Source organism: Castanea sativa, chromosome 3 (assembly GCF_040712315.1).
Source record: "Castanea sativa cultivar Marrone di Chiusa Pesio chromosome 3, ASM4071231v1".
Taxonomy (NCBI): Eukaryota; Viridiplantae; Streptophyta; class Magnoliopsida; order Fagales; family Fagaceae; genus Castanea; species Castanea sativa.
Window position 1 is genome coordinate 1,369,820 of NC_134015.1, and position 144,179 is coordinate 1,513,998.

At 32.2% G+C, this 144,179-nt stretch overlaps 7 protein-coding genes, 1 long non-coding RNA gene and 3 pseudogenes across 13 annotated transcripts; 7 read left to right on the top strand and 4 right to left on the bottom strand.

Annotated features, from left to right (window-relative positions):
* Positions 1–2,449: 2,449 nt before the first annotated feature.
* Positions 2,450–48,511, top strand: LOC142627083 (putative disease resistance protein RGA3; annotated as a pseudogene).
* Positions 11,897–19,877, top strand: LOC142627085 (putative protein phosphatase 2C 38; annotated as a pseudogene).
* LOC142627084 (putative disease resistance protein RGA3) lies at positions 37,716–49,032 on the top strand. Its single transcript, XM_075800877.1, has 5 exons — positions 37,716–37,976; positions 44,216–46,970; positions 47,414–47,558; positions 47,956–48,093; positions 48,897–49,032. The coding sequence occupies exons 2-3, from the start codon at positions 44,236–44,238 to the stop codon at positions 47,430–47,432; spliced, it is 2,754 nt and encodes a 917-aa protein (XP_075656992.1). The 5' UTR covers positions 37,716–37,976; positions 44,216–44,235; the 3' UTR covers positions 47,433–47,558; positions 47,956–48,093; positions 48,897–49,032.
* A 3,394-nt stretch (positions 49,033–52,426) lies between these two features.
* LOC142627086 (uncharacterized) lies at positions 52,427–56,485 on the top strand. Its single transcript, XR_012842763.1, has 6 exons — positions 52,427–53,285; positions 53,377–53,553; positions 54,134–54,280; positions 54,493–54,625; positions 55,063–55,195; positions 55,828–56,485. It is a non-coding gene; the product is annotated as an uncharacterized LOC142627086 (long non-coding RNA).
* A 6,755-nt stretch (positions 56,486–63,240) lies between these two features.
* Positions 63,241–66,386, bottom strand: LOC142627307 (uncharacterized). 2 transcript variants are annotated; one of them, XM_075801134.1, is made up of 2 exons: positions 63,901–66,386; positions 63,241–63,753 (listed from the first exon to the last, which is right to left on the bottom strand). In XM_075801134.1, the coding sequence occupies exon 1, from the start codon at positions 66,260–66,262 to the stop codon at positions 64,076–64,078; it is 2,187 nt and encodes a 728-aa protein (XP_075657249.1). In that variant the 5' UTR covers positions 66,263–66,386; the 3' UTR covers positions 63,241–63,753; positions 63,901–64,075. The 2 variants fall into 2 exon arrangements, with proteins under 2 accessions (XP_075657249.1, XP_075657250.1); XM_075801135.1 differs by having other exon boundaries at positions 63,866–66,386.
* Positions 66,387–68,277: 1,891 nt separating this feature from the next.
* Positions 68,278–72,876, bottom strand: LOC142626723 (uncharacterized). Of its 2 annotated transcripts, none has more exons than XM_075800431.1 (3): positions 72,447–72,876; positions 69,673–71,116; positions 68,278–69,585 (listed from the first exon to the last, which is right to left on the bottom strand). In XM_075800431.1, the coding sequence occupies exons 1-3, from the start codon at positions 72,730–72,732 to the stop codon at positions 69,420–69,422; spliced, it is 1,896 nt and encodes a 631-aa protein (XP_075656546.1). In that variant the 5' UTR covers positions 72,733–72,876; the 3' UTR covers positions 68,278–69,419. The 2 variants fall into 2 exon arrangements, with proteins under 2 accessions (XP_075656546.1, XP_075656547.1); XM_075800432.1 differs by lacking the exon at positions 72,447–72,876 and adding an exon at positions 71,914–72,127.
* Positions 72,877–85,392: 12,516 nt separating this feature from the next.
* LOC142629409 (nuclear envelope-associated protein 2-like) lies at positions 85,393–90,897 on the top strand. 4 transcript variants are annotated; one of them, XM_075803388.1, is made up of 6 exons: positions 85,393–85,641; positions 86,465–86,826; positions 87,010–87,113; positions 89,270–89,731; positions 89,853–89,954; positions 90,450–90,897. In XM_075803388.1, the coding sequence occupies exons 2-6, from the start codon at positions 86,601–86,603 to the stop codon at positions 90,615–90,617; spliced, it is 1,062 nt and encodes a 353-aa protein (XP_075659503.1). In that variant the 5' UTR covers positions 85,393–85,641; positions 86,465–86,600; the 3' UTR covers positions 90,618–90,897. The 4 variants fall into 4 exon arrangements, with proteins under 4 accessions (XP_075659503.1, XP_075659506.1, XP_075659504.1 ...); XM_075803391.1 differs by having other exon boundaries at positions 86,465–86,822; positions 87,006–87,113; XM_075803389.1 differs by lacking the exon at positions 85,393–85,641 and adding an exon at positions 85,673–86,074.
* A 1,125-nt stretch (positions 90,898–92,022) lies between these two features.
* LOC142626840 (uncharacterized) lies at positions 92,023–94,956 on the bottom strand. Its single transcript, XM_075800548.1, has 4 exons — positions 94,764–94,956; positions 92,924–94,390; positions 92,676–92,811; positions 92,023–92,574 (listed from the first exon to the last, which is right to left on the bottom strand). Exons 1-4 carry the CDS (start codon positions 94,828–94,830, stop codon positions 92,391–92,393), a joined length of 1,854 nt encoding a protein of 617 aa, XP_075656663.1. The 5' UTR covers positions 94,831–94,956; the 3' UTR covers positions 92,023–92,390.
* A 4,543-nt stretch (positions 94,957–99,499) lies between these two features.
* LOC142629432 (serine/threonine-protein kinase haspin homolog) lies at positions 99,500–105,851 on the bottom strand. Its single transcript, XM_075803423.1, has 15 exons — positions 105,761–105,851; positions 105,544–105,670; positions 105,322–105,414; positions 104,093–104,183; positions 103,245–103,843; positions 102,343–102,466; positions 101,758–101,864; positions 101,212–101,323; positions 100,954–101,046; positions 100,803–100,864; positions 100,594–100,724; positions 100,436–100,506; positions 100,301–100,353; positions 99,991–100,057; positions 99,500–99,800 (listed from the first exon to the last, which is right to left on the bottom strand). The coding sequence occupies exons 1-15, from the start codon at positions 105,774–105,776 to the stop codon at positions 99,675–99,677; spliced, it is 1,872 nt and encodes a 623-aa protein (XP_075659538.1). The 5' UTR covers positions 105,777–105,851; the 3' UTR covers positions 99,500–99,674.
* A 14,636-nt stretch (positions 105,852–120,487) lies between these two features.
* On the top strand, positions 120,488–126,082 carry LOC142628110 (putative receptor-like protein kinase At5g18500). Its single transcript, XM_075802101.1, has 8 exons — positions 120,488–121,045; positions 121,558–122,239; positions 122,346–122,450; positions 122,648–122,770; positions 122,839–123,009; positions 123,149–123,278; positions 124,778–124,990; positions 125,588–126,082. Exons 2-8 carry the CDS (start codon positions 121,578–121,580, stop codon positions 125,711–125,713), a joined length of 1,530 nt encoding a protein of 509 aa, XP_075658216.1. The 5' UTR covers positions 120,488–121,045; positions 121,558–121,577; the 3' UTR covers positions 125,714–126,082.
* Positions 126,083–137,316: 11,234 nt separating this feature from the next.
* LOC142627868 (pleiotropic drug resistance protein 3-like) overlaps positions 137,317–144,179 on the top strand; it is an 11,382-nt pseudogene continuing 4,519 nt past the window's right edge.

Consider the following 144,179-nt stretch of genomic DNA (forward strand, 5'->3'; position numbering starts at 1 on the left):
AAGTTATGTTATGTTAAATAAACTTTAATGGACGTAACAAAGCTTTTGAACAAGTTTAATTTTAACAAAGAATTAAAAAAATAAAAATTCATGTTTGAAAATAAAAATTGAGCTTTGTGTTAAGCTTGATTTTGATAGCAAAGTAAACAAACAAAATTTGAGTGCTATAGATTTTACTTTTCATCACAATTGTCAGATCCCAACAAAATAAAACATCCTCAAAAATAATTTTCACTACCATAAATTAATTTGAAAACTTTATAAAAAGTAATAATAAAATTCACAATTTTGATAAAAAGAAACTGCAACAAACTTCTTCCAAGAAACCTTTGATTATTTGCAAGGAAGAGGAGGCTTAAGCATGGTCTTGCTTTCTTTGTGAACTATAGCTAATTACTTTTTGAACCTTCTAGGTACCAGTTACACTCTTTACATTACACTCTAAGAACCATATTGCCGGTGCGGTCAAACTTTCACATTGCAAAATCTCAAAAGCTTTGATGGAAACCAAAAATCTCTTCGTCAAACGTTTAGGGCCTGTTTGTTAACCATCTCAAACTCACATTTTTACATTTTAAAAAACTTTACACACTTTTTCACACACTTTTTCATCCACATAAATTTAAAAAAATTACAAAAATCACATTTCAAACTACTTTACCAAACAATCCTTAATATTTTAATTAAAAGTTGGCAAATTTATTGTAAAGATAACAAGAAAGTGTTTGGTTTGAGTTGTTTTGAATGATGTAACTCAAAATTCATCGCTCAAAACATAAAAAAACGTGGAGCCCATTAAATTTAGAGTTGTTTGGTATAGTTTTTGGGTTATGTTTTCATAACTCCAAACTCAAAATAATGATGAAATAATATAATTGGAGGAATAAAGGGTCCGTTTGGTAGAGAAGTTTGAATAATATTGTTTGTACTTTTTTGAAATACGTGTGCGTGAAAAAATGTATGAAAATACGTGTAATGCTAGTCCCTTGCAGAGAGAAGGTAACACTTCTTACCACTCAATTTGTCTAAGAAAAAGCTCGGATAGAAAAAAAAGAAAGACAGAAAGAAGATGAGTGCAGATATGGTTAATTTTCACAAAACCCTCCATTTTCTTTGTGCTCTTAAGGAAAAGGAGCTGAAAGAAACAAAGCAGAGAAAATAAGAAGAGAGGAAAGAATAGGATTCTTTCGCGACAAAGAAAAAAGAAATAAAGAATCAAAGGAGGGTAAAACACGACAAGCACTGTTCCCGTCAACTGCGCATTTGCAGAGGTCTTTCGGAACATACTTTTTTAAAATTCGTAAAAAGTCGTGAAAAAAAATTGTATAAAAGTTGTGTTACCGGCATTTTCCATACTTTTTGCAGCACGGCATGGACTTTAACATTTTTTTACAGCTGGCAAAGGAACAGAAATCAGGATTCGTTCACATCCGGTTTTCAAAGTTTGTAGTCCAATACGCAAGTTGGATTAACAAAAAGAAAGAAAGACTTACAAACCTTAGCCAACTACAAATAAAAAATTATTATTGTTGAGTTATAAATTTACGCAATGAAAGAAACAAAGCAGAAAAAACAAGAAGAGAGGAAAGAATAGGATTCTTTCGCGACAAAGAAAAAAGAAATAAAGAATCAAAGGAGGGTAAAACACGACAAACACTGTTCCCGTCAACTGCGCATTTGCAGAGGTCTTTCGGAACATACTTTTTTTTAATTTTTGTAAATTAAAATTTTGTATAAAAAATAAGTTTATTGATTAAATGATAAATAGCATCTAATTTGAGAAAAAATTTATGTGTATTAAAAACTTTAAAAAAAATGTACAATTTAATAGTTAAAATTTTAAAATTTACACTAAATTAAAAGATATATAGAGAATTAGAAGTGTTTGTCTTCAAAAAAGAAACCTTTTTCATTTTCTCTTCACCATGGTCGACCCTTCAGTAGTACTTGAACTTTAAAAAGTTCATTACATTGTAAATAAGTCGAGAAATTCTCCTTGTGCATTGTAAATGAGCAGAGAAATTCACTTTGAAAATAGATGAGTGTGAACTAAAAACGTATGATTTAGATTTTTGAACTGTTTATTTAGCAAAAATTAAAAAAAAAAGTTAGCTAAATAATATAATAGGATTCATAAATAATACCTGAAAAATACAACATGCCTGACAAATATTAAAAAAATAAAGCAAATAAAAGAAAATGTTAACCGGGTGTAAAGAAGATAAAATAAAGAAAAAGTCAGAAAAAGTTATAAAAAAAAAAAACCAAACAGCACTTATAATGTTAAAAAAATAAAATAAAACTAGAAAAAGACAAAAAAAAAAAAATTAACGGGTACCACAAGCACACGTCAGACTCATCCTTCGTTGATAACAGCTGCCCAAACGTTACTTTGTGAAAGACTCGTCAACAGTATTCTCCACATTGTTTTACACGTTTTTGCTGACAGATTAACTTAGGTTAATTTTACCTACTCGGGTTACTTTTGAAGACTAACCGTGGTTTAGTTCGTCTTTAAAATGATAGACTTCGAAACAGAAGATTGTTTGCATCAAAGACAGAAGATTTCAGTTTCAATCAAAAGACAGAAGTTTTATTCAAGTAAGATTTTACAGTTTCTGTTTTCATTTTCCATATTCCATTTTAACTTATTTTGAATATATTTATCTTGTTGTTTTCTTTTTTATCATCTATTTTACCATTGTTTATGCTTCTATATTACTGCTGTGCTCTCTAGGTAGATACTGGTATAAGAGCCATGGATGGTAGTTGTATGAGTTTTATTTCTTTGCAATTAAGGAGTTACTAGGAACTGATATGACTGTATTCAAAATCAAACAAATTTTTATAATTATTGAAAAACATTTCAAACTTTCTCTATATATTTTTTATTATATATGAATTTTAAAAATTTAATTATTAGATTGCATTGAATGTTAATATTATGAGTCTGTTTGGATAGAACTTATTGCTGAAAACTGAAAATACTGTAGCAAAATAATTTTTAAAGGGATAAAAAGTACTGTTCATACCAAAAATTACTGTTCATTGGCCTAAAATCATTGTTCATGGCTAATGAACAGTGACAGGCACGCTGAAAAAAAAAAAAAATCCAAAACGTGGACGCTGGACGTTGAATCCAAACGCCCTCTATATCTTACATTCTTGTGAGATTTTAAGAAAATAAAAAATTAATAGCTATATTATCAATTAAAAATTTGAAACTTAAATTTTTGTGGTTTAAAATTTTGCATAAAAAATATATTTATTGATTCAATGATAAATAACAATCAATTTAAATAAAAAATTTTGGGTGTTAAGAGTATAAACAACTAACGATAAATTTTTAAAATTTAATAAAAGGATAGAGAGTTAGAAGAGGCTGTGAAGAAACATTTTCCTTTTGCTAATTCATCTTGGCGAACACTCCACTACTACTAGAACTATAAAAAGTTCATTACTTTGTAAATAAGTGGAGAAATTCACTTCACTTGAAGTTATCCTACTGGTACAAGTTAAGCTGGTGCCGTATAGTCGCACCATTTGTGGTATAATTCGCTTGTGATGAGATGTGAGTAGCAAAAAAATGATGATTGATATAAAAAAATTAATAAAAATAAATAGTACTTATAAAGTTGAAAAAATAAAATAAAGGTATAAAAAAGACAAAAATTAAATAAAGTTGTTACCGGTAAACACAATTCAAAATTGGTTAGGATCGGCTTATTTTGATAAAACTGAATATATTTTGTTAAAATAGTAGACAAATATGAAAGTGAGTTAAAACAATAGATAAAGATAAAAGTGAATTAAAATAATGTAATCAGATTTATAAATAGTATTAAAAAATATAATAAAAATTATAAATTGCAACACAAATAACTTAAATAAAAAAATTAATCATGTATACTAAATAGGAAAAAGAAATAAGCAGACTCATCCTTCGTTGAAAACAGTTGGCTCAGCTTTTTGGATTATAGGTGGATTCCAGTTGAGCTGGCTCTACTTTTTAGATTATAGAGTGGATTCCAGTGTGAACTGGTGATCTACAATGTAGACTTTTCCTTTTGAGACATCAGAACATGGGCCCTCAACTTCATTATTGCATGCACTTTGTGCTATTTGGGTTCTCCTTATGCATTTCACCATCTTCCTAAGTACTCTTTCACAGCAAATTTCCATTTCCAAAGTATGGCTGCTGCTCTATTTTCTGCTATCCTGGAGCGGCTTGGTTTATTCATTTCTTCACAGTTCACGTTGACTGTAACTGTTAGGGAAGACCTAATTTAAAATTTAAAATATTGTTGTAATCTTTTTTATTTCGTAATTACTAGTAGAGTTCTTCTAGAGAGCAACAGCTTTCTTCCAAGAAACCTCTGATTATTTGCAAGGAAAAGGAGACTTAGCAGAGTCTTGCTTTCTGTCTGAACTGTGGTTAATTACTTTTTGAACCTTCTAGGTACCAGTTACGCTCTTTACATTGCAACAATACTATGGAAGTAACTTTTTGAGATAGTGGGTTCCACTTCCTAGGGGCAATGGACACGGCTTTTGCTTTCTTCACTTATGGGTTAGGTGGGGCTTCAATTATTTTGGTGAAAGTCTTATAAGTGATGTGGGTGTACGTGGAATATAATTTCACCAAGTATCACGTTATAAAATTGTGAAATTAAATGTGGTATTGGGCTTAGTGTCTTCTTGGAAATTCACATATCTTGATAAAATTAAATTCTTTTACTAAAAATATTATAAATAAAAGTAAAAATTACTTAAGATAATATAATGAAACTTATAAATAATTTTAAAAAATGTAATAAAATTTATAAATAATAACAAAAATTAACTTAAATTATAAAATAAATTAATAAAAATAATTCTGACCAATTTTACAATTCGTTGATGACAGCTGGTTCTACTTTTGAGATTATAGAGTGGATTACAGTGTAAACAGGTGATATATAGTGTGGACTTATTCATTTGATTAACCAGAGATAACCTTGCTTTTGAGATATCAAAACGTGGGCCCTCAACTTCATTATTGCTAGCACTTTAAGCAGCTAGACTATTTGCTATTTGGTTTCTCTTCAGTAATCAACCGTTTCACCATCTACCTACGTACTCTTTCACTGACTCTTCTGTTGTCTTGTGTTATCCAGCAAATTTCCATTTCCAAATAGTAGACATTTAATTTAAAACCATACAAATTAATTTAAAATAAATAGTAAACAATTAATTTAAATAATGTATAATTCTGAGAAAAATAAATAGTAATAAAACCATACAAATTTTCACAATTAGTAAAAAATCCTTCAAACTTCTTTTATATTATATTTTCCTTCTTTAACCAAACAGTAAAAAATAACATTTTTTATCTTTTTTTTTTTCCCTTTTTATTTTTCATCTTCTCTTTTTTCACTCCAAACGAACACATCCTATCGGGTGAAGTCAAACTGTGCTTTAATACTAGACTTTGAGAAGTGAGACAGATCGACCGGTTTTTATGGGGACAAATACGTGAGTTAGGATTCCTAGGTGTGCACATGTGGAGGTTGATTAGGTGACATAATTCAAACCTTGATGACAAGGAAAAAATATTCAATTTCACCTTTTTTTTTTCTTTTTTTTATATGCAAAAATTTGACTATAAGTGATAGTATTATATGAGGGTGATTTATTTCAGTCACAATTTACCATTGTGAAAGATATTCTGCCTATTTGGTCATGCTTTTGAAAGGGTTAAAAGTGCGCTACAATGATAAAAATTAATTTAGCTGAAATTGCCAAACTTTTTTTTTAGTAGTAGGAGTTTTAAAGAATTATTATAGCTAAGAGTTTAATATGGTTCGGTTTGACAGCTTATATCCGCAACAAAAAAACATTTATCGCTTCATCTTGCGTGTGTTAGAAAACTCTAGACTAATCAGCTAATCATAAATAAAGCTTAGAATTAATACATTTGTTTTACAAGTACATAAACCTATAGTGGGCTTGAGCCTCTGGAACTATAATATTTCTAACATGAATATTGTACAATTCACACCATTCATGTATTATAAATCCACAATATTAAAAAACTATAAAGCTTTACTTCTTGCCATGGTACTAAACAATGTTATATTATTTGGGCCGAGTGACCAACCAAACCAGCAGGTGACCTTCCTAGGACAATTCGGACAACAACACAGCTTTAAAATTGAAATCATGCTGTAAGGTAGAGTGTATGATACCGTGAATATGATAGCGTGTATAATAATAATTAACGTATAATTTTGAAAAAAATAAATAGTAAATAATTCATTTAAAATCATACAAATTTTTACAACTAGTAAAAAAAAGTTTTTCAAACTTTTTTTTTTTTTTAGTGGGTGAATTTTAAAAATTTAATTATTGAATTGAATGTTCTTATTATATTTTTTGTATTTGAAAAATTTTAAGAAAATAAAAAATTAATATTAAATCTCAAATTTTTGTATAAAAAATAAATTTATTGATTAAATGATAAATAACATTTAAATTAAATAAAATTTGATTTGAGTCAAGAATATAAAAAATATGTAATTTAATTACTACATTTTTAAAAAAATTTATATAAAATAATATTATATATATATATATATATAATTTAAAGGATTGCTCTTAAAGAAACCTTTTCCTTTTCATCTTGATCGACACTCTATTGGGATTAGAATTATTATTATTTTTTTTTTTTTTGGGTTTTGGTAAACAGAAAAATTTAAAAAGTTCATTACTTTGGAAATTGGCGGAGAAATTCACTTCACCAGTTCACCTTATGCGTTGTGGATGGGTTAAAGAGATTATAAATAGATCAGTGTGAATTGGCTCTGCTTTTGAGGTTATAGGGTGAATTTCAGTTGCGCTGGCTCGGCCTTTTAGTGAATAGAGTGGATTCCAGTGTGAACGTTCGGGGATGTACAAAACTGGTGGATTCCAGCGTGTCTAGACTTCGTTGATGGGAGCTGGATTAGGATCCGGTTTTATTTTTAAAATTTTACTTTTTGCTTTTTTATTTTTCACTTTTTATTAATCATAGTCTAGATTAAAAAGTAGCTTTTTGCGCTATTAATCTCAGCCGTACATAAATAGCTAGATTATAAAATAAACTCAAGTTGAGCTGGCTCTGCTTTTTAGATTATAGAGTGGATTCTAGCGTGGCCTGAGGACCATACTTCGTTGATGAGAGAGCTGGCTCTACTTTTAAGATTAAAGAGTAGATTTCAATTTAGTTGGTTCTGCTTTTTAGATTATAAAATGAATTTCAATGTGAACTGGTGATGTAGATATCAAAACGTGGGCCCTCAACTTCATTATTGCATGCACTTTGCTCAGCTAGAGTATTTGCTATTTCATTTCTCCTCAATAGTCAACCATTTCACCATCTACCTACGTACTCTTTCACAGACTCTTCTATTGTCTTGTGTTATCCAGAAAAATTCCATTTCCAAAGTATGGCTGGTGCTCTACTTTCTGCAATCGTGGAGCGGCTTGGTTCTTTAATTTCTTCGGAGTTCAAGTTGACTGTAACTGTGAAGGAAGAAGTCCAAAAGCTTCAAACCAAATTCCGTACCATTCAGGCAGTGCTCAATGATGCTGAGAAGAGGCAGCTGACGGAGGAAGCTGTGAAGCTTTGGGTAGATAAGCTCGAAGGCGTATCGGACGAGATCGACAACGTGTTGGATGAGTGGAACACTGTCATGATCAAAGCAGAGATTGAGAAACAACAAAAAGAATTCGAAGAAGAAGAAAAGGCTGAAACAAGTACTGCTAAGAAGAGGAAGGTATGGCCCCTCATCTCAGTTCCTAATCTTTTTCAGCATCGTGATATTGCTCATAAGATAAAAGACCTTAACGAAAAATTAGATGAGATTAACAAAGAGAAGGAGATGTACGGGTTTGAATTGAGTAGGGCCATTGAAGAAGTAGTTGAGAGACCAAAGACTACTTCTTATGTTGATGTGTCTGAAATTCTTGGTCGTGATAAGGTTAAGAATGATCTGGTGAGCATTCTATTGGGCAAGGGTACTGAAAAAGAAAAACACCCCCATGTCATCTCTTTGGTGGGCATGGGTGGTATTGGAAAAACTACTATTGCCCAATTAGCCTTCAATGATCAGGAGGTGCAAGCCCATTTTGACATAAAAGTGTGGGTTTGTGTTTCGGATCCTTTCGATCAGTGCAAAGTTGCCAAAGAAATCCTTGAATCTATTGAACGTCAATCCTCCAACTTGACTGCTTTGCAAAGTCTATTGGATAGAATTTGTGAAAACGTTGGGAAAAAGAAGTTTTTTCTGGTCTTTGATGATGTGTGGACCGAAGACTTTGCAATGTGGAAGCCATTTAGAGATGCACTTAAAAGTTGTGGTTCCCAAGGTAGTAGAATTCTAGTCACCACACGTAAAGACCAAGTTGCAAAGATGATGGAAAGTTCAAATACGATCAAGTTGAACGAATTGTCTGAGGAAGATTGTTGGTTGGTGTTTAGTAAAATAGCATTTTTTGATAAGGATCCTCAGCAACGTGAGGAACTAGAAGACTTTGGCAGACAAATATCAAAGAAGTGCAAAGGTTTGCCCCTTGCTGCAAAGACTCTAGGGAGTCTCATGCGCTTTAAGAAAAGTAGAGAAGAATGGAGGAATGTTTTGAATAACAATTTGTGGGAATTAGAAGATGTTGAAAGAGGTCTTTTTGCACCGTTGTTATTGAGTTATTATGATTTGGCATCACCACTGAAACGGTGTTTCTCATATTGTGCTGTCTTTCCGAAAGATCATGACTTTAATGTTGAAGATTTGGTATACATGTGGATAGCACACGGATTTGTCGAGTCAAAGGGAAATATGGAGGTGGAAATCATGGCACGAGAATACTTTGAAAATTTAGCCATTCGCTCTTTCTTCCAAGAATACAGGAAATATGGATGGCTCACAAGTTACAAAATGCATGATATAGTGCATGACTTTGCGCAGTCAATTACTAAAGCTCGTCATTTGGGATTTTCAACCGGATCCCAATTTCCTCCATCTACTGATAGATCCAAAAATCTACGCACTGTCATCTTTTTTAGTCATAGTGATTATAACATGTCCAATTTAGTCCAAAATTTTAGCCGTTTACGGGTATTAACTTTGAAATCCACAATGAAACTTCCGGATACAATAGGAAATTTAATACATCTAAGGTATCTCAATGTAAATTTTTGTAATGAGGCTTTTTCTTTTGGCAAATGTGTATTGCCTGAAACTATAGGCGATCTATGCAATTTACAATTTTTGAGCCTTGGGCAAGTTTGGCCTACTCAGCCTATAATATTACCGCAGGGGATAGGTAAATTAATTAATTTAAGACTTCTTACTGGAGTTTATTTAGTGATTCCAAGAGAAATTGGAAGATTGACTTCTCTTAAAACATTAAGATGCGTCATAAATGATGAGGATTGCAAAGGATGTAAATTTGAAGAATTAAAAAATTTGATCCACCTTCGTGATCTGTCTCTATATTTTAATGAAGGGCGTTATGAGAAGATTACCATTGCTCCGAATGATAGAAGAATTGAGAGTAACGTATTAATTTTAAATGTGTTAGACATTACGAATTACTTGGGCACCACAATGTCTCCTAGGTTGTTGGCGTCTTTGACCAATTTGAAAGAGCTTAATCTCCGATTCGCCATAAAGTTAATGAGTTTGCCTCCTTTGGGGAAGATTCCGCGCCTCGAATCATTAATTATATGGTCTGCGGAGAGTTTGAAAAAAGTGGGAGTTGAATTTTTGGGAATAGAATCTGAAAACAAGAAAGAAGACAAAAATATTCCCAAATTTGAAAAATCTCGAATTCAGGCACTTGGACCAGTGGGAAGAATGGATTGGAGGAACGAGAGAAGGAGGAAAAGAAGACGAAGACTGTATTACTATAATGCCACGTCTTCAAAAGTTGACAATTCGCAGCTGCGAAAAGTTAAAGTCGTTGCCGGATTTCCTGCGTAAAACTCCATTGCAGGAATTGGAGATAGAAGTCTGTCCAATTATCCAGAAACGTTGCCGAAGAGAGACAGGAGAGTATTGGCGCAACATTTCTCACATCCCAATCATCAAATTAGGGTAACTAGTTCTGCTTCTTCTTCTTTTATTTTGAAAACAAATACTATCAATTAAATATGCTCACTTTCTGGTTAAAATTCCCACGGAAAATAAATTACTAACAGCGTAGATTTATGAAATTTAACATATTCACATAAATTTGAATTAGCACGGTTTATTGTTGTTGCTTAGATTCAGCTATATTGTGATGTATCCAAAATTGCTTGATGGGTTTACTAAAATTTCACAAATAATTTAAAAAAAAAATAAAAGGCTGGAATTTTAGATAGACTAATCAGATGAACAGAGTCACCAAATATTAACTCATTTGCATTTAAAAGTAAACAACTAAATTCAAATGCCTACCTCTTTCTATTTCATTTGCGGTTTAATATTTATATGGGTCTTGCTCATTTTCTTGATTTCGGTACACTAATCTCAAATAACTCATGGTTTTCTTTAGGGGTTGGTAATTTTTTCCTACTTATTTCATCCTCTAGCTACATCAAAGACTGTCCAATTATCCAGAAACGCTGCGGAAGAGAGACAGGAGAGGACTGGCACAACATTTCTCACATCTCAATCATCAACTTTTACTGATTTTGTTCTTAATCCGCGTTGATACGGTAACTTGTTCTGCTGCTTCTTTATTTTGAAAACAAATACTATCAATTAAGTATTCTCATTTTCTGGTTAAAATTCCCATGGAAAATAATTACTAACTGCGTAGATTTATGAAATTTAACATAAATTTGAATTAGCGCGGTTTATTGTTGTTGCTTAGATTCAGAGCTATATTGTGATGTATCCAAAATTGCTTGATGGGTTTCCTAAAATTTCACAAATAATTTAAAAAAATTAAAGTTTGGAATTTTAGATAGACCAATCAAATGAACAGAGTCACCAAATTTTAACTTATTTGCATTTAAAAGTAAACAACTCAAAATTAATTGCCTACCTCTTTCTATTTCATTTGCGGTTTAATATTTATATGGGTCTTGCTCATTTTCTAGATTTGGGTACACTAATCTCGGATAGCACATGTGGTCTTATTTTGGAGTTGGATGCTTGTTTGAGCTAAGTTTATCCTCGGCTTGATGCGGAATGGCATGTCTGATCCAGTAAAGGGTAACTTTTTCCTACTTATTTCATCCTCTTTCTATTTCATTTGCTTTTTAATATTTATATGGGTCTTGCTCTTTTTCTTGATTTCAGGTAAACAAACAATGACCTTCCGTATTTTTATCAAATTCTGGCAAAAATCACGATGACTCTGTCAGCAATGGTTTTCTTGAGGGCATGTGTAGATGAAATCTTGAAATCTGTGTGTGAGCAAGTCTGAACCAATAAATGGTAACTTCTTCCTTTTCTGCTACTTCTGTCATTTGGCTGAAACATCAATTTGGCTGAAACATCAATTTATTATTTTAATTATCTCTCAAAAACCCCCACCAAAGAAATTACTAGCAACTTTGTCAAATTTAGGCCAAAATCACAACGACACCATCACCAATGATTCTATCTAGTAGGACCATTGAGTTGGACAGACTCAGGTCCTCACGGGACCTTCGTTGGGGTGTATGATGGTCAAGGAGGAACTGAGGCTTCACGTTTTGTCAATGACAAACTTTTTTGCAATCTTAAAAGTATGTTATCATCTTTAATGCATGGCTATATATTCAAGTTTATTAAAGACTTGGTTTCAATAATTGTTAGTGATGGCTCTGTACGTACAAATAGTTAGTTGGCAACCTTGCACAAACCTGGCTAGTTGGACGTGTTATTATCCCTGAACGGCTAGTGAAATCAATTACTAGTAGAAGATAGAGAAAGTAGTTAACATACTTATGGTCTAGTGTAGAACAGTAAATAAAAAGATAATATTTGGAGAAATTCCCCATTATCTGTTTCATGCACATTCCTACAACTATGCTACCTTAAGTGAACCTTTACATTCATTCCATGAAGAATAACTCTTAGTTGAAAACAGCATGAAGAATGGTGGGTTTAATGTTAAACTTCTTGATATGCAACCATGCATCTCTGCATAGCACTCCCTATCACTCTCTAATAATTGCTACTATTAATTAGTTCCAACAGGAATCCGGTTGTTTCATTTAATGATTTTGTAAATAGAGCTAGATGTCATATACTTTCTGCTCTTGTGATGCAGGATATGCAACTGAACATCAGGGCATATCAGAAAATGTCATCGAAAAGGCTTTCTTACCAACTGAAGAATGCTTTCCCTCCCTTGTCAATAAGCAATGGCTTAGTAAGCCACAGATTGCTTCTGCTGGATCATGTTGCTTGGTGGGAATAATATGCAATGGACTTTACGGATTGCAAGTGTTGGAGATTCTCAGGTGGTTTTTGGCCGAGCAGAAAGAGGCACTAGGGAAGTCACAGCTATTCAACTATCCACAGAGCACAATGCAAATATGGAATCAGTGAGGGCGGAACTTCAGTCATTGCATCACCATGATTCACAGATTGTGGTGTTGAAGCACAAAATTTGGCGTGTGAAAGGCCTCATACAGGTCTTGGATTTTTATTTTTTTTAAATGAATTTTCTTTTTCCTTTGTCAGACAGTTACTTATGAATCATGATTCTCCAAGCTTCATTTTTTAGTTTTTACCTTCGCTTATATAATTTTTAGCTTAGGGTTCCATCTTCACAAATTTTAGCTTTTATGCGATGAATGCTTTATGATTCATCAAGCCTTGTAAAAAAAATTAAAAAAAATGTTTCCATTTTGAAGCTTAGACAGTATATCTCAGGTCTTTGTGGCACTTATTATATCTCAGACCAATATTTTGGCACTGCATGAGCACTCATACTCGTCATGATTGAGCAAGAAGCAACACTGCAACAGTAAAGTGCATACTGAGATTATTAAAGATGCGGGTGACTTAAAAAAAGTATGAATTACCGTTGTTAAAAGAGCTTCTAATTTCGATTGCAGGTTTCAAGATCCATTGGTGATGCATATTTGAAGAAGGCAGAGTTCAACAGAGAGCCTCTACTGCCTAGATTTAGGCTGCCCAAACCTTTCCTCAAACTGGTCCTTAGTTCAGAGCCATTGATTTCAGTACACAAACTACACCCTGAAGATCAATTTCTCATATTTGCTTCTGATGGTCTATGGGAGCATCTCAGTAACCAGGAGGCTGTCAACATTGTTGTTAATTACCCACGTTATGTAAGATTTCATTGTCTATATTGCAAATTAACTACTGTCATAATCCTATATGAAAGGGTCCTAGTATCACTAGTGAAAAACTGTTGTTTCAAAACAATGACTTTCATTGACCTTTCCCTTGCTTTGCAATCTAGGGAATTGCCAGGAGGCTTGTCAAAGCTGCACTTCAAGAAGCAGCTAAGAAAAGGGAAATGAGGTACTCAGACTTGAAAACAATTGATAGAGGTGTGGGGAGACATTTTCGTGATGATCTCACCAATGATTCTATCTAGTAGGACCAGAATGTGTGAATGTTAAGGAATAATTTTTTTTTATTTTTTTTACAAAAGAACTGAGACTGAATTTATAGTTGCTAATCTACAACTTATGCAACCTTCTATCCTTAATTTTGAGAGCTTGAATGTATAGTTGCTAATCTTCAGGCTTTGATGTTACAACTTTAAAAACTTGAATCTGGATGAACATAGATTTCTAGTCTTGGTGTTGTGTTTCTTGTTAATGAAGATGGGGAAGAGTGGGAAAATTTGATAAATACTTGCTATTTGTTGCAATCCATAGTTGCCCATTTCGAAAAGGGCACCGTAATAAGTGGAGAGGAGAAGATAGGACCAGTCCAAACTTCCTTGATCTAGGCACTTAAATTTTATTTCTTGGATATGTTACTCTGTTCTTTAGATTTTTTTTTTTCTAATTTATTTCCTCATTTGTATTTTGTTCCATGGTCAATTATTATTATTTTTTTAACCTAATAATGCCCTAGGAATTTTTTGCTCTCCTTTAGTCTAGACATCTTGTAAAATATTTCTCAATCTTAACATCATATCATAGTGCTTTTTGTAGAAAGCTCTGTTATGACTTCAAAGATGCTAGTAACATTTGTACATAATCTTTTATCTTTGTTTATCAATGCTAGAAAATTATTATTTCTTCATTCTATGAGTAATACTAGAAGTCAAACCATGGTGCAATGGTAAGTGCCCTCTTCCCAAACCATGTGTCGTTAGGGCAAAAGCATGAGTTTTGTGCATTGGGTATAACAATTCTTTGAGTAATACTACTATAAAGAAGAGAGAGGGGCATTCAAAGCTTAAAAATATTTTTGGTAGTTATCAAGTTTTAAAGCTATAGGGTTAGATACTTGCTAGTTATCTATTTATAAAGTAATATTGTATACTTATTTCTTGTCTTAGAGTTTGAAGTATTTCATTTTTTTACTTATAATCTTCTCCATCTATAAAAACCTCATGCTGAATATCTAATTTTATTTTGGCCTTATTTAAACCAAACATCAGATTTGGGGAAGTACACTTTATGACGAAGCTAGGTGTCAGTCATGGATGCACATTTTAGAAAGCACTATAGAAGATACTCCTTTATCAGTTCATTCTGCAGCAAGGAAGTGTATCATGGCCATCTCTTGAGTAATCCATATTGTATGGTGGCTGATGAAAGGTGAGCTAGCTAATTGACCAATTTTCAACTTATGTAATTTCTACTTTTATTTTTTAGGGTATGAAATCTAGCGTGCTAATTTTCTTGGCTTAGTGTTACAGATTTTGGAGATCTAGTACAATGGTGTGTAGAGTGTGTGGGAGAATGGAATGTTACCACCAGGAGCGGAGGGGATGAGCTGACAAATGCCTCTTTTGCTTTTTCCCATCAGCAGTTGCCCAAATTTGGAATGACATTAAAAATGGACAGACCCCAATTAGTAACTAATCTGTTCAAAAACAGAAGAAGAAGAAGAAGGTAACGCGGCCATATTACAATTGTTTTCTTTGGGCTGTTCAATTCTAATTCACATGTAGGTAACTTTATGTTCTTTTGATGCTATTGCATTTGCTTTTTAATCCATGATCAATAACTTTTATTTCCAAATTGCAAGAATGTTTTGGTCTTATTCATTTAGAACATCATGCAAAATGTTTTGTTCTCATTTGGCCTCATTCATTGTAAACATTATGCAAACTCAAAACTAAGATAGGTTGGTAGTGAGTTAAAAAGATAATTCACAGATAGAGAAGGAGTAATGGGAAAGGCTTTAAGTACAAAAACCCCAATGCTTACAAAAAGGCCCTGTTATCCATTCAAAGATGCCACAAACAGGCTTAACCTGTGATCTGGTTTTCTATAGTAGTCCATCTTAAATGGTGACATATGAAAGGCAAACTATTTAATTTTTTTATAACTGTACTCATTCTTTCATTTATCAATTAGTTCTTGAACCTTTTTTCATTCAACTGGTGATAATTTTTTTTAAAGAAGAAAGCGGGGTGGCCTCACAGCTCAAACCTATAATTATTAATCATCTGGTCTTGATGTTATAGGGTTATGTACTTGTTATCTATCAAGTTCCTAAGTAAATATTTTGTGCTTTTTGCTTTTTTTCAGAGGCTTAAATGTTTCATAGGCATGGGAGAGTGCAAAGTATGAGAAGCGACCACCAGTAGATATGCAGATGTTACAAATACTTTTGGCTTCATTTGTTGGATTAAGTAACCATCACAATCCCTTTGGAACTAATAATCAAGATATGCTTGTGATTTTTATTTTAAGTATTGGACACAGACACAAGATCTATCTTAGAGAGAAAACCCTGATATGGTAGATGTTATATTTTTCTTAGTTTTGTTTGCTTGATTATTAAATCTATACTTTTTGTTACTTCTCCTTTGCATAAAGTCTTTGATAGCTCTGTTTTGTTGTAGGAATTGGAATTCTACTTTTTGGGTTATATACTTATTTTTATACTCCTCATCTTGCATAGGAGTTGAATAAATTGCTGCTGTTTGTTGATTCTAATGTTTGTAAGCGGGTCTTCAACATCTAATGCATAGTAGTGAAGTCCACTGTAGGAGTTGACATTCTGCTGTTGGAAATAGTCTGTACAACTAGTCACCCAAAATTTATAAAAAAGAAGGAAAGAGAAGGAAAGAGAAGGCATTGCTAAGCACTCTTTGGATTGCTCGTGTATGGCTCATGATGCTCATCCCTAGTTTAATGCTTAGGCTTTGAAATTCCTCTTAACGTGTTATATCTCCTTGAGATAGAGGTTAGGCCTCTAGGCCTTGGTATTTACTTTAGATCATTATCATTGTTGTCCATTGTGATTAAAAGTATATTATTCTCATCATTAAAAACATTATGGTTTTCATTGCAAAATTCTTTAGTTTAGTAATGCTTGTATAATCCCTGAATCCCAGCCACCAGACCCTGAGTACAGAGAAGGGATGTTCAGCGACAACTTGGGGATGCGAGCAATGATTTTGAACTGCCTTGGAAGCAAGTTTTCCTGTTTTACAAAGAAATATTTCCAAGGAACAAATTTCCCAAATTTGTCCTTAAAATATTGCTCTAATGCCTTAATAGGTTCTCTATCTGGCATGCAACAATTTAGTTTATTCTATCTTTCTCTACCTTAATCTATTGATATGGTTGTCACTGATCATATAAATCACAGATGAAGCTAATTAAGCTAGGTGCAGCCCGTGGTTGAAGTTATAAGCATGAGGAATGGTGTTGTGTTCTCCAGTGTGGTGTTCCACAGTGATGATGATCTGAACGATTGGCCTCCAATTTCATCTGTTTCAGCTTTAATGTCCTCTGTTTTCTCCTCAATATCGGGCTTACATTCGAGGTTTGCATTTTTATACTTTTTTCTCATTTCTTTTTTTATATTTTTTATGTTATCTAAGATGTAGAACAATAGATCTGTATGTGTTTGTAATCACTTTTTCGAATATCTATATTATTACCATAAAATTGTTTAAACATTTTTTTTTGATAGGTAAGAAAAACAATTGTTCAAACATCATTCCACCATGTGGTTATCTAAGTTTTAAAACATAGTCAACAAGTTGCAAATTACAGGGGATTAAGAGGTCTAGTCAAAGCTTCCCTTTTCCATATTGTTTTGTCAATTTAAGAATATCTAGCTCTTCTTTTTTAGACATCATGAATTGATTTATCTCAATCTCACACAATTAGTAAAATTTTGTCAAATAATACCAGTTTGCCTTTCGGCTCAATTCTATACAATGTTACATTACAACAATGGGCTTATATCCAGTACACACAATATTTGGTATATTATTCAGAATGGTGTACTTATTGTGAATTTGCTAGAATTGGTAGGTGGGGAATCAAATCCTTAAATTGATCTCCAAATGCAGTTTAAAAGAGCTTACACATTGCAAGTGTCTTTGCTCTTTTCTAGAAAAGCATAATGGAAGAGTAGTTTAGAAGGGAGCGCTATCCCAGCCATAGGAAACAATCCACACTTTACGTGGGAACTTTGAGGACAGAAAAAGGAAGTTCAGCAAGCAATTGGAGATGCAAGCAAGGATTCTGAACTGCCTAGGAAGTAAATCTGACCACTTTACATACTAATATGTCCAGTGACCAAATGTTCTCAACGTAATTCAAATATTGAGCTGATTCTGTATTAGGTTCTTTATTCGACACGCAATTTTTTGGTTTTTTTTGTCTTCCTTTTGCCGCATTAATCTGTTAATATGATACTATGATTCAAATCATAGACAAGGGTATTTAACATAGTAAAGCAACTCATGACAGAACTTACAAGCATGGATAATGGTGTTGTCCACTATAGTGGTGAGTTTTATAGTGATGATGATTTGAAAGATTGGCCTCCAATTTCATCATCTGTAGCCTTTATGTCCTCTGTTTTCTGCCCGTCACCGGGAAGGTACATGGCCTCTATTATATTAAAATTCCCAAGCAGTTGTAGCATCAGTGTTCTTGGTAGGAGAATTGAAGTTAATAAAAGGATATATACTTTTATCATTGACTTTTTTTGTATTTAGCATATAATAATACCTTCAAATTGAAATTGCAACTCTCATTTGCTTCAATTCTATTTGTATGTTATTTGGTTTTTTTTTTTTGGGTGTTTTTTTTTACCGTGAAATGTATTTTTTCGAACTGTTAGGATGAAAAATAATTTTCATTTGCCAACCAACATTTTTTTTTTTTTTTGAGAACAACAACATTTGGTAGTTGCAAAGAAATCTAAAAAATAAAAATATAAATTGTTTGCTATTGTTTCAAAACATCAAAATTGATGGTGACTGTGCATTATGAGTTGAAGACCTTTGTTGTTTAGTTATCATGTCTCTTTTGCAGTTCAATTGCTTATGGAATCTGCTGAGTTCGTGGCTTCAGCCTTCCTGCACAATCAGGAACTTATTTTCAAAGTACATGAATGAAATAAACTCTGGGTTGTGGTAGACTGGCACTGCATATCTCATCTTGACTGGTATGTATTTTTATTCTTATTTTTCTCATAATGTGCTCTTCTGTTAGCTTTTTCATATTATCTAAGAAGTAGAACAATATAATTACGTAATCATCATTAAGAATTTTGATATTATTACCCTAAATATTGTTCAATGTCATTCTGCTGTGTTTATGTGAGTTTAATTCGTAGTGAATGAGTTTCAATTTACAGGGGATTAGAGGTCTAGTCCAATACATAATGTTCATATAAATAATTGCGTTGCATAGAATGTTTCATTGAAATACTTGTCTTATATCCAGCATACAGAAGAGCTTGCTAAATTTTTCAATATGTTGTACTATTTGAGAAATTGCTAGAATTCATGGGTGTGGAATCAAACACCAGATTGATCTTGGGATGGATGGACGTTACAAGAGCTTAAACATTGCAAGTATAATTGTTCTTTTCTAGAAAAGGGCATTAGAAGAGAAATTTTCCCATTATTGTCCATAGATAAAATCATAATCAAAAGAACAAAATTTCAGCTGGATTTGCCATAATTAACCTATAGTTGAAACTTTTCATTTCTCAAGCTCAACTCATAAGTATGTTTTTTCCGTTTTCTCCCCTTTGTCTTAAATCAATAACCTCATTTGTAAAACTTATGCAGTACCTATTGGAGAAGAGTTGTCTATACTGGTGAATTGTAGGCAAGGATGCACCTCAAATGGCCATGTCTGACATTCTGACGCAAGTTGCTATTGAGAAAGATCCCGAAGCAGAATGGCAAAAAGGTCATCACGGTGAACAATAAAGCTCCCTTTCTCTCCTCTCTGAAGTTTTGTCCTTTTCTCGAAGCTCTATACTCAATTCATAGGTGCAAAAATGCTTATAGACAAGGCTCTACTCAACACCATGGATGTCAAGAAGAAACAATGTCAAGTGATTCTTCTGTTAAATTTCATTTTTCTGATCATTAATAATCAAAGATAAAATCTTGCAGCTGAAAGACATGCCGGAGTTGTAATAATCTTGAATCAGCCAGTTCGCTATAAGTCAAGTCAACAAGGTGGCTTTAGAAGCAAATTGTTTATATATTTATGTTGTTCATGGTGTTGTGCTTTTGTGCGGAGCTGTAATTAAATAATTCAAGCCTAAATGGCTAGGGCAGCTAATATTCTAGTGCTTTTGGTCCTGTTAGCTTGGTATATGAAGATTGGTGCCCTGAAGTTTGATTTGTAATTGTGATAATCCTCTTCACATTTGAGGAGTTAATGAGAAGATTCAATTGTATTCTAGAGTTAGATGCAATAAAAAGCTGTTGAAAAGTATTTGTTCACATTCCTGAGGTTTTATGAGTAATGCTAAAATTACAAATTATTTTATAATATTTTTATAAATTGTTGATGTGACCGACCTACTATTAACATTATTTTTTTCACTTACTAATAATTACTCATTACATCAGTTACTTGTAAAAAAAATTGTAAGATAGTTTATACCTAGCATTTTTTTTCTTTTATAGTTGGGTTTGGTAGGCACAAAATCCTAGGCAATTTGTGGGCTTGAATGGGTTGAAAACAAAAAACTGGATTTATTGAATGCTACGTCAATCTATCAGCATTTAGTATTCTCAGTTGATCAAGCATGTGTCGTGATCACTACGGGTTGCGTAATAAAATGCACTTCATCTTGAATTCATTTTAACACTTGTTTAAAAACCTTAAACTTAAGCTCATAGTCTGCCAACATTTAAACCTAGTCTTAACAATTCAAGTTTATGGAAATGTTCAATCTGGATATTGTCAAACTATTAAATCTTGTAAGTGACAACTAGTTAGTCACATCTTTAATTCTATTGTCCGTACCTTTTTACAAAAGGAAAAAAAAAATTAAGAACCCTGTATTTGTTTTAAATTTTAAATTTCTATATTAAAAAATTCAAAATTATTTTTTTCTTATAAAGAGAGATTTTTTTTTTTTTTTTTCACATTTGTGACCTTAGTTAAACAAGATAAGTCAAATCCTTTCGAGTATTATAGTATTCAAATTTGGTGTATTTTCGTTCTCAAAAAAAATATATATATATATATATATTGGTTTTTTTTTTTCCTTATAAAATTCACGCTTAGTAGACTCACCAAAAAAAAAATTCCTTAAAGCTTAACACTAAGCTCAATTTTGTTTTATTTTTTTTGTTAATATCTATGTAACTCAACTAAATTAACACTTCCTGATATTTTTAACAAAAACGTTTAAAGTTCAAATCTCTTTTTCCTATTATAACTATGAAATTGATAAATAAATAAAAAAATTAATATTAATTAAAGAAGTGGTATTTATCCATGAATCTATAGTGTGGTGAATAAAACCTGAAACCTTCAAGTTTACGTTACATCTCAAGTCGATTGAGCCTACCTCTAGGGGTACTTATGGAAGTAACACTAAGCTCATTTTTTAGTTTCAAAAACTTGTTTTGTTCTAGAGCTTTATTTAAGTTCATTAACATAGCATAACTTGCATAGCAATTGTATATTAAACGCAATATTTATTTCAAAAATTTCTCTTTAAAATTGCACATTAATTAATCATAGGGTTAAAAAGATTTCAATTAATTAAAAAAATATATTGAGTATTTTTATAAGTATAACAAAAATTCACAATATTTCAAAATTGTTTACCACCTCACACATGGATTATAAAATAAATAAATTAATTAGATAGAAGAATGCAAATTCCATTGGATTATTGTAAAATTGTTGTCATAGTTTTGTTGAAAAATATTACTTCTAGATTCTAATAGGTTATACCTTAAGAGTTGGCTTAACAGTTCTTAAGGTCTTATAATATTCATGAAATCTTGGATTTGAAACTTCTTGCCAAATACTCGAAGAGATTTGAAGATTCTGAACACTTTTTTGTTATAGCCATTAAAATAAATGTGTAGTAGCCATTAAAAAAATGTTATTAAAAAATATTATCTGAGAAGTAGAACAATATAATTATGAAATTCTCATTACGAATTTTTATATTATTACTGTAAATGTTGCTCAATGTCATTCTGCTGTGTTTATGTGAATTTAAGCTCTATACTCAATTCATAGATGCAAAAATGCTTATAGATGAGGCTCCAGTCAACATCATGGATGTCAAGAAGAAACAATGTCAAGTGATTCTTCTGTTAAATTTCATTTTTCTGATCATAAATAACCAAAGACAAAATATTGCAGCTGAAAGATGCACAGGAGTCTTAATAATCTTGAATCAGCCAGTTTGCTCAACCTTAAATCAACAAGGTGGCTTTAGAAGCAGGCTTTTCATATATTTATGTTGTGCTTGTGTGTTGCGCTTTTGTGTGGAGCTGTAATGAAATAATCCAAGCCTAAATGGCTAGGGCAGCTAAATTTGAAGTGCTCTTGGTCCTGTTAGCTTGGTTTATGAAAGATTGGTGCCCCAAAGTTTGATTTGTAATTGTCATAATCCTTTTGACATTTGAGGAGTTCGTAAAGAGGAGATTCAATTGTATTGCAGAGCGTGTGCAGTATTGTATTGTATGTATACGCTAATTATGTATTTTTTATTTCATTAGTAGTATTATAGAAAATGATCAGTGATTTTCTGATATCTCTTGAAATTTTTAATAGTGTACTGTGCTAGAAAAGATTAAGAAACAAAGAATTGTTATTACTGTTTACTCTGTTTCCTATTCTATTGTCTACAATGAGTACAAATATCCCATTCAAGTCAAGCAGCTTGTTGGAATTTGTTGCAGCAACTTCAATCACTAGATTGTCAGTTCTTCGGATTTGATCTTTGAAGGGGGCCTTTTTGGTCAAAATACAGGTGTTGGAATGCTTAGAACGCTCATCGTACAAATGCTTGTGGGTTTGGGAATTGGGCCTGGTTCGTTTTGCAAAGTAGGCCCTATTGAAATTGGGCCTCGTAAGTCCTGCAGAATGGGCTTCCGTTGAACCAGTCTGCAGCAAAGCAAACACTCCAAACAGACAGCAAAATACAACAACACGGTCTAATAACAGTTAGTTCACAGCAAAATCAGCATATATTTCTCAATAAATATCTGATGAGTACATTTACACATGTTTTGGGCCACTCTTGGGTCTGCTTTTGCTTTTCTCATAAGCTTTGACGTGAAGGTTGTTTTTATCCTCTTTTTCTCAACCGCGGGCGACCAGGCCTTTGCTGCACCTCGTCCAGTCGTCCTAAGGTTTTCTACAGGGAGATCTCTTCGTTGGTCACTTGGTCAAAGAGGCCGAGGCATGGGCTTGGTGGGCCCTTCAACCGCTTTTTCTCTTGTCTTTCTTGGGCTTCTTTGGTTGGGCTTGGGATTTCATTTGCTAGTCCAACAATGTTAAAAAAATGGGCAGCAACCATTTTCAACTGAGCTTGAGGTTAATGTTCCTTAAGTTTTTTTTACTGTTAACTAATAAATCATAATAACTTATTTTTATCATTATATAAATTTAGCATTTTTTTACCTTTTTTTTATCAAGTTTTTTTTTACTGTTACTCAATAGATCATAGTAACTTCTTTCCACGTGGCACTCTAATATTGCATTTAACATTTTTTTTAACTTTTTTCATTAAGTTTTTTTAACCATTACCCAATAAATCATAGTAACTTATTTTTACCATTATATAAATTTAACATTTTTTACCTCTTTTTAGTAAGTTTTTTTTTTTTTACTGTTACCTAATAGATCATAGTAACTTCTTTTTATTATTATATAAAATACAGGTTGTTCTTGACAATTAGACCCATTAGACCAAAATTTGTTCACTATAAAATGGAATACCTTTAAAAGTAGACCAAATCTTATGAAAAACTCAAGCACAGTTCTTACCTTACATATTATGACCCAAGTTTGACCCTTCTCACATGTAAATCAAAGCAAAAACTCTTACCCTCTTACAAACTCTCTTCTTCCTCCCCACATATAGATGATACTTCTAGAAAATCTCATTCTCATGAAATCATGTCTTCATTTTTACCCAATTTCAATTCAACATGCTTTTGTCTATTAATAATATTCTATGCAATTTATGCAGACAAATTTTTGTCATTGACCAGTGCAACAAATATATATATATATATATATATATATATATATATATATATATATATATTTTAAGATTCCTGAAGTTGCTGAAATAATTTACAAGTGCATATTTCTAAAATTTATAATAACAAAAAAGTCTAATAAATATCATATACTATCTCACAAAATGCCATTAACTTAATATTTTATTTTAAAAAATTCAATGATAGGAATGGTAAAAAACATGATCCTATACAAGAAAAACCAAAAATACATGCAAAACAATTTTCATAGGAGGATTTATCTTTAAGTAATGTAGGGACATTGGGCCCAATAATTTACAAAGGATGACCCAACAAAGTCTATTGGGCTAAAAACCCAATCCGAGGACATCAAATGATCTAGGAGTACATAAATGTACCTCATAAAGAAAATGCCAGATAAATAGGTGATAAACGAGTGAACAATTATGTCCGAGGAAGATATTCGTCCTCGGATATTAAAGCCGAGGTCATAGGAAGAGAGGTTTAATATCCCCAAGCTATGTTATAAAAAATTCTATGGCTACAGGAAGACACGATACACGAGGAGGACAATAGAAGAGCGGTGGAATATCTAAGGTAAAGCTGCTACCACCACCCACGCATTAAAAACTCTGCAATTGATATACTGACTACATTAATGGAAGAAGGAGACCTGAGCATGAGGTTTGGAACTTGGTCCCTGACCCTAGAGGACTTCAGGAAAATTTGATGGGACAAGTATCCAAAGCCAGCGTTACAACTATGAGGTGAAAGATGATAAAGAGAAGAAGAGGAAGTATAAATAAAGGGAAAGACCTTCGGAAGAGGGGAGACTTTTTCTTGGGAGACAAGAAAGAATAGCATATGATAATCTAGCAATCTATAATTGTAATCAACCTTGAGAAACAATACTATAAACTATCCTCGGATTATGTCCAAGGAACAGCTTTCATTTACATTCTTATAGTTAATTCCTTGTTTGTGCCATTGGGCCCAAGACCCATTCTTTCTTTGTTGTTTGAATCACCCTCAAAATCTAGATTTCAAGCTCATTCCCTTTGATTGTGGATTGGAGGTTCGAATTGTGTCCTTACAAATAATATGAACACAATAATAAAGATAAACTGCATTGAATGAGATCCTAAAAAATAGGTTTGTTAATCATTTCAAACTATACTCATCATTTACATAAAAAAATAATAATACATCATATTATTTACATTAAAAAAATAATGCATATTAATTTCAAAGTTCTTTGCAACATGTGAACTGCTAAGGTATTGTAATAATAAGTAACATTGATACAACAATAGGTTGATATTACATTTTGTGTGTACTTTATGAAATGAATGTCAAATCACAAGCAAAATCATTTTGGTGTGCAAAATGTGAAACAAAAATAAATCTTTCTATCCCAAAGTTAGAGGCACTCACATTAACTACATACTCTCCAAATATTTATATACTACTATATATATACAATTACAAACTACTTCAGATACACGATTCAAATTGAAGTTTTTGATGCAATTAACAAAACAAATTTTGTGATATTTGATCGAGATGTTGAGAAAATCCTAAATGAATTTACAAGAGATATTGCTGAAAAATAAACTGAGGTATTACTTATTTAAATTATTGTAAAAATATTGATATTGGAGAATGAATCTCACGTGGTTTGAAAAAAAAATTAGGAAAAAAAGGGATTTCTCTACTTCATTTGAATGAATTCAATCTAAAGGATGATTTTGAAAATTATATAGTTACTAAAATTTTTTATGCACATTCAAATGATAAAAAGGTATGGAAGAAAAAAAAAATACACAATTCAATATGCTATATTAATTATTTTTGCTGCACTATTCTAAAATTAACAAATATATATATGTATATATATATTTACAAAAAACTGTAACATCATTGAAATTTAATATAAAAACAAATACCATGAAAAATCTTTGCAACAAAGTCCAAATTTTGTAAGATCTAATTAAGAGTGTCTCGATGTCAATTCATTAGTAATTAACACAAATGTTGCAACAAAAGGAAAAAAATGATGAAAGCTCAAAAATTGAACAAATATGAATGAACTAAACTTCAAACATTAAAGATGGAAAAACTGATGATGACAACAAGCATCACCATACCGCAATAACAAAGATTGAAGAAACCCAAAAAAAAAAAAAAAAAAAAAGATTTCGTAATTCGCATCTCCAGCCAGCTCATTTACTCATCTCACCCAACTCCTCTTCTGATTTTCTCTAGAGCCATTACAACTCCAATACGACCTCCTTAACTCATCTCACCCACCTCTCTGAACCTAAAATAAATTAGAGTGGAAATGGGTCAGATACATGGAGGTGGTGTCAAATCAAAGATATTATTTATGATAACTTATAATTCACGAGTAAGTGATCAAATCTTCAATTTACAATTTGCATGTTTTTCATTTTCGAAATTTCGAATACGTGAATTTAGGCTTATTATCTCTATAAACATTACTAAGAGGTGATGACTTTTTCAAATGAGGATCACTGATTTATTAGGGAAAGAAAAAGAGAAAATTTCCCATTAATGATGGAATAATATAATTGGAGGAAAATTTTAAAATCCCAACTGTGAACAATAACAAGATCACCCCAGTTTTTCTTACCGACAATAAATTAATGGTATTTCCATTACTTGTAATGTCTTTTAGTTAGGGTCCCATGCATCCGTGTAAGATTTGAATTCATTTTACTTGTCGGTGGGTTGAAGAAAAGATCGCAAAATAAGTAACTCTAAATTAAATGTACTTATTATATTTTAGATACTAGTAAAATTTTAAGAAAATAAAAAATTACTTTAATAGTTATATTATCAATTAAATATTTAAAATTTAAATTTTTATGATTTAAAATTTTAAATAAAAAATAAGTTTATTGATTAAATAATATTTAATTTAAATAAAATTTTATAAATGTTAAAAACATAAACAACTGCCAATAAATTTTTAAAATTTAATAAAAAGATAGGGAGTTAAAAGAGTTTGCCTTTGCCTTTTGCTTTTTTATCTTGGCTGACAGTCTACTGCCACTAGAACTTTAATAAATTTTAGTAATTTATTGTTATTTTATAGAAATATGTGAAACTAAAAAAAGGTGTGTAAAGGCAAAATAACTCGTGAAAAGGCAAAAGGATGATAATGGGTTATGCAGAAACACTCTTCTACCGCTCACAATGCCACGTGGCGAGTTGTGGCGTATGGTCTAGATTTCGTTGAGGAGAGCTAGCTCTGCTTTGAGATTATAGAATGAATTCTAATGTGAACTGATGACCTACAGTGTGGACTTATTGATTGATTGACAACTGACAAGGACTGGCCTTGCTTTCGAGATATCAGAACGTGGGCCCTCAACTTCATTCTTGCATGCACTTTGAGCAGCTACACTATTTGCTATTTGGTTTCTCCTCAACAATCAACCGTTTCATCATCGACCTACGTACTCTTTCACAGACTCTTCTATTGTCTTGTGTTATTCGGCAAATTTCCATTTCCAACAAAAAAAAAACATTTATGGCTTCATCTTGCGTGCGTTAGAAAACTCTAGACTAATCAGCTAATCATAAATAAAGCTTAGAATTAATACATTTATTTGACAAGTATATAAACCTATAGTAGGCTTGAGCCTCTCGAACTATAATATTTCTAACATGAATATTGTACAATTTTAAAAAACAGTTCAGGACAATTTTATTATATCTTTTATATTTGTAAAATTTTAAAAAAATAAAAATTAATATTAAATCTCAAATTTTTATATAAAAAATAAGTTTATTGATTAAATGATAAATACCATTTAAATTAAACAAAATTTGATGCGTGTTAAGAATAAAAAAAAAATGTAATTTAATTATTATATTTTTTTAATTTATATTAAATAATATTATATATACATACAGTTTAAAGGATTGCTCTTAAAGAAACCTTTTCCTTTTCATCTTGATCGACACTCTATTGGGATTAGAATTTTTTTTTTTTTTTTTCGGGTTTTGGTAAACAGAAAAATTTAAAAAGTTCATTACTTTGGAAATTGGCGGAGAAATTCACTTCACTTATGCGTTGTGGATGGGTTAGAGAGAATATAAATAGATCAGTGTGAATTGGCTCTGCTTTTGAGATTATAGGGTGAATTTCAGTTGAACTGGCTCGGCCTTTTAGAGAATAGAGTGGATTCCAGTGTGAACGTTCGGGGATGTACAAAACTGGTGGATTCCAGCGTGTCTAGACCTCATTAATTGGTCACATATTCTTTAGAAATTGGTTGTGAAGTTGAACATTTAATATAATTTAATATAAAGAGTAATATTATGAATTACAAATTTTATAGTATTGCTTATGTATTATTTATCACTAAATAAATAAATTAGTCTTCAATTAGCTCTGTCGACCTAAGCCTCTACTCTATGGACTAAGTCTCAAAAAATCTCTTATTAAAAATTAAGTAACATTATTCGAATCGGGTCGAATCGTCAACCAAATCAAACACAAACTAGACTCCACAAAGCTCAATAAAAACAAGCACTACGTTTGAATTTAAATAATAGATTAGGAAGATATAAAGTTTTTCCCCGACTCTTTCACATCATGCCAATTGCTAATGCTTCCCCAATCTCCTTTTCGAACCACAAAAGGCACAAAAGTGGAGAAGAATAATTCCCTACATAAGTCACCTTTAGGCAACGTGTTAGACTATTTAACTGCACATGTGTTTTGTCATTTTATTAGTTATTTTTTCACAGCGACATTTCACATTTCATTAATTGGTCACATATTCTTTGGAAATTGGTTATGAAGTTAAACATTTAATATAATTTAATATAAAGAGTAATATTATGGATTACAAATTTTATAGCATTGCTTATGTATTATTTATCACCAAATAAATAAATTAGTCTTCAATTAAACAAGTAATTACATTCATTGTCACATTTTTTTTTTTTTTGAGAAGGAATATTCATTGTCACATTAGTTTGTCAAGTAAAAGAATTTATAGAATTACAATCATAGTAAATAGCTTATGGCGCAAAATCATTAGAAAGCGAATACCAGGTCAACACAAAATGTAGAAACTACAACTAGAAATTAATAAAATTTTATACTGTACATGACAAACTACATCATTATTAATTGAAAATCTTTGAGTATTAGATGTTTATTGCATTTTGTTTTTGTTTTGATACATTGAGAAAGTGAAATTTAGTGGGAAAATTATAGTACAATAAATGCACAAAAATATTTTGACATAAAAAAGATATAGAAATGTGATGGCAATTTTTACAAATTCTACATTTAGAGGGAATCTTTCAAATGTTTTATTAAATGGAAAGAATATATTATTAGTTTATTAATTGTTAACTCCTATTTACAGGCACTTATGCACGTATGCTAACCATTTAAGGTCAAATATAATTTTTTTTTTTTTAACGTATTTACAGAAACTTTTTCTGTGCGTTGCACAGGTTAGCGACTAGTGTGTATGTATGTATATATATATATATATATATATATATATATATATATATATGTATGTATATATATATATATATCATGAAAGCAATAATTCAACGTGGACTAGTAATAGACTTTGTGAGTCTGTCACATAACAAATTGGATTAATCCTATAAAAAATAACAAATAGATTAATTGTAGAAACCATCCAGAATTAGGGTTAATTTGTATTTTTCTATTTTTTTAAGGTTTAAATGCAAAATTCACTATTTATTTCCTAGACCCCAAGCACTTTGTGCATGAGGAAGTGCCAACAGAATTCATTAGGTCCTCTAAGTTTGAAGTATTCAATTAAGGCCTCTCTCTCACTTTTTGTTATATTTAAAATAAAAAAAGTTGGAAAATATTTTTTAATCATAATTGGTTTTTTTTTTACTTGAAGAAAAATTGAAATTTGTACAATTAACTACAACATTTAGCCAAATTTGATAAAGAGACTTTAATTAAATAAACCTAAAAATTAAAGAACTGAAATGAATAAAAACAAAGTTAAAAGACTGAAATGAATTTTAGTAAAACTTAAATGGCGAGTTTTTCATTTTAACATTTTTTTTGTGATATATTTTTCAATTTAAACAATAAAAATGTGATTTTAACCTTAATTATAATAAATTTTGAAAATATATAGATATGCAATTGTTTTGAATTGACATGCAAAACACATATGTCATAAAAAAATGACGCATTTAATGAATGTATGTAATAATTATTATTCAATAAAATAGATTTCGAATTTAATCTATGGGGTTTACTTTAGTCTCCTCGATTTACTATAGTTTTTTTTTTTTTTTTTTTTTAAAGAAAAACCATAGCTATTTTTTTAAAGAATGATATTTTGGCTTCTAAAAGCTTCAATGTGAACTCTCTTTTAAAAGTAAGTTTTTCTAAAAGATGCAAATATGTTAATTGTTTGGAAACAAGTTAAGAACAGGATTGCCGTAGGCTTGAAGCTGTCATCTTTAACCAAAAGAAAATTGAAAAAAAAAAAAATTTCTAAAAGATGCAAGCATGTGATCAGTCTCCGACAATTGCTTGGAAACAAGTAAAGAACAGGACTGCCGTAGGTATAAAGCTGCCATCTTTAACAGAAAGAAAATTGAAAAAAATAAATATGAAACAGAAGTTTGATGGTCATGCCCTTTTCACAGGTTTCAACTTTCAAGTGCCTAATCATAATTGCGATGGGACAACTATTGAGTACTGTAGCTATTACTTTTTATGTGTCAAGTTGTAGTGCAAAATTGTCCAAAATGTACGTCTCTATCATTTCTCTTAATTCCAACAAAATAAAAACATCCTCAAAAATAATTTTCACCCAAAAGGGCTGTCACTGCCTTCCTCCAAGAAACCTCCGAGAAACCTCTTAAGTATTTGTAAGGAAGATGAGACTTAAGTGCAGTCTTGCTCCCTGTGTGAACGGTGTCTAGATACTTTTTGAACCTTTCAACTATCGTACTTTAGCTTTTTATATTGCAATAATATCATGGAAAAATAAGAGTGTGTTTGATAAAATAATTTAAAATGAAATTTTTGTAATTTTTTAAAATTTATGTGTATAAAAAATATGTAAAATTATTTAAAATATAAAATTGCTTTGCGGTCAAGCTTTTTACGTTGTAAAATCTCAATGGCTTTGCTGAAGCCAAAAATGTCTTTGTCAAACTTTTAATATTTTATTAAAAATTAGCAAATTTATTGTAAAGATAGAGCACTTGCAGCAATGGTGCTAAAATGCTATTTTTAGCACCACAAACTTAAAAATTGGGGTGGTAAGAGCATCTATAGCAGTGGGGCTAAAAATTTAGTTTTTTAACTCTACAAAAAGTTACTTTATCTATGTTACATACTCATTTTACAAAACATGCTACAACAGTGAATCTATTTTAGCTTTCAACACAATAAAAATAATATAAACATCACAATAAAATAAGATATCAACTACAATAAAATAATATATCAAACCCAATAAAAATTAATTTCCCTATAACCCACAGCACAACGATAATCATCCCCAACCCATAGCAACCATTAGAACCACCATGATTACCCACTAGTTCACATCACCCATAACACCATCAAAACCCAGAACCACTATGATCCACCATCGACAACCAATCAAAAAAAAAAAAACCCACTATAATCTACCCAACCAAAAGCCCACTAGATCATCCACAGTTGACAAAAGCCACAGAGATCAACCCAACCAAAAACTCAGATCAAACTCAGACGGATCGGCGGCATGGGTTTGAGGCTGAGAGGGTTGATCGACGGTGGGTCTCAGCCAGTGGCGATTTCAGGAATTTTTTCCAGGGTGTTCCTAAAAAAATTTTCCAAAATTTTTTTTTTGGTACGTAGTTTTCTCTGTAAATATTTGTCTATAATCCTAGCAAAAAAAAAAAACAATAAACTATAAGTTTATTTGAAATATTAATAAAATTATTAATTATTGTTGTTTAGTTGTTTTATTAATTTATTTGTCTTTTATAAACTATAATTTGTTATATTATTGTTTCATTAATTATAAAATTATTAATTGTTATTTAGCCTAACATAATTTAACTTGTTTGTTTTTTATAACATATTGGTTAATTAAATTATTATTTATTATTTATTAATTGTTTTTTTCAATTAATTAAATTATTATTTATTAGTTGTACATTACACTAAAAGAGTAAGTCATGTGTATATTACACATTTCATATGCTAATGTGCACATTACACTACTCATCAGACAAGTCTGCCAATCAAAAAATTTCACAATCATAATTTTACAAATCACAGTAACATTACCCTAAAAGACAATTAATATCTCACCAAACAGTTCAACACCAATACCAACACACACCAACCAACGGATAAGAATGAAAATAAAGCCAAAATACCAAATTCAAAAAGTCAAAAAATTATTAAAGTTAAACTCCACTCACTCACAGAGTGCTTCAGCCAATCACTTTTTTTTTTTTTTTGAAAGGTGCTTCAGCCACAGCTCACAGTGTTCAGATAAAGACTAAAGTTAATAAAGAGAGAGAGAGAGTGATAAGATTATTGATTTCATTTCATATTTGAGAGAGAGAGAGAGTGAAAGACTTCGAGAGAGTCAGAGAGAAAAAGAGAGAGAAATACCTGGGCCGATCTCCATCTCCGATGTGCGAGTACGACCTGCGATGGTGACGGCGACCATGACTGAACGACTGCGACTGGAACTGGGCTGATCTCCGTCTCCGATGCGATGAGGCTAGGGGCGATGATGTCCGATGAGGCTGAGCGATTGCGATTGGACTGGAGCTGGACCGATCTCCGTCTTCGATGCGATGAGGGCCGACGATGTCCGATGAGCGATTGCGTTGGAGCTGGGCCGATCTCTAATGCGATGAAGGGCGACTGGACCGATCTAACTTCTAAGGGGAGGTGCCGTTGCTCCGTTTTTTCTTTTTAGGTTTGTTTAGCTTTAGTGATTTTCTTCTCTTTTTTGAGAAAAGCTTTAGTGATTTTTGATGTCTGATGATGTACTGAACTACTGATTTGAGGTTGCTGATTTGTATTGGGTTTTTTTTTTTTAGAAACTGTGGGTTTTCTTCCTCTGTAATTTGTTGGGCTTGATGTTGGGCTTGCTAGTTGCCGTCCGTTGTTTTGCTCTGTTATAAATTTTTTTTTTTTTTTGCTTTGTTCTGTTACAAATTTTTTTTTTTTTTTTGCTTGAAAGTAGAACAAATAAATTTTTTTTTTTTTTTTTAAATTTGAGGGTGTTCCTCGTTCAAACTGAGGGTGTTCCTTTTTTTTTTTTTAAGGGTACAAAAATAAAAAATTTTAATTATTGTATATAAAAAAAAATTTTAAGTCAAGGTGTTCCTGGGAACACCCTAAGCATAACATGGCGCCGCCACTGGTCTCAGCTGGTGGGTCGGTGACGTTGAAGATGACAAGGGCCGGCGGCAGTGAGCTTAAGAGAGTGAGCTTGAGAGAGTTTTGAGAGAGTTGAAAGTTTCAGATGGAGACGAGATGAAAGTGACACTGTGAGAGAGAGAGAGAGAGAGAGAGAGAGAGAGACATGAATAAAAGAATGAAAAGAAATAATCCAGCCTATATTATTTTAATTGAGAGCTGAGTAAAAATTAATTTTTTTTTTAGCTCTCAGCTATAGTGCTCATGTATCTATACATGTGCACTGTAGCAATTAAGCTAAAAAATTTAGCTATGCCTTCACTGCTGAAGGGGATTTTTTGTATTTTGGTGGAGATAAAATAGCTATATAGCTATTTAGCTCCACTACTGCAAGTGCTCTAACAATGGAGGCATATCTAAAATTTTTAGCTTGAGCTATAGTGCACAACCATCTTTGGCTATGCATTGTAGCTCAAAGCTACATCAAAATAACAATATTTTATTTATCTTTTCAATTAAATAATATTTACTCTAATCTGTAGCACTGTAGCCCGAACACACTTCAGCTCTTCTCCCTCTTTTTTTTTTTCCCTCTCTCCCTCCATGGAGAGATCAGAGATGGACAGTGTTGATGATTTCAGTGAGGATCTCGGTGCCGAAACGGTGAGACTAAGCTCGGAAACGGTTAGGTTTGGTGCCGAAATAGTTCGTGGGTGGTCTCAGTGCCGAAACGGTTGGTGCTCTTCTTCCCTCACCTCCACTCCGCTGCTGGGTCGTGGTTGTGCTCCGGCCTCGTGGATCGAAGTGGCTTTATGTGGATTGGAGTGCTTGCTCGTGGTTGTGCTTGCTCGTGGATCGGAGTGGTTATCGTTCGTGGTTGTGCTTACTCGTGGATAGGAGTGGGTTCCAGCATACCAGTGGGTTTCAGTTTTAGGTTGCTGGATTTTTGGGTTGCTGTGGGTTTGTTTTGTGATGACTGTGGATTTGTATTATTTTATTGTGATGCTTATATTATTTTATTGTGTTAAAAACTAAAATAGATTCACTACTGCAGCATGTGAGTAGGTAAAATAGATAAAATAACCTTTTGTGGTACTAATTAGCTAAAAATATAGCTCCACTGATGTGGATACTTTAAGTTAGCCAAATGTAAAATCTCACATTGATAAGGAGAGAGACTCCTTAATTATTTATAAGTGCGGTAATTAATGGGCTAAAATTTATTGGAATAGAAATTAGGACAACTACCTGGAGGTGGTGCCAAATCAAAATAAATGATGTAGTCATTGGTGAGTTAATGGGCTATTTATGCATTATGTCCAACATGAATATTAAAACTCCCGCTAAATTAGATTAATTAATTAGATTAATTTGGGTGATGAAATTTGTGCACTGAAAAAAAGTTTTGTCAAGTGCCAACTGAGGGCTTGAATTTTCTTAAAGAGAGCAAGTGTCACACCTAGGGATAGAGTGAGTCATGGACTCCCCTCCCCCCCTCCCTCCCAATTTTTTATAAAAAAATATATTACCATGAACATAGATACTAGTTTCAACAATTTTATTCCAAACAAGTACACTTTGTCCCCCTTTAACAATATCATTGTTTCTTTTAAGAGAATGTTATAACCACAAACTTTTCTATAATATTTTTACAAATTGTTGAGGTAGCAAATTCTTATTGGTTTGGATCTAAACTCACAATTTACATCATTTTTTTATTTACCAATAACCACTTACCACATCAATAATTTGTAAAAAAAAAAAAATTATAACTCTAGCATTTTCCTATTTTTAAAGGTCATAAAAAAATTTATAGACTAAAATTTAAATCAAAATATGCAAGCTCAAAAAAATTAGCTCAACAACAAAAATTATCAATAGTAAAGCCAAAAAACATTTAGTTCAATTAATCTATTTTACCCAAAACAAACAACCAGCCTTTTAAAAAATTTAAAAAAAAAAATTTATCCTTACCCAACAACAAATGCATGCAACAAAAAATATTAATTAATTAATTAAAATAAATAAATCTCAGTGGTTAAGGAGCAGAGTTGGAGACCAAAGCTGCCACATGCAGTTAGTAGTTGAGCTGCCCCCTAACTCTAAGTCCTAGCTTCATCCTTAGTTGCACCTCAATCCAAAAAAAATTTTGTGTATTTTTTTTTCTATATTATACATCTCCATTTTTTTTTCTCTAATTTTTAATTTTGTGTGATTTTATTATATTTTAGTGTATTATCACTAACAACAATTATAACTAAAATCAATTCAGCTTTATAATTGAAATCATGGTGTGAGATAGTGTGCATGGCAATATATAACATAGCGTATGCAAAAATAATTAATGTATAATTTGAGAAAAATAAATAGTAAATAATTAATTCAAAATCATACAAATTTTCACAATTAGTGAAAAATCTTTCAAATTTTCTCTATATCTTTTTATTATATGTGAATTTTGAAAATCTAACAATTGGATTACATGTTCTTATTATATCTTCTATGCTTGCAAAAAATTTAAAAAAAAATAAAAAAAAATTAATAGCTATATCACAAGTCAAATGTTTAAATTTTAAATTTTTGTAATCAAAATTTTGAATAAAAAATAAGTTTATGTATATTAAAAACATAAAAAAAAAATGTACAATTCAATAGTTAAAATTTTAAAATCTTCATTAAAAAGAAAGATATACAGAGAATTAGAAGAGTTTGTCCTCGGAAAAGAAACATTTTCCTTTTTCTATTCACTAGTACAAGAACTTTTAAAAGTTCATTATTTTGTAAATAAGAGAGAAATTCGCCTTGTGCATTGTAAATAAGTGGAGAAATTCACTTTGTAAATAGATCAGTGTGAACGAATGATATATGATTCAGATTTTGAGTTAATTTGAGAACAGCTTATTTAGTTGAAACTAAATTTTTTTTATTAGAAATAAAATTAAAAAATTAGTTGAATAGTACAATAAAGCTTATAAATAATACTAAAAAAATTATAACATAACTCATAAATGGTAAAAAAAAAACAACATTTTTCATCATTAATGAGAGCCTCTTATTAGCTGGCATAAAACCATGATTTTACGCCGACCGAATGTTTACTCTAACAATATTATGAAAATAACTCTTTGAACTTTCTAAGAACCATACCGGCGGTTATTGCGGTCAAACTTTCACATTGTAAAATCTCAAAAGCTTTGTTGGAAATCAAAAGTTTTTTTGTAAAACTGTTAGGGGTTGTTTGATAGATAGAATTTTTATAGTTTTTTGAAATAGATATGAGTAAATAAAATGTGTAAAAAAGTGTATAAAATTATTTAAAATGTAAAAAATATGAGTTTGAACTCTAACACCAAATAAGCCCTTAATATTTTAATTGAAAGTTGGCAAATTTATTGTGATGATAACGTTTGTTTATTTCTTAAAAAAAAAAAAAAAACAAGCTTAAAAAACGTAGGGCCTACTAAACTTAGAGGGCGTTTGGATTCAGATTATTTCCTGCGTTCATGTTTTGCTTTCTTTTTTATTTATTTATTTATTTATTTTTTGGGTTTCTGCTGCAGAGGGGATATGTGCGCAGTGCGCATACTATGCGGTACTGTGCACGCACTGTGTGGTACTATATGCGCACTGTTTATGTACTTTTTCATCAATTTTGTATTAAAAATGGATCATGCATCACTATTCACACATTTAAAAATTATTTTGTTATAATATTTTCAATTTTCAATTTTTAATTTTAACAATAAATTCTATCCAACCCTTAAAGTTGTTTAGTCTAGTTTTAGAGTTATGTTTTCATGACTCCAAACTCAAAATTTTGAGTGAGTAAAACGGAAACTGAGTTCAGTTCTGAGGCTGTTTCCGATTTGTAAGATATGAGTTTGGGTGGCATGTTAATTAGATGCAAGTATGTGGGGCCCAAGTCAGTGACTTGTCAAATCCAAGCTCAGTTGCAAGCTTTTTCTATTTTTGGGTTTACCTCCAGCTTCACAGGTTCTCTAAAAGTACAGACAGCCACCCCTCCCTCTGATTTTTCTCTAGAGCCATTACAACTCCAGCCACCTCATTTACTCATCCCACCCACCTCTTCTTCTGATTTTCTCTAGAGCCATTACAACTCCAATACGACCTCCTTAACTCATCTCACCCACCTCTCTGAACCTAAAATAAATTAGAGTTGAAATGGGTCAGATACATGGAGGTGGTGTCAAATCAAAGATATTATTTATTATAACTTATAATTCACGAGTAAGTGATCAAATCTTCAATTTACAATTTGCATGTTTTGCATTTTCGAATACGTGAATTTAGGCTTATTATCTCTATAAACATTACTAAGAGGTGATGACTTTTTCAAATGAGGATCACTGATTTATTAGGGAAAGAAAAAGAGAAAATTTCCCATTAATGATGAAATAATATAATTGGAGGAAAATTTTAAAATCCCAACTATGAACAATAACAAGATCACCCCAGTTTTTCTTACCGACAATAAATTAATGGTATTTCCATTACTTGTAATGTCTTTTAGTTAGGGTCCCATGCATCAGTGTAAGATTTGAATTCATTTTACTTGTCGGTGGGTTGAAGCTGTTCATTATTTTGTAAATAAGAGAGAAATTCACCTTGTGCATTGTAAATAAGTGGAGAAATTCACTTTGTAAATACTGGTATAAGAGCCATGGATGGTAGTTGTACGAGTTTTATTTCTTTGCAATTAAGGAGTTACTAGGAACTGATATTATTGTATTCAAAATCAAACAAATTTTTACAATGGATGGTAGTTAACTTTATCTACTCGGGTTACTTTTGAAGACTAACCATGGTTTAGTTCGTCTTTAAAATGATAGACTCCGAAAAACAGAAGATTGTTTGCATCAAAGACAGAAGATTTCAGTTTTCATCAAAAGACAGAAGTTTTATTCAAGTAAGATTTTACAGTTTCTGTTTTCATTTTCCATACTCCATTTTAACTTATTTTGAATATATCTATTTTGTTGTTGTCTTCTTTATCATCTATTTTATCATTGTTTATGCTTCTATATTACTTCTGTGCTCTCTCTAGGTAGATACTAGTATAAGAGCCATGGATGGTAGTTATATGAGTTTTATTTCTTTGCAATTAAGGAGTTATTAGGAACTGATATTACTGTATTCAAAATCAAACAAATTTTTATAATTATTGAAAAACATTTCAAACTTTCTCTATATATTTTTTATTATATATGAATTTTAAAATTTTAATTATTAGATTGCATTGAATGTTAATATTATATCTTACATTCTTGTGAGATTTTAAGAAAATAAAAAATTAATAGCTATATTATCAATTAAATATTTAAAACTTAAATTTATGTGGTTTAAAATTTTGCATAAAAAATATGTTCATTGATTCAATGATAAATAACATTCAATTTAAATAAAAAATTTTGGGTGTTAAGAGTATAAACAGCTAAAGATAAATTATTAAAATTTAATAAAAGGATAGAGAGTTAGAAGAGTCCGTGAAGAAACATTTTCCTTTTGCTAATTCATCTTGGTGAAAACTCCACTACTACTAGAACTTTAAAAAGTTCATTACTTTGTAAATAAGTGGAGAAATTCACTTCACTTGAAGTTATGCTACCGGTACAAGTTATGCTGGTGCCGTATAGTCGCACCATTTGTGGTATAAATAATTCGCTTGTGATGCGATGTGAGTAGCAAAAAAATGATGATTGATATTAAAAGATTAATAAAAATAAATAGTATTTATAAAGTTGAAAAAATAAAATATAGGTATAAAAAAGACAATTAAATAAAATTGTTACCAGTAAACACAATTCAAAATTGTTTACATCGGTTTATTTTGATAAAACTGAATATATTTTGTTAAAATAGTAGATAAATATAAAAGTGAGTTAAAACAGTTTATAAAGATAAAAATGAATTAAAATAATATAATAAAATTTATAAATAGTATTAAAAAAATTGTAATAAAAGTTATAAATGGTGACACAAATAACTTAAATAACAAAATTAATCATGTATACTAAATAGGAAAAAGAAATAACCAGACTCATCCTTCGTTGATAACAGCTGACTCAGCTTTGTGGATTATAGGTGGATTCCAGTTGAGCTGGCTCTACTTTTTAGATTATAGAGTGGATTCCAGTGTGAACTGGTGATCTACAATGCAGACTTTTCCTTTTGAGACATCAGAACATGGCCCTCAACTTCATTATTGCATGCACTTTATGCTATTTGGGTTCTCCTTATTCATTTCACCATCTTCCTAAGTACTCTTTCACAGCAAATTTCCATTTCCAAAGTATGGCTGCTGCTCTATTTTCTGCTATCCTGGAGCGGCTTGGTTTATTCATTCGTAACTACTTGTAGAGTTCTTCTAGAGAGCAACAGCTTTCTTCCAAGAAACCTCTGATTATTTGCAAGGAAAAGGAGACTTAGCACAGTCTTGCTTTCTGTGTGAACTGTGGTCAATTACTTTTTGAACCTTCTAGGTGCCAGTTACACTTTTTACATTGCAACAATGCTATGGAAGTAACTTTTTAAACTTTCTAAGAATCATATCGACAGACTTTCATATTGCAGAATCTCAAAAGCTTTGATGGAAACCAAGAATCTTTTTGTCAAACTTTTAGGCCTTGTTTGGTATCTAAGTTCTAACACACATTTTTTTATTTTAAATAACATTACATACATTTTTACACTTTTTCACTCACACATATATCAAAAATCTTCAAACAACATCACTCAAACATATTTCAATTAAAAGTCTGCAAAATTGTTGCAGTAAAAACCAGAAAGTGTTTGGTTTGAGTTTTTTTCAATGATTAAAAGTTGGCAAAATTGTTGTAAAGATAACTAGAAAGTGTGTGATTTGAGTTGTTTTTAATGATGTAACTCAAAATTCATCCCTCAAAAACTAAAAAAACCTGGAGCCCATTAAATTTAGAAGTGTTTGGTCTAGTTTTAGGTTTATGTTTTCATAACTCCAAACTCTAAATAATGATTAAATGATATAATTGGCGGAATAAAAATAATTTATAGTTCTTTTCTTTTATTAGGGTCAGAAAAGAGAAAATTTCCCATTAATGATGGAAGACTATAAGTGGAGGAAAATTTTAAAATCTCAACTGTGAAAAATAAATGGATCTCCCAAGTTTTTCTTACCGACAAGAAATTAATGGTATTTCCATTATAGGGTTTTAAACTTATGTCTTTTCGCTAGGGTCCCATGCCTTAGGGTGAGTGTAAAAGTGTGGAAATTCATATTACTTGTTGGTGGGTTGATGAAAAGCTTGGATCAGTGTGAGCGTGAGCGTGAATTGTGGACTGATAATGCGGCCCACGCGTGGACTCCATTGACTAAAGTAGGCCCTCAGTCCTCAGGCTTTTGAGATAGTGGGTTCCATTGCTTTTTTCACTTATTGGTTAGGTGGGGCTTCAATTATTTTGGTGAAAGTCTTATAAGTGATGTGGGTGTACGTGGATTATGATTTCACCGATTGTCACGTTATAAAATTGTGAAATTAAATGTGGTACTGGGCTTAGTGTCTTCTTAGAAATTTACATATTTTGATAAAATTAAATATTTTTACTTAAAATATTATAAATAAAAGTAAAAATTAGTTAAAATAATATAATATAATAAAACTTATAAATAATTTTAAAAAATGTAATAAAATTTATAAATAATAATAAAAATAAGTTAAATTATAAAATAAATTAATAAAAATAATTCCGACCAATTTTACAATTAGTTGATGACAGCTGGCTTTACTTTTTATAGAGCGTATTACAGTGTAAACCAGTGATTTACAGTGTGGACTTATTCATTTGATTGACCAGAGATGACCTTGCTTTTGAGATATCAAAACGTGGGCCCTCAACTTCATTATTGCTAGCACTTTAAGCAGCTAGACTATTTGCTATTTGGTTTCTCTTCAGTAATCAACCGTTTCACTACTCTTTCACCGACTCTTCTGTTGTCTTGTTTTATCCAGCAAATTTCCATTTCCAAATAGTAGACAATTAATTTAAAACCATACAAATTAATTTAAAATAAATAGTAAACAATTAATTTAAATAATGTATAATTCTGAGACAAATATATAGTAAAAAATTAATTTTAAACCATACAAATTTTCACAATTAGGCTGCGTTTGGTTCGACGGTAAACTACTTTCAGAAAATATTTTTCACGTTTGCGGGTGTTTGGTAACACTTGAAATTTTGGTCATACGGAAAATTAGAAACATTGACCGGAAAATAATCCCTCCCCACTCGTAAAACATTTTCCATCTCTATTTTACCTTCAAATTGAAATTTTCCAGAAAATAAAGACACAGAGCACGAAGAGAGAGAGAGAGAGAGAGAGAGAGTAGAAAGAGTGAGATCGCGCCTCAACCAGCGCTGGCGAGATCGCGCCTTTGCCATCGCCATCGCCGCGCTGGCGCGATCTCCCCTTAGCCATCTCCATTGCCGCGGGATCTCGCCTTTGCCATCGCTGTGCCAGCGCGATCTCGCCTTCGCCATCGCCGCACCGGCGCGATCTCCCCTACGCCGTCACTAGTCGCCTGTCTCTTTCTCTCTGTCTTCGTTCTTCTCTGACCGGATTTGGGTTTTGTTGTTTTGGATTGAGAAAAATTGATGATGAGCTTTTTTATATTTTTGGGTTTTGTTGTGCTGTATTGATTGATGAGTTTTTTTTTTTTCTGGGTTTTGTTGTTCTCGGGAAATGACATTTGTTTAGAAGTTGAGAGAATGTGAGGAACAAATAGAAAATGCATTTTTTATAATATTTTCAAGATCACAACCAAACACCTGAAAATATTTTTCAAAATATTTTTTAAAATATTATCAAACACCTAACCATACGCAGTCTTAGTAAAAAACCCTTCATACTTTATATTCTATTTTCCTTCTCTAACTAAACGGTAAAAAATAACATTTTTCATTCTTTTTTTCTCTCTATTTTTCATTCTCCATCTTTTCATCCCAAATGAACACACCCCCTATAGGGTGAAGTCAAACTGTGCTTTGATACTGACTTTGAGAAGTGAGACAAATCGACCGGTTTTTATGGGGACAAATACGTGAGTTAGGATTCCTAGGTGTGCACATGTGGAGGTTGATTTGGTGACATAATTCAAACCTTGCTGACATGGAAAAAATATTCAATTTCACTTTTTTTTTTTCTTTTTTTTATATGCAAAAATTTAACTACAAGTGCTAGTATTATATGAGGGTGATTTATTTCAGTCACAATTTACCATTGTGAAAGATATTCTGCCTATTTGGTCATGCTTTTGAAAGGGTTAAAAGTGCTCTACAATGATAAAAAATAGTTTAGCTGAAATTGCCAAACTTTTTTTTAGTAGTAGTAGTTTTAAAGAATTATTATAGCTAAGAGTTTAATATGGTTCGGTTTGACAGCTTATATCCGCAACAAAAAAACATTTATCGCTTCATCTTGCGTGTGCTAGAAAATTCTAGACTAATCAGCTAATCATAAATAAAGCTTAGAATTAATACATTTGTTTTACAAGTATATAAACCTATAGTGGTATTGAGCCTCTCGAACTATAATATTTCTAACATGAATATTGTACAATTCACACCATTTATGTATTATAAATCCACAATTTTAAAAAACCATAAAGCTTTACTTCTTGCCATGGTACTAACAAGCACCTTTTGAAGAAAAGATTGTCCTGAACTGTTTGACCATCAAACTTCCTATCCATTCACTCGTTAAGCAAAAAAGGCAAATATATTATTAGGCTAAAAAAGAGCTAGTGAGTGACACATAAAAGCAAAGTTATATTATCTGGGCCAAGTGACCAACCAAACCAGCAGGTGACCTTCCTAGGACAAGTCGGACAACAACACCGCTTTATAATTGAAATCATGTCGTGAGAAAAAGGGTATATTATAGTGTATAGCACAGCATGTATGATAATAAATAACGTATAATTTTTAGAAAAATAAATAATAATAGATTAATTTAAATTCATACAAATTTTTACCATTAGTAAAAAATTCTTCAAATTCCATTTGTGTCTTTTTATTATACGTAAATTTTAAAAATTTAATTATTGAATTGTATATTTTTATTATATTTTTTGTATTTGTAAAATTTTAAGAAAATAAAAATTAAATTTCAATTTTTTTATAAAAAATAAATTTATTAATTCAGTGATAAATAACATTCAAATTAAACAAAATTGTATGTGTGTCAAAAGTATAAAAAAATATGTAATTTAATTATTGTATTTTTTAATTTATATTAAATAATATTTTTTATATATATAATTTAAAGGATTTCTCTTAATGAAATATTTCCCTTTACTTTTTCTTTTTATTTTTCTTTTTCTTTTCATCTTGGTCGACACTCTATTGGGACTAGAAATTTGATTTTTTTTTTTGGTAGACAGAAAATTTTAAAAAGTTTAATTTGTAAATTGGCGGAATAATTCACTTCACCTTGTGCGTTGGGATGGATTAAAGAGAATATAAATAGATCAGTGTGAATTAGCTCTGCTTTTGAGAGCTGGCTATTCTTTTGAGATTATAGGGTGAATTTTAGTTGAGCTAGGTCTGCCTTTTAGAGAATAGAGTGGATTCCAGTGTGAACGTTCCGGGATGTAGAAAACTGGTGGATTCCAGCGTGTCTAGACTTCGTTGATGGGAGCTGGATTTGGATCCGGTTTTTTTTTTTTTAAATTTTGCTTTTGGCCTTTTATTTCTCACTTTTTATTAATCAATAGTCTAGATTAAAAAGTAGCTTTTTGCGCTATTAATCTCAGCCGTACATAAATAGCTAGATTATAAAATAAACTCAAGTTGAGCTGGCTCTGCTTTTTAGATTATAGAGTGGATTCTAGCGTGCCTGAGGACCATACTTCGTTGATGAGAGAGCTGGCTCTACTTTTAAGATTAAAGAGTAGATTTCAATTTAGCTGGCTCTGCTTTTTAGATTATAGAATGAATTTGAATGTAAACTGGTGATGTCGATATCAACACGTGGGCCCTCAACTTCATTATTGCATGCACTTTGATCAGCTAGAGTATTTGCTATTTCGTTTCTCCTCAATAATCAACCATTTCACCATCTACCTACGTACTCTTTCACAGACTCTTCTATTGTCTTGTGTTATCCAGAAAAATTCCATTTCCAAAGTATGGCTGGTGCTCTACTTTCTGCAATCGTGGAGCGGCTTGGTTCTTTAATTTCTTCGGAGTTCAAGTTGACTGTAACTGTGAAGGAAGAAGTCCAAAAGCTTCAAACCAAATTCCGTACCATTCAGGCAGTGCTCAATGATGCTGAGAAGAGGCAGCTGACGGAGGAAGCTGTGAAGCTTTGGGTAGATAAGCTCGAAGGCGTATCGGACGAGATCGACAACGTGTTGGATGAGTGGAAGACTGTCATGATGAAAGCAGAGATTGAGAAACAACAAAAAGAATTTGTAGAAGAAGAAGAAGCTGAAACTAGTACTGCTAAGAAGAGGAAGGTATGGTCCATCACCCCCAACTTCAATTTCTCAGTTCCTAATCTTTTTCAGCGTCGTGATATCGCTCGTGAGATAAAAGACCTTAACGAAAAATTAGATGAGATTAACAAAGAGAAGGAGATGTGCGGGTTTGAATTGAGTAGGGCCATTGAAGAAGTAGTTGAGAGGCCAAAGACTACTTCTTATGTTGATGTGTCTGAAATTCTTGGTCGTGATAAGGTTAAGAAAGATCTGGTGAGCATTCTATTGGGCAAGGGTACTGAAAAAGAAAAACACCCCAATGTCATCTCTTTGGTGGGCATGGGTGGTATTGGAAAAACTACTATTGCCCAATTAGCCTACAATGATCAGAAGGTGCAAGCCCATTTTGAGATAAAAGTGTGGGTTTGTGTTTCGGATCCTTTCGATCAGTGCAAGGTTGGCAAAGAAATCCTTGAATCTGTTGAACGTCAATGCAAGGTTGGCAAAGAAAGCCTTGAATCTGTTGAACGTCAATCCCCCAACTTGACTGCATTGCAAAGCCTATTGGATAGATTTTGTGATAAAGTTCAGGGAAAGAAGGTTTTTCTTGTCTTTGATGATGTGTGGACCGAAGACTATGCAAAGTGGAAGCCATTCAGAGATGCACTAAAAAATTGTGGTTCCCAAAGTAGTAGAATTCTAGTCACCACACGTAAAGACCAAGTTGCAAAGATGATGGAAAGTGCAAATACGATCAAGTTGAACGAATTGTCTGAGGAAGATTGTTGGTTGTTGTTTAGTAAAATAGCATTTTTTGACAAGGATCCTCAGCAACGTGAGCAACTAGAAGACTTTGGCAGACAAATATCAAAGAAGTGCAAAGGTTTGCCCCTTGCTGCAAAGACTCTAGGGAGTCTCATGCGCTTTAAGAAAAGTAGAGAAGAATGGAGGAATGTTTTGAATAACAATTTGTGGGAATTAGAAGATGTTGAGAGAGGTCTTTTTGCACCGTTGTTACTGAGTTATTATGATTTGTCGTCACCACTGAAACGGTGTTTCTTATATTGTGCTGTCTTTCCGAAAGATCATGTTTTTAGTGTTCAAGATTTGGTATACATGTGGATAGCACACGGATTTGTCGAGTTGAAGGGAAATGTGGAGGTGGAAATCATGGCACAAGAATACTTTGAAAATTTAGCCATACGCAATTTCTTCCAAGAATACGAGAAATATGAAAAGTTCACAAGTTACAAAATGCATGATATAGTGCATGACTTTGCACAGTCAATTACTAAAGCTCGGCATTTGGGATATTCAACCGGATCCCAATTTCCTCCATCTACTGATAGATCCAAAAATTTACGCACTGTCATCTTTTTTAGTCAGAGTGATTATAACATGTCCAATTTAGTCCAAAATTTTAGCCGTTTACGGGTATTAACTTTGAATTCCACAATGAAACTTCCAGATACAATAGGAAATTTAATACATCTAAGGTATCTCGATGTTCATTTTTGTAAACAGGCTTTTTCTTTTGGCAAATGTGTATTGCCTGAAACTATGGGCAATCTATGCAATTTACAATTTTTGAGGCTTGGGCAAGTTGGTCCTGCTCAGCCTATAATATTACCGCAGGGGATAGGTAAATTAATTAATTTAAGACTTCTTACTGGAGATTATTTAGTTATTCCAAGAGAAATTGGAAGATTGACTTCTCTTAAAACATTAAGTAGCGTCATAAATGATGAGTATTGCAAAGGATGTAAATTTGAAGAATTAAAAAATTTGATCCACCTTCGTTATTTGACTCTATATTTTAATGAAGGGCCAATTCTGAGGCCTACCATTGCTCCGAATGATAGAAGAATTGAGAGTAACGTATTAATTTTAAATGCGTTAGAGCTACCTCAAGACTTGGAGAAGTTAGACATTTGGAATTACTTGGGCACCACAATGTCTCCTAGGTTGTTGGCGTCTTTGACCAATTTGAAAGAGCTTCATCTCCTTTTCGCCTTAGAGTTAATGAGTTTGCCTCCTTTGGGGAAGATTCCGTGCCTCGAATCATTAATTATATCGTTTGCGAGGAGTTTGAAAAAAGTGGGAGTTGAATTTTTGGGAATAGAATCTGAAAACAAGAAAGAAGACATAAAAATATTCCCAAATTTGAAATATCTCAAATTCAGTTGCTTGGGCCAGTGGGAAGAATGGATTGGAGGAACGAGAGAAGGAGGAAAAGAAGACGAAGACTGTATTACTATAATGCCACGTCTTCAAAAGTTGACAATTCTATTATGCGGAAAGTTAAAGTCGTTGCCGGATTTCCTGCGTACAACTCCATTGAAGGAATTGGAGATCTATCGCTGTCCAATTATCACGAAACGTTGCAAAAGAGAGACAGGAGAGGATTGGCGCAACATTTCTCACATCCCAATCATCAAATTACGGTAACTAGTTCTGCTTCTTCTTCTTTTATTTTGAAAACAAATACTATCAATTAAATATGCTCATTTTCTGGTTTAAATTCCCGCAGAAAGTAAATTACTAACAGCGTAGATTTATGAAATTTAACATATTCACATAAATTTGAATTAGCACGGTTTATTGTTGTTGCTTAGATTCAGCTATATTGTGATGTATCCAAAATTGCTTGATGGGTTTACTAAAATTTCGCAAATAATTTAAAAAAAAAAATAAAAGGCTGGAATTTTAGATAGACTAATCAGATGAACAGAGTCACCAAATATTAACTCATTTGCATTTAAAAGTAAACAACTAAATTCAAATGCCTACCTCTTTCTATTTCATTTGCGGTTTAATATTTATATGGGTCTTGCTCATTTTCTTGATTTCGGTACACGAATCTCAAATAACTCATGGTTTTCTTTAGGGACTATTACCTCCCCTAGCTATATCAAAGACTGTCCAATTATCCAGAAACGTTGCCGAAGGGAGACAGGAGAGGACTGGCACAACATTTCTCACATCTCAATCATCAACTTTTACTGATTTTGTTCTTAATCCGCGTTGATACGGTAACTTGTTCTGCTTCTTCTTTATTTTGAAAACAAATACTATCAATTAAGTATTCTCATTTTCTGGTTAAAATTCCCATGGAAAATAAATTACTAACTGCGTAGATTTATGAAATTTAACATAAATTTGAATTACCGCGGTTTATTGTTGTTGCTTAGATTCAGAGCTATATTGTGATGTATCCAAAATTGCTTGATGGGTTTACTAAAATTTCACAAATAATTTAAAAAAAATTAAAGTTTGGAATTTTAGATAGACTAATCAAATGAACAGAGTCACCAAATTTTAACTTATTTGCATTTAAAAGTAAACAACTCAAAATTAATTGCCTACCTCTTTCTATTTCATTTGCGGTTTAATATTTATATGGGTCTTTGCTCATTTTCTTGATTTCAGGTAAACAAAAAATGACCTTCCGTATTTTTATCAAATTCTGGCAAAAATCACAACGACACTGTCAGCAATGGTTTTCTTAAAGGCATGTGTAGATGAAATCTTGAAATCTGTGTGTGAGCAAGTCTGGACCAATAAATGGTAACTTCTTTCTCTTCTGCTACTTCTGTCATTTGGCTGAAACATCAATTTATTATTTTAATTATCTCTCAAAAACTCCCACCAAAGAAATTACTAGCAACTTTGTCAAATTTAGGCCAAACTCACAACGACACCATCACCAATGATTCTATCTAGTAGGACCATTGAGTTGGACAGACTCAGGTCCTCAGGGGACCTTCGTTGGGGTGTATGATGGTCAAGGAGGAACTGAGGCTTCACGTTTTGTCAATGACAAACTTTTTTGCAATCTTAAAAGTATGTTATCATCTTTAATGCATGGCTATATATTCAAGTTTATTAAAGACTTGGTTTCAATAATTGTTAGTGATGGCTCTGTATGTACAAATAGTTAGTTGGCAACCTTGCACAAACCTGGGTAGTTGGACGTGTTATTATCCCTGAACGGCTAGTGAAATCAACTACTAGTAGAAGATAGAGAAAGTAGTTAACATACTTATGGTCTAGTGTAGAACAGTAAATAAAAAGATAATATTTGGAGAAATTCCCCATTATCTGTTTCATGCACATTCCTACAACTATGCTACCTTAAGTGAACCTTTACATTCATTCCATGAAGAATAACTCTTAGTTGAAAACAGCATGAAGAATGGTGGGTTTAATGTTAAACTTCTTGATATACAACCATGCATCTCTGCATAGCACTCCCTATCACTCTCTAATAATTGCTACTATTAATTAGTTCCAACAGGAATCCGGTTGTTTCATTTAATGATTTTGTAAATAGAGCTAGATGTCATATACTTTCTGCTCTTGTGATGCAGGATATGCAACTGAACATCAGGGCATATCAGAAAATGTCATCGAAAAGGCTTTCTTACCAACTGAAGAAAGCTTTCCCTCCCTTGTTAATAAGCAATGGCTTAGTAAGCCACAGATTGCTTCTGCTGGATCATGTTGCTTGGTGGGAATAATATGCAATGGACTTTACGGATTGCAAGTGTTGGAGATTCTCGGGTGGTTTTTGGCCGAGCAGAAAGAGGCACTAGGGAAGTCACAGCTATTCAACTATCCACAGAGCACAATGCAAATATGGAATCAGTGAGGGCGGAACTTCAGTCATTGCATCACCATGATTCACAGATTGTGGTGTTGAAGCACAAAATTTGGCGTGTGAAAGGCCTCATACAGGTCTTGGATTTTTATTTTTTTTAAATGAATTTTCTTTTTCCTTTGTCAGACAGTTACTTATGAATCATGATTCTCCAAGCTTCATTTTTTAGTTTTTACCTTCGCTTATATAATTTTTAGCTTAGGGTTCCATCTTCACAAATTTTAGCTTTTATGCGATGAATGCTTTATGATTCATCAAGCCTTGTAAAAAAAATTTAAAAAAATGTTTCCATTTTGAAGCTTAGACAGTATATCTCAGGTCTTTGTGGCACTTATTATATCTCAGACCAATATTTTGGCACTGCATGAGCACTCATACTCATCATGATTGAGCAAGAAGCAACACTGCAACAGTAAAGTGCATACTGAGATTATTAAAGATGCGGGTGACTTAAAAAAAGTATGAATTACCGTTGTTAAAAGAGCTTCTAATTTCGATTGCAGGTTTCAAGATCCATTGGTGATGCATATTTGAAGAAGGCAGAGTTCAACAGAGAGCCTCTACTGCCTAGATTTAGGCTGCCCAAACCTTTCCTCAAACTGGTCCTTAGTTCAGAGCCATTGATTTCAGTACACAAACTACACCCTGAAGATCAATTTCTCATATTTGCTTCTGATGGTCTATGGGAGCATCTCAGTAACCAGGAGGCTGTCAACATTGTTGTTAATTACCCACGTTATGTAAGATTTCATTGTCTATATTGCAAATTAACTACTGTCATAATCCTATATGAAAGGGTCCTAGTATCACTAGTGAAAAATTGTTGTTTCAAAACAATGACTTTCATTGACCTTTCCCTTGCTTTGCAATCTAGGGAATTGCCAGGAGGCTTGTCAAAGCTGCACTTCAAGAAGCAGCTAAGAAAACAGAAATGAGGTACTCAGACCTGAAAACAATTGATAGAGGCGTGGGGAGACATTTTCATGATGATATCACCAATGATTCTATCTAGTAGGACCAGAATGTGTGAATGTTAAGGAATAATTTTTTTTATTTTTTTAAAAAAAGAACCGAGACTGAATTTATAGTTGCTAATCTACAACTTATGCAACCTTCTATCCTTAATTTTGAGAGCTTGAATGTATAGTTGCTAATCTTCAGGCTTTGATGTTACAACTTTAAAAACTTGAATCTGGATGAACATAGATTTCTAGTCTTGGTGTTGTGTTTCTTGTTAATGAAGATGGGGGAAGAGTGGGAAAATTTGATAAATACTTGCTATTTGTTGCAATCCATAGTTGCTCATTTCGAAAAGGGCACTGTAATAAGTGGAGAGGAGAAGATAGGACCAGTCCAAACTTCCTTGATCTAGGCACTTAAATTTTATTTCTTGGATATGTTACTCTGTTCTTTCTATTTTTTTTTTTCTAATTTTTTTCCTCATTTGTATTTTGTTCCATGGTCAATTATTATTATTTTTTTAACCTAATAATGCCCTAGGAATTTTTTGCTCTCCTTTAGTCTAGACATCTTGTAAAATATTTCTCAATCTTAACATCATATCATAGTGCTTTTTGTAGAAAGCTCTGTTATGACTTCAAAGATGCTAGTAACATTTGTACATAATCTTTTATCTTTGTTTATCAATGCTAGAAAATTATTATTTCTTCATTCTATGAGTAATACTAGAAGTCAAACCATGGCGCAATGGTAAGTGCCCTCCACCCAAACCATGTGTTGTTAGGGCAAAAGCATGAGTTTTGTGCATTGGGTATAACAATTCTTTGAGTAATACTACTATAAAGAAGAGAGAGGGGCATTCAAAGCTTAAAAATATTTTTGGTAGTTATCAAGTTTTAAAGCTATAGGGTTAGATACTTGCTAGTTATCTATTTATAAAGTAATATTGTATACTTATTTCTTGTCTTAGAGTTTGAAGTATTTCATTTTTTTACTTATAATCTTCTCCATCTATAAAAACCTCATGCTGAATATCTAATTTTATTTTGGCCTTATTTAAACCAAACATCAGATTTGGGGAAGTACACTTTATGACGAAGCTAGGTGTCAGTCATGGATGCACATTTTGGAAAGCACTATAGAAGATACTCCTTTATCAGTTCATTCTGCAGCAAGGAAGTGTATCATGGCCATCTCTTGAGTAATCCATATTGTATGGTGGCTGATGAAAGGTGAGCTAGCTAATTGACCAATTTTCAACTTATGTAATTTCTACTTTTATTTTTTAGGGTATGAAATCTAGCGTGCTAATTTTCTTGGCTTAGTGTTACAGATTTTGGAGATCTAGTACAATGGTGTGTAGAGTGTGTGGGAGAATGGAATGTTACCACCAGGAGCGGAGGGGATGAGCTGACAAATGCCTCTTTTGCTTTTTCCCATCAGCAGTTGCCCAAATTTGTAATGACATTCAAAAATGGACAGACCCCAATTAGTAACTAATCTGTTCAAAAACAGAAGAAGAAGAAGAAGGTAACGCGGCCATATTACAATTGTTTTCTTTGGGCTGTTCAATTCTAATTCACATGTAGGTAACTTTATGTTCTTTTGATGCTATTGCATTTGCTTTTTAATCCATGATCAATAACTTTTATTTCCAAATTGCAAGAATGTTTTGGTCTTATTCATTTAGAACATCATGCAAAATGTTTTGTTCTCATTTGGCCTCATTCATTGTAAACGTTATGCAAACTCAAAACTAAGATAGGTAGGTAGTGAGTTAAAAAGATAATTCACAGATAGAGGAGTAATGGGAAAGGCTTCAAGTACAAAAACCCCAATGCTTATAAAAAGGCCCTGTTATCCATTCAAAGATGCTACAAACAGGCTTAACCTGTGATCTGGTTTTCTATAGTAGTCCATCTTAAATGGTGACATATGAAAGGCAAACTATTTAATTTTTTTGTAACTGTACTCATTCTTCCATTTATCAATTAGTTCTTGAACCTTTTTTCATTCAACTGGTGATAATTTTTTTTAAAGAAGAAAGCGGGGTGCCCTCACTGCTCAAACCTATAATTATTAATCATCTGGTCTTGATGTTTTAGGGTTATGTACTTGTTATCTATCAAGTTCCTAAGTAAATATTTTGTGCTTTTTGCCTTTTTTCAGAGGCTTAAATGTTTCATAGGCATGGGAGAGTGCAAAGTATGAGAAGCGACCACCAGTAGATATGCAGATGTTACAAATACTTTTGGCTTCATTTGTTGGATTAAGTAACCATCACAATCCCTTTGGAACTAATAATCAAGATATGCTTGTGATTTTTATTTTAAGTATTGGACACAGACACAAGATCTATCTTAGAGAGAAAACCCTGATATGGTAGATGTTATATTTTTCTTAGTTTTGTTTGCTTGATTATTAAATCTATACTTTTTGTTACTTCTCCTTTGCATAAAGTCTTTGATAGCTCTGTTTTGTTGTAGGAATTGGAATTATACTTTTTGGGTTATATACTTATTTTTATGCTCCTCATCTTGCATAGGAGTTGAATAAATTGCTGCTGTTTGTTGATTCTAATGTTTGTAAGCGGGTCTTCAACATCTAATGCATAGTAGTGAAGTCCACTGTAGGAGTTGACATTCTGCTGTTGGAAATAGTCTGTACAACTAGTCACCCAAAATTTATGAAAAAGAAGAAGGAAAGAGAAGGCATTGCTAAGCACTCTTTGGATTGCTCGTGTATGGCTCATGATGCTCATCCCTAGTTTAATGCTTAGGCTTTGAAATTCCTCTTAACGTGTTATATCTCCTTGAAATAGAGGTTAGGCCTCTAGGCCTTATATTTACTTTAGATCATTATCATTATTGTCCATTGTGATTAAAAGTATATTATTCTCATCATTAAAAACATTATGGTTTTCATTGCGAAATTCTTTAGTTTAGTAATGCTTGTATAATCCCTGAATCCCAGCCACCAGACCCTGAGCACAGAGAAGGGATGTTCAGCGACAACTTGGGGATGCGAGCAATGATTTTGAACTGCCTTGGAAGCAAGTTTTCCTGTTTTACAAAGAAATATTTCCAAGGAACAAATTTCCCAAATTTGTCCTTAAAATATTGCTCTAATGCCTTAATAGGTTCTCTATCTGGCATGCAACAATTTAGTTTATTCTATCTTTCTCTACCTTAATCTATTGATATGGTTGTCACTGATCATATAAATCACAGATGAAGCTAATTAAGCTAGGCGCAGCCCGTGGTTGAAGTTATAAGCATGGGGAATGGTGTTGTGTTCTCCAGTGTGGTGTTCTACAGTGATGATGATCTGAACGATTGGCCTCCAATTTCATCTGTTTCAGCTTTAATGTCCTCTGTTTTCTCCTCATCATCGGGCTTACATTCGAGGTTTGCATTTTTATACTTTTTTCTCATTTCTTTTTTTATATTTTTTTATGTTATCTAAGATGTAGAACAATAGATCTGTATGTGTTTGTAATCACTTTTTCGAATATCTATATTATTACCATAAAATTGTTTAAACATTTTTTTTTGATAGGTAAGAAAAACAATTGTTCAAACATCATTCCACCATGTGGTTATCTAAGTTTTAAAACATAGTCAACAAGTTGCAAATTACAGGGGATTAAGAGGTCTAGTCAAAGCTTCCCTTTTCCATATTGTTTTGTCAATTTAAGAATATCTAGCTCTTCTTTTTTAGACATCATGAATTGATTTATCTCAATCTCACACAATTAGTAAAATTTTGTCAAATAATACCAGTTTGCCTTTCGGCTCAATTCTATACAATGTTACATTACAATAATGGGCTTACATCCAGTACACACAATATTTTGTATATTATTCAGAATGGTGTACTTATTGTGAATTTGCTAGAATTGGTAGGTGGGGAATAAAATCCTTAAATTGATCTCCAAATGCAGTTTAAAAGAGCTTACACATTGCAAGTGTCTTTGCTCTTTTCTAGAAAAGCATAATGGAAGAGTAGTTTAGAAGGGAGTGCTATCCCAGCCATAGGAAACGATCCACACTTTACGTGGGAACTTTGAGGACAGAAAAAGGAAGTTCAGCAAACAATTGGAGATGCAAGCAAGGATTCTGAACTGCCTAGGAAGTAAGTCTGACCACTTTACATACTAATATGTCCAGTGACCAAATGTTCTCAAAGTAATTCAAATATTGAGCTGATTCTGTATTAGGTTCTTTATTCGACACGCAATTTTTTGGTTTCTTTTGTCTTTCTTTTGCCGCATTAATCTGTTGGTATGATACTATGATTCAAATCATAGACAAGGGTATTTAACATAGTAAAGCAACTCATGACAGAACTTACAAGCATGCATAATGGTGTTGTCCACTATAGTGGTGAGTTTTATAGTGATGATGATTTGAAAGATTGGCCTCCAATTTCATCATCTGTAGCCTTTATGTCCTCTGTTTTCTGCCCATCATCAGGAAGGTACATGGCCTCTATTATATTAAAATTCCCAAGCAGTTGTAGCATCAGTGTTCTTGGTAGGAGAATTGAAGTTAAAAAAAGGATATATACTTTTATCATTGACTTTTTTTGTATTTAGCATGTAATAATACCTTCAAATTGAAATTGCAACTCTCATTTGCTTCAATTCTATTTGTATTTTATTTGGTTTTTTTTTTTTGGGTGTTTTTTTTTACCGTGAAATGTATTTTTTCGAACTGTTAGGATGAAAAATAAGTTTCATTTGCCAACCAACAATTTTTTTTTTTTTTGAGAACAACAACATTTGGTAGTTGCAAAGAAATCTAAAAAATAAAAATAAAAATTGTTTGCTATTGTTTCAAAACATCAAAATTGATGGTGACTGTGCATTATGAGTTGAAGACCTTTGTTGTTTAGTTATCATGTCTCTTTTGCAGTTCAATTGCTTATGGAATCTGCTGAGTTCGTGGCTTCAGCCTTCCTGCACAATCAGGAACTTATTTTCAAAGTACATGAACGAAATAAACTCTGGGTTGTGGTAGACTGGCACTGCATATCTCATCTTGACTGGTATGTATTTTTATTCTTATTTTTCTCATAATGTGCTCTTCTGTTAGCTTTTTCATATTATCTAAGAAGTAGAACAATATAATTATGTAATCATCATTAAGAATTTTGATATTATTACCCTAAATATTGTTCAATGTCATTCTGCTGTGTTTATGTGAGTTTAAATTCGTAGTGAATGAGTTTCAATTTACAGGGGATTAGAGGTCTAGTCCAATACATAATGTTCATATAAATAATTGCGTTGCATAGAATGTTTCATTGAAATACTTGTCTTATATCCAGCATACAGAAGAGCTTGCTAAATTTTTCAATATGTTGTACTATTTGAGAAATTGCTAGAATTCATGGGTGTGGAATCAAACACCAGATTGATCTTGGGATGGATGGACGTTACAAGAGCTTAAACATTGCAAGTATAATTGTTCTTTTCTAGAAAAGGGCATTAGAAGAGAAATTTTCCCATTATTGTCCATAGATAAAATCATAATCAAAAGAACAAAATTTCAGCTGGATTTGCCATAATTAACCTATAGTTGAAACTTTTCATTTCTCAAGCTCAACTGATAAGTATGTTTTTTCCGTTTTCTCCCCTTTGTCTTTAATCAATAACCTCATTTGTAAAACTTATGCAGTACCTATTGGAGAAGAGTTGTCTATACTGGTGAATTGTAGGCAAGGATGCACCTCAAATGGCCATGTCTGACATTCTGACGCAGGTTGCTATTGAGCAAGATCCAGAAGCAGAATGGCAAAAGGTCATCACGGTGAACAATAAAGCTCCCTTTCTCTCCTCTCTGAAGTTTTGTCCTTTTCTCGAAGCTCTATACTCAATTCATAGGTGCAAAAATGCTTATAGACAAGGCTCTACTCAACACCATGGATGTCAAGAAGAAACAATGTCAAGTGATTCTTCTGTTAAATTTCATTTTTCTGATCATTAATAATCGAAGATAAAATATTGCATCTGAAAGACGGCCGGAGTCTTAATAATCTTGAATCAGCCAGATTGCTATAAGTCAAGTCAACAAGGTGGCTTTAGAAGCAAGTTGTTTATATATTTATGTTGTTCATTTGTGTTGTGCTTTTGTGTGGAGCTGTAATTAAATAATTCAAGCCTAAATGGCTAGGGCAGCTAATATTCAAGTGCTTTTGGACCTGTTAGCTTGGTTTATGAAAGATTGGTGCCCTGAAGTTTGATTTGTAATTGTGATTATCCTTTTCACATTTGAGGAGTTAATGAGAAGATTCGATTGTATTCTAGAGCTAGATGCAATAAAAAGCTCTTGAAAAGTATTTGTTCACGATCCCTAGGGTTTCTTTAACGAGTAATGCTATAGCCACAAACAATTTTACAATATTTTTACAAACTGTTGATGTGGTCAACTTTTACTAGTTCTCCTTTGGGCCTACTATTGACATTATTTTTTTCACTTATTAATAATCACTCATCACATTAGTAACTTGTAAAAAAATTTGTAAGATAGTTTGTACCTCTTGCATTTTTCTTATTTTATAGTTGGGTTTGGTAGGCACAAAACCCTAGGCAATTTGTGGGCTTGAATGGGTTGAAAACAAAAAACTAGAATCTTGACGTTAGATTGATTGATTGCTAGCCTCAATCAATTGACACTTTGTATTCTCAATTGATCAAGCATGTGTCGTGATCACTACGAGTTGCGCAATAACATGCACTTCATCTTGAATACATTTTAACACTTGTTTAAAAACTCCAAACTTAAGCAAGGTATTGAATTTTGACATGCACTTCATCATAGTTTGCCAACATTAAAACCTAGGCTTAACAATTAAAGTTTATGGAAATGTTCAATTTTGACATTGTCAAACTATTGAATCTTGTAAGTGACAACAAATAAGTCACATCATTAATTTTATTGGCCGTACCTTTTTACAAAACAGTAAAAAAATAAAGTAAAAATAAAAAAGTTTAGTGTTCAAAGATCTTTGGACAATATTGTTAGAAAGAAAAAATTCACAAAATAAAATGTAAGAGCTTTGTACTTGTTTTAAATTTTAAATTTCTATATTAAAAAATTCAAAATTATTTTTTCTTATAAAGAGAGAACTTGAATTTTTTTTTTTTTTTCACATTTGTGACCTTAGTTAAACAAGTTAAGTCAAATCCTTTCGAGTATTATAGTATTCAAATTTGGTGTATTTTCGTTCTAAATATATATTTAGATATATATGTGTGTGTATATATATATATATTGGTGAGTTTTTTTTTTATATATATAAAACTCATACTTCGTAGACTCACCAAAAAAAAAAAAATCCTAAAAGCTTAACACTAAGCTCAATTTTGTTTTATTTTTTTGTTAATATCCATATAACTCAACTGAATTAACACTTCCTAATATTTCTAACAAAAATGTTTAAAATTCAAATCTCTTTTCCCTATTATAACTATGAAATTGATAAATAATTTTTTTAATATTAATTAAAGAAGCGGTATTTATCCATGAATCTATAGTGCGGTGAATAAAACCTGAAACCTCCAAGTTTACGTTACATCTTAAGTCCATTGAGCCTACCTCTAGGGTACTTATGGAAGTAACACTAAGCTCATTTTTTAGTTTCAAATTTTTTTTGTTCAAGAGCTTTATTTTAAGTTCATTAACATAGTATAACTTGCATAGCAATTGTATAATAAATGCAATATTTATTTCAAAATTTTCTCTTTAAAATTTCACATTAATTAATCATAGGGTTAAAAAGATTTCAATTAATCCGAAAAAAAAAATTTTGAGTATTTTTATAAGTATAACAAAAATTCACAATATTTTCAAAATTGTTTACTACCTCACACATGGATTATAAAATAAATAAATAAATTAGATAGAAGAATGCAAATTCCATTTCATTATTGTAAATTTTTGTACTAGTTTTATTTAAAACTATTACTTTTAAATTCTAATAAGTAATAACCTTAAGGAGTTAGCTTAGCAGTTCTTAAAGTTTTATAATATCCACGAGATTTTAAATTTGAAACTTTGGTTAGATACTCGAAGAGATTTGAAGATTCTAAACACCTTTTTTGTTATAGCCATTAAAAAAATTAAAATTAAAAATTTTTATTAAAAAAAAAAACATAGTTTAAAGAAACGACGTCGTAGGCTCAACCCTAATAAAACGAAAACCCACTTCTGCGTTCTTCCCTCTTCGTCTTCGTCCTCACTCTCCTCCTTCCTTCCTTCCTTCCTCTCTCTGCAACCCTAACCCTAACCCTAATACCAATAATCAAATGAACCTCTCTACACCCTCCAACAATCCCAACACGAATCGAAACCCACCATCACCATCACCATCACCAAAAACCGAATCAGAATGCAGCAACTGCGGCAAAGCAAGCCAATCAGGCGGGTCCCACAAAACCGACACCCACAACCAGAAGTGGGCCCAATTCCATTTCCACCACGTCAGGCTCCGAGGCGTCGACCGTCTCCTCTGCACCTCCTGCGTCCTCCGCCTCCACCCTTCTTCCTTCTGCCCTCTCTGCTTTGACCACTTTACCCCTCCCAACCCCTCAATTCACAACCATACCCCTTGCTCCAAATGCTCCTCTCTCACCCACACTCACTGCCTCCCCACCACCACCAACAACCCTTCTTCTTCTTCTTCTTCTTCTTCTTACCTTTGTCCTCCTTGCTCTGACCCCAATTTCTCCTTCTTCCAATTCCAACCCCACGCCGCCACCCGCCTCGACACCCGCTCCGCCGCCGTCCTCCTCTGCGCCGCCCGCATTGCCTCCGCCTCGATGGCCAAGGCTGCTGCCGTGGCGCGTGCTGACGCCGAGAGGAAGGTCCGCGAGGCTGCAGCTGCCAAGAAGCGCGCCCGCGACGCCATGGAGCATCTAGCCATGGTGGAGGCTAAAGCAGGACGGAAGGACTGCTTCATTGAAAACAAGAATAAAGATGGGGTTTTGAGTAATGGGAATTTAAAGTCTTTGGAAAGCGTGGTCCCCAAGAATACTACTAATAATAGTTGTAGTAATGGGGTTGGTGGGGTTTTCGAGGAGAGAAAATTGGAGGTTGAGTGTAGGGCAAGTAATGCGAATGGGAAGGAAAATGAGAGCTAGATGATGACAATAACAACTACAACTCAGTTGTGTGTGTGTGCTTTCAATGTGATTGCAGGTGCATTGGGAGTTCAGGTCAATGAATTGCAAAAGAGATCATTGCACGCAAAGAATGTTCTTCGGCGAAGTGATTGAGTGAGCTGCTGCAGGTTTCTTGATAAATTTCATTGCTGTTGTATACATTTGTTGGCTGTTTTGCTGGGAGGGTTTTTGAGAATTATGTGATTATGTGTAGTTATATAGTTGATTCGATGTGCTCGGTTGTAATTTTTAGTAGGCACATTGTTATCGTTGGTAGTCAGTCTAATACAGATATAGATAGTTGCTAATTTCCCAATTTTTTTGGTTCTGTTTTGGTTAAAGACGAAGATGTTATTCTTTTTCTGGTGAAATAATGGCATATATTTACTTGTATTTAGTGATGCAGATATTTGCTCTTGTGGGATTTTGTAAATATTAATCACAATGACAGCTACAAAAAATATTATTGAGTTGAGTTTTTGCTAAGCCAAGGGTTGAGTCGTTTATGAAGTTTGAAGAAAATTCAACTTTTCCGAGTTCATTAATGAATTATTTAACTAGTGCTATTGTTCTGATCCGGCAAATTTCTTTCTGCATTAGATTTTAGTCCTCTGACTTACTGTAGATCTTTTCAAGGACTTATGCTTTATGGGTTTCTTGTTGGAAGAGAGGTATACCAGACAAAGTGCAGGCTGCAGTTTGGCACTAATAATGTGTTACAATAGGGTTGGCAATATATATATATATATATATATATATATATATATATATATGTATGTATATATATATATATATATATATGTATGTATATATATACACAATCACAATATATGGACATAGAACTTATAGAAAACTATTTTGGATTCAATAACCTGAAATCCTCTCTTTTTTATGTCTTAGTACTTTGCCAAGAGACCTTTTCTCTCTTTGTTACACTAGTTCGCTTCAGATCTTGCTTAATGCAATCTTTCAATCTTATCACATTATAAAGGGGGAAGATTTCTTGCCAGATTAGTAGTAAAATTGTTGTATTCCTATTCTACTGCAGAAAAGCACAAGTCATTGTGTGTGTGGTTCATCACTTCTTCCTTTGAGTATAAAATCAAATTTGCAGTCTTGGCTTATTAATTTTGCACATATTTGCTACCACTTAGTAGGTGATTCATTTGGAATTGTAGAAAAAATATTTTTCTTGATTTTATGATTACTGCATATATGAACCTTCTCATTATATTTCCCTGCCCTTTTTGCAAAAGTTGGTAATTGGTTTGCAGCAACCAAAGTGAAAGCAGAAAGGCATAATGCATGCCATCCAGAAAAGGTCGTGGTAGTTGCCTGTCTACATTCCTAATTTCCAGCTGCTTCTCAATAGCTTTAACTAAGACAACATAGGTTTAAGAGACTTGTTATTCAATGATTATGGTTTCTGTATTACCAAATATGTCAGCAAGAATCAGTGAATCATGCATTTATTTCTTACTTCGGCTTAAATCTTCATTTACACATACATCAGCCATGGATTAAGACAAAGATGCTAGCACGCTCAAAATATACAAGCAAAAGACCTACAAACAACACAAACTTAGCCCACAGAAATAGGATTGCAAAAAGGACCGGAGAGAGAACTTGGGAAACAAGTTGGTTCTTGATTACAAAAAAGGGTTAGTTCGAGTAAGCAAGAAACTGAACATGGGAAGACCTGAAAACAAAACTGATTGCATTCTAAACTCGATGCTTGGGTTAAAATTTCTGAATCCATCTTTCTAGCAACAATCAACGGAAAACAGAAGCTATGCAGCAGCATTTGTCATTAAGGACGCTTTCTTCTAATCCTAGGTTCTTCTAAATGCAAATATTCTTCACCTTTGGATAGCAAATAGCTTTCAGGTTGCTTGCCTAAGGTTTGTGACTGTCCATACCTGAACAAAATAAAATTGACAGCTATCTCCAATTCTTTTAATCACTTTCTTTTTCCTTTTCTTGTTGGCGGCAGAAAAACATTACATGTTCTCTTTGTTGAGTCTTCCCCACATGTTTCTCTTTCTATCTTCAGCAAAGAAACCTAGCCTGAAAAGGGACTTTAGTGCCTGGTAACCTTTTTTGTGCTTGAATGAATCGACCAACTGTGAAACATTTGACTCTCTTGTTGGCTTGAGCTCCAAACCCCTTGTTACCATACTCAGCTAGGGTCAGTTTCAATTCCAAAGGTATTGTTGTTGTTAAACCATCCCTCTGGACTAATTAAATCTCCCAAAAATGATTGCAGTGGCATGCCCATGCCCAGGTAAGTGATTCTTCAGTCCTTCAAGGTAGTAAGACTTGTCTCGGTCGATATTGCTGTTATGGACCGCAAAACCAGTGCCTTGACCCCTGTCACTCCTGGCTTACACAGCTATTATATCTACCATCGATCCAAAAAACTCTGAAATGGTAATATTGACAGAACCTTTGAAATAGATTATTACTTTGATTTGGTTACCTACTGGTTCTAAGCTAGATTTAGAGGATTCCTTGCAATCTGTTTCATTACAAATCGAGTCAAGGGTGACATTTGTGTTTGCTAGGGTTTTTGGGAGTGATCTAACCCGGCAACAACACCAATGACAATTGCTGCAATTACTATGAGGGATCCACCTAGCACAACCATGTTTCCAATCAATTCATCTTGATTTATTTCCTCATCAAATTGCGCCATGAGCAAGGAGACAAAAAAAGAAACTTCTACTTGGTTATTTTTTGATTATTTTCTACTCTTCTCTTGTGATGATGGAGAGGGCATTTCAAAAGTAGGGTCATCTAGCTTTTTGAATGCATGAAATGGAGGTTAGCACAAATGAGTTTGGCGCCTCTCAAAAGCAACCCAAATCATATATGTCGCTAACAGTATGTAGTTTTTCTATATTTCTTTTTCCTGCTGAAGCTAACAGTATGTAGTTAGGTACTGAAGGGTTTTGATGCAAGTTTGTCAAAACTACGTGGCTATTTTTAGAACCCATTTTGGTATGAATAGCAAGATAGGCAATAGCTGAGTCATTTCCTCGATGTATATGAGGCAACTTGCTTGTCGGCATAACCATAAACAAAACATAAAAGAGTGATAAGAAGTTAGCCCTATTTTGGGTAGATAAATATGCCTGTGTTGGTAAATTCTTTAACATCCAAATCCAAGTCCAGACACCTAAGAGAGGACATCAGAATGGAAGTTTGTTCAAGAAAATAAAATGTAAGATTGTTTTTTAGGGTGATTTCAAAGTAGAGATTTTAAAATCTTAACTAAAATTTAACCCCCCCCCCCCCAAAAAAAAAAAAAGAAGAAACACTTTAATCACTTTGTAAGGTAGTTCCACGATTGAGATCTTAAAATTTTAAACAATACCATTGAACTACAAGAATTTAGGTGTTTATTAATGTAATATTAACAATGTGATGAATCTAAACCACTCATTTTAACAACAAATAACTAAAATTTTAACTCCATAATGGGTTCTCTCTCTCTCTCTCTACATCAAAGTTATTTTAAGAACTTTAGAGAATCTCAATCTAAAAGGAGGGAATCTGTGAAATGAGATTTTCCTGGACTTTATGAGCAGTATCTGCATTTAGGAATAGGGATTTCCGTGTATACAATCTTCTTATTAACCTTATTATAATTAATAAAAATAAAAATAACAACAACAACAACAAAATACCAAAATATAGGCAAATGACTTGTATTCTTGTGTTTAATTGCAAACCTACCAAAAGAACCAAAACAAAAAACATTTTCTATTATTTGACCCGTACATAAAATCATTATTATTTCTTATAACTCCAAATATTAATATAAACACTATCAAAATGTGAAAAAAATTCTATTTTTTTGGAACATTTGGAAGTTCTCAACTCTTTTTTCTTTTTTTTAATAGGAGGGAGTCTCAACTCTTAAATAGGATAATAATCCCAAATTTGAAATCTACACAAAAAATTAACACTCTTATTCTTACATTTAAGCCTTCAACCTTCAAGCTTACATCTTAAAATAAAGACCTATTACCTAATGTAAGCCTTGACATTTTTAAACAAACCATTAAATACCATTCATACATATGGGTGCAGAATTTGTAGTTTTGGCATCCAACTATAATGTCCCATGCTTGGTCAAGGTGAATGAAACCTTACAAACACCATCTATCTCCGCATTCAGATAGCTTTCCTGACACAAATTTTTTTTTTTTTCCCTGGACAAGCTCTCCTATTACCTGATAGCGGAAAAGATCAGAATTAAGGGAAAGTGGTCCAGTATTTTTTGATTGATTTGCACCCATCCAACACATCAAATTCCATGCTTAAGGCACAAGTTTTGTACTATTGCAGCTTCAGCCTCAAGCCATTAGTTGCTGTACACAAAAGCTTGCGTCTCCTCCTCAATCTGACGATTTTCTCTCAGACCCTTTGTAACAACCTGCAAGTCACATAAATAATGCAACCATTCAAATCTACTGCAAGTTATAAATAGAGAGAATAAAACATCAAATACTTTTTTTTGATAATCAAAAGTTCAAAACATCAAATACCTATATAATAACTGTATGTATAATGACAACCAAACCTGGAGGATGTCATTGCCCTTATGAGCACCTACATCGCTGCATGAAGAAAAAAGAATCCAGCTCTTTCTCACTGAACATAGTATAACGTCTTTTCGCCACTCATTATAGTTCTGATTATCAGGGTTCATGAGGAACAACCATTGTCTTTGTCCATGCCTTCTTTAAGTGGGTACATCACGTATTTCCTAAGCCCTCAGTAAGTATGCTACTAACAGCATCTTGTGCGGTGGAATCATCATGGGCATATGCCCCCCTGTCTGCTTCCTCTCTAGCGATAGATCCAACCAACAATCCATGAGTAGTAGCATCTGGGACCCAACCTCTTTCCAACATCAAATCCAGTAATCGGCAAGCTTCACGTTTATTACCCTCTTTCCAGAAGCCATTAATCAAAATATTGTAAATTTCAGGATTTAGAATTTCAGAATTAGAAATAAGTTTATTGATCGCACTTGAAACCACACACAATTGAGAATGGTTGGATATACACAAAAGAAGATCAAGTAGTCTTTTAGAATCAGGTACCCAACCCTCATTAACCATCATGTTAAAATAGAAAACACACTCCTTTATACGATTAAGTGAACTCATGCTTTGTATGAGGAAGCTATACACTTCCTGATCAAGACTGCAACCCTGTATCAGCATTTGTGAGAAAACTACTAACACATCTTTTGCCCTGTCTAATTTAGACAACTCAAGCATAATTGTAATGTAAGTTCCATTATTACAATAAGTGCCAGAATAGTAAGCCAACTGCCATAACTTTATTGCTTGATCAACTTTTGCCGTGGCACAAATACCCTTGATCAACATATCAAATGAGGAAGACTGAAGAGGGAATTTATTACTAGACATATAATAAAACACTTCAGAAGCTTCTAGAGTCCTTTCCACCTGGCATAGGCCATCAATCAGCTCGGAATAAGATTTAGGATCCAAAATCCAGCATTTAGCACGAATCTCATGAAACAGCTTCAAAGCATCATCATGCTTGTTCAATTTACAGTTGCCAATAACTAGAGCCAAGTACGTGGCACAATCAGGAATAAATGAAGAAACAATCATTTTTCCAAGAAGTTCAAATGCTTTCCTGATACCCTCATTCTCACAAAGCCATCTGATAAGAAAATTCCAAGAATCACAGTTGGCTATGTTCCTTTCAGACATTTTCTCAAGTAGGCCTTTTGCCACTGAAAATTTACCAGAGCTGCAACAAACTCCAAGCAATATATTGTGTAAAGAAGTTTCAGAAACATCATTCTCTTCCAAGAACTCTATAGCTTCATTTATTTTCCCTAATGTGCACAATCCATTTACTATATCCAAATACACATTATTAGCCAGCTTTATATCACTACTTATCATCTCTTTGAAAATGTTCAATGCATCATCCAGCAAAAGGTTCTCACACAAACACTGTATTAGACCCTCGTAAACAAATGAATCAGGAACAAAGTTAGAAGCAGTCATTAATCTAAACAACCTAATCCCCTCCCCTGGCTTATTTTCCCTACAAAATAAAGGTATTGTACAGGTATAAAAACTCAAATCAGGCTGACACCCAAGTTCAAACATTTCACCTAAAACATTAACAGCTTCATCCACTCGGTTTTTCTCAACAAGACCCTTTATGACTATCTCAAAGGTCCTGCCATTAGGATTGCATCCTTTCTTGTTCATTCTTCTGAACTGATCCAAAGCAGACTCAACCTTATTGGTCCCAAACAAAGCCTCCAACAAATAATTCAAACTATCAACTGTTGGTACAATTCCGGCTTTCACTATTTCCTTATAAACAAACATCACATCTTGAAATTCCCTCTTCTCCTCCACAACAGCACCCAATACAGCATTAAATGTATCTATAGAGGGCTTATAACCACCCAAGTTCATATTAACAAGAACCTGAATAGCTTCACTCGGCCTATCATGCCTAACAAAGGTATTAATTAATGCCACAAGAGCTTCCTCAACACCAGGACACCTATCTTTCACCATATTCTGACAAAAACCTTCCATTTCCTTAACATTTCCAGCCAAACCCAGCTTCAGAATTATCCAATAATACGTATCAGTGGTATGGTGGAACCTTTTTTGGAGAGCAGCCCATTTGAATATCCTCACTGCTGAGTTCAAATCACTGGTATTATCCAAAACCCGGATTAAGTTATCCGGGGCAAGCTTATTCCTTAAAAAGTTAACATTTTGTTCATAGTCAGATGAGTTCAGTGTATTTTGATTGTTTTCAGGGAAAATTTCGATGGTATTAGCACATGAAACTGAAGAAATGAATGCATTGAGGGTGACCCATTTGGGGATTCTCTTGGAAATTGCTAAAGGTGAGAGCTTTACAGCCATTTGAGGAGTTCATGAACATGAACCTATATTTTCTCGGAAAAAGAAGAATTTCTCGAAGGGTAAAAAGAAAATAACTTTCCCGGGAAAATGAACTAATGAGAAGGAAGATGTAAAGGATTGGTGATCACTGACCTGAGAAGAGATGCACCAGACTGAATTCAGCAGAGGCTACTGGAGAGGAGACGATAGTGTCAATGGAGGGGACTTTTGGTTTTTGCATTTTACTTGCTAAAATGTGCAAGAAAGCAAGGGTTTTGTTCTATGCACCCAATTCATCTCTGTTTGTTCCCGGCCCATATATTACCAAGTTACTGGCCATTGGGCTTTATTACTTTATACTTCATAGACTTTCTCTTTTGCACTTGGAAGTTGGATTTACCATTACATTGCACATTTTTTATTCACTTTCTGCTAGAAAAGTGGGTAAGAATTTGAATTTGAATTAACTCAACTAATAAAAAATTTTATCATCAATTAAAAGATATGGGATTTAAAGTTGCCTATGTCAAAAATTGATTAACGTCTTAACGTAATGATAAAAGTAATCATTATGAGGTGTATACCATAAGTTGAAATTCTATCGTATCTATACCAAAAAAAAAAATGTAAGATTAAAAGATGGTGGAAGGAACATGTATCAATTAGGGCTTATAAATAAATAATAAACCTCAAAAGTTCAAATGTTATTATATTTATAAACTATAGACTCGTATCCATTAACCAACGTGATTCCCCCCAAAGTAAGAAGAAGATAGAGTTAATTTTGTTGTAGATTGAACCAAAAACCTTCCTTATGTGTATGAATATAATTTGTTTGAAATAAAACATCATAATCCTTTTCCTCTTGAATAAACGGAGTACCTAGACAATCCATGTTTTTTTTTTTTTGTTGTTGGCAAAAAGAGCATAGATATTAATTAGCTAAAAGATTATAGTAGTTTTTTGTTCCTATGTAGCAGATATATAACATCATACACAATTACATAATACATAATGTCATGTACATTATCTACATGGGTGGTAGACTCCTATCCTATCCCAAAAGAAAGTAGTGATAAAAAAAGATAGGGCATGTATCAAATAGGGCTTCACGTTGCATTTGATACTTTCATTTTTCAACCAACTTATTTGTTACTTCATTTGCCCTACAGTAGGAGAAAGTTTACGTTGCATACAACGAATGCAAAGTATATTTTCTCCCATAGTAAATATGATTATGTGAGACGGCCGAGTTTCCCATTCATGTTTTTTGAAAAAGGCATTTGAATTGAGTTTAATTTATATGAATTTTATGTTTTTTTACTGGTACACGTTTGATTGGGATATAAATCATATGATATAAAATATAAAGTAGGCAAAACCAAAAACAAAAAAAGCAGGCAGAACAAAATTACCCTACCAAGAATAATTCTCTACCGGTCTACCCTCAGCATATATAACATTATGTTTTTTTTTTAAAATTAAAAAGTGCATTTTATTTAAAATAAAAATATATACTCCAAATTAAAATCCAAATAAAAGGAAGCCTATTTCCTTTAAATTTTATTTGCTAACAAAGTAACAAGTAACATCCTTTCTACGGAAAAAAGAGAACACAAGGCACTTTGTTGTAAATACAAGTTTTCACTCATTTACATGACTTATCCGAGCCTTAACATCCAATCTAATCATTTGATTTTTTTTTTTTTTTTGGTTGCTAGAAATCATTTGAATAATTTCCTCCTCTATTTTGAAGTGCCCAATATTGTGAAATTTGACATTCCTTTGCATCCATTATCCATATATGGTCCACAGCAACGCAACAGCTAAGGCAAACTCTTTAAGAATCATATTCAGAACAAATTGCATGTTTGGCTAAAAACTTTTTCTCGATTTTATCACATTTGAGGTTGTGGCTTCTGATGCTGTGGCTGATTCCCCCCACCAGAACTTTCAAGCACTGCTGTTAGAAATAGTTACTTTGCATTTTAATACATAAATTCAATAGTATGCATGTATAAGTAAATGCACAGGCATGCATCAATAAAGGTATAAACATATCATTTCTCAAGGGCTTCCATTACACAACAATCACGAAGGAGAACAATAAAGATTCAGACAACAAATTTATTAACATTCTTCAACTCATTATGAGCACAACAATGTCTCTACCATGAAACATATTCATGCATCTACAGTAGAAAGTTCCATGACAAAAGGAAAAAAAATCAAAGACCAAAATGTAGCAAGATGATTCAAATATGCAGTGAGAACGACTCAAAGGCTCTGTAGGCTGCATTCCCGTCTAAAAATACGACATGCCCTTGTCATTTGGCTTCAATTTTCTTTAATCCCACCATGTTCCTTCATAGCATGATATGATCATAGAAGGCTAATCAGATTCCACCAATAGATTTCCATATTCCAATTACATGATTGCATAAATAAAAAGCTTCCTCAGCTGTATAACTTGTGTTCATTTGTTTGTTAACTGTGTAAGTATTGTCTTCTGTTTCTCTGTCCAGTGGTTCAACCTCCTGCCTCAACTTGAAGACATGACCAATATAAAAAACTACTGTCCACAAAAGATAAATGTACTTTTCTGTGGACCTTCATGAACAATTGGAGCGAACAAATAGTGAATACTCATTGTGATACATATAACTGTCTCGGTGATGGGAAACTAACATGCTTGATGCTCCATAGGCAAAACAAACAATGGTTTGATCTTCTCTTTAAATCCCATTTAAATGGTTCACAAGAAGTCCACTGTAGCAACTAGCAACTCCACAACCTCAGAAAATTGTATCATATGATTCTGATCTAACTCTGTCCAAGCACTGCTTTCAATTTCTCCCCAAGATAAACTTGAGAACTCCAGCAATAAAACTTTATATATATATATATATATATATATATATATATATATATATATATATATATATATATTCTAAAATATATATAGAATCAATAAAACTTAAAATATGATATAAAATTATATGTAACTATTCTATAACCTTTAGGTATTACTAAGTATATTATAATTCTAGGGAAAAGGAGCCTCCTTTCAACTCTCATTAGTCCAAATCACCATCATTAAATGGCACCATTTAGATCTCTTCAGGCCCTTTTCCCTTCCGTTTAGCTTCAGTTAGCACTAATGGACTAGCTATGGCCCCTAAGTGAGTTCAGTCTGGGCAACAGTAATTACAATTGGTTGCCATCCAGATAGATGATGCACAATCCATTTCTTTACAGTAATTACCATATTTAAAATTTGAAGTATGTCACCCAGGGCAAGCTCTTTCAGGCACATATTTCTTAAAATACTAGCCGCTTCATACCTACATAAAAGATAGAACAGAAGATAAGAGAAACTGGTGGGAAATTCCAGTAAGCCATATAATAAGAAGCAAAAGTAGAAGTGTTACTTGCACTGAGAAGCAATTATTGCAGATCGTCCAGCAGGGGATGTTAGAAAATTTTCAGTTTCATCCCATGTAACTTTTGAGTATCGATTAGGATTACCATCTATAGGGTTCACACAATGCCAAAGTTTCTCGTTCTTAGGAACATACAACTGCACATCACCAGAAATGTGCTTCACTACCATCTGCTGCTCAATGGCACTCTCCAGAGCATTTTTAATGTCAATATACCGATGCTTAGGGTCTCCATATTGAATGCAATCAATTATATTTGCTTCAGTAGGCATTATCTTTTCATTTTTTAGGGTGTCCAATGCAAGCAAGATTACCCCTAGTAGGCCTTGGACATCCCCAGAAGGCTTTGGGAATTTAGGAGTCTCCAATATACAGGTACTAGTGCCACCCATTTCTGCTGAAGACAAGGATGGATACTCTGGATCACGAGGATATCCATTATTCAGCATGTTAGGGTAAACTGACAGCTTCTTCTGCACCATATATCCATTTTGTGATTCACTTAAGCATGCATGATTTGAAGACTTAGTAATAGAAATATGTCTAGGCTCTTGATTTCTTTGCTGGACAGTAGGAGGGTTGTGAACACTGTTGGAATATCCAGAGATGTTCAAGAATTTAATATCAGGCACCTTTGGATGTGGTCTTGAGGCAAAGTTGGATCCATTAAGCCTCAGAGGGGTTAAGGGAGGAACAAAAGTGTTAGTATTAAGTGGAGGTGGATGCATATTACGAGATGAAAATGCAGGTTGAGTGGCAAAGTTGTTTGGCCGTAATGAAAGTGAATAATTATATTGGTGATTTTTTTGGTGGTTACTGCTATTGCTCCATGAAGGACCAGGATTGCCATGAACAAAATTTTGGGCAGGTCCACTTGGAGGAACATTTGGAATATAAGAAAAATTACCAGGTTGATGAGAGTTCACATTGCTGTAATGTTCTACTGGTAAACTCAAAGGTTTTGATCCATTAGCTTGACTGAAGTTTCTTGAAGTTGATTTTCCTTGATATCTACTGTCCACCCCCTTTCCTATATATGCCATACTATGATTTCCAATATGGGGATTACCCTGATAGGTTTTCATAGGTTGTGTTATACCAACGGCATTAGAAACTGGCATCTGTAATGTGTTGGAACTTGATGAATAGCTATTATTATTAACAAGCTGTTGCAATTCACCGTTCACTATTGGTGGCCCTCCAGCTAAAAGACTGGTATAAAGCCAGATGCTCTTGGCAGCAGAAAGAAGAGGTGCAGAAGCCTGCTGAGGCTGTGCTAGAAGAATGTTGTACCTCCTCATGCTCAACTGATGCAGAGCATTAGAGAAATCCTGGTCACCAGAAATCAAGAGGTAATTAGCCGGCGCAGGATTGTCCACTGCCCAAAACAACATGTCCACCAAAATCCTCTTGTCACTTGCATCTTTGACCCCTATATTCACATTAATGAAAAAAAAATTATATATCATAGCAAAACAAAAATACCAGATGCAATGCAATCAACCAAAACAAGTAAATGAAAAATCAAATATTAACAAAGTATATAGAGCATAGCAGTATTACTCTACATTGTCAAGGATATTCAATAAACCAAATGCAACTTTTTCACAAAATAGGACACACACTACCAAAAGGATTAAGATATTACAAGGTTTTGACAGTAGAAGAACAATGAAAAAAACATAACATAGTTTTTATGATGCTAGTAGTAAATATTATTAACCACCAACAACAAAAACCACATCATAAACTTATAGAAAATAAATTTTCTACACACATCAAAGTAATTAAAATCTCTATGCATGTCAGATGGGCAAATAGGAGATGACTAAAATGTATATAATATTCTACCAATAATAAAATAAAACAATTATATGAATGTCAATTAGTTTGGATGATAAAATCTCCTCCAAAAAACTTGGATCAATTCCCTATCACCTATATACCCAATGAACCTTCAATTAAGGTTTAAACACACATAGTCTACTGCAAGAAAATAATAACATCAACATGAGTTTTGCCAAAGGAAGATAAATGATGAAAAAAATCATACAATTAGTCATGTCTCAAGCTTGAAAGTATTAATAACCCAATAGGCAACTACATAACATTTGCTACATCAAAACCTCCCCCCCACCCCCCACCCCAAAATAAATAAATAAAGAAATAAATAAAACTAATGAAACCAATCATGGGTCAAGCTCCAAAAGGTAATACACAAAAACCAACCTGCCAGCTTCCACATGAATTACAGCAAAGACAATCACCAGAGGAAAAAAAAAAAAAACAAAGAATCCATGAAACCAGTCACCAATCAAGCTCCAAAACTGTATACACAAAACCCAACTAGCCAAATTTTACACAAAATCGCAGCGAAAACGTTGGCCATAATGAAACCAATCATGGATCAAGCTCCAAAAGTTCTACACATAACCCAACTAGCCAAATTCTACAAAAAAAAAAATCACAGCAAAAACCAATCATGGGTCAAGCTCCAAAATTTCATACACATAACCCAACTAGCCAAATTCTAACCAAAAGCACAGCAAAAACATTGATCACCTTAAACCCAATCATAAGTCAAGCTCCAAAATTTCATACACATAACCCATCAAGCCAAATTCTACCCAAAAGCACAGCAAAAACATTGATCCCCTTAAACCCAATCATAGATCAAGCTCCAAAATTTCATACACTTATTAAAGAAGTGTATAAAAAAATTATTAAAGAAATAAAATAAAAAAGGGTTAGCAATTTTATACCAGCAGGGACATGGTAGAGGGAGATGCCAGTACTGGAAAGAGCATGCTGGACAGGATCAGGGATAGCGTTGGTGTCACCATAGGCTGAAATAGAGATGGGTCCACAATAACCCATCTTCATCAACGCAGAGCTTATGTTCTGAGCTATGGCATTTGGGTTGTACCCTTCTTTTGGAACCCTGCAATTTTCTATGTCCCACCACACAGATGTCTTTGCCGCACCATAACCAAACACCGTAGTTTTTCTTCCACCACCATTGTTGTTGATGCTGGTGGTGCTCTCCATTTTTGGGGATGGAAAGAAAAAAAAAAAAATGAGGTGGTGGAGACAGAGTCTAATACTAATAAATAAAGGAGGAGATTTAAGTTGGTTTGGTTTTTGTTGACTTAGTTGCAGTTGTTATTTTCTGTTACAGTTGTTTCCCTCTCTGTGATGTGAAAGTGTTGGTGACGAATGAATTTGATGATGACGATTAGAGAAAGATCTATGGCGGTAGATTTCCTTAACTTTTTTCATTGTCTTGTATGACTCACGTTTGCAACGAGAAGAATCGGTCAGTCAAAAGACTCAAAAGGGTTGATTGGACGACAGTTTTCTTTATTTAAACAACATAATACGTATTTTCATAATACTTCTTTATTTACACTTATTTTCATAACACTTAAATAATATTATTAAAATAACGCTACTAATCGAGCCGTCAAACTCAAAGTCTTGCCTTACCTTGCTGTGTAACTCGTGGTGTGTTGTAGTTGTTTAAACAACATAACACGCATTTTCATAATACTTCTTTATTTATACTTATTTTCATAACATTTAAATAATATTATTAAAACAACGCTACTAATCGAGCCGTCAAACTCAAAGTCTTGCCTTACCTTGCCGTGTAACTCGTGGTGTGTTGTGGTTGTTGTAGCTTGTTGGTGTAGAATGAGTCATCTTGATTTGAAAATTCTAGTATTACAACTAGGTCACAACTTTGTGTGGAATCTAATTAGATGGCAAATTGGGAGTGGTATTAGAAAAAATAATGGGATTATGCAAAAGTAACAAATAGTTGGTGACTCTCGACTACATAAGATAGTTGTAATAGTTGCTGTGGACTTGATTGATAGTAAGAGTTGTGGGTTTATAAAGGAAAATAAATTGGATTATTAATTTAAGATGTTTGAAAAGGGAAAATAATTGAATGAAATTTGGAAAATAATTGTTTGGGAACTGAATAAGAAATAAATTATTTAATAAAAATAAGGATATAGCCTTTTTTTTTTTAATGTGAAGATATAGCCATTTCTATGTGAAATGATAATTATTGTTTGTTTTCCATTCCATTCTCCAATCTATATTATTAAGTTGTTATTTGAGCACAGGTTCTAAATACCAAAAACTCAATTGGTAAAGTTTTTGGTTGTTATATAAGAGATTTAGGATTTAAACATTATCTATACCAAAAACAAATTCAAAAAAACCAATTAATGTATTGGCTTGATGATAAAAAATAATTGTCATAAAGTTAAATAAAAAAGAATTATAATCATGGGCAACATCAAAACAACATTTATGAAAAAAATTGTAAAAAATTTTGTGTTTCTAAACTAATTAGAGAATAAAGTGGATTTCAATCCTAGTAATTAATATATTTTATCAGATATTGGCTATAATCATCTTTGTATCCATTTAATTTAGTAATGATGCAAAGGAATCTATTTCACTTATTTCAAAGTGGATAAGATAGAATTTTATAAACTCACTGAGGGTAAATTTTATAAAATCTCAATATGTAAGGTTTATTTGAGATTCACTTATTTTGTTGAAATTGAAAAAATTTTACTGAAAATACTGTAGATAAAAGTAAAAATTAATTGAAATAGTACAATGAAACATATAAATAGTACCAAAAAGTGCAGTGGGATCTAAGACTAGTACCAAAAATAAGCTGAATAATAAAATAAACCGGTTTTTTAATTGAGAAATAATATGTCTACAACATTTTTACAACAAATCCTAAGTGGTAGGTTGTTACTGGTTGTTATTGTTGGGGCAAAAAAGTAATTTCAGTGTTAAGTTCAAATTTGAACCAATAACAACTAACCACTTATAATTTGTTGAAAAAATGTTGTAAACGTAGCATCTCTCTTTTTAATTTGGAGTCAAATACACACACGTAGAATATGTGAATCTATGAAGATGGAGTATGGGATCACTTTACTGTTTTTGTCACTTCTTTTTAGGAGTTTATCCAGAAAATCACATTTATTCTTCTTCTTCTTCTTCTCTTCTTTTTTTTTTTTTTTTTCTTCATTGAAGAAAATGGAAGAAATTTAAAGGTATTAGATTTGCATCTGAAAATTTATTAATGCTTTAATCTTCTGTATGGTTTAGGAATTTATTCCTCATTCAATCTTTAGTAATTTGTGATCAGTTCACAGATTCTTTTGTTAAGACAGGAAGATAAATTTAATCAAGTTTAGTATCAACTTAATTACAGTGTTAAATTACTATGACAAGTGTATATTTGAAGTTTGATAAGTTTCACCCATTCCCTGCTCATTTTCCTCCTTTATTTGTGTGAGAAAAAAGTGCACCTTTCTTTACAAATATTGCAATACCACAATAAAAATCTTCTTTAAAACTCTTTCCAATAATATATATTTTTAGACCAATTATTTTGACATCTTGCCACCTTCCCAAATTCATCTGTTTGCATTCTTTCATCCAGTAAAAAGTATTTATCTAGAAATATTTATATTATCTTTGAGATCTTCTTGATAAATCAATCAATCATCTTTATGTAATAAGAAAATTTTCTTGTACAACAATCTAAAGAGTATCTACCATGTGAAAGATTGATATAAAAATCTAAGAAAGTATCTCGTGTGACATTTACTTATTTATGAGTTTCGAAAATACTTTATTATATATAAAAAATTTATTTTGTGTAATCATTATATGTAACATCCTCATTTTGGTTACGCGTTAAAACCACTTCTAAATAAATAAAGAAAATTGTGCGGAGAGAGAAGAGAAGAGATCTATGTAGTGCAGGCAATAAGGGTTCTGCAATCTGCACCATAACTTTCCTCTAACAGAATATAAAATATAACCTCGCAAGTGGGTCACGAATGGAATGCCATTTTTTGTGGGGAAGGTACGACTTGACTTGGTCTTACACGCAAAGGGCTTTTTAATTAATTAGTATATATATGCTTCATTCTAGCTAGCTTGTTCAATGTCTCAACTATCCCTTCATGGATTCTACAGTTTGCTATTAAGGTTTCCATTTTTAAAGTGCCAATTCGTTAGCATGAAAGATACATGTGTGTTTGGGTATGAATGAAAAATTAAAATTATTTTACTATTCAACTTATTTTTACTACTATTATTCATGGGCTCTACTGTACTTTTTGGTACTATTTATAGATCCCACTGTACTATTTCAACTAATTTTTACCTTTATCTATACTTTCAGCAATAAATTTTCAGTTTCAGTCAAATAAGTAGTATTCAACCAGACCCTACATATTAGTATAGATTAATGTTACAAGACAAACACACTCCGGCAAATGAGAGTCTCTTGATCAATGATCCATATGTCCTAACAGGAATTTTTTTTCTTTAAAAAGTCCTACTTGGAAACTATTTTTTGACAAAAATTATTAATTTTCACGCAGTAATTTGGTTGTCACCGAGATATGACCCACAAAAAAGTATAATATATTTTATGTTGTTTGACCCACATGAAAAAAAAATTTTAATATTTCATGTAATTTCCAAATAATTTTGGTTAAAAAGGTTAATATATTAAACAAAACAGAAATAGATATAAGTTTATTACAAACGTTTGATACCTTATCTAGGGTGAGCAAGTTCTCCACCATATCCGATGGGTGATCAAAAGTTATAAAAGCATAGTTTTAATTAGTACCAAGTTTTGTCAATGTATCAGTACATTAGTTAGTTTCTCTGTAGATGTGATTAATCCAAGTCCAAGACATGCCCATCAGAAGGTTCCATAAATTAGTAAGTAAAGCTTCCAAGTGATGGTTAGGAGTAGAATTCTTCGAAAGTTGAACAATAGACAAAGCATCCATTTCAACAATTAAGTATAGAATTCCTAGATCAAAAACAATGTTGAGCCCATCTCTCAGGGCCCAAAGTTCTGCTAGGCAGCTGTTACTGTTGCCTCACCCTCTAGTAAAACTCTTAACCCAATTACCATCACTATTGCGGAGCAGACCTCCATCTCCTGCCCTTCTCGAGTTCCCAAGAGCCAATCCGTCCGTGTTTAGGGTAAACCAACCCTTAGGAGGTTTTTTTCCAGCCAACCTGTATGAAATATTTCATAGGGGTATGTTTGTTGAAGCGATCCAAAGCATAGATTTCAGCTGCCTTACTAATACAAGACCCAAATAGGGGAAAAAAACATTTTCTATTTTCTATAATTTGGATTTTTTGCCCAAAATATTAAATGAGAAAGCAACAAGTTTGAGCAAAAAAGCCATTCGGAAAAAATATGTAAATGGATAGTCAACAGTATGTTAAAGATCACTATTGAGAGAGAGAGAGAGGTTACCTTTGGGAAGGATTTTTTTTTTGTGGAGTTTATTTGTGATCATTTTATTAAGCAAGTGATGTTTCATGATTTTTTTTTTTTGGGGCTTTTAAAAAGTGAAAAGCATTATTTTGACACATATCTTCCAATGTATTAAGTACTAGAAAACGCAAAAAATAAGAATAAAATAAAATAAATCTACCAAAGCAAACAGAACTTTATTGGCATCTATGGCTCTCTTCACATGAGAAAGCACATGTTCAAACCCTAGGCAAGGTACCTCAACTTATTGTAGCAAAACATGAGCACACACATTCTAGCAAGTCAATAAACTTTAATGGTTGAATTAAAATTATACTTTGCCCAACTCCTTGTTAATTTTAATGTACACATACACACAAATTTCACGTGGAATCACAAGATGACGAATAATTGATTTTGTATTGATATGCATGAATTTGAGTACAATTATCTATATAATTCTTTGAAAGAAAGAATATTAGAAATTCATTTAATTTGATCTCCAATACACTTTACAACCCAAAATCTTTAATAATTTCTTGAAATCATCTTGCTAGATGTGTATATGGAAGTACTTGACTCAATGTCGAGGGTTGTTGACTTGATCTCAAGCTAAGTCAAGTGGAAGTTGAAAGAAAATTCCTACTTCAATTTAAGAGAATATGAATGACTTAATTCTCAAAAAAAAAAAAAAAAAAATGAATGACTTTGATCTTGAAAGAGCAAGAGTGCTCTTTAGGAACTTAGAGATCTCTTCTTTTTGGTAGAGAGTTAGTATGGCGTTTCTCTAAGTATCCGTTTGGATTGTGATGAAAGTCTCTTACGTCTGTGTTTCACGTTTTCAAATGTGGGATCCATGGCTACAGTGGGTCCCGTGCACTATTCACAGGATCCGCACGTACTTTATTCAACAAAAAAAAAACTTTAAAAATGGGTCACACGGTACTATTCACACATTTAAAAATTATTTTACTATAGTGTTTTCAGTTTTCAAGAATAAGCAGTATCCAAATAGACCCTAAGTATATTCTTTTCTCACATGAAGAGCCTTTATTTATGGGCAATTTTAGGATATTATATTTGGAATAAAAAAAAATCAATGGGATTCAATATTGAATTAAATATTGGATTTAATTAGATGTTCCGTGTAGATTGTAGAACTTTCGTCTTGTATTGCCACATGGCTCCAACCAACTTATAATATGTGTATTTTTTTTTTGTGACCATACATCTCAACAGCGCGCAGCTCTGTGCTTCTTGATTGGGACCAACTATCATAATGATATTAAGTGAGCGTTTGGATCACGTCCATGTTTGGATGTTTTGCGTTTTAGCCATTTTTTTGGACCAGCTCTTGGTGCACTGTTCATGGGACATGAACAGTGCATCAATGCATATGAACAGTGTTTTTTAGTGTGAACAGTAACCGACATTTTTTTTTCTAATTTTTAGCAAAATAAATAGTATCCAAACGCACCTTAACTTGAAAAAAAAAATTTATATCATTCAGAATCAATCAGATGACCATCAAAACATCATAACAATATTTATATAAAATTTTATTAGATCATGAATATCAAATATATACAATGATGAAGCCAAGATTTTAAGTAAGAGGGGCAAGATTTAAAGAAAATATTAAAAAAATTAAAAAATCCATATAAAACATTGTAAGCAACCATAATTATCATAAAAAATTATACTATCAAATAACAACCAAAACAAGAGATTAATTTAAATACATGAAATAAATTAACATTAATTTGTCCAACATTGATAAAAGTAAATATTGAAGTATGTGGGTTTCAGTTAACTCAACTAGTAAAGTCTGTAATGATTAAATGAGAGGTCTGAGGTTCAATTCCCGTTTATATCAAAAATTGATTGGTGTCTTGGTTTGATGATAAAACTCTCTCCAAAATATATATATATATATATATATATATATATATATATATATATATATATATATATATATATATATATATATATATTGAAGCCTATTGGTTTCATGTTGTACTTTTATTATCATCTAGACCTCTTTAAGAAGTCAAATCTTGCCATAAGGGAAGCTTTTCTATTGTGGCCTTATTTATGGTGTATTAAGTATGTTCAACTTCTATGCAACTACCGTTTAACTTTTGTAATGCAATGTTTTCACTTTTTGATGCTTCCATTTCCATTTCTTCCTAGTTAGGATAGTTGCTTTTCAACTACCTATGTATTTGCAACTTTCATAATACAGTAACAATGTGACACATTAAATTATTAATATTCAGAGACTCAAGCCATGCAATCTGATTTTTCATTTTCCCAACTTTGTTCATTAATATGGTTAATTGTTGTTTGATTAGTGCAGCAATTAATCAAAATCTATATGGGCCAGATAATTATATATCAAGCTTTTTTTTCTCACTAAAAATGCTTTGTTGTAGATGTAGAGCCACAAAGTGCTTTAAATAGTCCGTGTATAATAGAAAAAAGTATAGAATTTACACAATTTTGCTTAAAATTGACCCACATCAATCTGCATATACAGTAACTATGTAAATTTATATTGATACTATTCATTTTATATTTAGTTATATATTCTTTCTTTACGTATCTCAAGAATGGAGGTAGAAAGTGGATGGTTGTTATTGTGTGTGAAAAAAGAAAAACAATTTAAAACATCAATAGAAATTGATATTTTAATGAAATATAGTGTAAATTAGATAATCTAATGTGCGGTGTTTTGAAAAGTGAGTATGTAAAATTGAAAAAGTAGATACTTATACTAAAATAGATAGAAATTTTGCATGAGTTGCTATGAATGCTATAAATCTTAGGAGAAAATAAAAGTTTTTTAAAACATAAGTGATGCTAGTTTTGGTTAAAAAGTGAAATAAAGTGTTGTGAATGCCTCCATGCTGTGTAAATTTTCCACTTTTTTTAGTGTCAATTTTTTTTTTTCTTTTTTAAGTAGGAATTGCTTTTTGTTTTTTTTTTTTCTTTAGGTTAGAGGGGGCAAAGCATTTAAGGGGTTCTATATACGACTAATACTCATGAGGTTTTTTAGGAGTCAGGGGGGCAGTTGTCCCTCCTCAACCCCCTTGGCTCTGCCTTTGAATATGTATCAAAATAATTTTGAAATTAAGAATTTACTTAAGTAAGGTTTAATTTTATGGGGTTTTTTTTTTAATATACTTTTTAAAAATCTAACAAAAATCTACTAGCTAATATGATTTTTGGATTGAATGGTAGATTTACATAATAAGTATTTAAGGATATATAATCAAATGATAGATTTTTCAAAATACTAATTCTTTTTATAAATAAAATTCAATATATGAAATTTGTTCTATGATAATTGCTTTTTATCACTAGGCCAAGACTTCAATTAGTTTTTGGTGTAAGTGGGATTTGAATCCAAATCTCTTACCATGCGACAACTTTTTTTTACCAATTGAGCAATTTAATTAAAAGTTATATATAGAACAATTTTTTTTGGAGATAATTAGTAAGTGGGGGAGAGAGAAAGTGGATTTGACACCCCCCCCCCCCCCCCACACATATATATAGGACACCATAAAGGATGACATTATGAGAAGAGTATTACTTGAATCCCAATATAAAAATGTAATTTTAACAAATGACTTAAACCTAACCCATATTTGATATAAAATGGACTAATTGAGAATACAAGTATTGGCCCATGTGTATCACCCACTAACACCAATTGATTATATCAAGAAGAAAACAGTTGACTCAAATTATAATTATAAAAAAGTAGAAAAATCTTAATAAATTTTTTTTTTTTGGCTTAATAAGAGATCTAAAGTTCAATCCCCATTTACACCAGAAACCAATTAGTATCTTGGTTTGATGATAAAAATCTGTCATCAGGAGCGGATGCCATAGATTGAAACTATTTCTCTCTCTCTCTCTCTCTCTCTCTCTCAAAAAAAAAAAAAAAAACCTTGAGTTTCTCGTATAATAATATTGAGCGGCTAGGCTGGTTACACATTAATTCTTGAATACATGTGGATGAATTTATATAGCAAAGTCAACAATGACGAAGTTTTTCATATATTATTCCGCGTAGCGGCATGTGCATGGATTAGCAAAGAAATTGGGCATCTGCACATTTATAGTCTATAGTCTATGGAATTAATAGAGATGGTCTTAGTTTTCTACTATTTGATAACGACACCCTAACCACAAATCTCTGACAATAAGGGCTTATTAATTAGTTAAATAAATTGAGTTTAATTAGCTCGTGAGCTGTGATTAGTTGTTGGGGGCATGCAGAATAATAACACTGCATGAACACCTAATAATAAATGTATGTAGGCCTTTTACTTTGTTTACAAAAAAAAAATGTATGTTAAAAACTCATGGTTCATTTTTATAAGTGAGATATTAGTGCTTAATTAATGCCTGCATTTTGTATAGTACTATATACGTTTTTTTTTAATTGCTAGTACTATATATATGTAATTTTTTTTTTTTTGAGAAGAAAGGATATTCTACTTTATTAATCATGAATTGGGAACGTCCCTACTTAAAAAAGAAAATACATTAGGATGAACAAACTCCATCTAAGCTTGAAGATGAAAAGAAAGTCTTGCTCTCTGGAGTAAGGCATAAGCTACGACATTATCTTGTTTAACAACATAAGAGAAAGATAAACTCTGAAAAGAGTTTTCCTAAGACAAAATGTCTTTTATAATGTGACCACACTGTGTAAATTCCATACTACCACTATGCAGAGACTTAGAGGGCGTTTGGATCCAGCTGAACGCGTTTAGCGTTCAGCGTTTCCAGCGCTTTTTTTTTTTTCTTTCTTTTCGTTTTTGCTGTAGGGGACAGGCACTATGCGCGTACTGTGCATGCACTGTTCACATACTTTTTCAGCAATTTTTTTTATTAAAAATGGGTCCTGCAATACTATTTACACATTAAAAAATTATTTTACTACAGTGTTTTTCAGTTTTCAGCTACATCCAACCGGACCCTTAACGACATACTCAACGTCCCCCTCAATGACTGCTTGGTGAAAACTTGTCTCGACAGTCAAATCCACTGCACGCCTTGCTGCCAACAGCTCTAAAATCTCAACTGATGGGAGGCTTCAAGATCTTTTCTAACATGGCAGCCATTACTTCGCCTTCTAACATATATGTGTAATCTAAATCCACCAATTAACTGATTCCAACATATGATCCTAATTCCTAAGAAAGATTAATGAATAAAAGGTTGTCGACACTTCTTAATATTTTTAATACAGACATTTCCTTCTCTATTTAGTATAATTATTAAATTATTTTTAAAAAATGGTGCTAAGTGTGAGTTTGGATGTTGCTGAAAACTGAACGTTTAGCGTTTGACGTTTTTCTTGTAAGTCTCGTGCACTGTTCACAGGATCCATAAGTACGGAATTCAGCAAATTTTAAGTTAAAACTAGATTCCACGGCACTATTCACACATCTAAAAATTATTTTGCTACAGTATTTTCAGTTTTCAGCAATAAACGGTATCTAAACAGACCCTAAGTGCTAAGACATGTCCTTCTCTGCTTCTTTTCCTCTTTGAAAATTGAAAGAAGAACATGCATGCTTCGTTTCCTCCTCTAATATTCTGGCGGCTCTTTTCCTTTGCCAATTAAACCAAAGCAAATAAAATTGTTAGGTATGTATGTGCATTTAAAATAACATTTGTTTTATTCTATCTTCTAATTGTGTCCACTAAACGGCTTTCAAATTTGATCCAATAGGAGGATGACAAATTGACAATTGATAATAACTTGACAAGTTGACATCCTAATCATATAGTTGCAATGACTTTAAGCAACTTGTAGTCATCCACTAATAAATATCATAACATTGTTTTCATTAAAAAATTAATTGAAGTGGTAATCTTATTAATTACTTTCCTGCTAAATTTTTACAGTTCATTATATATTAAAAGGAATTATTATACACTAAGTTGTCATGCCAATATGAATATATTACAATAAAAATCGTTTTGTTATACCACCGCACATTAATAAATAAGCCTTGTTTGGATAGCGTTTTGCTCCTCACATCTGGTGTTTTTGCCTTTTTTTTTTTTTTTTTCAAACCAGCATCTCTTGCACTGTTTATAGGATATGAATAGTGCATTAAGACAAATGTACAGTATATTCAGCAGTGAACAGTAACCCATAAATTATTATTTTTATTGTTTCAGCAATAAGTTTTTAGTTTTTAGCAAAATAAGCGGCATCCAAATACACATAGGCTAAAATGCAAAACTAGCCCTCTAACTTTGCTTTCGTTCATTTCAGTCCTCTAACTTTCAGATTTATTCAATTAAGACCTTTTTGTTAAAATTTTTTGAAAAAAAAATATTGAAAAATATTTCAATCATTAATTGAATTTTTTTAATTAAAAAAATTTGAAGAAAAATTTATAAAATTTAAAAATTAACCACAACGTATAACAAAAGTTGATAGAAAAGCTTTAATTGAATAATCTTGAAAGTTAGAGGACTGAAATGAAATCTGAAAAAAGTTAGGGGGTCAGCTTTCTATTTTACCCTAATAAATACATCTAACCATCAATATCATGAAATGCATTATCTCAAAAAATATATCACGAAATATATTAACATTTGTAAAAAAAATCTTATTCAAAATTACTTGGTTAAAATACGTATGGGATCCTTCACTCAAACTTATAAATTTGCAATTTAGTCATTAAAAGCATTAAATAACCAAATTTGTTTTTTTGAGAACGAGGATTACTACTTTTATAAAAAATCAGCCAAAGTCGGCAAAGAGTACATCAAATGGGCGTGGTGAAACATCCTCCACCCACACTGACAATAACATCCTCCACCCACATTAAATAATCAATTTAGTTGTGAAGTGATGATATGATATGTTAAAAAATTGGTATGACCTTAAATGAAGTTAACAAAAATAGATGAAAGGATAAACTTGATAACTTTACAAATATTTATGCTAGAGATGTCCAAACTTATTGTAGGTTCATGTACTTATAGAGTAAGCAAACTAATCTTAAGATAGTTTATGATTCTTTAATATATAAACTCTATATTCAGTTTGTTGTAGTAAATAAAAGCCATTTGGCTGAACCATGCTAATTTCTTGATTTCACTCTTTATTTTTTGTCGTTTCTCTTTTAATCACTCAATTACTCAACAATTTTAACAATTTCAATGATCTTTTTTGTAATTTATTTTACAACTTATCGAGATATCAAGTTAAAAGTAGCACAACATCTTTACATACCAAAAACCTTATAACTTAACTTATGTCTCTTTATGTTTCTAATAAAAACGAACTTCATTCAAATCCTTGTTCTTCTTCCTTTGTAATAATAATAAAAAAAATCACCAATTTAAAATTTTTGTGTCTAGAGTTTTCTATTCTTATATTTTTTAAAATTCTCTCAAAACAAACAAAGGCCGAAAAGGTAACAAAAAAACAAGGCACTAAATCAAAGGCCCATCACAGAATCCGAGCCTCAACCCAAACAATCAAATCCCGCCACAATGGTCCCAAAATACAAAATCGTACGGTCACCACTCAACCACGCGTCCAAACCCCATTGGCCGACCCCCAAAATTTGGATTTGCCGCGCTGAGACTCAAAACGAATCAAAATCCAAAATAGCCTCGGAACTCGTCAGACTCACAAACCCAAGACTCGGACACTCCGAACCTAAACAACTCACTGTCTCCGAGTAAAGACATGTCGCTTAAACACAGGGAACTCTCACACTAAAGACAAAACTAGATACACTTAAATAATAATTAAACAAAAAAAAATAAAAACCCAGTTTTTAATTTTTATAATTAAAGAAATGATATATCCACAACATTTTTACAACAAATCCTAAGTGGCAAGATGTTACTGGTTGTTATTGTTGGGGCAAAAAAGTAATCTCAGTGTTATGTTCAAATTTGAACCAATAACAACTAACCACCTATAATTTGTTGTAAAAATAAAGTAATCTTAGTGTTAGGTTCAAATTTGAACCAATAACAACTAACCACCTATAATTTGTTGTAAAAATGTTGTGGACGTAGCACCTCTCTTATATTAAGGGTCTATTTCGAATCCGCTTATTTTGTTGGAATTAAATTCTTTTACTGAAAGTATTGTAAATAAATATAAAAATTAATTGAAATAGTATAATAAAACTCATAAATAATAGTAAAATGTATAGTTCGATTATGAATAATAGCAAAAATAAATAGAATATTTGCAAAAATAAAAACCCAGTTTTTAATTTTTATAACTAATAATAAATATTTAATAAATAAAACACCAAAATTAACGGTGTGTGAGTAATATTAGGTAGTATTACAAATTCAAATGGGAGACAACTACTAGTCTACTGGTGATTAGTCTTTCCATTTCTGGATCGTGTGATGAGAAGCATGAGAGCCTGAATCTGCGCCTTTTGATTATATGACTATCAGACTAACGTTATTTTAGCGTTTTGGTCAAGCTCTCATTAAACAGCTAGAAGAAGTAGATGAAAATTTGAAGACAGAGAGAGTCCAGATAAGCTCAAGTCATTTTCTGGCTCTGAATGATGTTTCTTGAAATGGGTTCTGCTCAAAATATGGTATTTCTCTCTCTCTCTCTCTCTCTCTCTCTCTCACACACACACACACACACAGTCTCTCTGTGTGTTTATTTTGATTGATTGATTTTTAAGTGGTTGGTTTTGTTAAGCAACATGTTGCTTATGAAACCATGGTGTCCTTCATGTGTGGGAGTAGTAACGTAAGAGAGCCAAAGACGACGTTTTCTTATGTTTTGGTCTTAGATCAGCTTCTTAAATCTTTTTCTTGGAGTTCAAAATTTCCTGAGAAAATTTGCAGAGGAGGGTTAGTTTTTATATCAGCTTCAAAGTTTGAATTTTTTTTTTTTCTTTTTGGTTAATTTCAAATCTGAGATTACCCATTTGGTTTAGTGTCTTTTCTTCCTCTAAAAGCTTGTGCCTTTATTTTTGTCTAAGTTATTGAGGTGAGGTTGACAGGCCTTTGGAGTTTGGAGTGAGTCTCTCTCTAACATTTTTTTTTTCTCTCTCTCTCTCTCTCTCTCTCTCTCAATAAAAGTTGAGGTGGAGCTCTGCATGTATGTGTTTATTATATGTGCCAGAAAAAATTGGCGACCTTTATTTATTTAGTTTTTTTTGGATTAGATTTTCTCAAGAAAATGGGTGATTGAAATTTTATTAGGCTAGTTTTCCAAGAGAAAATGAAAATCACTTTGAATTGACTTTTAAAATTTGAATTTTGTACATAAACTTTGTCAAACCCTTTTCAGTACTTTCCAAGTTATCGCTTCTTTAAGCTTTCATTTATTTCTCTGTGAATTTTTTAAATACCCATTTCTTGGGGACCTCTCAAAATTTAATGCACAACTAATATTTTCACATGCAGAGGTGTGGAAGATTAAATTAGCTTGTACTTGAAGGGCCATAGACTTGATTCAGTGCATGCTCAAAATACCAGATCTTTCACAACACAAAGTCACAGCCACAGCCACAGCTTGTTAAACAAAGAGCTTATAATTCTCATGTCAATTGTGGAGAAACCATCTTCGTCTGTGGCGGCGGCGGCGGCAGTGTCATCATCAGCTGCGTCAGCTAGAGATATTGATCCTTTGTTAAAGGACTTGAATGAGAAGAAGCAGAGTTTCCGGCGGAACGTGGTGTCATTGGCGGCGGAGTTGAAGGAGGTTCGGAGCCGGTTGGCATCTCAGGAGCAATCCTATGTTAAAGAATCTCTAACAAGACAGGCATGTGATTTTTTGTAACTCTTTGTTCTTTTTGTTAGCTTTGAATATGATAATGGTTTGGAACTTTGAGAGTCAATAATCATTACTCTTTTTGGTAGTTTTTGCTAAGTGGGGTCATATGGGGTTTGAAATTTTTTTGTTGGGATTGAGTGATTTTTTGTTTGGTGGGTTTGTTTCACATAGGAAGCTGAGACAAAAGCTAGGGACATGGAGGGAGAGATTGATACATTGCAGAAGAGATTGGAAGAGAGGAATGCACAGCTACAAGCTTCAGCAACTACTGCTGAGAAGGTCCCACTCATATACCATTTTTTTAAATTTTGTGATTAGTTGATTTAAAATGATTTAGCTTTTTGGTGGAGCCTTGAACTTAGGTCATCATTCACTAATTATGGTCATTTTTGCGTTTCTTTGCTTGAGTTGATCTTGTGCATTATTTATTTGGTTTTTACTATTTTTCTGCTTTGAAATAATCACATAAACCCCACTTCTTATGCGCATCTATTTGGGATGCTTTTTGATTTTTTCCTGTTTGTTATTGTGGCGGAGCCCATTAGAGGAAAAGTGACCAAGTAACCAAGTGTTTTGATATTATGTAACTGTTTTCCTTTATTTGTAGCTATTAGCTAGAATGATTTATTGATTTAAGACGTTTTTTGTCGCTATGGATCAGATATAGATGTGAACATAAGGAAAATGAGGAAATTTCATAAATCAAACTTCAAACTCATCATAATTATTTTTTTAAAATTCAAATTTGATTTATGAATCTGACACTTTGGTGATACATGTGCTGGAGACCCATTTCTTAATGAAAACTTGTATAGATAGGCAGACTGAAATTTAATGAAACTAGTTTAACCCGCCCTTATAAAGTTGATGGTCAATCATTTGCTTGTCTATTTGCTTTCATGGCTATATTTGATTTTCCATAATGACGTGTATTGAATTCTAGATATAACCTTTTCACAGCCACCTACTTTCTATAAAAGTTGAAGCAACAAAGTATTGGTGATGGTTTCATGCTAAATATATTTGCGATTTCCCCCTGCATGTTTCATTGTTTCTGCCGAGCAAATTGTGGATGATAAATTTATCTGACATTGGTTATTAATTTTGGAATTTATCAAAGCAAAAATTACTAGCATTTGTCTGCAACTCACTCAATAAATTAGCAAACATTGTTTCTGAAGTAAAAAAAGATAAAATTCTGCCCTTAATTTGGAATATTGCTATAACTGAGCAAGCCCTTAGAGAAAAAGTTCATATGAACTTTAGCCTTTTGAAATGTGGTATGCCTTTCTATTGCAAAAGAAAAATTGAAAAACTTACGGGTTATTCGTCAGTTTTAACATCTGAAATTATTACGTTATGGATGTGTCTTAAACTTTCTCTGTTATTTATTACATAATTATTAAAGTGTGCTATATAAATGTGTAATGTTATGCCATGGTATGGCCTAAATAGAAAAGCTAAAAGTATTATTATTTAATGAGCACCGGAGAAGGTTCTGCATTTCAAACCCTAAATTAAGTAATGTTACTGAAAGACTAGTAACCAGTAAAAGTCATAATTCATAAATGAATGATGTAACGATGTAACGATTTTTATTAGTCTTTGTGTTTGAACGAGTTATGTATCACTTTTTATGTTTTTCAGGAAATGGTTTAATTTGCAACAAAAGAGCCTTATGTTTTGAATCCTTCCAGGCATCCACTCTTATTTAGATATGATTTATGTTAGAGAAATGCTATGCTCATAACATTTTCACAAAAAAATTTAAGTGGTGGATTGTTATAAGCGGGCAAAAAAGTGATTTAAGTTGCAGATTCAAATTAGAACCAATAATTACTTATCACCTATGATTTGTTTTGAAAATGTTGTGGACGTAACACTTCTCTTTATGTTATGACTTTAAGTTGAATGTGGACTGGCTACATGGTTGTGACAAAAATGGCGGGCTTTTTTTATTTTATTTTATATTATTATTGAACAAACAAAAGGCTAAGCTTTTTGTAGTGGAAGTGAAAAATATATCTTTATGTGAAAACCTTGTCCTAGTTGCTACCAAAATTATTTAGCATTTTCTGATCATGCACATTTCATGTCATATTTCATCCTGTAACTTGAACAAATTTGGGAAATATTTAAAACTAGATGTCTTCCAGTTAATAAGTTCTTATAAAGGTTTTGGGACCTTATCTGCCAGTTGGTTTGTTGTATTGCCGAGCATATTTAAGGGCATTTATTTTCTAATGATCCAATTATGTTAGTATTTATTTATTCAATTATTATGCAATCTCATTAATTATATTTAAATATCTTTAGCAACAGTTATTGCTTTGCAATATAATCATATTCAATTCATTATGTATTCTAGTTTGATCTTGGTTGTCTCCCATTATTTGTGATTCAATAATCCTAATTGTAAGTTTTTAATGGGACAGTACCTTAAGGACTTGGATGATCTTAGATCTCAGCTTTCAGCCACTCGAGCAACTGCAGATGCAAGTGCTGAATCAGCTCAATCAGCACAGCTCCAGTGTTTAGTACTTATAAAGGAATTAGATGAGAAGAATAGTTCACTAAAAGCACATGAGGATCGTATAAGCAGGTTAGGAGATCAATTAGATAATCTGCAGAGGGATCTTCAAGCAAGGGAATCTTCCCAAAAGCAACTTAAAGATGATGTTTTGAGAATTGAACATGATATTATGCAAGCTATTTCAAAATCTGGAGCAAGCAAGGATTGTGAACTGAGGAAATTATTAGATGAAGTATCTCCCAAGAATGTTGATAAAATTAATAAGCTTTTGGTTGTTAAGGATGAAGAAATAGCAAAACTGAAGGATGAAATCAAGATAATGTCTGCTCACTGGAAACACAAGACCAAGGAATTGGAGTCACAGGTACATTCACCTTCAGTTGCCTCTATAATACCTGTTCATTTGTTCACAATCTTAGTGCTACACTTCTTTAAGGTTAAAATTTCTTGTTTGTTTATGCAATTAAACCTGTTTTGAAAAACAGTTAGAGAAGCAACGTCGAGCTGACCAGGAACTGAAAAAGAGGGTGTTGAAATTAGAATTCTGCCTCCAGGAATCTCGTTCCCAGACCCGAAAGCTCCAAAGGGTAATGTTCTCTTCATCATTCTATGGTTTGTCAATCACAAACCTTATGCATGCAAGTTTATTTTGTGCCCGTTTACAGAACACATAGGTTTCCCATTAACAAGATGAACCACACCCTTTTTAGGGTGGCTCCCCTTTTCTAACAATGAGCTACTCAGGTCAGGTCCTAGTCAACTAAATGGTGTGCACCCCATTATGGTTTAAGTGGCCTCTGATATGCTATTCCTTGTAGAAAGGCCCATGGTGGAATGCAACAGCCTTATTTTACCCTGATGATAGAGACCACTTTCAATAGGCCAGTTCATCAATATCTAGTTTTGAGTAACTTAAAAACATTCAACCCGCTTGAACTTCATAAATAATGGTCACTTCCATAAATTTGAGTTACTTAAAAACGTTCAACCTGCTCGAACTTCATAAATAATGGTCACTTCCATAAATTTGAGATTCCCGTATTCCTTTCCTAGTCCTCTTGGCTTACTTCTTTCATCAACAGATGGGAGAGCGAAGGGACAAAGCCCTAAAAGAACTCAGAGATCAGTTGGCAGCAAAACAACAAAGTGCAGCTATGGGTGGTGAGAAACAAAATTTCTGGGAATCTTCTGGCTTCAAGATCGTTGTTTCCATGTCAATGGTGATCTTGGTGGTCTTTTCAAAGAGATGAAAGCAATGTGTTATCAAGTTCATGTGTATAAAGAATCCGATACCTTTTGTAGCTGTGAAGTTTAGGGAAAGTTGCGGAGGACATTTTCCTTGTAGAAATGCGCATTGTAGAGTTTCTCTTTCTTATGTAGTTGTAGCTGAGAATATGCCTTTTTTGCTGTGTTTCTTTTATGTTGAATTAGTTGTGCCATGAATTGAATCTATGTATGGCATTGTCATATTTGAGGGATTCATCATGTACTCTGACTAGACATGCTATATTAGTTTTTCTTTTAGTGGTTCATTGGCTGCCAAGCATGATAATGACTGACTGCTTGCAATTCTGGCCAGTTCTTGCAGGGTGGTTGAATTCTTGTTTAAAATGTCAGCAATTAAACAATTTGCTTAATTTTGACAATGGTGGATTATGTTGGTAATGGAATCTCAAATCTGTAGGAGCTTCAATTGATGATGAGTTTCATGGATCATTTTATTGCCAAAAGTCAAAATATTTCGTTAGTATGATTGGCATCCGATGCATGAAAGACGGGATAAAATTTCCTTAAAAACAGTCAGTGCACATGGCTCACAATGCTTTGGTTTTTCACTTTCTATCATTTTGTCTTGGACAACTATGATGTACTTTTTGACTAATTTGTGTAATGCTTATTCCTTCTACACTAGTTTTTGATAGAGTGTTATGCCTAACAACACAGGGAAATGAAATAGCATCTTAAAGGTGGGCTTGCTGTTTAAACGGTTCATTCCTAAATTGAAAAGTTGATTTGATGAAAAGCAGTCAATTAAATCCTATAATTGTATATGCTCCTTTTGTAAAAAAGAAAAAGAAAAGAAAAAAAGATAAGGATGGGCTCATGGGTTCATAGTAGTGTAATTAAGTTTTATGTTGACTATTAACTTACCACAATTCTTCTACTCTTTTTTGGGCTTGAGATCGGTTGTGAATAAAATATAACACTAAACACAGACTAAGGCAGAGGCCTATGTAACTTATCAATTAAAAAAAAAGTTTATGTTAGCATAAAAACTTGTGGCACATTGCATCCCAAGAATAATTGAAGGGCTCTAATTTGTTCGACAATATTACACAGATAAATACAAGTCTAGCTAATAGATGGTCTAAAATAGTTTTAGGTTCCTTTGAAAATTTTTCCTTTCAAAATTTTGCCATCTAAATGATAGCTTTCCATGCTATGCTATTGGCCAAATTTAAAACCGAACATTTATATCCTATTGATGTGTAAATTGCAAGCCATTTAAATTCTGTAAAATGTTGAAACATGACCTTATCTTAAAAATTTATTAACCAGTGGACACACTTGATCTGTGAAGTAATTTGAATGAACTGCTGTTAGATCTAGTGAAATTAACTGTAAACAATAAAAATTAAATTAGATCCACACGACTCAAGTAATTTTTGGAGCACTTTGGTTATTCAATTTGTCTGAAAATCACCTACACACAAAAACTACAATCTCCACAAATCCTAACATATATACAGGATCAAAAGTTCCTAGTATACATCCTACTTCATTCATTGACTGAATATATGGAACATGTGATGTTTCAATTAGAAATTTGAGATTCAGCAGCAAACATGTTTGGATCCCAGGTAAGATCATGCAGGCCAGTGAATATTATAGCAGGATGTAGGTGTTCTAGTTCTGCCTTGTTAAACTAACCTCTAATTCCTTTTCTGCAAACATGGATTTGTACACGGATTGAACAGCCAGAACTCTGAACACTAAGTCATCATTGTGCAGAAGTAGCAACTCTACATGTCCAGAACTATCTTTCCAGTAACAAAGGATGTTATCAGAATGATGCAGCCAACAAAGGGTTGTAAACCATAGGAAAAGGACGCTGTTGTGTTTGCAGCAGGAGGGTTTTCATACCCGAAAACTGTGGTACCAGAAGCTGGGTTGCTTGTATTCAACACTGAAGGCGGAGTACCAGAGCTGCAAGTAGAGATAATAAAAGAGAAACATCTAAAAGGTTATTCTTCCAGTGTTAGTAGTAATGAAAAGTTTCCATAAACATGAGAACATTGACACATTACCCTGATACACCTGTATCTGGTGGTGATGATGTTGTTGGTGTTGGTGTTGGAATTGTTGTTGCCGTTGGTGTTGGAGTTGCTGTTGCAGCTGGTGATGATGATGTTGATGATGATGGGAAAATGCAAGAACCGGTGCCTATTAACAAATTCAAATTGGTATCAGATATGATTTCATTTTGTGAAGCATATGTCAAAAATATTTTACAAGATACAAAAGATCAAATGATCAATGGAACTGATGATCTTACTTGGATTTGAATTAACTATCATAGCTGACCCTCCAAAGTCACAGCTAGTTGGAACTGGATTCTTTTGATAATAGCTGTTGAATGCGTATGAGGCATGGTTTTGAAGTGTATTTGGATTGTAACAACTGCCACTCTGCTGGATTTGTGAGCAGTCTGCACCTCCCATTCCGCATGCATAGTCCAGTGCTGATTGAAGTGCTGTCTCCAATGCTCCATTCCTGGCGATACACCAGCTTTGTCCTGGAATTGCTGGAGCATTTGTTGTTACAGGAGCAGGAGGTGCTACCGGGTTTGTGACGGGGGTAGTTACTGGAACAGCTCCTGATGGGGCTGGATAAGTTGTTACAGGATTAGTTATTGGTTGTGACACTGGGACCGTGCTAGGAGTTGTTACTGGATTGGTGATTGGTACAGGTGGATATTCAGGATTTGTTGAGGGTACCGTGACGGGTGTGGTGGAGGGAACTGTTAATGGTGGAACACCAGGATTATTTGGTGTAATTGTGACAGGGTTAGTAGTAGGAACTGTGACAACGGTTGGAGGATTATCTGGAGGGGGGATGACTGGTGTTGTCGATATTGGAGTTGTGGGAAAGGTTGTAGTTGGTGGGAATGTGTCATGTAAAGTTGTTTTGAGGTTGGTTTTGCTTAGGAGTTCCCTGCGGTGAGACAGAAAGATCTGCTCCTCTTCCCTTTTGAGCTCCTTCTGTGCAAAATCTTCCATGAATGATACTTCTGCAAATAAACCAACTACCTGTTCTCTAATCTGAGTGTTGTTTTCTAAAATCTTTGTGACCTTATCAGTGAATTGGGCTACTTCAGTTGCACTAGGAACAGCAGGGCTCTTAATTGTTACAACCATTGGAACATCAGGGAGAAAAGAACTGGCAAGGGTGACTCTTTCAATCATAGACTGAACAAACTGATCTCCCATGCTTAATTGTCCATCTATACCAGCTTCAACAATGACATATGACCTCACCTTCTTGATAAAACCAAAAATCCTTTGCAGGTCTCGTCCATGTGCTCTATTCAAATTCTCTAAGATTGACAATGGGAATGCTACTGAGACTCTTACTTCACTTTCTAGATGAAGGGTACTGAGGACTGAATGGATTGATTTTAAGGTTGACAAAACCACTGGTAGTGGAATTTGTCCCGAATAGTCTCTGCCACCCCTAATTATGATGCTATGAATGTTAACATGTGGAAGAAAGTTCACAACATGGGTTTTCAGCCATGAAATAACAGATGACTTGGAATTAACAGAACTTCCAACTAGACATTTACTTAAGTAAAGATCAACAGATACACCAGAGTCAGATAGAGAGCTCAAAACCTTATGGTCTGCTGCAAAAACCCGAATCTGAGACAAGGTGACCTTGTTTTGCTTCAGGAATGATATAGTTCTAGTAGGTGATGAAGTTGCAGTTGCTCTTGCTTTACAGGAGAAACCTACTAGAGTTCCTATAAAGAGGGAAATAAGACACTCAAAATATGACCTGACATTCATCTTAATAGTGAATTTAAGCAGGCAATTGACACTGATAAACCAATATAGCAACAAGAAATTAATCAGAAGGAATAATAATATATATCCAGCATCACAAAAGGCTAATTTGAACAAAATTGAGATTACTAATTTTGTGATCAAACTTTGGGTTCTTAGTACGGTAAGCTAGTTTCACAAATCCCCAGTAATTGTTAACTTATTTCAGAAACCAAAAGCAAACTCAGAAAAGAAAAAAGGTCATAGAAAATGGGCCTATGTTTCTTGGATTTTTTCCACAGGAAACTGCAAGAAAGAAATACTGGTTTTTGAGTAGTAGTAGTTACTTACCAGAAGAGCATATAGTAAAGAGTGACAGGAAGAGAATGAAGAGGCATTTTGATGCTCCTTTAGCCATATTAGTGAGATGTGTTTCTGGGTACTAGAAAGAGACCCAATTGGATTTTTATGGAGATGCATATAATGGCAGTGTTTTAAGGACAATGCGCATAGAAATGGAATAAAAGCCGTTAGAGAGAGTGAAGAGAAAAAGTATAGTAGATAAAAGGTGAAAAGAGAGAACGGATAAAAGTGTTAAAAGAAAGATGGCCAAGTTGTAATGACAAAGAAAAGATGTTACTTTGTCATGAAGGATGGGTTGGAAATATTCTGTCTAATAATATTACAGTGTAAAGAATCAAGTCCAACTATGCTTTTTGTGCTTCTTTATCTTTCCCAAAGCCATAAGCTCAAAATCTAAAGCAGCCTGACTAGGCAAATGACAAACCATATGCACATGCGTGTACAAGCACATGCACTGCAGTAAGGGGTTATATTGCATATTGCCTTGTCTTTTAGCCATGTTTTGGTTTCAGGGATTATTGATAATATAGGCATCTTAGAAAAGGAAGAACATCAAAGTTTTAATCCATAAAATCCCACATAGTCACATAGATATTCTCTATGTCTGTCTTATATTTGTCATTATAGTATCAGACAATGAATATTAGAAGTTACTATTTCTGAACAAGAAAAAGAAAAAGAAAAATCACATTTTAATGCTGACCCAAACGCTTGAGGCCTATTGGATTAACCTTGCACGATTATTGCAAAGAATTTATTGCCTCATCTTTATGGTAGTACAGATTGACAAAGGAAATTTCTTATAACACAAAAGTTGGCTTAAAACCTTAAATCATACGCCTGAGCTTATTTTCAACTTATTTAGTTTATTTAGCTTATGTATAACTTTTCAAACTCGTACTATTTTTTAGGTATAACTGAACTTTTGTTCAAGTTATTTTTTTAGGTAAAAGTTAAATGGATGTTCTAATAGTATTTAGGAAAGTCTTTATGAGAAATAGAAAAAAATCAGTTAATATTTTGACAACTTTTTCTATTTTCTATATCAAAACTTTTTTAACAAGGAAAATGTTAATGAATGTCCTAAAAGCATTGGTTTAGAAACTATTTTTAGAAATATTTTATGGAAAAATGATAAAGCAATTATTTTTTCTGACAGTTTATTTTTTATTTTTTATGTTTTTCATGAAAGTGGTGTTAACAACTTTTCTAATATGGTTTATAATAATTATCCTAAGAGCCCCTGTAAACATAACCATTCTAACAATAATTTAATAACAAATGTAGGGCACCTATTAACCGAATCTATTTTTTTTATTCTCAATCATCAATCATTAAAGAATCACAATGAATTTACAAACACACAACGATATTAGTCTAGAAGGATGACAGTAGTGGGGCACCCTTTTGGTCTATCCTAAGAGGACAAGGATTTGAAGTTGGTTGGATACTGTTAAAGAGGATAACAAAGTCAATTGGGCTTAGCTAAGCAAAAACCATTACAAGAACTAATTAATATCAACTTTGCAGGTGGAAAAAGGTGTTCCGGGTATTAGTCCTCAAATTCATTTTACTTTCCGCATTCCTTCTTTGATAAGTTTGTTTTTTGTTTTAGATGGAGTTCTGGAAGCCTTACATAAGTTGTAGTTTGTACAACACAAACAATATTCCATAACAAGGCACATCATCGCTGTTAAATCACAGATCTACTCGTGCTTATGGACATTATCATGACCTTAAGTCCTTGACAGACCATGTAAATTATTATTATTATTATGTTTTTTGGTGGGGGTTGTGGGGATTATTATCTTGTATAAATTTCCGAGTAAAAACTTGTCCTTTTATATCCACCATAATTCCATTTCTTTTAGTGAAAAAAAGTGTCAATCACAGAAGAGTTAAATTAGGGTTCAAGGTCATACTTGGACAAAAAAAAGAGCATTTGTTCATAATTTACAGATTATGTAGCAAAATGCCCATGTTTTAAAATTATTTAGCAAAATGTTTTTGTTTTTAAAACTCAATTTTAACAAAATTGAGTTACAAGTAGAACTCTACTTTAGCAATGTCGTGTGAGTTTTATGTATATTTTGTCACTTAAATTTTCAAACTTAACATTGATAATGTCAAGTTTCGCTTAAAAATATACATATAACTCGATTTTGAGGACATCGAGTTTTATACATAACTCGATTTTGTCAAAAAATATGAACATTTTGCCACATAATTTGTAAATTATAGAAAATGACAATTTGTAAATTATGGAAAATGACCATTTTTCCCTGCGATACTTTGCACAAACTTTTCCAAATAGTAACTTGCTAGCCAACATATATTCTCGCACTTTACCATGTTTTTATTCCCAAGCTCAAGGCAAAAATAAAAAATTCATGCATGATAGATCTTGGAGACTGAGTTGAGTTGACACAGTCTCCTAGACATTAAGGAACACACATATTGGATGCATGAGCGGTGAGCCTGGACCATGCGTGTGCATTGGCACATATTCAAATGAGATCTCTGTACAAGTGCATTACAAATTTTATACTGCAAAGCAGTCCCAACCAATTAGGCCTATTTGTGGACTGATCTTGTTTCTGCTGACTAGCCTTTTTAACCAATGCTACTAGCGGCTCCTTCTTTCTGCGGACTTAAGTTAGAATATACAACATGAGTGGGGACTAGGGACAACCCATGTGGAATTATCTATGGTGCTTCTCTTCTTTCAAATTAATGAATCAAAAGCTCCTTGTCTGACTAGGTAGGGGCGGAAAGCAAACATGCAAGAAAGAGAGAGGGTCATACATTCATACTTGTGATATGGTTTTTGTAAATTTTAAATAGAAAGTTTTAAAAGATTCCTTGTAATAAGGATCTGAAAAAACGGAAAGAGAAAAAAGAAAACCAATTCTGGTGATTTTGGCACATGTATATTATACTTTTTTGCTTTTGGTATTGTTTGATTGCTTCATAAATGAAAGTGAGAATGGTTTATATTAGATCATTCTCTTCTTCCTGAGTCAGATTTGATTGTAACAGGACTACGTAGATTATATCAAAAAGAAAAGAAAAAAAGTAGTGATCTTTCTCATACCAACTCTTAACCAGTCATTTTCTGTTCTACAAATAAGAGATTTCGATGAAAGGTGCATATGAGATCGGATATGAGGTGTAAATGTCCGTAACTTTTGGAAACACATCATGCAAGGTCATTGTAGAAGATAGAAAGTAGTTTGAGCTGATCATATGGAGCCCCTTTTACTTTTGAGCTTGTCAGCATGTTCATAATATGCTTCTACTTTGCTGGCTTTACAAACAGCTGAGCCTCCACTGCAGTCATGAGTAAACTTTAAACAACATCCTGGATCCCAAAATATGCAAATAGACATTATTAATATTGATGAGCACTGGACAAAGGGTACTAAATAACAGTATAATATATCTCTAAGGTATGAGATAAGCAGAAGTTGTATCAAGTTCAAGAATTTTCCTAAAATTATTTTTCAGGTAAAGAAATTGTATGTACTATTAAATTAAGGATTGAAAATAAAACTATTCTCAATTTTTGCATAATAAGTTTCCAGTACAGTGGCGGCTCCAAATTTTTTTTTTTTAAGGATGGTCATTAAGAAACTTAAATTATATAAAATCTAATAAAAAGAGAATTTTATATATTAACGAAAAAAAAAAAACACACACATACACATGCAAACACATAAAGTCTTACAATTTCCTTCTAGAATTTTATTTTTTTATTTTGAATTGTTACGTGATAGTCTCATTATCAATATAACAAGCTACATTTTTTTTAAAATTTTAGTGAAATAAAATTTTCTTGAACTTTTTTTTTTTATGTAAGGACCTAATATATTGTTAAGGGGATAAAAGTTTAAGGATAAAATTTGGCTACAAACTAAGTTATTGTACAAGGCTACAACTCTAACTAAACAAATTAAAATTACAACATATTTTGTAAATCTAACTGTTGAATTACATCTTCTTTATGTTCTTAAAACACATGTCAAGTTTTATATCAATTGGATATTATTTACTATTCGATTCATAAACTTATTTTTTATATATAATTTTAGACTATAAATACTTGAAATTTAAATATTTGATTGATGACATAATTATTGATCTTTGATTTTCTCAAAACTTTGCAAATATGGAGAATATAAAAAGAAAATATAATTAAATGGTGAATTTGTTAAAATTCACAACCTATAAAAAAAATATTGAATAGAATTGTAGCTTTAGTTTACAACCAAATTTGTTACCTAATTTTGACCAAAGTTTAGTAATGTTGGGCCTAAAAAAAAAAAAAAATTAGGGTTGTCACAAAGTTTTTTTAAGGATAAATTTATATATTTTAAAAATTTGTACATAATAATTATTATTTTTCCAGGCCAAGGTGGTCCTATGACTACCCTAAACTCTATGTAAAGCCGCCAGTTTTCCAGTAGCACCTCATATTTCTATTACAATTGCCATTGTCCATTTCGGTACATGACTACTAGGATTTGCCATTTTGTAAATGAAAGGTACAAATTCCCAACGTGCAAATAAGAGAGCATCGAGTCATCCTTATATTGATACAGATACAAAAAATCAGGTCTTGCCAAACTCATTGGACTTGGACCAATAAAAAAGGCAAATTCAGTCAAGCAATATGTGGAAGCTACTGTGTCCAATACAATTTACACGCACAATCATCCAAGATAAATTAGAATCACTGTTGAGTTATTTTTATAATAACACAATTAGCATATTTTTCACCAAGCGTTAAGATGTTCAGTTTAAGGAAAGATCTGCTCCTGCTCCTGTTAAATATGTACAAGACAAAGACCATCTTTTCTAGTGTATCACTACCTCTATTGCTTTGCTCCCCCACTTTTATCAGTCACATCCTATGATCAACAATTCACTAAAAAAAGGATCAAAAATGGCTTCTTTGGCTGAATGATACTTGTCCAGCCGCTTCTTCAATGATCGCAAATCTCTCTCATGTCTTGAATTGCGTTCCTGGCACAGCATTGATTGATTAACAACTCGAGTCATTACTGATCTCATCAAGGTTCATATTGGGAAATACAGAAGTAATAGTTTGCTTTAGTCTCTCTAACCTACAGGCTCAATCATGTTCCCAGATTTTTTGTGTTATATGAACATAAAATCAAGAGACTAATTTGCTAAATTATGGAGGAAAACTTACAAATGATTTCTTCAGGAGTAATATATCAACCAAATACAGCAACCACAGCACATTTGTTCTGGGGAAACTGTAAAATATTAAAATTAACATTAATTCAGCTTCATAAAATAATAATAATAATAAACAATTAGGTCATTCTCTTACTTTATTTGGGAATCAGAATGTTTGAAATACTCATCTATATCAATGTCTTAGATGTGAAGTATAAAGTACAAGTGGTCTCTATTTTTCATGAAATAAAAAAATAGCCTGAAAATATTTCCCATATGAATTTCATAACTGAAAGTAACTATTTTAGCAACAGCTATACCTTCCCTCCCAGCAATCATCTGTTACCTCCTTCATCTTTCGATATGTTTCTGACTGCATATTAAATTAACGAATTAAGTGAAATCAGAAAAAAGAATTACTAAAAGGAATCTATAGATTCCAGTTTAAACCTTACTTGTCTATCTCCTTTTGGACCTTTAAAGAGATAAGGGTCTGAGGATAAGTCTAGAAAAAGTATATCTTCACCTGTGCATAACAGGATGCTTGTTAATTACGCAATCATAAAACCATTTATTGGACCAAACACATAGCAAAAAGGCAGAAAACTTTCACCAGTATTGATTCTTGAAAGAGTAAAGTCGATTATTGATATCAACAATCCAAAGGTTTTGACAACCATATGCTTCCCCTCGAGGGTGAATTGCAATGTTTCAGAACCATTCCGGCTTAAAAGTATATTCCCCCTGTAACGAATGTGTATTCATGTGTTAGCCAATCAAAAATAAGCATTCCTGCAATAATAGATTGCAAAGTTACCATACCAGTGCAGATCTCGGTGTTCAAATTCATATGCAGCTTCAGCCACAGCCAAGGCAGCTGTTACCTGCAATCCACAAAGGGCAGTCTGCTAAATAAAAGATTAACAAAGCTTCATGACTTCACTTAAAAGCCCAATTCTAATCTGCCATTTACCTGAACCAATAAACTCTGTGCCTCGTCAAAGTTCAAAAGTACAAAGCTTTCAAGATCTTTCCCACCATGTTCTAGAACAAAAATGACATAGCACTGAATGCAAATTCATTAGTAATATTGAAAAAGAAAAAGAAATTAAAACTACATTTAGATTGACCATATAAATATATATGCATATACAATGTGTTTATGTTTGTTTGTAGTAGAGGGTAGTTTACAAGACTATTACAAGAAACTACCATAGAGACAATAAGCAACCTGTTTTTCTGGAAACTCCTTGGGATGATCATTTTCTGAACCATTCTTCTCATCCCAATCTTCCCAAGCTTTGATCAATGTGCCATCATAGGAACCTTGGCATACCTTTAAGCTATAGGAAAAAACAGATAACAAAAAGATTAAAACCACTGCATGCAGTACAAGTCATAATATACACCGCGTATAAATTTAGAACTGAAGTTCATGTCTTGCAATATGTTGGGCGTGGTCAAAGCTTTGGCTATATCCAGTCTTTAATTTCATGACCAGGACCAAGCCCAACCCACTACATTAAAACAGAGGCAAGAGTAGTGGTGCTGGTCAGGAAATGATTATCATAGCCAAATCAAAGTTGCAGAACTACTTGCACATCATAGGGCACATAGCCACATACCCACGCATTAGGCTTGATTCATTTCTAGAATGTGACCATAGTAACCTACCTAAAAGCTATAAAAGGAGATCTAATGTTGCAGTTTTATTTTATATAGAAAGCTAAGTATTTGCAGAATGGAAAAGCTGCTGAACATTAGATGCAATACGTACTCTATTGTTTGGATGAATGTAGTGCATGAGTTACATCCATTGCTGCCATCTCTTAAACAATTAAGAGTTCGAGAAAGAATGACCTCCTCGATCAATTCTTCTGACCTCTGGAGAACAGAAACAATAAGTTTAGTCAAAAAACAAGACTCACTGATTTCAGCCAACAAAAACTTTGAAAAGAATATTAAAATAAAATATGAAGGCTCTTCACAGTAATAAAAGTCCTTTTTATCTTATATATTTTCTAAAATGAATTCTCTTTTTCTAAAAAAAATAGCATCTCATAATTCATTTTAGAGCACGACATGACCAATGTCTTTCAATTTTTTTTCCGTCAAGAACATTGGAACAGCATTTAAACACTCAAGATAAAAACCTCAAGTCATTGAAACCAAGCAATTTTCATAGCGTTGGCATTAAGATCTCCAAAATATAGTCAAGTATCCTGCCATTGCCCTGATTTTAACCAGAAAGAAGCCAAGTATCCATAATGCTCAAATATAGCCCCCATCCCAAGCAACAATAGTATCAATTATCACTTGCCAAAACAACTCATAGAAACGAATGTGTAATTGCAATAAATACCTTCTGTACTTCGCCATTCACTCTTAAGTCTCCATCTATAGGTACTATTTTGCATACATAGCGACCAGCTTTAAAAGCCTCCCCAAAAGTACCTTCGCCAATTTTAATGATATTTTCTGGTTCACTGGAGCAAGGAAGATTTATCTTTAATCAGCTTGCAGATGCAGTAGCAGTATCACATTCAAGTCAAACCTATGCAGAAAGGAGGACAAAAAGAAAAGTGCCACTAGCTAAAGCAATTAGATGACCATTGGAAAGTCAAATCAGGTAGATTTCTAGTGTTCTGTTTAATTCATCAAAAAGTCAAATCAGGTAGATGCCTCTCTAATTTTCTCTACAAGCTCATATTTCCTTCTTTAAAAAACTAAAGCTAATGAGTATCTAAAAGATTTCAAGGCCTTGAAATTCTGTCAGGCTTAAATATAAGTGTAGTTTTACTATGTGAAGCAGTGCAAACTTCTGTTTTGCACAACCCAGATGCTTATTATTTTTCTTTAAAATGAAATACAATAGATTCATTCTCATCAAATTTGTCTCTTTTCCTTAATTGCATAGCAAAGCTGTCAAAATTTCTGGAAGCATATACGCAAAATAGAGAACAATCCAAGTTCAATAACAAATTTTTATTTGATAAAAGCAAGGTAAACTTAATTAAGACAACCAAGCCCAGGAGTTACAAAAGAACATATACCTTACGAATGAAATCACAAAGTAGCATAATAGTCGACTTTGGAAGAAACAACAAAAACAGATATCGTCTTTGAATAAGAATATTAGTAAAGTTTTCGATAAAAATGGCAACAAACATATAATACAACATCAGGGAAATCAACCAAGGTGTACTATGTACATGCAATATTTACTCATATACGACAATAGCAAGTTGGGAATAAGAGACGAACCAATAGTTGGAGAATACATCTTTTAGCTTTGACGGAGATGACTGTCCACAAACTGCTAATAATGCAGCAAATGGATCCGACTGATCACGATCCAGTGAAGCCGATGTTGATGCCAGAGAGAGTTTCTTAATAGCAACTTCTATATCTTCACAACCTTCATGACCCTCACTCACAGATGCTGTGTTGCACTTTTGTGAATTGATATCCCCTTCAATCACAATTTTATCAACTAAAATTGAATTAGATCTGCTTTGGACCGAAGGCAACTGTGAATTAGTCTTCATAGAAGATTTTTCAGGAGTTCTCAAATTCAAAGAACCCGAATCATCACCACATATTTGTTCCAAGGGCATGGCTGGAGTTTCTAATATCTTAGACAGTGTACTGGAAGGTCCAACACTGTGATTTAATTTCTTGGATAACAACCATTTCTCTAATCTTGAGGACAAATGTGGTATGATAATATTGTTACTTTGACCGTCCATGGCCCATGTACCAAAGTTCTTGGGTGAGGGACTCTCCTCTAACAACTCAAAGGCATCAACCTCTTGAAAGTATGTCTTTTCCTTCTCGAAATTTGGAGGCTGTACAAATTTTCCCTTGAAAAAGCAAAGACATAAGACAGAATGAAATTATCATGAAAAAATTCAAAGAACCACATAATATTTCAATGACAAGGCATCAATATATCCTAAATTACTGCAAAATTTTAGGAACTACAATTGGGAAAACCATGAACCAACAGCATAAGTCAATTTAAAAACTGGAGAGAGTAATTGCAACTGAGGTGATACTCTATGCTACTAACGCCATGCAACAGAAAAACCGAGGAGTTAAAAGAGTCATACTTTGGGCAAAGCAGGTTTTCCTTTTCGTTTTGCATGCTTTGCTTGAGGCTGGTAATCCACACAAGCACCAACAGCAATACTTGTCCTTCCTCTGCCAATCAGAAAATTGAATTACAATACTATATGTGACAGAAGCTAATCTTCAAGCAAAACAAAAATGTGTATGTCAACTGCAGGAGATGACGTAGTGGACTAAAAAAGAGCCAATGCAAGAACTGCTTCCATTCAAATATGTAAATCCAATAAGAATACTGCATGATCATAACAATATACAAAACAAATGGCAAAACAGAAATCAGCCTGCCCAAGTCAAGTATATTCCTGCAGATTGGAGAGATGAATCCAAGCATTATCAAGAACATATTATCACACTTACAAAATATAATTTTGTTTAAACTTTGCCGAATTCCACCACCAAAGGATGTTGTCTCATCACAAAAACATAAATAGATATGTTTTCCCCCACTAAAAAATTCACCTCCCAAAACACCCTATTTGCATCCATACTCTCAATGTTAATATACATTATTGCATTTTGCTTTCTTTTATTTATTTATTTTTTGGATAGATATGATAGTATTTTAGACCTATGCCATCTGTTCCATAATCATTGTTTTTTATCATCATGCCAAGACATCAATTGGTTTTTGTTGTAGGCAGAGATTGATCCCTACATCTCTTATTCGACGATAAGAAACTTTACTAATTGAGCTAACTGGAATCCACACATGTGATCACTAAGTATGGTTCATTTTAACAAATAAAAAGCAATAAAAAGGTATCATCTAAAAAGTACAATGAACTCCCACCGTCCCACACCAAAAGGGTGTCACCAAAACAAGCCCCTTACACTTAATACACTAATCACCCATCAACCAAGCTCGAAACAAGATTACACATGCAAACTCCCGATACATAACAAGATGGCAAAATCAGTGATAATCCAAAATCCAAACCAATTAGTTTTTTTTCCTTTAAAAAAGTAATTCTTCAATTGAATCAACCAATCTACCAACTGCAATGGACTCCCACACCAAAAAAGGTCTGACCCAAACAACACCCTTACACTTACTACACTAATTACCAATCAATCAAACTCAAAAGGCAAGCCAATCAAAAGTATCCCAATACATACAATACCAAAAGAAAGAAACAAAGAAAAAACTCAAACACCCACATCACAAAAATGAGCAAAATCATTGCTAATTGAACTAAAAACCAATCACAACCTGGTAGAGAGTGACCGATTCCAACTCACTCTCTTGACGGGGGCTGCCAAACTCAGCCGGTTCCTATTCCGCAGACTCGAACCAGGTTGCTTCCTGAAAAAGCACAAAACAAAAACACCCAAAAAGCAAAATGCTTTCAGAAAACACAAACAAACAGCCAATGTTTTCACAAAGCAAAAAACAAATAAAGACAACAACTTTAATGAAGGTTGAAGGGTTTACAAGTTTGCATCTTGAGAGATTTTCTGGGGCCTTATCCTTCTGTAAACTACATCAATCTTGGGTTGATTTTGTTTTTCTGGGTTTTCATTGCCTACAATTTCTGACCAGAGATCAATGGAATTCCCACCTGAAACAAATGAACACATTCATATAGTGTGAGTTTGTGTGTGTAAATGTTAAAGTTGGAAATGAAAAGCTAGAAACTTTCTCTCACTACCTGCTTTGGAACCCATGACTGATACTGATAGGACTATCAGACTCAGAGAGAGAGAGAGAGAGAGAGAGAGAGAGAGAGAGTTTGAAAATGGCAATCTAAGCGGGAGTGGGTTGTGTCAGAGACAACTTGGGGAACGTCAAAACGGTGCGTTTTGGTGTGGAACTCAATCTGGGCCGAAATGAATTTATTTTGGGCCACCTTGGGCTCAGCCCCCCGCCCATGGTTAAGTCAATTGAAATTTTGAGTGACTCCAATTTAGCGAATTGGGTTGATTAAGCGGGTCAACTATAGTATTCGGGTTAACTTTAGTTACGTATTGTATACTAAGGGTCTGTTTGAATATCACTTATTATTGAAAATTGAAAATACTTTAACAAAATAATTTTTAAATGTGTGAATAGTGCTGTGGAACCCAATTTTAAAGTTGATTTTGCCAAATTCCTCACTTGCGGGCCTCTTGAACAGTGCACAGAACCAACTGTTTTAACACAAACACAGACGTGAGTTTGGATTTTAGCTGTATCCAAACTTTTTTTTTTTTTTGAGAATAGCTGTATCCAAACTCACGCTAAATTTAAAAATTATTTTACCATTTATAGATAAACTTTTCCATGTCATATTATGACTTCAAAAAAATTGAGTACAATTTGGGCCAAGTTTTGGGCTCAGCTTTAGCCCATGGTCAAGTGTGAGAGATAGTCTTGAAAAATATGAGTTAGTTTAGGCTTGGTTCATGAAGTTAATAAACAATATTGAACCAATGTATTATTAAAATCAAGTTGGTTTGAGTAGATCAGAATAATTTGCTCATGATAAAAGCAATGTGTTGTTCAAGTCAAATTATGAATCTTTTTAGATTGTGTATAACGAGGGCTATAATTTAATTCATTTTGGGTCAAGTCCTGGGGCTCAAAGTTGGCCCATGGTAAAGTCCCAGAGGCCCATAGAAAAATATGGATCGTTTTTTAGGGTTCATATGACATGCTGGAAGTGGAAAACAAACATTATATGATCTGTCTAGAAAAAAAAAAAAAGTGTTTATAGATCCCATGCATGCAGTGCAAATGTTTAAGTTTTAAGACAAGACTTAGGTACAATATTTAAATGTTATTCCTTAGGTTATCCTTTTAAGATTCTACTATGTGGATTTTTTTCATAGAGTGGAAATGTATTTTTTAATTAAATAGCCACATGACTGAATTTCAAAAAGAAAATCTAAGAAACAACACCTACGGTACTATAACTAAATTTTGTCCTAAATTTTATATGAATCTGGAAAAAATGATTTTATAGTACCCATGCTATATTTTGATTTTTGGCTATATAATCCTGCAACAATTGGGATCTTTTAGCCATTTTGCTTGGTGCTTAATACACACTGACACACACACCACATTGATGTGCCTATTGGAGAATTTTTTATAAGTTATATTGCAAATGGTCTGGTTCCCCCATCAACCTCAGTTTCTGTTGCAGCATATATATCTCAACCTTCGTATGGTAATGGCATAATAAAAATCATTCAGAATTTTATAAAATAAATAAACAAAGAAAATCAATGAGAAACTTATTGAAGCTTTGCTTTGAACAAATTCCTATCAACCTCAATATTGACCCCTCAAAAAAAATGGCTTTCCAATTATTTTCTTGACATATAAGCAGAGATATAGACACATTACTCAAGCTTAAATTCAGTCCTAACTGTCTCCTTACTCATTAAATGACTTGATGACACAGCTCAAAGTCTCGTACATCTTCATCACCACAATCATCTCTTGTCACATTCCTCTAGCTTTTCTTTTCCTACATTTATATTGTACCAGCACAATAGTGAATGCTTAAAATTTAATTTTGTCAAGAAATTGTAAAGTTGGAAGCTTCTGCTTAGCCAATTGTTGGAATTAATGTTTTAAACAATAGACCAAATTAAGGCTCCCAAAAGTCAAAACATATGGCCCATGGTGTTTTGGTTGTTTCATTTGTATGTATTTCATTATTTGTTATCTTTTTTTTTTTTTTCCTATTTCTATTCTTTCCTTTTCATGCATGGTGGACAGTCTTTTGCACCAAACATAAATATTTCTAGATTTTTGTACCGCTTATGATAAGTTTAGACTTGCCAAAAGCCTTGTAGTTGAATTGGCATTTCCCCATATATAAAGTGCTTGGGGGTCTTGGGGGAAACATGTTCAAGCCGCAGGGTTAGCAGTACGTTGTAATTATTTCTAAAAAAAAAATGTTCAGACTTGGAAATGGGAAAAGGTGTAGGAATATTGATTTTAATTATGATTTATAATTTATATGATTATCAAATGAAAAGTCATTCTATAAAAAAAATATAAAATTAATATTGTTCATTGTGCTATAGCTAGGAAGGAGAGGTAATCGAAAATGTTTTTAGCGTTTTGAGTGTTTGGCAAATGACTAACAAATCTCTATTCTATTTTCTCAATTTTTTTTTTCTTATTTAAATATATTCCATTCAATATTATTTATTTCTGTTTTTTTATAGTCATTCTATTTTATTCCCTTATGAACTTTCAAACAAAGCCTTAGTTGTAGAAAATTTGTGATATAGGAATTTAATTGAAGATGTTTTTAGCGTTTGGCAAATTAACAATGAATACTCCTTTAAAATTCTAAATTTATTAAACATAAACAGTGAATCGTATAGTTTTCTTATCCCTTCTTCAAAAGCTCCTAATTTCAACTTTAGGCTAAAAGTGAAGACTTTCTTAAAACTCTTTAGCAAAATTACCAAATGTTTGGAAAAATTCACCAACCTTAGAAAAATTCATCTAGCTTTAACCACTTAAAGCACTTTTTATCTCTCTAAAGCAAAACCAGCCAGGCATTTGGACTTTTATCCAAAAACAAAACCAGGCATTTGGACTGATTTCCTCAATCCCTTTCTGGATATTCCTTAATATACTGATTGTATGAAAAAGTTAATAGTTTATGATAAAATAATAACAAATAAAATTGGAAAAAAAAAATCTATTAGTTCAGCTTAAATAACACCCACCATCAATGTTGAAAAGAAATTTGCAATTAATATTGTAAAATCCAATATCTTTGCACAAATTGTTCTGTCCCACTACCATATATTTGGCATCAATCAAGCTATCATACATGCTTTTGACACTGTTATTGAGATATATATAAATGATTATAAGATATAAATCATTTCAATGTGACAATTAGATAGAGCCACCAACCCAATGGATCCCAATAGATTTTAGATAATGCTATATTAACCACTATTTTCTTAAGCTATGTGCATATAAGCATCCATATCGATGTTGACACAATATGTAGTTGTTGTAGTAGAGGAAGAAGCCAAGAAACACATGCTATATTAATAGGAAATTAGTGAGAAACTCAAAGCATAGTCGGTGCATCTAATTTCAAGCAATCAAATTCTTACATTCCAACATATGATTCTTTGTAAATTTCTGGGATTGCTACCATCTAACAAACGCACCATGCCATGCCTATCAAAAATCAAAATCTATATATATAAAAATTTGAGCCTCATTTGGAAATTTTACTTATTATATTGAGGCAAAGGGTCCCTTCAATATTTGCCTATTTTGGGGTTGTGTTTAATTTCTTGATACTGGACAATACCTTTCAAATCATATTTGTTAGGGTTTCCTTTTCAATTTCATGCACTGCGTAGACTAGCCAACCTACCTTTCTTCTAGCTAGTTAATGAGAAATTATGAAAACCATTTTTTTAATTAATAATTCTATTGCCACAAACTATTTTACAATATTTTTACAAAATGTTGATATGGTTAACCTCTTATTGGTTTTCATTAAGGTCCACTATTAATATCAATTTTTCATTTACCAATAATCACTCACCACATCAGTTGTTTGTAAAAATTTTTGTAAAATAGTTTGTATCTCTAACATTATTCTTCTTTAATTATATTTTTATGTACCTTGTGGCCCATATTATTTATTTGAATTTCTTTGATGATTCACAAGTTACTTTGTTTGTTTTCTATCCTCTTTTTTAATATAATTTTTAAGTTGGGACTTCTTGGTCAAATTAAGGACAATTATGAACTATAAATAATATTACTATTAGAGGGGGTAGACCACTAATAATATTAGAAAATTATCACCCATATAATTAAACATAACAAAATACATGCTTATTTAGCAAGGAATAGAAAAAAGACATGCCGTGGTATAATAGAAGAGTCAAAAGAGTACGTAGTATAAGGTGGCAGCTTCAAATTATTATATAGAAGAAACATAAATTGTACCATTTTATACTTTGGAGTTTGGACTCATATGTGATAGTGTTTTTTTTTTTTTTTTTGGTTGGGAAGCATGAATAATTCAATGTAAAGCATTCTTGATTATTGTACGAGTAGGAATTATATATGAAGGAGAAGATGTAATTAAGTGCATTTGTTATATAACCCATGTTTGAATCATGATCTCTCTTAAGAATCTATAGCATATAATCTATACCATATGCTAGGGCAAAAAAGGCATAAGATTGTGGATTCCAATTAGCTCAATTAGTAAAGTCTCCGATAGTTGTATAAGAAATTTAGGGTTCAATCTCCGCCTACACTAGAAACTGATTGGTGTCTTAATCTGATGATAGAGAGTTATCATCGGGAGTGGACGTTATACGCTAAAACTCTCTATAAAAAAAAAGAAAAAAAGAGCATAAGATTGAAATTTTTATAACCTTTTGAAGCATCACAGACACAAATAATGCCTGCAATCTTTGTCCCATAGTTACTCTTACTGGCCCGTGAAGTGGGTCCAAATTCTCCAAATTCATAATTAGAATAGCAGTTTCATGTTTAATAAGTCCATGATTTTTATCATGGCTGAGTACATATCATTATTATATATTATAAAAAAGTATAAACTACTCATTATCATTAACACAGATATAATTCACAATCACCGGGATCTCAGGAATCAAATGCAATGTAATTTTTCAAACATGAATGGGTCACGGGATATGTTAATCAAGGGAAAAAAAGAATCATAATCTCAGGTTTGTTCTTGCTTTTTTTCAACGCAGCTACTTATTGAAGAATCAAAAAAATGGAGTACATAATTATTATTTATGTCACACTGAATGAACTAACAATATGACTTAGCATGCTAGCAAAAAAAAAAAACAATATGACTTAGCAAAACAGGGAAAGGATGAACAAACATGGAAAAGCAAACCCTTATCTTATGTATGAGACAGATGTATCATATCATAGGCTTTAATTACGGAATGATATGACAATCTTGTTGATTTTGTAAGGGTGTGTGGGTGCATTGGATACCTAGAGATTTTTGTTTTGTTTTATTTCATTTTTGTTTAAAATGATTGTGCTTGCAGATCATGTGCTTATCTTGAAAGCAAATGTTGAGTTTGGATTAGTTTTTCTTTTTTGAGAAAAAGTTTGAATCGGTTTTTTAGCACGTTTATGTACAATTTTTTAAAATTTTATATATATTTCAAAAAATTAATTTAAACGTAAACCGAATTTGGTGGGGTTCACACATAAAATATGAATAAAAAACCTAGGTTTATGCAATTATTTTAGCTTCATATATATATATATATATATATATATATATATATATATATATATATATTGTAAAAAGATGGAATGAAAATAACAACAATTTTCACAAAATGAAAATATTACACTAATGCTTTTTTTTTTTTTTAGAAAGAAAATATTACACTAATGCTGAGGTCACGAGTTATTGATAATAGATAATAAGTTTGGCTATTTTATTTATTTGCCTTTGGCTGTTTAATTTCACGGATTTAGAATCTCAAAAAAAAAAAAAAAAAAAAAATCACGGATTTGGAATCACCGAATTACATAAAGAAGTTACCTCACGAGAATTGATTTTACATCAATGCAGCAAAATCAACTAACAATGACTTTGTTCTAAGAAATATAATAATAACAAGAATGACTTTGAGCTAAACTCTCATAAAGCCCTGAAAAAAGTGAACTTTCCATAAACTCTGTATAAAATGTTATATGCAGGTTATCCAATTTTTTTTTAAAGATTTATAAAATGTTACTCGTATGTTGTTTGATTTAACTTAATGTCATGATTAAGCTTGCATGTGAATAATAACTATATATATTTATATGATTATTGTAGCAACAATATCAATTTACACATTTTTAAATTGACAAATGTAAGTGATTTTTGGAATTAAATACACAAAATTAACGCATTATGCTATTTTACAATTTACACACGGATGTGAGAGCTATGAGGTTAAGCCGTGACTAAAAACAAATTGAGGGTCCACATAGGATCACATCAACTAACTGGTCAACACTTTTCTACTATTTTGTTAGAAAAAAAACTAATGTTATGAATTTTTATGAATAAATTTTTTTTTAGAAAAAGTTTACTTTTTGGCCTTTTCATGTTTTTTTTTTTTTTTAATCGCTGAGAAGCCTTTTCATGTTCTAACACTTTACTATTTGTGTGAGAAAATTAATGTTAAGAATTTCTATGGATAAAAAAGAAGAAGAAGAAGAAGAAGGAGAAGAAGAAGAAGTTTTGCTTGTTGGTTTTTCATGCATCCATTCTCAAGTACTAGTTGATGCCTTGATTGGGTTGGTACAGTTGAATGGTACATTTTTTTTAATGGGAGTTGAATGATATTAGGACCTATGTTTTCGAAGTGACTCATAAAAAGTTAGTACCTAACTTTTCAGGCATCTAACACTTCAGAATTTGAGTAATTTAAAGGTAAAATCAGCTTGTTCAATTTTTATTTTATTTTATAAAAATGTCTTTCAATTTTCTTTTTCTTAGTAAATATTTTACTAATTGCATTCAAGATTATGTGAGTCTTTAACTCAAGGACGGAGCTAAGACTTAAGAGTTAGGTGGGACAGATCTATTACTAGCTGTGTGCAGCAGCTCTGACTCTACTAATTTATTACTAAGGATTTTCGTTTAAATTTTTTTAAATGGACAAGTTGTTTGTTTGGGGTTAAATAGATTGATTGAGCTTAATTTTTCTTAACTTTATTATTAGTAACTTTTGTTATTGGGCTAATTTTTTTAGACTTGTATATTTTGTTTTAAATTTAATCTTTCAATTTTTAGGCTTTTAAAAGGTGAAAAATGCTAAAATTACAAAATTTTTACAAATTATTAATGTGGTGAGTGGTTATTGATAAGTAAAAAGTGATGCAAATGTGCAAACTAATAAGAATTTGTTTCCTCCATAGTTTGTAAAAATATTATAAAAAAGTGTGTGACTAGATAACATTACTCTTAAAAGAATCAGTAATACTATTAAAGAGAAAAAAAAAAGAAATTTTATTACACAAAATTGCTAAAATTAAAACCTATTAATATACCAATATTTTTTTTAAAAAAAAAATAGTCAATCTATAGATCCGTCCCTGCCTCTACTTCATCTACTTTCTTGTACCTTGTACCTCTTATGATGATAAAAGTTCCATTTAATCCAAAGACCATTATTGGCTTTTCAATGTTTTGTGAGTAGACTTCTCAAACCACGTCAAACAATATGTGAAAGCATATACATACAATTTAAAAAAAAAAAAAAAAAAACCTCTACAAAGCCTGCTTACTTTTACTCTAATTTAGATTTTCTTAGCCATATGGTGCGTATTTAGTGGCTAACTAAGCAAAGGACATTGTGGGTTTAGTTATAACACACAGGTTTGGCACATAAATGTACTTAAAAGTTAAAACCATTAAAGGAGAGGGTGGCAAGTTAGCTCCTAGGTCCACAAAAGATTAAAGATCCAGTACTTTTTTAAACTAAAAATCCACTCTTATTAAAAGACAAAGAGGTCCAGTACTCTTCAACCAAACATTCATCATTACAGAATTAGGCCACAACTAAAAGAGTTCAATAGCACATAGATGTTTGTGCAACCATATGCTGCCAAGCAAATTACCTAATTTGTCTTGTTCTCTGTAGGGTTGTAAATGAACTGAGCATAACTCAGTTTGAAAATAAAAATTCTGTTCATGTATGTTTATTTAGAAAACAAGTCGAATTTAGGCTTGACTATTATTTAAGTTAAATTCAAACATAATACTATTTTCGTAAACAAGTTTATGATTGAGAGACCCAATTTGAGTATGTACATATATATAAAAATATATTTGTATGAGTTGTAAATGGATAGAATAAGTTTGTAAATAAATTTAAAAGATATCAAATTATTATATTTTAATAATATAAATAGTTTATTTTATACCTAGTGAAAATTGCATATAAGTTAACTATTAGTTATTAACACAAATTTGTGAAAAAATAATGAAAGCATCTGCAGTATTTACTATGTGGAGGAACAAATAAGTTAATCAAATAACTCCTAAATAAAAGGGACTTGTTCGACAAAAATAAAAAGGTACCAAATTTGAAACATATGATCTATCTTGATGGTGAGTTTATAAGCAAAATAAAATAGAATAAATTAAGTTTGAACTTTAATTTTAATAAAGAATTAAGTTAAATTGATTCACAAACCTACTTGCATAGGCATAGGACTTCTTTTCTAGTCAAATTTTGTCCTCATGCAATGATGCAAGGGACACCTTATCCAAAATATACGGATAGATAAATAGATAACAGTACTATTCAACCAAAACATTTACTGATACAGAACTGGGCCACAACTGATGAAAAATTCAATGGCATAGATGCTCATACAACCACATATGCAGCTGCCATCGTGCCAAGCCAATTAGGACTTTGTTTCTAATCATTACATGTTCGTTTGCAAGGGAAAATCTTCTTCTAAAACTGGACTATATGAAAGATACAGAGACCCAGTACCCTCAAACCAAACATACACTGTTACAAAATTAGGCACAACCAAAAAAAAAAAAAAAAATCAATAGCATTCATTAGATGTTCATACAAACATGTAGCTCCCAATTAGGTGAATTAAAAATTGTCTTGCATATGCTTCTTTCTAATAATTCATTTGTCCTTCTGCCAAGGAGCCATAACTTGTCCATAAATACACTGTTGAAAATAAAGAGATCCAATACCCCACAGCCAATCTTTACTGTCACAAAATTAGGCCACAGCTAAAAAAAATTCATAGCATTGATGTTCACGTGCCTATATTTTGCAACGACCGAGTGAATTTTTGCAACGGAAAATCTCTTATTTACTGAACGATTTTATGAGAGCATCTTCTTACAGCATGTGAGACTTAGATATCTATGAGTCCCACATGATTGTGACATAATGGAGCCACTCCATGAGATATCTCCTCCAATAAAATATGCAATAGATCTCGGGTTATTAATATAAAAAATTTAGTTATTTATATTAGTTAGCAATATTGGCCTATTTTATGGAGGTGTTTTATTGACTAGTTTCCTATAATAGATTAGAGACTTCAATTCCATGATTGGACCTTATAATTTTCACTATACAATATAAGAAAATTAGTCATATCAAATCAAATTTGATTTTGAATTGCATTAATTTTCTTCTTAGGCCTTTGATGCACATACAGTCACAAGCTAACACGCAATCCCAATTAGCATACAAAGTCCATAATCATAATTTAATTGCATGTTTAGGGCCCCATATTCATGTCTGCCCAATAACATAGGGCATAAGACCATAACAAAGAAGGTAGACAATAGAGGATTCCATTATATATATATATATATATATATATTATATTTGTTGGGTTCTATGAAAGAAAACAATAATTTTCTTCAAATACAAGGCATTCTTTTTCTAATTATTTGGGTTCATTGTCATTAGACAAAATAATTGAGCAATAACACAAAAGCTACATAAACTAAACAATGAGGTAACCGAAAACCGGACTAATAATTATTTCTATAATTACCGTTATGGTGCTCATGATAGTGTAATCTTTGAAAATATTATCTAGGACATAATGCCAAAAACAGTGGTCCTATAATTTTTTTTATTTTTATTTTTATTTTTTTAAAATGTGAAACTGAGATTAGGCTGTAACAAATGTACCAAAGAAGTTGACATATTTGACAGCTTATATAGACACCAAAATGCCAGCAAGGACACGTAATTCTATATAAATAAAATAAAAGCATTGAATAGTTTAATCTCCCAATTTCTGAAATTCTCCCTACGCTACGTTTCGGACAGGTCGAAGTGCATGGCAGAACAAACGTGATGTTTCATCCTAAATATTGGCTCTCTTGCTAAAAATAATATATTTGGGGGTAAACAACTAAATATTGAATAGTCTCAAAAAAATAAAAAAAAAACTAAATATTTTTTTTGATAAAAAAACTAAATATTGAGCTAAGAAAAAGGTTTTATTAGAAATATACTATGATTCACACCTAGATATACATACATACATACATATATATATATATATATATATATATATATATATATATATATATATATATGTTTTGATACATAGATAGCGAAGAGAGAAGTGATGTTCGAATTACAAATATGAGACACTATAAAAGATATTATTATCCTTGAAAAATACACTTCTGGCATAATGAAAAATATTTTACACATATAAAGTCTTATTGAAGGAAATATATATGTTATTGGAAAGATGCTACAAAAAATATATATTATTTATGTGCATTTGGGTTAACTTTTTGTTGAAAGCTAAAAGTTTGTAAAAGTACGATTATACTTATAAAAAATGAGTCATGTTAAGGAATTACTTATTTTAAATTTTTTTGCCTTTTGTCAATTTTTTTACTAGCTTTATAGGGTGTGCAGCCAATAAAACTAACTTTTTGAGTTTTATTTATCAGTTCAACAATATTTTCAAGCTCTTTCATTAATTCATGTCAATTTTTTATTAGTTAGACTCCATAATAATTCATCTTTAAAGATCACCTTATTGTGCTTGTTAATATTTCTCATTAAAAAAACGTTTTAAAAATTTGTGCATACACAAATAAGTTTAAAAAGTAAAAAAGACAAAAAGAAAAAAAAAAGAAAGAAAAGAAAAGAAAAAAAGATGCTAATCCAAAAAGAAGAAGTTCATTTAGTGTGATAGAGGAAGAGGTTATGATATCATATTACTTGTTTTGCTTTGGCTTTTGTAAATTTATTTACATTCTACTTTGGAGGGAATTAAGGATAGTGGGATACTAAATACATATTCTCACTAGAGGCTGAATTATTTTGCTAATTTGGTTGTAGAAGATAAAAAAATTTGTCAATTTTTGAAAGGTAGCTAAGTTAAAGACACATTAAATTGAAGCATCTATTCTGCATGTTAGCACATAAAAAGCAATTTGATTAACATCTTTCTCCTTATATATAATGCCAGCAATGTTAATGTAGCACCACATGCCTTGTACCCCGTGACCCACTTCTGCATTAATTTGCAGCTAGACTTAAAGGTATGACCCTTTTCTCTTTGTGGCTTGCATCATTGTATGTAACCCTATGATTATTTCTTCCTAATTTGAACAATCTTTTAGATAGTTTATTTATGGATCAAAGAAAATGTTCCTGTCATCTATTCACGAGTCATGTCCCTATTCTTCTCTCTCTCTCTCTCTCTCTCTCTCTCTCTCTATATATATATATATATATATATATATATATTTTTTTTTTTTTTTAAAATTATGTAGAAGTTTTATTTCTTCAACATAATAGTTAAGTATTGTACTATAATGAGGGGTCGTATGAGACATGGCATCCCACAAAAATTTATGATCATATATAAAAAAAGATAAAGACACTCAATATAAACTTTATTGAGCATGTGAAAATCCACACCCTTTAGAGGCTAGCTAGATGTAGACACATTGATTAATTAGCTTACCTAAAAGACCTCAGTCCGTGGTTTTTCATGAATTTGCCTCACAAAATAAGATGAGGCCAAAAATGAAGTGTGTGTGATGTTGGTGAGTAATGAGCATCTTTGCTATGCCATTTCTTAAAATTGAGACCAAATGATAACCATTTCCTGAAATTTTTTATAAAACAAAAATGCCCTAGAAATCATCAAAAAAGGGAGTTATTATTTAATTAAGTAATTAATTTAATTCTTATCCAATTTTCAGACGTATATAGTACTCCAATCTAGAAAGTTTTTGTCAAAATCCTTTACATGACAATGATAGGAAATGGGCATTAAAGTTGTTACTATTATAGTTGACAAGAGAGCATAATAGGTGCAGCCACTCTAAGGACTTTTAGGCTATATATATATATATATATATGGGGCCAATAGGGCCTCGGCCACTCCAAACCAGCTGTGGCCAATATTAATATCCTCTTTTGTAAAAAAATAAAAAAATAAAAAAATAGAATATAATGGTCATTACTAAACTATATTGTCATTGTTAAGCAGATTTTAGTCAACTCAATTAATAAGGTCTCTGATGGTTGAATAAAAGATTTGAGGTTCAATAATTTTTTATACAAAAAATTGATTGGTGTCTTAGTCTGATAATAATGAGTACAATTATCAGAAACAGACACTGTAAGTTGAAATTTTATATATATATATATATATATTTTTTTTTTTTTTGATATTGTGAAGGAGCTCCTAATACTAATCTGTCTGAACTTTGAACTTTCTATGTGACATTTAGTTTGAGAAATTCTTGTACTGTGTCATGCTACTCAAACATTGAACGCCAAAAGGCATTCAACAACATAATTTTGAGTGGATACTGGATAAGACTTCATCTAGACATCTTCAGTATAACCCTGTTGCTAGTAGTTTGCTTCATCAACTTTTAAGGCATTGATAGTTTCCATTGAATTCTATCCCCCATGTTACCACGAGAGTATAAAGCAAATGGTAACTATGTTATTGGCTAGTCGAGTATATATACAGTTGGCAAAAACATAGTAGTACTTGATTATACTTGCTAGTTACGTTAGCCAATAACATTCACTTTCCTTCTCAAAAAAAAAAAATTCACTTTAATTTAATGTGCTCTACACACACAGACATATAAAAAATGTTATTGGCTGTTTGACTGTGTAAAGTGTAAACTTACTGCATAGCAAAATAACCCTTGGTAATACTTGCTAGTCAGTAATCATATCCATTTATAGAGTGAGATAGGCTTCATTCAATTTAATTTAAAGGTACTTTACCCAATTTGGTGTTGAAGGGAAACCAAAAGTTTGACAGAAGGATGTAATGAACCCACCATTTATGTTAGGGGGAGTACGTATTTATTGTATTTCAGGAGAATTTAATAATTTTTTGTAATGAATTTTAATTTACTAGTTATAAGACTATAAATTATTCCACAAATTTTTGTTACAATTATGATGTAACAGACTATAATTAATTGTTTATAATTTATACATAAATTTACTATTTTTTTTTTCGATCGATCATACTTTATCACATTACAATTATGACAAAGAAGTGTGTAATTATTGTGGCAATAGATTTTTTTTTGTTTTGGGATAGGGGTTTGTCTGTATTTACTCAGCAGTCCAGTTACCTGTAGCCCTTACTGGTTAATCGTCATCAACAAAAAGGGTCTTATGTACCATGATACAGTTGTAAAAGTGGACCAGTTGTACTAGAGGTTGGCTTAGTTGTATGACATTTAATTGCCCAATTTGCATGGATTTTTTCTTTTCCTTTTCCCTAAAAAAAAAAAAATAATAAAAAAATCTAGTGAGTGTTAAAGCATTCGTCACCACCAATATGGTTTTACCCAATTCCCAATATGTTATTATTCTCATATAAGTGGATGTGGATCAATTGCAGTAGAGGTTGGCTTGGTTGAACATATACATTTATTATTATTTCTTCATCCAATTTGCCTTTTTATTTTCCCTTTTCTCAAATAAAGTTCACTGAATTTAAATTCGAATAATAGTAAGTCATTAACCAATGCTACCCTTTATTAAAAGGGATCCATTTTTTCTTTGCCAAGTTGATTTGAGTTAGAAGGACTATTTCAGACAATTAAATTTGGGGCACTTTCTATTACTTTAAAATTGGTGATGTGAACTTTTGCTGATTTTAAGGGGTAATTTTTTCTACAAGTAAAACCAAACTACTAAAACTAAAAGAGTTTTCAAACTTGTGCCTCATGCTCTAGAATCATTTAAACTCACTCTGATTCTCAAAAAAAAAAAAAAAAAAACTCTCTTAATCACATGTGAGTGAAGAACACTTAAACTTCACCAAAGGGTTTTTTTGTTTTTCTGGGACAAAAATTCTTGATGAGCTAATCACTACTATGTGTGAAAGAATTTAAAAAGTCTTAAAAAGTTCAAAAAAACCACAGTTTCATCTCCCAATGACATTAAAAATTTGTATTGTAATTCTCCACAAAGTCACATTGTAATCTGTAATCATCTTTGTTCATTTGACCACCTAATTAGTACAAACCTCTTCTAAAATTCCACTAATCCCACATTACTAACCCCTTCTACATCGTAATCATCACTTTGTTTGTCTTAATTAGGATGTTTGACCAACTAATACATTAAAAATTCTACTCCACACAAACCTTTATTCCCCACAAAATTAAAAAAAGAACAAAAGCAAAAGAAAAAGAAAAAAAGAAAAAAACCCCCCAACTAAAAACAAAACCAATAGAAGTGTTTACAATTGTCAATATTTCTTTCACTAGATTACACTTTACCCAAACTATAAAACCAAAAAACAAAAAGTTAAAAAAAAACAGACTAACAAAACAGAAAAAGAGAGTAGTCAATTTAATTACTGATAATAAGTCATGTTCATAACAAATCAAGATGACCTTACACTTACAGAATTCCATGCTTCTCTTTTACTGTATGTATATGTGTTGGAAGGGCATCTAAACCCATCACCTACCACTGATAACACCACCCCTTCTTCTTCTTCTTATTCTTATTATCCCCCACCACTTTTTTTCTGAATTTTCTCATGTCCTTTTACTCTACTCTCTGCAACAACAAGCAGCAGAGCAGAGGACATTTTCTTTGTCACTCTTCTAATTGTGTTTAATATTATAAAAGAAAGCTTCTCTGTGCTGCTGGTGTCAGAAAGCTCCATTTCAGCTTAAATTCACATTTTTGCTTCCACAAAGAAAAAAACCCAGATAGGAAATAAACTCAATTGGGCTATATAACTGGTTTTTTTGGTAATTGGGTTGATCTGGGTTTTTACTATATGGGTTCTACTTGATTGGGGTTTGCTCGGTCAGAGATCTGAGATTTGTTGGGTTACAAAAATATGGTGAAGGGGTTTCAAAGATCTGAACTTTTTTGAAGCTGGCATTTGGTGTTTACTTCCCTTCCATCATAGGAAGGTAAGAACTTGAAATGCTCTGCTACTCATTCTATTTTGTGATTGTTGCTGTTTGTGGCTGTAAAAGTTGGAAAAAAGTTTCTGTTTATATGCTTGAAGTTGTCTAATTGTGTGATGTTAGAAGTGGTCTAATCATTGTTATATCTTCTGTTTGCATTGTAGACTATGATCTAAGAATTTGTTGATTGAAATGCATCAATTCAGGTTGTTATTTTGATGTTTGTTCTTCATGATCCTTCGGATTCTTGTTTTTTTCTGTGGTTGTAACATGTTCTCTTCTGTTTATTACTAGTTTTGTGTGGATTAGTAAAAATATCTTGAAATACTAACAAAGACATGGTAAGATTAATAGCCTTTATCACCTTGTAGATGATTGCCTAAGAATATCAAAGGACTTCAAGGTCTTAACTTTTAATTTGGTTATGTAAATGGTGGAAGAGAGTCAATCTGAAAATGAGATTCTGCATTGATGAATTTCGCATTTGTCATATCTCTTTTTGTTAAATTCTGTAGGCATTGGAACATCTGTAAAGATGACCACGGATCTTAATGCTGAATTATCAAAGAAAACTGCCATTTTTGATCTTAAGGTCTGGGAAGTAATTGGGATTGCAGTCGGGTTATTTATCGTAATTATCCTCTCTGTGCTGTCAATGTGTCTTACTTCAAGGAAGAAATCGAGGAGAGCTAGGGACAAGATTCCTCTTACTCAAATCCCAACTGTTTCAAAGGAAATTAAGGAAGTGCGAGTGGAGCAAGTATCAGCAGAAGAATTTGCTCCTCGTGATGGTATTCTTCTCACAATTCATGATAAATCCAGTGAGAAAGAATCAGATAAGGTTTTAGTCCATCTGGGTATGGGGAAGGTGAAGAATGGAGACAATAGCAGCCAGTCAGGTTCATTTCATCATTTAGAGAAAGATGGTGGTGGGTCTCAATCTGGTGACGATTCTGGCAAGGTTACTGTGTATAAGCCTTCCTCATCGTATCCTATAACCGCTCCTTCCCCTCTATCTGGCTTGCCTGAGTTCTCTCACTTAGGTTGGGGCCACTGGTTTACGTTAAGGGATCTTGATCTTGCTACAAACCGATTTGCTAAGGATAACGTTCTTGGTGAGGGGGGTTACGGAGTTGTTTACCGAGGGCAGTTGATTAATGGGACTCCAGTAGCAGTTAAAAAGATCCTTAACAATCTGTGAGTTTAAATATGATTATCGATTTCCTGGATTTATTTATGAATTTCTTTTTCTTGTTAATGTGACTTTGGCTAAAGTTGAACTCTTTAAACTTCTTTACTCCAGGGGCCAAGCAGAGAAAGAATTTAGAGTGGAAGTAGAAGCTATTGGTCATGTGCGTCATAAGAATTTGGTTCGTCTTTTGGGGTACTGCATTGAAGGGACTCACAGGTACTGTTTTCTTTTACATTGTGTTTCAGTTTTTCCTAAATATTTTTATCAGCAATCCAAATCAGTTACCACAAAAGTAAGATATTCAACTACTAGTTACTAGATATTAGGCAAAGAAAAAAAATCTTTTGTAGGTTTGATATGTGAGAGATAGCTTCAACAAAGGATTTAATATATCCATACTGGTAAAATTTCAGGATGTTGGTTTATGAGTATGTCAACAATGGAAACTTAGAGCAGTGGCTTCATGGAGCAATGCGTCAACATGGATATCTTACTTGGGAGGCCCGAGTGAAGGTTCTTCTTGGCACAGCTAAAGCGTAAGTCAATTCATTCACATCCTTTTTAGGCATTCTAGTTCCCATTTAATGTGGTGTGCTTGTTGCAGTCTTGCCTACTTGCATGAGGCCATTGAGCCAAAAGTGGTGCATCGAGATATCAAGTCAAGCAACATATTGATTGATGATGAATTCAATGCCAAGGTATCTGATTTTGGTCTGGCCAAGTTGCTGGGTGCTGGAAAAAGTCATGTCACAACTCGAGTTATGGGAACTTTTGGGTAAATAATTCTTTAAGTCCATAAAATCTTGTTTCCATTTCATTAAGAATCTTTCAATTTAATTCTAGACTGTTCGTGTCGGAGTAATCATTTTTGTATTCGTTTCCTCACCTTCTCTGCTTCTCTAAAAACTGTGCAGATATGTTGCTCCTGAATATGCAAATACTGGCCTTTTGAATGAAAAGAGTGATGTTTACAGTTTCGGGGTTCTGCTCTTAGAAGCAATTACTGGAAGAGATCCCGTGGACTATGGTCGTCCTACCCATGAGGTATGGAATGAAATATTTTTCACTAGTATATATGTCTTTTAAGTTTTAACTGCTCAAAAGACTGAATTGTTTTATACAGGAATCATACAGGAGCTTGATTCATGTTTCTTTTTAGTACTAGTCACTGATTTGTGGATAGTGATAAATTATAAGTTGAGATTTCATGATTTGGATCTCTCTTTATATATCATGAATGCAACTTGTTTCAGGGCAACCTAAGGCCTTCTTTTACCTGTCTCCTTATAGTTGGTTTTAACTCCATGTTGCATTTTGGTTTTGTTTTTTTTTGTTTTTATTCTGTTTTTGTTTTGTTTTTTGGTTTTTTGTTGTTGTTCTTGTTGTTTCTGGGCTGGTAGACATGGAAAACTAAGGTTAATTCTTATATTTTGTTGACCTATAGAGTAAAGTCACAGCCTGTGGAATGACTCCTTGTAGTTCTTATTTTTCAAATGTTAAATGTTAAAAAGCAAGACACTTTCTTCTACCTGTGTACTAGAGTTTCTATCAAAGAGGATAATCTCTATACTTGATAACCTTTTAGAGTCACATTGGCGTTCAATTATAAATCCTGCACAATTGGAGTCAATTGTTGTTATACTGGAAATGGTTTCTATCATATGCAGCCTTGGCAAGACCCCCCCACCTGTCTTGTAACTACTGCAGGAACTACCATGGCCTCCAACTGCTGGTGTGAATGTGTTGCTCCCTTTCTATTATTTTGAATTGCCTGTTAATAGGCTGTTATAGCCATGGGAAGCACCTCAATGCCTCCCCCATTACTGTCTTTCTATACAAAAGTTTCCATTATTTTAAATGGAAAGGGGATCCCATTAAAAGAGTCTGCATGTAATACAACTTTATGCTTTTAAGACTCTCTTTAGTACCTTTCCTATTTGCGACACTTAAAATTCTATGCAGGCTCGTAGGCTAATGACACTGTATCAAGCCTGTGACATGCTTTGTCATAAACCTTAAAATTCCTCCCATTTCTTCCAACAAACCATAACAGCCTATCTTTTGATGTTTTATCATTGTCTTCATCCTTGATCCTATCTTCAAGACAATTAGAAAGCTTCTATGTATGATAATATGGAACAGAGTTTTGCTAAGCATCTCTTTGGCCTTTTAAAGGAAGGATTTATTAGATTTCTGCTTTTCTTTTATAAGAGCGATGTGTACTTAAAAGTTCTTGATGTCTAACATTAGTCCTTAAAAAAAACAAAGTTGTTTGCATGTAAAATCTTCTGCTCAAATGTTGATATTCAATCCTCTGAGTCAACATTTTCTACATCTTCATGCTATTTTGTTTTGAAAACGAAATGGGTTGGTAACGTAAGGCCTGAACTGGTTCAGCAAATGTTCAAAGGGTCAGTAGGTCAATTGAATTAGGACAGGTTAACAGTCTACTTTGGGCTTAAAAACATTTGTCTTACTTGTAATTTTTATTTGGTCCAATGAGATTTTGACGCTCTATATGACGTGAGTTGCAATACTTGCAGGTAAATCTGGTTGATTGGCTGAAAATGATGGTTGGAAGCAGGCGATCAGAAGAAGTGGTAGACCCAAATATTGAAGCCAGGCCATCAACAAGAGCCCTTAAACGTGCTCTTTTGACTGCTTTGAGGTGTGTTGATCCAGATTCTGAGAAAAGACCTAAGATGAGCCAGGTTGTCCGCATGCTTGAATCTGAAGAGTATCCCATACCAAGAGAGGTTAGTTTCTGAAATTTCTCAATAGCATGAATGATATATTTATATCTTTTTGTAACTTTAGTAATATCAGATTTGATTGCTGGTGCAGTCCTATGTTGAAATCTGCACACATTTTCCAGTGTTTGAGTCTTTTCTTTTTGCATGATCAAACAGACTAGTTCTGTCTTTCTAGTAAGCTGCTTCTTTTTTTATTTTTATTACTCCTCCCCTATTTCTGTCCCCTCCCATTTATTAAAAATTTCCCCCTTTTTTATGTTGAATCGAAGTCATCAAATTCTTTTCAATTATTGTTATCAATTATATATGTCTGAATTTAAGGCCTTGGAAATGTAATTTCGCTCTATAAATCTATGGTTGACAGCCACTCTTCTTTTTGACATTTCAAGTCGCCAAGCTACCTACACCAACCACTTTTCTATTCATCTCACATTTTGTTCCCTGCTGCTTTAAATAATTTTACTTTCCTCTGCTCATATGATCAATGCTGATTTTCCTTGATGGTTTATCATGGCCCCCTTTGTTAAGGGGAAACTTTATATCAGACAGATGGTCCCTGACCAAGTTTTAAATTAAAAGTGTTGTCCCTCCACTTTTCAGGATCGAAGGCACCGAAGAAATCAGGCGGGTAGCATGGAGATCGAGTCCCAAAAGGAATTTTCTGACACTGATCGGAGTGATAATCCAGATTCAAGATCAAACAGCAGAGGGTACCAGCGCACATAATCAAACAAGTGATCATTTTAAGGGATCGAAAGGGATTATATGAAGTGAGGGTAATTCTTACAATTTTTCCAACTCATTGAATTCTTGGGTTTGCCTACCTGGGCATTGGAGAGAAAGGGGGTTGGTGGGGGTAGTAAAAAGGTGGTCCTTCAATTTTTATTTTTTCATTTTTACTCTGGTTTCTTGTAGATGGAGAGATTATTGTTTGTGTATGAAAGTGGTGTGAAGATCCCACAACAATGGGGTTGTGTACAGAGTTGGGTAGATCTTAAAGTTGTTTGAGGAATATGCTGTTCCTTCTGTTTAAAAAGAAAATACAAACTGCTTTACCACCAAAAACAAAAAGCACTGCTTTTATGATTGGTTCAAGGATGATTTTTTTTTTTTTGGATAAGAGTTCAAGGGTGTTGTTGCTGCCAGGAGAAGCTCCCAAAAATATAAAATTACCTCATCCTTGTGGCCCATACTCTGGCATGAATTTGATGCCTGGACTTTTCCCCATTCATGAGTACACTATGACACTGATGCTTCATACATTTAACTTATTAATGATTTTGTCCAACTCATAACATGGTTGAGGACTGGTATGCATAGTGGGTAACAGGGTAAGGTAGGCCCTGTTTAGTTCTGTTGTAATCATGTAGATGGCACACAAGAACAAGAAAAATTAAAAAAAAAAATGAAAGGAACCCTTGCATGCCTGCCAACCATGGTTTCTACTAAGATATATGATCACTAAAAAGTTTCCATGTGCAGAGCGCATACTCTAACAATAGTTTAATTTATAATTTATATACTAAGTTATATTACAGATCAATCAGTATCAAATATATATTAATATTACATCTGAAAGTATTAACTCCCTAAGACAGACCTAAATGGAATTATTTAAAAATTTCCTTAATGATTCCAAAGAAGTAAGACTTTTAGAAAAAAAGAAAGAAATAAAGAAAGAAGGTAAGTGTTGTAACCTGAAAAGTGGATTGGGTCTAACTTGACCCTTAAAAGTCATGCAACTGCAACAAAATGTTTTCTTTGTATGTATACCAAAACAAATTATCAATTGATTGGTTTTTTTTAGTTATGGAAGTGATTTATAAGTAGTGCTATTGAGAAGGCTACTCCATATGAAGTTTGAGCCTTTTTTTTTTTCTTAAGAAAATAATAAAGATAAATAATTCTAATAGGTTTTAGAGCTGACAAATTCCATGACTTTGCATGAGTGTCAAAAATCAAAATCCAAGTTAAAAAATGCCTATGATGCAGCTCAAAAGAAGACATTATATAGGATTTTAACTGCCCTTCCATCGATGTTTTGACTGATCGATCATGTGTTTTCAACAGCTATTTGGCAACTACTCGCTCGATTGATAGAAGACTTTTTAACAAGCTCTTTGACTAATGTTTGATTGATCAGTAATTGGGAATTCAAAATTTGGTGTGTGCCATTAAAACTCATGTTGTTTAAGTTTTCGTGCACTACGCCACTACATGCAAACATATAAAAGACATATTATGACTCAAAAGGCTTTTAGGAGGCTGTATTACCATGCACCAAACCAGTGCAAATCTTAAAGTTAATAATCTTTTAACATTCCTACAATTTCATGTGAAACATACCTACCAGTCAAGCCTAGTAGGTATAGGAGGATTGAAAAAAAATTAAAGAAAACAATAAATCTTGAAAATAATTTAATATTTTAGAAAAGCTTTTGTAAACTAATATTTTGAATTTGTTGAGAAAAAAGAAACATCTTGAAATTTCCCTAGTTACAACCTAGGAGGTGAGATTTGAACCCCTAAATTGTTATTAGAGATACATAAATTACATATTAGGGTAAATTTAACACAATAAATTGACATGCATTTGTTAGTCACATATTAATTCAATATATGACTAACAAACAACTTTCTTGGAAGAATAGGGAAAAAAGAGAGAAAGAAAGTCCCATCACTGCAAAAAGGAATTTTTAACAAGGATTTCAATTATTATGTGTTCTTAATTTATTGAATCAGATTAATTTTTTAATAATTTCACTAAAAAGGTTTTTGGTAATTCTTGGTTTCTTCCACATGTAGATGCATGGCTTGAGACAATTTTGTTTCATAGTTTGATGTGGGGGAAGATTTAGCTGGGTGGGAAATTTATGTCATGAAACGGCCAAAATGGGGATATACCCCTTTCGGCGAAAAGTTCCAACAAAATACCCAAATTCTGAAACTATTCGGATATCTTTCTTGTTTTGAAACTCAATTTTCTAAAAATCGAGTTATAGCCAAATTAAACTAAAAAAAAAAAATTGTGAAACTCGAGTTCCACACTAAAACTCAATTTTGATAAAATTAAGTTTCAAAACATGGGCATATTCTTATATAGTTTCAGAAAGAGGGCATTTTGCTGAAACTTTTCGCCGAAAGGGGTATATCACCATTTTGTCCGTCATGAAACACAACATATTTTTCTTGACTTTACTTACTAAGGTGTGCACCATATATTTTGAAAGTTATTATAAAATTGTAACCACCTAGAGAGCCCTAATTGAAGGTTAAGTGATGATTATATTAGATATGCCTTAGTTAAGGGTGTTCTAATATGAATTTGGGGAGATAATTTCCCTTCAAATTGAGTAGTTGCTCTTGGAGGTTGAGTGATGATTATATTATGATCTGAATTTAGGGAGATAATGTTGTATATATAGATATATACAAGGATAAGTTGTAATAATGATATAAGGTTGAAGAGTATTTATTTGTAAAATGAATAAAATGGTATTTTGAGATCTAGAATTTCTTTGTGAAATTCAAGTTTTAGGATGTTCGATCGGTCGAAACTTTTGCTTGATCGATCGAATTGATCAAGAAAATTGATTTGAAGATTTTGCCTAACTCGATTGATGCTCAATTCTTGTTTGATCGATTGAAAAGAGCCTTCGATTGATGCTCGATTTCTCTCGATCGATCGAGACTCGTGAAAAACTAATTTTTACAGAATTTTTTGATAACTATTCTGAACGTTTGAAAAGGTTTCAAGCTTTGTGAATGGTTTTATGAAACATTTTAATTCTCTATACGTACCTTTTGAAGGGTTATAACTTTATAGGAATAAATAGAGATTTATGTTCACTTGAAAATTAGAAAATAGTAAGCTACAAAGAAACACAAGAAATTCTGTAGGTATTCTCCAAAATTACTATTTGTAGAACCTAATAAACTTGGTTGTATCTTGGGGACAAGTTTGTAGAAACCCTTTAGCAGCTTGTGTATGGGGACAAACATTGTCTAAGGATACTATTCAATTGTGCTTCCCAGTCAATCACTAATTTCTATTTACTTGATGTCTTCATTTGTTCTTTCATTAATACTGCTTGATTTGATGAAATCCCCAATAGATAATACCTTAAAGAGCCTCCAATTGAACAGATATAACATATAAGTATACTACTTAACCCAAAAAACTTAGACCTATGAGTTTGGGCCCAAACATTCAATTATGTTATATTAACAGCTATCCTTTGTTATTCTTTTTCAATATGAGATTTCACTCGCAACAAAACCTTATGATGGATTTTATTATTATGGTTCTTTTTTTTAACCAAACGAGATCCGTAAAGCCCAAGGATTGATGATTTGCTGGTGACACAAATGTCATATTAATGATGATGGATGCAAAACAAATAATTGGCAGCCATTATGTTTTTTTTTATATTTTATTTTATTTTAATTTTTTTAATTTTTAATAATTGGCAGCCATTATGTTAACATGTCATATATACTTTTTTTTTTTTGTTGAGAAAGAAGCCTCAGAGACTATAGCATTAATGTATTAAGGCTAAATCAGCCTGGAAAACAGAAAAAGAGGGTGGAGGAACAATCTCCATCCACACAACAAAGTCCACAATATGTTTTGCATGCCTAGCAAGGCTATGTGTAACCTTATTACTCTCTCATCACATGAGAGTAGTATAATTCGTTAAAATTATTAGATAAAAACTTTGCATCAGCCAGAGAGTTTGTATGAGCTACCAAGGCTTGAGTAACGAGCAAATAGTCCCCTTCCATCACTGCATTTGTTATGCCAATCTCCAAAGCAAATTCGATCGCTCTTGTTGTTGCCATGGTCTCTATTTTTGCTGCCAGGTATTTGCGTGGGAGCTGCTGGGAAATTGCGGGCTTGCAGCTATGGGATAGCTCAGGGAGTCATGGACTACAACCCCAAAGCCCGATATATTCTCAGAATCGAAAGTGGCACCATCATAATTGATTTTGTACAAACCGGAGGGTGGTGGCTGCCAAGAAATGATAACTATTTTATATAGGCAATTTCTATTGCACACAATGTGTAAGTGCAATATATATATATATATATATATATATATAAAGCAGAGATTTAATGTGTGAAAGCATGAAGTTTTACCAATTAGCACATTCCTTGAGACTCTCTCATTTAGGTTTCCATTTCATCAAAGTTTGCATTGATGTCAATTTTTTTTTTTTTGATACAAGATAGAATTTCTACTCTAGCATAATTTAATTTTATATATGTGTGTAGCTCCTTCCTGAGACTGAACCCCGACTCTTGCCTCCCACACTCCACAAGCACTTATACTTATGGAATAACCATTGCACCAAGGGTGTGCGGTGGTACATTTATGTCAAATTTTTAGTTCATCAAATATGTTAATGAAATAAATACACATTAATTATCTATAACTATGCACTAATTATATATATATATATATATATATATATATATATATATATATATATAAAAGTATTTTATATGTGTTTTTTTTATAAAAGCAATTTATAAAAGAAAGCAAAAATCTCATATGGGATATTATGCAGTTCTACTATGTGGTGATTTGTTAGAGTAATTGTTTGTTTAACTTTCCACTTCACTTCTTTACGTATTTTGGACTATAATAAAATTCTATTATTAGGACATTATTTTTTTCACTTAGTGTTTAACCTACCACTATCATACCTCTTTTTCTTTTTCTTTTTTGAGAATTCACACCCGGAGGCCATGATAAGAAACTAGAAAAGATTACATATAATCTTGTGTAACAAGGGGAGCTATATCTTCAGGGATGGGTTCAATCCAAACCTGTAGCTCGTTGCTGGACACCACTATCATACTTCAATAACATAAAAGTGACATATCATAAATCTTCTATGATATTTTCATAAGCCAACTAAACATTAATATGATATTACAAAAAATTTATACTAACTCCAATGCATCACAGAAACAAAAAATATGATTAAACAAAGAATCAACCTATTAGTTACACCACATAATAACTAACATCTAATTAATATGACATTTACTCTATATTCTAAATTCTTCATCTCATTAATTTTGTATTACATTATTAATTAAACAAAAACCTCTTCATATTTTCACAACACTACGTCATGTTATTACTATAAAATATTTTGAATATTCTATATAATCTTCTCACATAGTAGCTAACAGTATTATTTGCGCATCACACGGGCCCGTTGCTAGTATAATATAAAAGTCGGATCCCATAGTAAGTAGATACACACAACGATGATAAGTGGCATAATCTTCTATCTATTTAGAATGATTGTGGCATAATATGCGGCAATATATTTAATCCTAAATTAAAGGTATGTTACAATATTTTTTATTTAATACTTTTAAAAGTGATGGTGCATGTATACGTTATTTACTAATATATATATATATATATATATATATATATATATATATATATATATATTGCTATTTACTTTCCACATTTTACCATTTGATAATGAACAATGTAATTATAAAATTGAAATAATTATGATCTTTTTTTAAAAATCACTTACATTTGAAACACACAGAAATTATTATTTTTTATTTTTTATTTTAAAAAAATCATTTTATAATTATCTAATTATGTGTGTTTTTTGTGTGGAAAAACATCTAATTATATATATTAATTAAAAGAAAGAGACCATCTCTCTCTCACTCTCTCTCTCTCTCTCTCTCTATGTGTGTGTGTATATATATATATATATATATTTATAAAAGTTAGATCCATAAAGTAATGGATGCCCAAAATGGTGACACGCCTCCTTTAGAAAAAAAAAGGAAAATATTAATTAAGAATAGGGTGATATAAATAGTTTTGGTGAAACTATTATTATTGTTGTTGTTGTTGTTATTTTATTATTATTAATATATGGACTTAATCATTTTTACTAAAATTTCAAAATATTTATTTTTACTAATTAAAATATGTGGAGATGATAATGAAGTTATTCAAGAAAGGTACTAAAATATCTTTCTTTTAATTTTGTTTTGTTATGTGACTCCTTGAGACAGTTAATTTACTTTAAGTAAAATTTTATTTATATATTTTAAAATGACTCACAAATTATTAGTATAGTTTCAATTCATTTATATATAATTTTAATTAAGCTGTGTATTGCACGAGAATAATATTAGTAATTTAGGGGTGGCAAAATCTGACACAATTCGCGAACTTGATACGACTAACCTGTTTATAAATAAGTCATGGGTTGTGGCTAAACGGGTTTGGGTCATATTTGGGTTGACACGGCTAACTCGTTTAATAAATAGGTCGGGTTCGTGTTCAACATGTGAACCTGCTTGACCTGTTTAGCTTATTAAGTTATTAGTTTTTTAGTTTATTAAGTTATTAGGTTTTTATTTTTTATTTATTTATATATATTATTGCTTAATTTATGGTTGTTTTTATATGTTTATTACTATATTTATGGTTGTAATTACATTTTAATTTTAGATATATAGAATTTGATAAAAATTATATAGGTTGGGTATGACTTATTAATCAAATAGATTATTAAACGAGTTATTTGTATTGACTTTTACATGACTTGTCAATTAAACAAGTTAAACATATCAGGTCGGGTTGACCTGTTTAATAAACAGGTTGTGTTCGAGATGAGGATTCCTGACACGTTTACTAAAAAGGTCGGGTTTGGGTCAACCCATTTAGCCAAATACTCATGGCTTGACATGACATGAACCCGACCTGTGAACACAAATTGCCACCCCTAATTAGTATATTCCTAAAAGATGAAGTATAACATTTACTGTTGCTGTGCTCTTATTGAGCTACCTTATCTGCCATATCATTGGCCACATCACTCATCCTTTTCATATTTATTTTTTTACAATATTAAATATATAAATATATTGGTTTTACAAATTCATTTTAGGCGATTTTAACTTTACATATTCATCTACTTTAATTTTGATGTTATAAATAAATAGTAAATCAATTGAAAATCAATACAAAAGTGTTTTCTATATATATTCCTCTTGTGTGATTTTAACTTTAAATATTATTTTGCCCATTTATCTTCATTTATTTTGGATTTTCATATTCTCATCATTTTAATATAAATTTTCCACTCTCTCCCATTCTAGCATATTTTTCCCATACAAAAAAGGTTATCTCTCTCTCTCTCAAATTTTTTTTTTTCATTTTTTGAAGGTTTTTATTTTATTCTTCTTGCATCTCTACCTTAGATTAATGAATTTTTGTGTTTTTTTAAAACTCTACTTTTGGTCTTTTATAATTGAAAAATGAAATCAATGAGTAATAAAAAATATTGTTTTAAAATTTTTCTATAAAAAGGCATTTACATGTCTTGTTTAATCTTTGATGGTAGAAAAGTTACAACCTGATAACTAACCATAGGAGGATCTTCCACTAGAGATTTGTACTTTGTAACTCTTATTGGCATATTATTGACTAATTCATATGTGTTTCTTGATGCAAGTTTTTTTTTAAAATAATGTTTTATCTTTTTATTTGCAACACTAAATATTGTTAATGAATGATGTTTGTTGTTGATATGATTTGGGGAAAATTCATATTATAATATGTCATATTTTGTGTTGTTGTCTGGTTTTACTTTATTTGGAAAACAATAAGATAGTCTAGACAAGTTGATGTAGAACAATCAGTGCAGTTGAAGATAATGGTATTTGTGCAGTTTCCTTTTACCGTTTGTAAATATTTTGTTTAACAAATTAGTAGCAAATTATCATGTCTTTATTATATGATTTTCTTAGATGCTTGAGTAATTTTTTTAAGCATTTACGAATATTTTATATTGTTCTTCATCTTCCTTATCATACTAGTGCATTCTATGAGATTTTAAAGAAAGCAAATTTAATTTTGTGTTTAAAATTATTATTTATCTATTGAGTTTTCACATGTTGGATTGGATATTACATTAGATTAACATCATTAACACAATACTTCTTCTTTTTTTTAAAATTCTCTACTGTTCTCCCCTTTGGAATTGTACTCTTGGTTTTTTTTAAGGAAAAAGAGTTACAATCTCTTATTTCCCCTTTTTTTTATTTTGAATTTTAGTTTTGTTAAGTTTTATTAAATTTTAGATATGTTTTTCTGTGTTTTTAATAGAATGGTAGAAAAAATTGGGTTAGAGCAAGTTTGTTAATTTAAAACTAAAAGAATATTTTCTAAATTTTATATACTTTTTAATGATACACAAAATATTATAAATAACTTTTATTAAAAAATTAATATTTTCACTAACTTACCTTTTGAATTCTTGAGAAAAATTGTAAGGGTGGCAAAATTGGATGCAACCCGCAAACCCGGCACGACATGAAATTAGTAAATTATGGATTGAGATTTAATAGGTTCGTATCATATTCGGGTTGACACGATTGACTCATTTAATGAATGAGTTGAGTTAGTGTTCAACATATGAAGCCTATTTGACTGCTTTGATTAAATGACATTTTACCAATATACCCTTCAAACTCTTGGTATATAAAATTATTAGTTGTTGTGGTTTATTTTCTTTGCTATATTGTGATTGATTATTTGTGATGTTGAGATATGCTTTAGTGTTGAATGATTATTTGTGATACATTTATTCGTTAGTTTTGAATTTTATATTAAAAAAAAATATTTTTTTCATAATATATATTTTTTCATTTGATAAAATTTGATAAACATGTCAACACAACTGACCCATTTAATAAATGGGTTGTGTTAGGTTGAGGAATCTTGACTCATTTAATATGTTGGGTTAGTGTTGACTCATATAGTCAGATCCTCACGAGTTGACACAACACGAATCCAACACACGAACAAAAATTGCTACCCTAAAAAATTGTATTGTTTTTGTTTTGATACGATAGAAATCATATATATTACATTTGTGATTATCTCTATAATAAATGAAAATATGATTATGAATTATATTAATATTTATTAAATTAGTCTAAATAGAAAAAAAATTAATGAGTCTACTCTAATAATATTATTACGCGCAATGCGCAGGGTTGACTAGTTACATGTAACAACTAAAATTGTACATGCACGTATTACATGCAACAACTAAAATCGTGATTTGAAGTCATGATTTTGAATTTGAAAAAGTGACTTTAGCATGTTTTATATATTTACCTTCGTATATAAAATAAATCAATTCTTGACCTTATTGCTTTTGCTCAATACTTTATAGTTTTCTTTTTTGGCTGAAATGACGACTATTTATTATGGGTAATTCTTGTTGCACACAGTGTGTACGTGTGCAGACGCTACATGCAACAACTAAAAATATGAACTTGAAGTCTAGATTTCAAACTTGAAAATATGACTTAATCACAACTTTAGTTGTGTGTCAATCACTAGCCATATTATATATATATTTTCCCCCATGAATTAACATTGCAAAATTGTTATTGGCACTAAAATCTAGATGACTAGAGAGAAGTTATTTTATTTTATTTTTTTGATGGAAACTAGAGAGAAGTTGGACCAATATTATACTATTTTCCTTACCTACTAAGTGTTGCAAAATGAATAAAAAGGATCTTGTCAAGCAAGTAATATTTGTTTACTCATGTTGAGACTAACAATATTATTATTTAATTATTTAATTAAATGACACGCCATGTAGTACGATTATATTATTATTTAATTTTTATGTTGACAAATAGTTATTTTAGCCTAGGAGAGAAAATTCCTTGACGTAATATATATATATATATATATATATATATATATATATATATATATATATATATATATATATATTACTTTTGCTTAGTTCTCATAGAAAGAGTCAAATCTTCAACATTGGAAATGTTGCATCCTAAGGCATATGTGCTTTTATCAATAGTTATTGATTTACTGGTTTTAGGTCATTGGTTCAATCACGAGATTAATAATTAATATATTTTTAAAATTTATTCATAAATAAGTTCAAAAATACATTAAAAAAGACAATAAAATATAAATTATGAGATGATGTCCAATTTAAAAAAATATAAATTTGCAAGGATACTAAATATTGAAACTAATAGAATATTATTATTCAAAAACTTATTTAAAGATAGATTTTAATATTTTATATATTGAAATGATATTTTTCTATAAAATTGTCGATTTTTCATGGTTTAATTGGTTTCCTTGCAAATTCGATATTCTTTTCATACCAACCTTGAATTTTGTATTGTTTATAATTTGAGAGTTTAATTGTTGGTTTGGTACAATTTGGATAATTATGATTTTATCAACCTATGTGCCCCTAAGCATTTTTAGCAGCTTTTCCAAATTTTTTTATTATTTGAAGAATGAATAGTTACATTTATCTTTTACCTAATGAATATTTTAAATACACTTTCTAACGTACTCTATATTCTTTCTCTCTGTCTCATACAAATATTATTTTTTTTCCATTCATTCTTTATTCTTTCTTTGAATGAAATCAAAGAAGAAAGAGAAAGTATTGACAAAATATTTAGCTATTGGAATTTTCTAATGAAAAAAAAAAACTTCATTGCTAAACTGCAGTAACCCTTCATGCTTAGAGAGATTGTTGGGGCAATGTTTTATGGTTTCACTCTATCTTGTAGAGAGTATTTTGGGTTTAGCTAGATTATTGGAGATGCTCCGTTAATTTATAGTCCAACTAAGTTATATCAAATTTTCAATATCTTTACTTTTCCTTTAGTTTGACTTCTACTCTCTCTCTCTCTCGCGCACACACACACACAACAATCTTCCTTTTGAATGTGAGTTATTGCCTCTTTGTGGGTTTCACCACCATTCTCTTTTCGGGCCAAGAACAAGTCTTTACTAACTACCATATAATTTCATATGGACTTTTTTACTTTGTATATCAATCATACGCCATCTATGAGAGCTCATGTTAGAGAGCACAAACTACGAACTAACACCCTATATGACGATGCCACTCATAGTGATATACCCAACACAATTTGGTACAGCATAAATATATGAAATTTTAGTAGTAAATCGTGTTGGGATCAAACTTGGACAAACATACGTACAATGATTCTTTTTCCACACCTTATTGGATAATTAATTGACATTTGTAAAAGACAATAGTAATACAGATGGAAAAGATAAAGAATTAGCCTACGTCAACTCCATAGTTTGCGGCATTAAGTTAAGTATTAATTTACTTGCTATTATGAATAAGTGTGACTTCATCAGTTGAACATAAGCAAAGTTTATACATATATATACACAGCTCTTTCTACCCTTTTTCTTGCAAGTTGAGGCTCTCCAAGTTCAACGAAAATGGCTCAGATGATTGGTACAGATGATATAGAATCACTGAGAATTGAGTTGGCAGAGATAGGAAGAAGCATTAGATCATCTTTTCAGCGTCGTTCCTCAAGTTTCCGAAGCAGTGCTTCAGGATTGAGTTCTACAAAGGGTGGTGATGTTGATGCTGATGCTGTATATGCATTGCAGTGGGCTGCCATTGAGAGATTGCCAACATTTGAGCGGCTCAGATCATCCTTATTTGATGAGGATGGTGATGATGTTGGTGCTAATGATACTAAAGAAAAAAGGGTTATTGATGTTACCAAGCTTGGAGCTCAAGAACGGCATGTCTTCATAGAGAAGCTCATCAAGCACATCGAGCACGACAACCTTCGCTTATTGAGAAAAATTAGAAACCGGATAGACAAGTAATTGAGCCTTCTACTTTCTTGTTTACTTTTTTCTAGTAAAAAATCATACATGCAAGATATGAATGTAGAATCATTGTGAATGGAATTGATGCCATAGTAAATCAAACATATGTAGAGAAACAAAAACTTGCATTGCAATATGAACATTCGTACTATGCAGTATTTGAACATTAATTGGTATATCATGCTGCTATTTTTCCTAGTAAAAATCATGTGCAAGTACATACAAGAAACTTGTAGGTAGAATCATATTTGAATGGAATTGATGCCATAGTAAGTCATACAAAGAGATTAGAGAAACAAAAAACTTGCATTTCAAGATACGAACATTCATACTACTATTCATTATTGCTGCTATTAATTGCTCTTTGGATTATTTTTCATTGCTCAACGAGCTAATTAATGTATATATTGCACTTTTTTTCATGTATTCATTTATACTTTTGTTCTTGTATATATGAAGGATTCATTTTGTTGAAACTGAACTGTATTTGCAGAGTTGGTGTAGAATTGCCCACTGTGGAGGTGAGATACAAAAATCTGCGTGTGGAGGCAGAGTGTGAGGTGGTTCATGGCAAACCATTACCAACTCTATGGAATTCTTTTAAAAACATGCTTTCGGTAAGTACTTTCTTTTTAAGAGTATTTACTATTTAGAGCTTGATCAGATACTATTTTGTCAATGGATTCTGGACTACCTAGAGTATGAATATGGCCAATTAGCAAAGAAAAATGGATTAAGAGTTAGGACCGATGAGCAAAAAAAATAGTGCAGATGCACGGGAAAATGCATACAATTATGCAAATTGTCTGTACTCTGATGTGGCTATCTGACATTTGACAATTTTTTTTTTTTTTTTTTTGGGGTAAGACAGTTGACAATTAATCTAACCGAGAAACCTAGATTTTCAGAATCTTCTTGAATTGAATAAACTATAATTTATAACAGATATAAAATGTTTATATTATCTACTATATATAAAAAAAAAAAATTAAAAAAATTTTACTTTATTTTTTCCAGTTATTTTATAACAAGTATTTTTTCTTTCCTTCTTTCTTAATAGGTATTCACTAAACTCCCAAGTTCGAAGTCACGACTGGCTAAGATAAGCATAATTAATGAAGTTAGTGGTATCATAAAGCCTGGAAGGTAACTTTATGCCTTTTTTTAGTCAATTTTATGATTTAGGTTTTATAGTCTTTTATTCAATATACTAGTAGTATATATGTGCGGTGTATAGATTAGTTAAAAATTCTATGTAAAAGATAATTGATTTTAAAATAGTAACAAGATTTTAGTGAGTAACTTGAAATTTTAAAATAGAGTTTCATCTAGATTAAATTATCGAAATACAAACATATATTAAGCTACTTGATATAAGGATGATATTTAATGTAAATTATATTATATTAAATTAAAATATTATGATAAATTATCAAAATAATTGAAACAAATTTTAAATTTTATTATAAAATCTCAAAATTTTATTGAAATAAAATTTTAAATTTTTTGAAACTTAGCTAATAGAGTTTAGCTGAAATAAACTATAGTTGGATTAGAATTTTAACCTTCTTGAAACTTAACTAGTAATTTTTTTATCTCAAAAAAAAAAAAAAAAAAAAACAGACCTTATACCTAATAAATTAAGGGAAATGCTAACGATGCCCTTAGGGCATTAGTTAATAATCCATTCAAAGAAAATTTTTATGGAAAAAGAAAAAAAAAACAATTAATATTTTGACAGTTTTTTCATTTCCCATAAAAATTGTGTCAAAACTTTTTAAAAATAGATTGTTAACCAATGTTCTAAAGGCACTCGTTCGCATGTCCCATAAATTGATAGCCATATTGAAAAAGGAATTTATAAAGCATATGATATGGCTATCTTCTATCACCTTACATACATTTTTGTCTTCCTTGTAAGCTTTAAACTAGGCAGTAGGGCTATAAATGAGCAGAGCCCAAGCAAAAAAAGAAAAAAAAAGAAAAGGGTTAATGAATAGGCTCGTGACCAATAGGGCTTGATAAAAAACAAGTTGTGCCTAGGCTCGTTTGTGGGCTTATTAATAAGTTTTATATGGGCTTGAAAAATAGATTCATATCATAGTAAGTTTTTCCATTCATTGGGAGTTGAGAGAACACTCTTCCAAATCAAATAGGCATGAGAATATGCTTAATATGGGTGTGATAATGTATTTGTGTAGGATCTTAAGCTCAGGATCTTTATATTGAGCTTGAGATTGGCTTGAATAATGAATTAAGTTGAACAAGTTGAGCTTAAGCTTTTAGACATTTTGACAAGTTCAAGTTCAAACATTGTTTATAGGCTTGGTTTGAGCTTGAACCAAGTTTGAACATTTTACTTTTGTTGATGAGTTGAGTTTGAACATTTAATACTTGACAATGTTTGGTTAGCTAAACCCTTTTTTAATCTGCTAAAATATATTTTCGAAGGACTTGCAAGATGAAACTTTCTAAATTTTGGGGGAAAAAAGATCAAAATTAAACCAACATTTTAAGAACAAAATTATGTTTCAGCCTTTTCAGTTGTCATTGTAGTCCCTTGAACTTGGATATATCATTTCTCGTTAGTATTCATTCCCATTTTTTCCCCTCTGAACCAATTGTCTTTGAGCTTTCATCTTGCTGCTAATTGCTATCTCAAACTTATCATGGATGCAGTCATGTTGTGTACTATCATTTCTTGTACATGTCACCCTGTTCATCTTAGCTGCACTTCAAGTTGATTTTTTTCTTGAATGCCCATTAACATACATAATAAACATAATCATCAATTGAAAAGGAAAAAAACCTGAAAGATTTTTGTTTAAGGAAATTGCAATAGTTAAAGTCCAATGGATCTCTTTTACTGGATAAAAAAAAGTTAAATATGTATTTACTGTTTCTATGGTGCATATCAGCACATGGATGAATAGAATTATAGATATACTTAAATTTAGGTTCATCACTTTGTTGGCTTGTCCATAAATCTTCGAAATGGTATTTATTTTAATGATAAAATTGGATATTTTCATTGCAGAACTTTCACTTGGGAAGGTTATAATACTTTGATATTTGTGATCTTCTTTGATATACTACCCTCATAATTTATGATGCTTTGGACTGGGAATATTATCCCTTCAATTTGCACTTTCTTGTATAAAACAACAAGAACAATAACAACTACATTAGAGTCCCAAAACTTTGTGGTCGGTTATGAATCTTCCAACACTAATCTGGGCAGGAATTTTGTAATCTTTTCTATCAATCTAAAAATCATACTCTATTGCCTCCTCAATTGACATGTTCTTGTTCATAAAAAGCCATATGGGAATTTTTTTATAGAAATAAAGAAGTTGAAAGAAGTGTATTTACATGGTTTTACCTTTCTTGCAGGATAACTCTACTGCTTGGTCCCCCGGGTTGTGGGAAGACCTCCCTTTTGAAGGCTCTGTCAGGAACTCTAAACCAATCTCTCAAGGTTTCACACTTTCACAATACTGAAAATGACTATATAAACCATCAGAATGAAGATATAAAAATCAAGAGAATCTCAAAGCTAAACCTATCTACATCCTGGAAACTTTATTTTTAAAATTGAATATGCTTATCCCCTTGCCTTAAAATTAAAAATGCGCATAAAAATGAATAGATTTTTTGAGCTGTTAACTTTTTCGATGGGATGTACTTTAGTCTGTTCGCAAGTGCTGTATTATTTATCTATTTGTTTTTTTCCAATAGATTACTGGGGAGATTACTTATAATGGATACAAGCTAGAAGAGTTTGTCCCTCAAAAGACTTCAGCTTATATTAGTCAAAATGACAAGCACATTTCAGACATGACTGTCAGGGAAATACTAGATTTTTCAGCGCGTTGTCAGGGTGTTGGAAGCCGAGCAGGTAAGCATTCCTTAGTGTTCACATTATAGATGATTTAGTTATGATGTCCCTTCACTGCACAACAGTGACAATAATAACAGCACCATTTGTTTTTGGCCTAATGAAGATATTATGGTGGAGGTCAGTAAAAGGGAGAAGGAAGCTGGAATTATTCCTGATCCAGATATAGACACTTACATGAAGGTACCTGTTGCATCTCCCGTCTTCTTTTCCTTCATGTTTGTGTAGTCATATGTACTTCTGTAGCATGGCTGAGTTTTTGTTCTCTATATGTATTATAAGGAGAAGCCAACTGATTTTGCTACATGAAAAATCAACATCAAAGGTTAACTTGCTTATCCTAGTTTTTAACAACAAACTTGGAAACAAATCCCATAAAACTACACGAGAAAACATTTTTGCTAAAATGATGGAAACAATCATATTATTAGCAAAAGACATTGAAATGTGTAGGATTCTGATTGTGCTAATATTATATTGCTTTTGGAATGACAAAAATATGACGTCAATTTAGTTTCCTTTTAAATTTAGATTCTTACTTCATAATGTTATGAGTATTTCGCATCTGATCTATGTAATTCTATTATGATTTTCATTTTGGATTTTAAATCAAACTATAAATAAGAATCAACAGGCCTATTTTTTTTTGTTGTTGGTAATTTAAAGTTTTCACTCAATGCATTTGAATGTTTTCATTAGAATATGTTCTATAGCAGCATGGGTTACATGTGTGCATTATAATGTGAGTTGATATAAATCAATGTACAGAAGAGTATATTTTGTATATTTATTGATTGATGTCAAATGGAATACTTGAAATACTATAATTCTTATGCAAGTCTATTTAATACTTCACTACACAGTCATGTTGATATTATTTTGTTCCTACTCTTAATGGTATTCATGAGATTAGATGTTGTAATATTGATTATGCTATTTGTTCTGACAGGCAATTTCAGCCAAAGGACTAAAAGGAAACCTTCAAACAGACTATATACTAAAGGTCATTCTTTTTTAACAGAGCTGAAAGTAAACATGTATTCTGTAATTGATATTTGCCTTACCAGTTTATATATGTTGCTGCCGTGGCTTCTCAGATCCTTGGACTTGATATCTGTGCCGACACTCTAGTTGGAGATGCCATGAGAAGAGGTATCTCTGGAGGTCAGAAAAAGAGATTGACAACAGGTAATTTGAATAGAAGACTGATAGCTGTTCTGCTATCTAGTAGTTTTTAGTTATAGAGAGAACTAAACCCAGTTTCCGATAAGAATTTTGACCACAGGAATCAAATTAAATTTTGGCAGGGGAGATGATTGTAGGACCTACAAAAGCCTTGTTTATGGATGAAATAACGAATGGATTAGACAGTTCCACTGCATTTCAAATTGTTACATGTCTTCAGCAGCTGGTGCATATCACAGATGCTACTGTACTTGTTTCACTTCTTCAGCCAGCACCAGAAACCTTTGATATTTTTGATGACCTTATTTTAATGTCAGAAGGGAAGATTGCGTATCATGGTCCACGTGATCATGTTCTGAATTTTTGAGGATTGTGGTTTTAGGTGTCCTGAGAGGAAAGGGGTTGCTGAGTTTGTCCAAGAGGCAAGTGAATAGAAGCCTATACTCGTCTTTTAAAAAAAAATTTTGTTTGTTTGAAAGAACTACTTCATCCCTTCTTTATGCAGGTTATCTCTAGGAAAGATCAAGCACAGTACTGGTATCAAATGGAAGTACCCTACAGTTATGTTTCAGTTGATATGTTCTCTAGGAAGTTCAAGGAATCTCCTTATGGAAAGAAGCTAGATGAAGAGCTTTCAGAAACATATGATAAATCCCAAAGCCATCAAGATGCTCTTTCTTTTAGTGTGTATTCTCTTTCTAAATGGGAACTATTTAGAATATGTGCTTCAAGGGAGTATCTTCTCATGAAAAGGAATTCTTTCATCTATATATTCAAAACAACTCAGGTGAAGATTCATACTTTGGCGTTTGTTTCTCATTCTTTTTTTTTCTTCTTTTGGACAGCCACCTGGTGGGGAGGTAAACCTATTAATCTGAAAATATGTTTTCCTTTTCTTTTCTATCTGCAGCTTGTCATCACTGCATGTATCACGATGACTGTATTTTTACGGACCCGGATGGATATTGATATTCTTCATGCAAATTACTATATGGGTTCCCTGTTTTATGCTCTTATCATCCTTCTTGTTGATGGAATTCCAGAGTTGTCCATGACTATTCAAAGGCTTGAAGTCTTCTACAAGCAAAAAACATTTTGTTTTTACCCAGCTTGGGCATATGCAATTCCATCAAGTATTTTAAAGGTTCCAATTTCATTTGTGGAATCTCTAGTTTGGACATGTCTTACTTATTATGTTATTGGATATAGCCCTGAAGCCGAAAGGTGAGGTTGACATGAAAATATGTAGATTTATTATTGCATTTCCCCCTATTTTGGTTCATCAACTAGCAATTGCATATCCAAAGCTTCTCAAGTGCTATAACCTCAAAAAAGCATTTTATATTAGTACTTTCTTTTGCTCAAGAAGTCTCAT

What these genes read in the sequence shown, in the direction of transcription:
- LOC142627084 (XM_075800877.1), top strand. Translation starts at nt 44,236, where the DNA reads ATGGCTGGTGCTCTACTTTCTGCAATCGTGGAGCGGCTTGGTTCTTTA.
- LOC142627307 (XM_075801134.1), bottom strand. Translation starts at nt 66,262, where the DNA reads ATGGCTGTAAAGCTCTCACCTTTAGCAATTTCCAAGAGAATCCCCAAA.
- LOC142626723 (XM_075800431.1), bottom strand. Translation starts at nt 72,732, where the DNA reads ATGGAGAGCACCACCAGCATCAACAACAATGGTGGTGGAAGAAAAACT. An exon ending in CCTCTACCATGTCCCTGCTG is followed by an intron (nt 71,117 to 72,446) that starts GTATAAAATTGC and finishes ATGTGAATATAG; the next exon opens with GGGTCAAAGATGCAAGTGAC. An exon ending in ATAATTGCTTCTCAGTGCAA is followed by an intron (nt 69,586 to 69,672) that starts GTAACACTTCTA and finishes TCTTTTATGTAG; the next exon opens with GTATGAAGCGGCTAGTATTT.
- LOC142629409 (XM_075803388.1), top strand. Translation starts at nt 86,601, where the DNA reads ATGTCAATTGTGGAGAAACCATCTTCGTCTGTGGCGGCGGCGGCGGCA. An exon ending in ATCTCTAACAAGACAGGCAT is followed by an intron (nt 86,827 to 87,009) that starts GTGATTTTTTGT and finishes TCACATAGGAAG; the next exon opens with CTGAGACAAAAGCTAGGGAC. An exon ending in CAGCAACTACTGCTGAGAAG is followed by an intron (nt 87,114 to 89,269) that starts GTCCCACTCATA and finishes TTAATGGGACAG; the next exon opens with TACCTTAAGGACTTGGATGA.
- LOC142626840 (XM_075800548.1), bottom strand. Translation starts at nt 94,830, where the DNA reads ATGGCTAAAGGAGCATCAAAATGCCTCTTCATTCTCTTCCTGTCACTC. An exon ending in CTTTACTATATGCTCTTCTG is followed by an intron (nt 94,391 to 94,763) that starts GTAAGTAACTAC and finishes CCCTCTTTATAG; the next exon opens with GAACTCTAGTAGGTTTCTCC. An exon ending in GATAGTTAATTCAAATCCAA is followed by an intron (nt 92,812 to 92,923) that starts GTAAGATCATCA and finishes ATTTGTTAATAG; the next exon opens with GCACCGGTTCTTGCATTTTC.
- LOC142629432 (XM_075803423.1), bottom strand. An exon ending in AATCGGTCACTCTCTACCAG is followed by an intron (nt 104,184 to 105,321) that starts GTTGTGATTGGT and finishes TCTGATTGGCAG; the next exon opens with AGGAAGGACAAGTATTGCTG. An exon ending in GAACACCGAGATCTGCACTG is followed by an intron (nt 100,725 to 100,802) that starts GTATGGTAACTT and finishes CATTCGTTACAG; the next exon opens with GGGGAATATACTTTTAAGCC.
- LOC142628110 (XM_075802101.1), top strand. Translation starts at nt 121,578, where the DNA reads ATGACCACGGATCTTAATGCTGAATTATCAAAGAAAACTGCCATTTTT. An exon ending in CGAGTTATGGGAACTTTTGG is followed by an intron (nt 123,010 to 123,148) that starts GTAAATAATTCT and finishes AAAACTGTGCAG; the next exon opens with ATATGTTGCTCCTGAATATG. An exon ending in AGTATCCCATACCAAGAGAG is followed by an intron (nt 124,991 to 125,587) that starts GTTAGTTTCTGA and finishes TCCACTTTTCAG; the next exon opens with GATCGAAGGCACCGAAGAAA.